The 125,877-nt window shown below is 48.4% G+C and overlaps 3 protein-coding genes and 1 pseudogene across 10 annotated transcripts in view; 2 read left to right on the top strand and 2 right to left on the bottom strand.

The window, feature by feature from the left end:
• The first annotated feature begins 4,203 nt into the window (after positions 1 to 4,203).
• Positions 4,204 to 36,385, top strand: ERCC2 (ERCC excision repair 2, TFIIH core complex helicase subunit). Of its 2 annotated transcripts, none has more exons than XR_014567742.1 (23): positions 4,204 to 4,361; positions 6,305 to 6,404; positions 7,337 to 7,414; positions 9,308 to 9,370; positions 10,724 to 10,837; positions 11,097 to 11,213; positions 12,916 to 13,032; positions 18,515 to 18,638; positions 19,084 to 19,180; positions 21,001 to 21,134; positions 21,744 to 21,912; positions 22,850 to 22,968; positions 25,855 to 25,924; positions 26,894 to 26,963; positions 27,107 to 27,208; positions 27,627 to 27,690; positions 28,857 to 28,978; positions 29,325 to 29,417; positions 30,316 to 30,611; positions 30,894 to 31,898; positions 35,282 to 35,425; positions 35,557 to 35,700; positions 36,090 to 36,385. XR_014567742.1 is itself a non-coding variant. In XM_083753786.1 (23 exons), exons 1-23 carry the CDS (start codon positions 4,357 to 4,359, stop codon positions 36,180 to 36,182), a joined length of 2,283 nt encoding a protein of 760 aa, XP_083609912.1. In that variant the 5' UTR covers positions 4,205 to 4,356; the 3' UTR covers positions 36,183 to 36,385. The 2 variants fall into 2 exon arrangements, 1 of the variants encoding a protein (XP_083609912.1); XM_083753786.1 differs by having other exon boundaries at positions 4,205 to 4,361; positions 30,316 to 30,388; positions 31,828 to 31,898.
• A 3,549-nt stretch (positions 36,386 to 39,934) lies between these two features.
• On the bottom strand, positions 39,935 to 79,319 carry KLC3 (kinesin light chain 3). Of its 5 annotated transcripts, none has more exons than XM_083753957.1 (13): positions 79,160 to 79,319; positions 71,028 to 71,408; positions 68,816 to 69,043; positions 65,708 to 65,786; positions 61,100 to 61,322; positions 60,043 to 60,130; positions 57,093 to 57,194; positions 56,372 to 56,545; positions 47,365 to 47,464; positions 46,212 to 46,255; positions 45,066 to 45,199; positions 43,741 to 43,807; positions 39,935 to 40,510 (listed from the first exon to the last, which is right to left on the bottom strand). In XM_083753957.1, the coding sequence occupies exons 2-13, from the start codon at positions 71,325 to 71,327 to the stop codon at positions 40,430 to 40,432; spliced, it is 1,620 nt and encodes a 539-aa protein (XP_083610083.1). In that variant the 5' UTR covers positions 71,328 to 71,408; positions 79,160 to 79,319; the 3' UTR covers positions 39,935 to 40,429. The 5 variants fall into 5 exon arrangements, with proteins under 5 accessions (XP_083610083.1, XP_083610081.1, XP_083610085.1 ...); XM_083753955.1 differs by lacking the exon at positions 79,160 to 79,319 and adding an exon at positions 78,713 to 79,099; XM_083753959.1 differs by lacking the exon at positions 79,160 to 79,319 and adding an exon at positions 78,713 to 79,077 and having other exon boundaries at positions 39,935 to 40,507.
• Positions 79,320 to 117,830: 38,511 nt separating this feature from the next.
• The window catches only part of CKM (creatine kinase, M-type), a 196,118-nt gene continuing 188,071 nt past the window's right edge, over positions 117,831 to 125,877 (top strand). For both annotated transcript variants that reach the window (XR_014567764.1, XM_083754112.1), the window contains exons 1-4: positions 117,831 to 117,983; positions 120,241 to 120,456; positions 123,357 to 123,511; positions 124,035 to 124,167. Coding sequence is in view for 1 of the 2 variants with exons in the window: in XM_083754112.1 (XP_083610238.1) it covers positions 120,264 to 120,456; positions 123,357 to 123,511; positions 124,035 to 124,167 (481 nt within the window). In the remaining variant the exon portion in view is untranslated. The remainder of the gene's footprint in view (positions 117,984 to 120,240; positions 120,457 to 123,356; positions 123,512 to 124,034; positions 124,168 to 125,877) is intronic.
• LOC310850498 overlaps positions 125,106 to 125,877 on the bottom strand; it is a 1,409-nt pseudogene continuing 637 nt past the window's right edge. The window contains exon 2 of the transcript in view: positions 125,106 to 125,684. The product of the transcript in view is annotated as an uncharacterized misc_RNA (transcript). The remainder of the gene's footprint in view (positions 125,685 to 125,877) is intronic.

Genomic DNA, 125,877 nt, shown 5'->3' with positions numbered 1-125,877 from the left:
ACCTGTTACCTAGATTCAGGAATTAAGTAGTCATAACAACAAAAGAGTGGCCAAAACCCAGATAATGCAATCAGGTAACTTGCCAGACAGGAGATAAACAATGCACTCAGATTTCTGTTGTAGAATGCCTTTTCTGTGATGTATGTATGATGTTTCTGAGGCAGTGGCGTAGCATGGGTTGTCAGCACCTGGGGCAAGGCAAGTAATTTGCGCCCCCTAACCCTAACCCCCAGATGTTGCGCCCGGTGCGGCCGGCCCCCCTGCACCCCCCACGCTACGCCACTGTTCTGAGGGTGGTCTTGAACTCCAGGGTGGGCAATTTAAAATGTCTATATATAGGCTTGCATGGATGGCTCTGGGTCCTCCTCATCTCTCCTGCGTGTGGGGCAGCACCCTGTTGCAACAGTTAATAAATATCAGGCTTACTAGCTGCTTTGCTTCTCAGTATTCTCTGGTTGGCCTCTGTTATTTTCTCCTACCAATAGAGAACCTAAAAAGAGGACTTTATATGGGCTGTTGGGTACCCCATAAGGGGAAAAGAGCAGTTTTTTTCTTATATCGTTTCCATCTCCTGAAGCACTGCTTGCTCACTCCTTTTCGAACCAGTCAAATATGGCCTCGTTTTCTTTCCACTTAGCAGCTTCTCTTCAAGACAACTTAATTGAACCATTTAACTATTCCGGTCTCTCCCTATGCTTCCTATTACCAGCAATGTGTCTGCAGCTCTTGGGCCAGTTGAGATCCCTGCACGCTTTTCAAAGAATAGCCCCAAGCACAGGACATTGCAGTAGTCCAAATGGGATGGCTAAGGCGTGCGTCACTGGGGCCAGACCAGAAACCCACAGCCCTACTGAGGATTGCAAAGGGCTGTTGCTGCTGGAGGTGCTCATTCCGAGAGTCTGTGGTTGGGAAATCTTTTTATCCTTTACCCCTCCCTTCCCAGGCCTTTCCTTCTTCGGTTCCCTGGGTCTAGTTTGAGCTTGCAAGCCCCCTGGGTCTAGTTTGAGCTTGCAAGCCCCCACGGGCTACAGGTTTGCCAAACCGGTTATTCGCAATTTCACAAAGCACCACATTCACGAATGGGTCTGTAGAAATTAAAGGTGTGGAGGCCTGGCGGGGGGGGGTGGTGGTGGTGGTGAAACTGGGGAAATGTTGGGGGACCTGTGCACCCCCAGATCCATATATATTATTGTATATTTATTTATACCCCACTCTTGCTGTGCTCAGGCCCTGCTTTTGGGCCTTATTGCCATTCTCCATGTTATAAGAATTTAAGGTCTCAAATATATCAATTAAATGTTCATAAAGGTACAAGACAAGCAGGTACATAAGTATGTAAACCACGTGTCTGAAATAGTACAGGAGAACAATCGGGAAGCCATTTTGACTCTCCCAAATTGATCTCAAATATTTCTCTGTAAGGAGGAAGGAAATGGGGAAAGCCTCCCCGTTGTCTCTTTGCTCATAAATCCTGTCTTAAGGGCGTATCTGTGTATGAATAGGGTGAGCCTGTGACCTGGATTCAGGAACTGAGTACAGTGGTACCTCGGGTTACAAACTTAATTCGTTCCGGAGGTCGAGTTTGTAACCTGAAGTGTTTGTAACCCGAGGTACCACTGTATTTACCATCACAAAAGAATGCCCAGGATACCCAGGTAAAAGCAGTCATTGACCATTATCAGGTATCCTGGCAGACCAGATTTCTGCGGTAGACCACCCCTTCTGTGATGTATGTATGATGCATTGGGGTTTGGCCTTGAGCTAGAGGGTGCCAATTTCAAAAGTCTATTTAAGAGCTTGCACATCATTGCTCAGGGTTCCTCCTCCCTCCGGCATGTGATGAGTGAACACCCTGTTGCAACAATTTAATAAAGATCAGGCTTACGAGCTGCTTTGCTACTCAACCTACTTTGGTTGGCCTCTGTTATTTTCTCCTACCGATAGGGAACCCACTTAAAGACTACACATTGTGCGGCTACCTGATGATCATCTTCCAAAGCAACTACAGTGTACACCCGGGTTGTGAACATGATCTGTGTGGGATGCACGTTCACAACCCGCAGCATTCGCGACCCGCAGTGGCGCGTCTCTGCACGTGCGGGTTGCAATTCGGTGCTTCTGCGCATGTGCAAAGTGTGATTTAGTGCTTCTGCGCATGCACGACCGCAGAAACCCGGAAGTAACCCGTTGCAGTACTTCCGGGTTTCAGCAGGTCCATAACCCGAAAAAACGCAACCTGAAGCGTCTGTAAACCAAGGTATGACTGTACTCTATTCCAAACTTTAAAATGGAAAGCGTAATGCTGGTGGTCAACAGAGGTTTAATGACTCTCTCAAGACAAATCTTTAAAAATGTAGTATTTGTTGTTGTTTAGTCGTTTAGTCCGGGGGACGCAGGTGGCGCTGTGGGTTAAAGCCTCAGCGCCTAGGACTTGCCGATCGAAAGGTCGGCGGTTCGAATCCCTGCGGCGGGGTGCGCTCCCGCTGCTCGGTCCCAGCGCCTGCCAACCTAGCAGTTCGAAAGCACCTCCGGGTGCAAGTAGATAAATAGGGACCGCTTACCAGCGGGTAGGTAAACAGCGTTTCCGTGTGCGGCTCTGGCTCGCCAGAGCAGCGATGTCACGCTGGCCACGTGACCCGGAAGTGTCTGCGGACAGCGCTGGCCCCTGGCCTCTTAAGTGAGATGGGCGCACAACCCCAGAGTCTGGCAAGACTGGCCCGTACGGGCAGGGGTACCTTTACCTTTACCTTAGTCGTTTAGTCATGTCCGACTCTTCGTGACCCCATGGACCAGAGCACGCCAGGCACTCCTATCTTCTACTGCCTCCTGCAGTTTGGTCAGGCTCATGTTTGTAGCTTCGAGAACACTGTCCAACCATCTCATCCTCTGTCATCCCCTTCTCCTGTGCCCTCCATCTTTCCCAACATCAGGGTCTTTTCCAGGGAGTCTTCTCTTCTCATGAGGTGGCCAAAGTCTTGGAACCTCAGCTTCAGGATCTGTCCTTCCAGTGAGCACTCAGGGCTGATTTCCTTCAGAATGGAGAGGTTTGATCTTCTTGCAGTCCATAGGACTCTCAAGAGTCTCCTCCAGCACCATAATTCAAAAGCATCAATTCTTCAGTGATCAGCCTTCTTGATCGTCCAGCTCTCACTTCCATACATCACTACTGGGAAAACCATGGCTTTAACTATACAGACCTTTGTTGGCAAGGTGATGTCTCTGCTTTTTAAAATGTAGTATAAACACCAACTGTTCTTAACCTGAAGCACCACTTTAGCTAATGGGGCCTCCTGCCGCCGCCGCACCACCGGAGCACGATTTCTGTTCTCATCCTGAAGCAAAGTTCTTAACCTGAAGCACTATTTCCGGGTTAGCGGAGTCTGTAACCTGAAGTTTATGTAACCAGAAGCGTATGTAACCCGAGGTACCACTGTACTCTGAACTTAAAATGCTGGTGGTCAACAAAAGAGGTTTAAAGACTCTCTCAAGGCAAATCTGAAAAAATGTAGTATAAACACTGACAACTGGAAAACACTGGCCTGCGAGCGCTCCAGTTGGAGAACAGCCTTGACCAAAGGTGTCCTGGGCTTTGAAGACACCTGAACTCAGGACGCAAGGGAGAAACATGCTAAGAGGAAGGCACGCTTGGCAAATCCACACCGTGATCAACTCCCTCCCAGAAACCTATGTGGAAGGACATGTGAGTCCAGAATTGGCCTCCACAGTCACTTACGGGCTCATTGTTAAAACCGTGTTTATGGAAGACAATCTTACTCGGCTACGAGGGATCGCAGAAGAAGAAGGCACGGGCTCTTGGATACCCCATAAGAGAAAAGGAGCAGTTTTTTCTTTTAGCCCTTCCTTGCACCCTGCCCAGCCTCAAGCCTAACCTACAGGGCTGTTGTGCAAGGATAAAATAGGGAGGAAGAGAACCTTGCGGGAAAGTTGGGACACTATAAATGCAATCCATCCATCCATCCATCCATCAATGAAAGAAGCAAGCAAGCAAGCAAGCTTTATTATTCATGGTTTTTAGCATCCCTCCAACCAAAGCCATCCCTATTTCTGGGCTCGACTACTTCAGCCTTCAACCGCTACGTACGATTAGGTCTCGAGCGGTTTACGATGCCTTTTCGCAGCGCAGCCGAACTCCCTTTGGGGGTAGGCGGTAAGTACTCACTTGACTGTGGGGCGGAGCTTTATCCATCTTAGCCAACCAGAAGCGCGACCCGACGGGTCCTTCTGACCAATAGAGCGCAGCGGGGAAGGCATGCGCAGAAGAAGAAAAAGCTTACCTAGAGTGGACCGACGTGAGCAGCTGCAGCGGCCAATGGGAATTGGAGGCTGGGAGAGACCATGAAGTGAGTGGGGGGGAGGGGAGACCTGGGAAATACTACTAGGGCAACAGGGAGGGGGGAGTGTTATTGGGGACAGATATAGACTAAGGGGGCATTATTAAAAAGAGGGGCTATTCTGGGGGGGGCGTTGAGTGGGCGGGGGGGGGAAATACTTGGAGGCGTTTGGAAATCATTGCTTGGGTTAAAGGGGCGCATTTGCTGTGGTCATTGACATGACTAATTCCACACTCTCTGTGGGTGCAATATTTTGGGGGGACAATTTTTTTTGGGCGGGTGCAAAAGCAACCCTTTTCCACCAGCCAGAGAAACATGCACCCCCATATATTTGCATGCAGCCCCCCCTTTCCCATGCATTCATTCCATAACTCTGTCCAGGATTTTAAGGAAGCCGCCAAGTCAGAGCACCGGGTCCATCTACCTCAATATTCCCAACACTGACTGGCAGCAGTGGCTTGCGAGGGTTTCAGCCAGGGGGCAGTCCCCACCCCACCTGGAGATGCTGCCTGCGGGGACTGAACCTGGGACACCGCCTGTATGCGAAGCGGGTGCTGCCCCCCTGAGCTGTGGCCCATTAATAATAATAATTATTATTTATTATTTATACCCCGCCCATCTGGCTGGGTCCCCCCAGCCACTCTGGGCGGCTTCCAACAAAACACTAAAATACAATAACCTATTCAACATTAAAAGCTTCCCTAAGCAGGGCTGCCTGTTTTTCCCTGCCTGTTTTTCCCTTAAAAAAAGCTAAGATTGCCTTAAAACGAGCTAAGATTCCAGTCTTCATGATTCTTTGGAGAAACATATGATTAGATAGGAGCTGGTCTGTAGCAACTTCAATCCTAAAAAAAGTTCAGCAACTTTGGGGTAAAATGTAAAAAAGAAAAGCTGAACAACTTCAATTTGAAAAATTGAAATGGTCGGCCTTCATGCATGTTCGCTTTTGATGATTGGTCTGGCCCTCTTTGAAAAAAGTTTCGACACCCCTGTATGGAGTATCTAAGAGCCCATATAGAGTCCTTATGTGGGTTCTCTATTGGTAGGAGAAAATAACAGAGGCCAACCAGAGAATATTGAGAAGCAAAGCAGCTAGTAAGCCCAATCTTTGTAAAACTGTTTCAACAGGGTTCCCACCACCACATGCAGAGAGGGAGAAGAGGAACCCAGAACATTGGTGTGCAAGATCTTATATAGACTTTTGAAACTGCCCACCCGGTAGCTCAAGACCACCCCCCAAAACATCATACATGCATAACAGAAAGAGGTGGTCCCCAGCAGAAATTTGAGCGTGTTGCCTATCTCCTGTCTGCATCCCTCCGAGCATGCCCGCAATTTTTGGCGTCTGTGCAGATGTGATTTTCGGCGTCTGTGCATGCGCCGTGGAAGCGAGTCCCTGTGCCGCGCTGCGCCACTTTAGCGCAGCGTGCGAGTGGGCAGCTCAATTCAGGGGCGGCTTGTGGGCTGGTCATGGGCCTTAGGTTGCTGACCCCTGCCTTATCTGATTGCCTTTTTCTGGGTAAATACTTAGTTCCTGAATCTCTTTCGCATCTTGTTAGTGTGCTCATCTTAACAGATACTTGCCAGGCTGTATTTTCAGGGAGGTGTAAGCCCCCACAGTCCAATGACTAGAAAGCTTTCCCCATTTCCTTCCTCCTTGCAGAGAAATATTTGAGGTCAATTTGGGAGAGTCAAAATGGCTTCTGGGTTGTTCTCCTGTACTATTTCAGACACGTGGTTTATATACTTATGTGTGTTTGCCTTGTGCATTTATGTACATTTATATATATATAAGACTTTAGAATTCCTATGGTCCCCTCAGTACTGCCTACATTGACTGGCAGTTCAAAACCTAAGGACTAGGAGCTTGGCTTTGAGTCAAGCACCTCCTAATGGGCAATTCTTTTCCCAGGACATTTCTCTGATGCCTCTCTCTCTTTCCCTTCCTTCAGGCTGAACATAGATGGACTGCTTGTTTATTTCCCCTATGATTACATCTACCCGGAGCAGTATTCTTACATGCTGGAGCTGAAGAGGACATTGGATGCCAAGGTTTGACCAGAGGCTGGGTTTGTTTGGGGTGCCGGTTGAGGAGGAGGAGGAGGAGGGTGTTGCTGCGCTTAACCTCGGTGCGAATCAGTTTCTTGTTTCAAGAGGTGAGGTGGAATAATGTGATGCAACATCAAAAAATAGTTGATGCTGTTCTAGGTTTCATCAACAGACGTCTAGAGTATGGGTAGGCAAACTAAGGTCTGGGGGCCGGATCCGGGCCAATCGCTTTCTAAATCCGGGCCACAGACGGTCCAGGAATCAGCGTGTTTTTACATGAGTAGAATGTGTCCTTTTATTTAAAATGCATCTCTGGGTTATTTGTGGGCCTGACTGGTGTTTTTACATGAGTAGAATGTGTGCTTTTATTTAAAACGCATCTCTGGGTTATTTGTGGGGCATAGGAATTCATTCTCCCCCCCCAAAAAAATATAGTCCGGCCCACCACAAGGTCTGAGGGACAGTGGACTGGCCCCCTGCTGAAAAAGTTTGCTGACCCCTGGTCTAGAGTCTAGACTTGATAGCAAAGAAGAATAAGAGTTTGGATTTGATATCCCGCCTTTCACTCCCTTTAAGGAGTCTCAAAGCGGCTAACATTCTCCTTTCCCTTCCTCCCCCACAACAAACTCTGTGTGAGGTGAGTGGGGCTGAGAGACTTCAGAGAAGTGTGACTGGCCCAAGGTCACCCAGCAGCTGCATGTGGAGGAGCGGAGACGCGAACCCGGTTACCCAGATTACGGGACTGCCGCTCTTAACCACTACACCATACTGGCTCTTAGCAAAGCTTTTACATCACCAGCATCACAACGATCGAATGGAGAACAGCCTGTTTTAAATTGCGTGAATGCATACTTTTTCCACTTTGAGATTTGACGTAAGCCGCATTGCAGTATTGCCGCTAATTCATACCGTCTCTCTCTCTGTTTCTCCGCTAGGGTCATGGCGTTCTGGAAATGCCATCGGGCACCGGGAAGACAATCTCCCTCCTGTCTCTGATCGTGGCCTACCAACGGGTGAGTCGCCTTGCCTCGGCTTCCGTAAAGGTGGCCTGGCTTATTCTGCTGTCAGCCCCTCGTGCAGATAACGACACCTGGCCTACCTTGCAGGCTTGATGTAACGATCGCCGGGAGAACGTGAAACACTTTGAACACCCCAAGGGGCTACATGAAGATGAAGTATTATTCCAGCTGGACTACAGCTCCCTTGATCACCAGAACCATTGGCCATTTGGGCTGATAGGAGTCCAGCAACATTGGGGAGGGGGGCACCGGTTCTGTGGCCTTCCATTAATAGTACTTTGTCTGCAGAAACATCAATAAGAGAGCCAGTGGTTAGAGTGTTGGACTAGGACCTGGGAAAGAGCAGGGTTAGAATCCCCACATGGCCATGAAGCTTGCTTGGGTTGATCACTGCCTCTCAGTCTTGTTGTTGTTTAGTTGTTTAGTCATGTCTGACTCTTCGTGACCCCCTGGACCAGAGCATGCCAGGCACTCCTGTCTTCCACTGCCTCCCGCAGTTTGGTCTAGCCTACCTCAAGAGTTTTTGAATTCTGGTGCTGGAGGAGACTCTTGAGAGTCCCATGGACTGCAAGAAGATCAAACCTCTCCATTCTGAAGGAAATCAGCCCTGAGTGCTCACTGGAAGGACAGATCCTGAAGCTGAGGCTCCAAGACTTTGGCCACCTCATGAGAAGAGAAGACTCCCTGGAGAAGACCCTGATGTTGGGAAAGATGGAGGGCACAAGGAGAAGGGGACGACAGAGGGCAAGATGGTGGGACAGTGTTCTCGAAGCTGCCAGCATGAGTTTGACCAAACTGCGGGAGGCAGTGGAAGACAGGAGTGCCTGGTGTGCTCTGGTCCAGGGGGTCACGAAGAGGCAGACACGACTAAACGACTAAACAACAACAACACCTCAAGAGTTCTTGAGATTAAATACACATATGAATTTAAAATATTCCCCCATTCCCGTGTCCTTATGATTTATTTTCTGTGTACCCCTGAAGAACACAAGCGTCTAGATAGGAAGCTAACTTCTCTCTATCAAACTGGGCACCAAAGTTAATCCCCTAGTAGTACAATAAAATAAAAAATAGATCTATTCTTTAAAACGGGGCGTTGGATGTACTGGTTTCTGTTATCCGTTTGAGCAGAAATTACTGTTTTTTAAAGTGAAAGAACCTGGCTTCCTATTAAAAAAAAAGTAAAGGACCCCTGACAGTTAAGTCCTGTATTACTCTGGGGTTGTGGCGCTCATCTCGCTTTTCAGGCCGAGGGAGCTGGCGTTTTTCCTGGTCATGTGGCCAGCAGCTAAATTTAGTCAATTCCTTTATGGCCTGCATTGTAACGAAGATGACTTACGTTAAGCCACTATAATAAAAGCAAGTGTTTTAAAAATGCAAGATAAAATACATTGCTATGTATATTTACAAATAAAGCTGTATTCGATGGATGAAAGGATATATGATTTTTGACATGACTGAGAATCGCATAGCCAGGGACGGAGAACTTTAAAATGTTAAGATCAGAATGCGGAAAATATGAGAGCAACGAGAAGAGGCAGGAATGAAGATTTGGAGATATGCTTCAGAGGTCCAGACTATGGGGAGCCCGGAAAAATTAATAATTACAATTTGGACTATAATTTGGTCATTTTTTATTTTAGTTTATTGTTTTTAATTGGAATATGATGCGGATATGTTGATTGGCTGTTTTTATGGAAAATCAATAAAAATGATATTTTAAAAAAGATAAAATATATTGCTTTCTGGACCCCGACCCCCCCCCCCGTGTGACTGGCCACTCTTCCGCATCCCCTCCTGTCAATTGGGCATCTCTTTTGGCCGATGTCCACCCACCCACCCAAAAAGCTCTTTCTAAGTAAACCCGTTTTCCCTTTCCCTCCTCAGGCTCATCCCCTGGAAGTGACCAAGCTCATTTACTGCTCCCGAACGGTGCCAGAGATTGAAAAGGTAACTGGGACATGGTTGGGTTTGTTGGAATCCATGATCTGCAGGCAGCTTAGCAAGTTTAGAATCTCCACAGCGTGGGAATACAGAACATGAAAGGAATCTGCCCAGAAATAAGGAGACCCAGCAACAAGCAAGTGATTGGCTGAGTTCCTTATATAGGCATGACCTACCGTATTTTTCGCACCATAGGGCGCACCGGACCATAGGGCGCACCCAGTTTTTAGGGGGGGAAATCAAGAAAAAAAATTCCCCCCCCAGCCCCAAAGAGCAGCGTACAGGCTGCGCGCAACCTCTCCCTGCCGGAGGGGTTGTGCGCGGCTATGGCACAAGCCAAGGCAGCGAACAGGATGGATCCCGCTCACTGTTTTGGCTTCCCCTTTAGCCCTGTGCAGCCTCTCCCTCCCGGAAGAGGCTGCGTGGGGCTAAAGACTCCATAGCCCCCTGCAGCCTCTCCTTGCCGGAGATGCTGCGCAGCGCTTTCCTGGCTTTACTGGGAGGTGGGGGGATTCACCCACCTCCCGCAAAACCGGCAGAAGCCGCGCAACTCCTTTAAAGAGATTGCGGCTTCTCCTGGCTTTTCTGGGAGGTGGGAGAAGGGACTGATGCGGCCAGTCAGTCCCTTCTCCCTCCTGTGGAAAAGGCCGCAAGAGCGCACGGAGCTTGTGTGCGGCTCTTGGGGGCTTTTCCCGCCTGCCTCCCCCCTGCATTCGCTCCATAGGACGCACACACATTTTCCCTTGCTTTTTAGGAGGGGAAAAGTGTGTCCTATGGTGCGAAAAATACGGTATAACACTGATAGGGACGCGGGTGGCGCTGTGGGTTAAACCACAGAGCCTAGGGCTTGCCGATCAGAAGGTTGGCAGTCCACATCCCCGCGACGGGGTAAGCTCCCATTGCTCGGTCCCTGCTCCTGCCAACCTAGCAGTTCGAAAGCATGTCAAAGTGCAAGGAGATAAATAGGTACCGCTCCGGCAGGAAGGTAAACGGCGTTCCATGCGCTGCTTTGGTTCGCCAGAAGCGGCTTAGTCATGCTGGCCACATGACCCGGAAGCTGTACGCCGGCTCCCTCGGCCAGTAAAGCGAGATGAGCGCCGCAACCCCAGAGTCAGTCACGACTGGACCTAATGGTCAGGGGTCCCCTTTACCTATAATACTGGTGTGTGTTGGAGACTGTTAGTGTGGTGTGGTTAGTTCTGAGGAGTGCTGAGTGAGAAGTTGGAGAATGATGGGAGCTGGAGTCCAGCCTGCGCCTGTGTCCCTGACCCCTCGACTTGCCTCCATCTTCCGTGGCTCGCAGAGAGAGAGAGAGAGGACCAAGGTGACTTTGGCGTGAGTGCTATGCTTTCCCCCCAGGTCATTGAGGAACTGCGCAAACTCCTGGATTTCCACGAGAAGCAGACAGGAGACAAGCTGCCCTTCCTGGGCTTGGCGCTCAGCTCCAGGAAGAACCTCTGCATCCACCCAGAGGTTTGCCCGTTGTTTTGATTAGCGCCGTTCTGCCCAATGAGCTTACTTGGGAGTCGCCCACGTCTCTGCCTTTCAGGGCGTTCAGACACCTTGGGGTCGGCCCCTCTGTGCTCACCCACTTGCTGTGGGGGCCCCTTATCCCAGCTTACGCCCAACCTGGCACCAACTGTGGGTGCTGGAGGTGATGGGAGCTGTAGTCCATCACCCTTGGGGTCTCTGCCAGCTCTACAGTTCTAATGATCGTTATTCCTCCCTGCAGGTGAGCGCCTTTCGCTTCGGGAAGGAGGTGGACGGGAAATGCTTCAGCCTGACTGCTTCCTACGTCCGGGCTCAGCAGCAGCAGGACAGCAGCGTCCCCTCTTGCCGCTTCTTTGAGGTATCGCGATAATAATCGCTGTTTCATTTAGAGTAGGCGTCCCCAACCTGTTTTGGCCTACAACTCCCATGATCCCTAGCTAACAGGACCAGTGGTCAGGGATGATGGGAATTGTGTTCTCTTCTCATGAGGTGGCCAAAGTCTTGGAGCCTCAGCTTCAGGATCTGTCCTTCCAGTGAGCACTCAGGGCTGATTTCCTTCAGAATGGAGAGGTTGGATCTTCTTGCATGGGACTCTCAAGAGTCTCCTTCAGCACCAGAATTCAAAAGCATCCATTCTTCGGCGATCAGCCTTCTTTATGGTCCAGCTCTCACTTCCATACATCACTACTGGGAAAACCATAGCTTGAACTATGCCTGATATAATAATAATAATAATAATAATAATAATAATAATAATAATAATAATACCTTTATTGTCAATGTACAACCTGTGTACAATGAAATTAACCGAGCCTCTCTCCCACCCCAAACACCCAATCTCATTGCACTCTGTGCTTGTCGTACAACACACCCACCACGAAAGTCAACTGCACTATATTCTTTTCCGTTCAGCAGCCTAACTGCCCACGGATAGAAATTGTTTTTTAGCCTGTTGGTATGACTGATTATGGGACATGGGTGGCGCTGTGGGTTAAACCACAGAGCCTAGGACTTGCTGATCAGAAGGTTTGTGGTTCGAATCCCCGCAACGGGGTGAGCTCCCGTTGCTCAGTCCCAGCTTCTGCCAACCTAACAGTTCGAAAGCACTTCAAAGTGCAAGTAGATAAATACGTACCGCTCCGGCGGGAAGGTAAACAGTGTTTCCGTGCGCTGCTCTGGTTCGCCAGAAGTGGCTTAGTCATGCTGGCCATATGACCCGGAAGCTGTACGCCGGCTCCCTCGGCCTGAAAACGAGATGAGTGCCGCAACCCCAGAGTCAACTTTGTCTGGATTTAACTGTCCAGTTGTCCCCTTACCTATTAGATCCATCATAAATTATTTACACTGCTGAATTTATCTCAACACTGCCAGCGTTTTCAGCTGTACACAGTTGTATCAATACACATTTTCCAATTTTCTCTAGACGTATGTGTGACGTTAACATATATGAGAGAGTGCTGGAGGGGAAATAGTTAAACAGGTTGCACAGTCAGGATCCAGCGGGCTGGAGTGAGTGAGACTATAAAACAAGTTCTGGGAGGAGTTCATTGGGAGTTTTTGGTGGGTAGTTGGTTGGTTTTAGTGGGTTGGCTGGTTCGGAAAGGCAGTTGGTAATAGAGAGACAGGGCTGTGGGTTCTTGAGTGTGGGGAGGTATAAGAGACAGAGAGAGGAAAATAAGACTAAGAAAGTAAAGAGCAACAACGTTTGGAATGCCGTAAAAGTTTGATTGTGTCTGAAATAAAATACACTCTTCTTTATTAATTGAGAACCTGACTGAGACTGAAGTGATTTTACCAGGGAGGTCCTGGTTGGTAGCAGCAGATTAGTGGTGTACAGGTTAATAGTCCGTGAGACGACTGGGGGCTCCGTACAAACGCCACAGTATATTCTTCTTGTTCTCTTATTCTATATGATAGAACTGACATCAACTTTCTAAGCATCTCGTCTTAGAAAGTGATGTTTTTAGCAGGTGCCAAAAAGAATAGCTGGCCCTCGAGGGTTCCTGCCATGTCTGTGATTCAAACTGCAGCTCACAATTTGCTTTCCCCTTCTTTGGCAGGAATTTGATGCCCACGGGCGGCAGGTGCCTCTCCCATACGGCGTGTACAATCTTGACGACTTGAAGGCCTTCGGTCGCCAGAAAGGATGGTGCCCCTACTTCCTTGCACGATACTCGGTAATGTGGCTGTGATCACCTAGCTGTCTTTTTTTTGTGCATAATAGGTAACCATGTATATTTTGTTTGGGTCCCCTTCCTGTTGGGAAAGGGCTCTGCCTCCGTGTGACTGGCATCATAAATTTCTGGAGCGGGGAAAAAACAGCCCAAATGGCCATGGCATAAAATATAATAAAATTTATACACTGCTTGATTTGAAAAACAAAACAAAACACAAACTAAAGCAGTTTACGAAAGATAAAACAGTAAAATCAAGATTTGCAGCCCTTTTTTAAAACACGCAAAAGTTAATAATAATAGTAATAGTAATAGTAATAATAATTTATTATTTATACCCCGCCCATGGTGGCGCTGTGGGTAAAACCTCAGCGCCTAGGACTTGCCGATCGTATGGTTGGCGGTTCGAATCCCCGCGGCGGGGTGAGCTCCTGTTGCTCGATCCCTGCTCCTGCCCACCTAGCAGTTCGAAAGCACGAAGTTCAAGTAGATAAATAGGCACCACTCCAGCAGGAAGGTAAAGGGCGTTTCCATGCGCTGCTCTGGTTCGCAAGAAGCGGCTTAGTCCTGCTGGCCACATGACCCGGAAGCTGTACGCCGGGTTTCCTCAGTCTCCCCGCAGGGTCGGGAGAGAGATGCTTTGGGGAGGCCGCCTGGGAGAACCCGGTCCAAAGACAGAAGCAAGCTGCACATGCTCAGAAGCACTCTCTTCCTGATTTCAGGGCATGCAGCCCAGGTCTCAGTGCTGAGCCAGAGCCAGCCATGGCTTGCCCTGCACTGTGGCAAAAGATTGAGGGGCTTAGTTGGCATAAAATTAGGGGTGGAGGGCATCCAATGAAAATGAACGATGGAAGACCCCAGGAGGCCGTGAGGGCCACCAGCTCAGTTAGCTTTAATAGACTATGATGATGATGATGATGATGATTTATTACATTATATGCCACCCATCTTGGACTCACAGCTGTCCATGGAGGTGCAGGTTAATTCTGTGTCCAGGGCAGCTGTCTACCAGCTCCATCTGGTACGCAGGCTGAGACCCTCCCTGCCTGCAGACCGTCTTGCCAGAGTGGTGCATGCTCTGGTTGTCTCCCGCTTGGACTACTGCAATGCGCTCTACGTGGGGCTACCTTTGAAGGTGACCCGGAAACTACAACTAATCCAGAATGCGGCAGCTAGACTGGTGACTGGGAGTGGCCGCCGGGACCACATAACACCGGTCCTGAGAGATCTGCATTAGCTCCCAGTACATTTCCGAGCACAATTCAAAGTGTTGGTGCTGACCTTTAAAGCCCTAAACAGCCTCGGTCCAGTATACCTGAAGAAGCGTCTCCACCCCCATCGTTCTGCCCAGATACTGAGATCCAGCACCGAGGGCCTTCTGGGGGTTCCCTCACTGCGAGAAGTAAGGTTACAGGGAACCAGACAGAGGGCCTTCTTGGTGGTGGCGCCTGCCCTGTGGAACGTCCTCCCATCAGATTTCAAGGAAATAAGCAGCTATCCTATTTTTAAAAGATATCTGAAGGCAGCCCTGTTTTGGGAAGTTTTTAATATTTAATGCTGTATTGTTTTTAACACTTGATTGGAAGCCGCCCAGAGTAGCTGGGGAGACTCAGCCAGATGGGTGGGGTATAAATACATCATCATCATCATCATCATTATTATTATTATTATTTATTTATTATTATTATTATTAGGGGACGTGGGTGGCGCTGTGGGTAAAACCTCAGCGCCTAGGGCTTGCCGATTGCATGGTCGGCGGTTCGAATCCCCGTGACGGGGTGAGCTCCCGTCGTTCGGTCCCAGCTCCTGCCCACCTAGCAGTTCGAAAGCACCCTTAAGTGCAAGTAGATAAATAGGTACCGCTTTATAGTGGGAAGGTAAATGGTGTTTCCATGTGCTGCGCTGGTGCTGGCTCGCCAGAGCAGCTTCGTCACGCTGGCCACGTGACCCGGAAGTGTCTTCGGACAGTGCTGGCCCCCGGCCTCTTAAGCGAGATGGGCGCGCAAGCCCAGAGGCGGACACAACTGGCCCGTACGGGCAGGGGTACCTTTACCTTTACCCTGCCCATCTGGCTGAGTTTCCCCAGCCACTCTGGGTGGCTCCCAATCGAGTGTTAAAAACAATACAGCATTAAATATTAAAAACTTCCCTAATAATACTAATAATACTAAGACAGGTTAAAAATACTGTTCAGCTTCTTGAGAACCTCCTCTTTATTATTATTATTATTAATAATAATAATAATAATAATAATTTATACCCCGCCCATCTGGCTGGGTTTCCCCAGCCACTCTGGGCGGCTTTAAAGGTGCCAAGTTCCTGACCTCATAGCTCAAAGAGTCCAAGGCCTGCTGGAATATCTGAGGCCAGAGAGCCAAGTACAAACTAATGAATGCAAATAATTTTGTTTGAAGCATATTGATGGGCTCTTTAGTTGATAACCCGCTCAGAAACACAATATCGGCAGCTAGAGATTGCTGCTCCCGGGCTTAGAATGGAAAGGACACGGCATGCAAGGAAAAAGGGATGGGGAGGGAAGAGGAAGGGGGAAAGCTCAGGCACCTGTTTTTGAACATTACGGTTCTTCTCATGACCAGCTGGGAGGGAAGCTGGTAGCCTGACGGAACGCCTGCTATCAGGAGAGAGGGAGAACCAAAGGTGGCAGAGGTGATGGAGATGAGTCCTGTTTGCTTTTCCCCCTCTGCAGCTGGAATTTTCTGCTTAAATTTCCAATAATTGGGGATGGGGGACTTCAGTGCCTTCTCACCACCCATTACTCACTAAATTAGAATAAATGTGCAAAGTAAGGTTGTGTTTGTCCCCCCCCCCATTTTTTTAAATTAGTTTTCCAAGTTTAAAACAGACCACTGTATTCTGCTCTGGTCAGACCTCACCTGGAGTACTGTGTCCAGTTCTGGGCACCACAGTTCAAGAAGGACACTGACAAACTGGAACGTGTCCAGAGGAGGGCAACCAAAATGGTCCAAGGCCTGGAAACGATGCCTTATGAGGAACGGCTAAGGGAGCTGGGCATGTTTAGCCTGGAGAAGAGGAGGTTAAGGGGGGATATGATAGCCATGTTCAAATATATAAAAGGATGTCACATAGAGGAGGGAGAAAGATTGTTTTCTGCTGCCCCAGAGAAGCGGACACGGAGCAATGGTTCCAAACTACAAGAAAGAAGATTCCACCTAAACATTAGGAAGAACTTCCTGACAGTAAGAGCTGTTCGACAGTGGAATTTGCTGCCAAGGAGTGTGGTGGAGTCTCCTTCTTTGGAGGTCTTTAAGCAGAGGCTTGACAACCATATGTCAGGAGTGCTCTGATGGTGTTTCCTGCTTGGCAGGGGGTTGGACTCGATGGCCCTTGTGGTCTCTTCCAACTCTATGAATCTATAATTCTATTCTTTATCAACAAACGTAAAAAGAAAACATCAAAAAAAGCAAACAAGCATATATCCTAACTGTAGAAAATCCACTTTTGTTAGCATTGTTAAGTGACCTCCTGAAATCTCCCTGGCTGAGTTTCCATATAAATAATTGTAGCAGTTTTCCAAAACTAATTTCACATAACATTTACATAGTCCTATTGACATCTTTCTTTTCATTTTGACTTTTATCCATAGTATTCTACAACATCACATATTTAAATCCTAGGCCAATTTGGTACTCACAAGTAATTCTGTTTAAATTATCTTAACATATATAACTAAATATTCTTTAAATTTCCTCCATTCCTCTTGATACTCCTCCTCCTTCTGGTCGCGGACTCTTCTGGTCAGGTTGGCTAGCTCCGAAAAATCCATCATCTTCATCTGCCATTCCTCTACTGTTGGTACTTCTTGTGATTTCCAAATTTTGGCCAGCAAAATTCTAGCAGCAGTTGTGGCATACAAAAACAATCTAACATCTTTCTTGGGCAATACCAAACCCATTATTCCAAGAAGAAAGGCCTCTGGTTTCTTAACAAATATATATTTCAACATTTTTTTCAATTCATTATAAATCTTTTCCCAAAAGTCTTTCACCTTAGGACAAGTCTACCACATATGAAGTAAGGTTGTGTTTTTTTTAAGGGTACACCTCAGATTTCATTACCTCCATTTCCTACCTGCCTGAAGTTTTCTGTGTAGCTTGAAAGCTTGCACAGGTGCTGTTCCTAATTTTTTTTTTTTAAGAGCACATCTCTTTACATGTTTTGAGCATCTATGGATACCTTTTAATGTCACTGTCCTTTTGAGAGGGGGGGCAGAGTTGGTTCCCCCCTCGCTCCACCCCAAGAGGACTGGAAAACGGATATTACTGGCCCAGCAATGGGAAGGAGTTAAAGTTCCTACCAGAGAAGAATACCAGATGAAGTTAGTGGACTATGCTGAAATGGCTAAAATGACCGGAAGAATCAGAAATCCGGAAGACCAAAATTTTAATAAGGAGTGGGGGAAATTGATAACTTATCTTAAAGACCACTGTAAACAGTTAAAATCGTTAGTAGGACTGGAATATCACTGATAGTTTTTAAGGGTGAATTCTGGATATAATAGAGATGTAAAAGATTTGGACTGTCATAAAAGATGCCGAAGGAAATGTAATAACAGGACCCACAAAGGAGAGAATGGAAGATTCCTTGAATTTTGGACACAATGGAAGAAGTAAAGGGTTTGGATTATCATAAAAGATGTGGGAGGAACTGATTAATAATAATAATAATTTATTATTTATACCCTGCCCATCTGGCTGGGCTTCCCCAGCCACTCTGGGCAGCATCCAACAAAATATCAAAATACAGTAATGCATCAAACATTAAAAGCTTCCCTAAAGAGGGCTGCCTTCAGATGTCTTCTCAAAGTCCAGTAGTTGTTGTTCTCTTTGACATCTGGTGGGAGGGCGTTCCACAGGGCGGGCGCCACTACCGAGAAAGCCCTCTGCCTGGTTCCCTGTAACCTCGCTTCTCGCAGTGAGGGAACTGTCAGAAGGCCCTCGGAGCTGGACCTCAGCGTCCAGGCAGAACGATGGAGGTGGAGGACCCACAAAGGGGAGGATGGAAGTCCAGGATATTCCTTGGAATCTGGTTTTTATAATTTGTGTTTGATACATCTCTGTAAAACTTTTAAGTTGAAAAACCGAATGAATTATTTTATTTCATTTTTTCAAAAAAAGGAAAACTAGAGTTCTCCGGATGTGATAACTTGGGCCAATACAGTACAGTGATACCTCGGGTTAAGAACTTAATTCGTTCTGGAGGTCCGTTCTTAACCTGAAACTGTTCTTAACCTGAAGCACCACTTTAGCTAATGGGGCCTCCCGCTGCCACCACGCCGCCAGAGCACGATTTCTGTTCTCATCCTGAAGCAAAGTTCTTAACCTGAAGCACTATTTCTGGGTTAGCGGCGTCTGTAACCTGAAGTGTATGTAACCTGAGGTACTACTGTATAGATTTTCATGCCACGCGTGTCCTTGTTCTGCTGTTTCTCTCCATGCTGGACCAGATCCTTCACGCCAACATCGTGGTATACAGCTACCACTATCTCCTGGACCCCAAGATCGCTGACCTGGTGTCTAAAGAACTGGCCAAGAAATCCGTCGTCGTCTTCGACGAGGCTCACAATATCGGTATGTAAGAGCACCTCTTGCCTGTCTTGGACATCTGCAAGCTCATACCTAGAATCGTAGAATTGTTGAGTTGGGCGGGGACCCAAATGCCATCTAGTCCAACCCCCTGCAATGTGGGGGGGGGGGGAAGATAATGTGACTGTCCCTTTAGGGCCAAGTGTAGCAGAGGAGCGACTGCCTTTCCTGAGCCAATGGGGTGAGGGTGGTGGTTCACATAGCACACGCAGAGCCTGCGGAACTCACCGCTACATGGTGCCGCGATGGTTATCAGCGCAGAGTGCGTTAACGTTCGAGGAGGTGTTGTGAGAAGAAGATACTCTCAAGAAAGGAGGTCTTGCTGCCCCTTCCTGACAAGGGGCTCAATAGCTGTTCCAGAAAACTGTCAGTCTGTCTTCACCTGACTAGAAAGTCACATACTCCAGCTGGCCGGCCTCTTCTCCCACAGACAACGTCTGCATCGATTCCATGGGTGTCAACATCACGCGAAAGATGCTGGACCGGTGCCAGGGGAACGTGGCCACGCTCCAAGCCAGCATCCAGAAGTAAGTGAGGAGACCCTCTTATTTCCCCATAATTTTTTTTATTAATTTTTCCCTTTTACAATATAGAATATTCATTTAGACAACCTTAAACTATCAGTGACTTCCCTTCTCTTTCCATGGTTCATTTTGCATAGCATAAGTCCCTGCAAGTTGTATATAAACTAAACCATTCAGTATTTCATTATTACTTCCATCAAAACTTTTGAATTTATCTGGCTCCCGGTGGAGTATCGGGTCCGGTTTAAGGTGCTGGTTTTGACCTTTAAAGCCCTTTGTGCCTTAGGGCCCTCGTATTTACGGGACCGCCTCTCCTGGTCTGCCCCGCAGAGGACCTTAAGGTCCATGAATAATCATAGTTTAGAGGTCCCGGGCCCTAAGGAAGTCAGATTATCCTCCACCAGGGCCAGGGCCTTCTCAGTGATGGCTCCAACCTGGTGGAACACTCTGTCCCATGAGACCAGGGCCCTGCAGGATTTAACCTCGTTCCGTCGGGCCTGTAAGACAGAGCTATTCCACCTGGCTTTCAATTTGAACTTAGCCTGATTCCCCTTCCTTCCCTCCCCCTCCCCTTTTTATGAAGATTCCCCGCTCTGGGATCCCACAGCTAATTCTCCCCTGGCCTCCTCGCTGACCCAAATAGGACTAATTCAGCCAGCTAGCCCTGGTGATCATCTAACGTTTATTGGATGGATTTTCCTCCTAAATTGATTTTTGAATTCTGAATTTATTGTTATTCATTTATTATACTGTATTTTATGCTGTTTTTGTTGCAACAATTAAGTGTTTTAAATCTGTTGTTAGCCACCCTGAGCCCGGTTTTTTGAACTGGGAAGGGCGGGGTATAAATAAAAATTTATTATTATTATTATTATTATTCAGATAAATTAAGATAAGACCCTCTTATTTTCCCTCCCGGCAGCCTTGACTCAGCAAATGCCCATGAGCACGATGTCGAAATCCTGAACTAAGATCACCCCCTGATTCTGTGGGATGTCCCGCATGCATAATTCCAGTTATAGAATTGTAGAGTTGGAAGGGGACCCTAAGGGTCATCTAGCCCAACCCCCCGCAACTCAGGAATCACAGTTTGTTGGATCATGAAGCGGGTGCGGCAAGGAGCCGCTGTAAAGCCCTGGAGACCCTCCTTGGGGCAGGGGGAGACCTTTTCCAACCACCCTGGCCTCCATGAGAGCTAGAAACCTGGCTTGTATGCTTTTAACAGCTAGAAACTTGGTCCATTTCTAATACTGATAGCTGAAATTCTCAGGGAACTGAATTAGGAACATGGGAAGATGTTTCCTACTGAGTCAGACTGCCACAGGGATCCACTCTGTGCACTCTGTGGGGGTCGGAGGCGTTCCGTACATAGAGGGGTTGCTTACACATTTGTTTGAGGGCCACATCCTGCAGGTCCCCTGCGCCATCCTGGGATTGCGTACAGCCCTGGCTGCTCATGACCCACAGGTATAATAATAATAATATTCATACCCTGCCAATCTGGCTGAGTTTCCCCAGCCACTCTGGGCGGCTCCCAATCGAGTGTTAAAAATAATACAGCATTAAATATTAAAAACTTCCCTAAACAGGGCTGCCTTCAGATGTCTTTTAAAGATAAGACAGCTGCTTATTTCCTTGACATCTGAAGGGAGGGCGTTCTACAGGACAGGCACCACCACCGAGAAGGCCCTGTGTCTGGTTCCCTGTAACCTCACTTCTCGCAATGAGGGAACAGCCAGAAGGCCCTCGGAGTTGGACCTCAGAACGATAGGGGTGGAGACGCTCCTTCAGGTATACAACCCCCTTCTCCCTGTTTCCTCAAGGATCAAGGAGACGGATGCTCAGAAGCTGAAGGAGGAATACCGGCGCCTGGTGGAAGGTCTGCGGGAGGCGAACGTCGCCCGCGAAACGGACATCTATTTGGCCAACCCGGTGCTGCCCGACGAGGTCCTGCAAGGTGCTTGTGCCTCTTTCTGCAGCGGGAGGTGGGGAGGCTGTGGTGGTTGTCCCCCATTTAAGACAAGACTCCAGGCGAGGTGTTGTGACATGCGTGGCGCTGTGGGTTAAACCACAGAGCCTAGGGCTTGCCGATCAGAAGGTCGGCAGTTCAAATCCCCGCGACGGGGTGAGCTCCCGTTGCTCGGTCCCTGCTCCTGCCAACCTAGCAGTTCGAAAGCACGTCAAATGCAAGTAGATAAATAGGTACCGCTCTGGTGGGAAGGCAAACGGCATTTCCGTGCGCTGCTCTGGTTCGCCAGAAGCGGCATAGTCCTGCTGGCCACATGACCCGGAAGCTGTACGCCGGCTCCCTCGGCCAATAAAGCGAGATGAGCACCGCAACCCCAGAGTTGGCCACGACTGGACCTAATGGTCAGGGGTCCCTTTACCTTTACCTACTCCAGGCGAGGTGCACCCTTGGTTTCATCCAGCATTGACCCATTTCTCATTCTTGAAGAGTGTGGGGAGTGATTTGTTTTCGCTGCCATGGGGCCTCCTACTGCTGGACTGGGCTGCCCCACAAGGGTAGCGGCAAAGGCCTGACCTGCCTTTTATCCCCTCTTGGCAGAGGCCGTCCCAGGCAACATCCGGACCGCGGAGCACTTTGTGGGCTTCCTGAAACGCTTCCTGGAGTACTTGAAGTCCCGCTTGCGGGTACATCACGTGGTCCAAGAAAGCCCCCCCTCTTTCCTGAAGGACATCTTCGAGAAGGTCTGCATTGAGCGCAAGCCCCTTCGGTAAGTGGGGGGTCAGGAGGGAGAATCTCCCACCCCCAAAAGCCAACCCCACCCTTCGTACCCTTGCTTGCACCCCAACCTGGGAGTGGCGTTCAACTCCAGGGCAGAGACGGCGATGTCTTCAGGTTCTGTTTTACTGACGGTTAATTCTTTGATACAATTTATGTTTCAATGGTGAAGTTCTGCTGTGTGCAAACCACTTTGCCTACAAAGGTCCGTATAGTTAAAGCCATGGTTTTCCCAGTAGTGATGTATGGAAGTGAGAGGTGGACCATCAAGAAGGCTCAAAACAAAAAAAAATAGAGAGTTTCTTGTTTTTCTGTTTTTTCAGTAGCTCCAGTTGAGAGTGGTAAATGTTTTGTTTTTCCTTTTGGAACTCTTGCCAAGCTTGGCGGTTCCTGATAGAGTTGTCCAATACAAGGAGTTCCTCCTTTATTAGCTTCTGTTTAGAGTAGAGAACGCTGATCAGATGTTTGAGCAGCTTCTTAGAGAAAGTGCTGCATAGTTTTCTTGCATATTCAGTGGGATTGTAGATTTTCACCTTCTCACCCCTTGCTTTTTCCTGTAAGACCTATTGCAGTCGTTAAGAGTCGTCAAGAGGCTCATCACAGCTATCTGCCAATTACCCATTCCCACCACCCTTCTGAGTAATACCCCTCCCCACCTTCTCACTATATAGAAGGGTCTGGTGACTTCTGTTTCAGTGTATCTGAAGAAGTGTGCATGCACACGAAAGCTCATACCAAGAACTAACTTAGTTGGTCTTTAAGGTGCTACTGGAAGGATTTTGTTTTGTTTTGACTATGGCAGAGCAACACGGCTACCTATCTGTAACATAAAGAAGGCTGATTCCCCATCACTGTTCCTTCACACAAACCTTCTCCCCCGAAGGCAACACCTGCCTTCCTGCAAACTCGGGCTTCCCTTCCTTTTGCAGATTCTGTGCAGAGCGCCTCCGCTCCCTTCTTCGAACACTGGAAATCGCCGACATCTCTGATTTCTCTCCCATCACGCTGATTTCCAATTTCGCCACGCTGGTCAGCACTTACTCCAAAGGTAAGGGAGACTTTCTGCGTCTGATAGGGTAGTTCCCGCCTTTAAAAAGCAAAACCCTTAGCTCTCTGGCGGTGGCTGTGTCTGAAAAGTTCAAATAGCAGCAGAGGTAACAACTGATTTGTGCAAGGCTTATGTTCCAAACCCTTGTGGACGTCAGTGGGGCCTGTGTAAGCCCCCTTGTGTGACTTTTTGGGTCACCTCCGGGTTTGGTGCATGTCTGCCAAATTGGTACACTAATCAGCCATGGCCTGTAGACTGTTAACAGAGAAATCTGAAGGCTCCCTTGGACAAAAAACAAGGACCCCAGCCAGGAATACCAGAGCAAAACAGCAGCCAGTAGGCTTGGTCTTGATTGAAGACTGTCGCGACAGGACTCCCACCTGCCACCAGGTGGAACAAGATGGAAGCCCCAACAAAAGAGCCCCCAAACTTTTATTAGCTGCTAATCCCCATGTTACACCTCCCCAAACTACATCACGGTTACATCATGAAAGGGGAGATCTGGTGGCAGTAATCTGAGCATCCTGGATCCTGCCCCACGGTTCCCCTTGCCCTCCACCAAACACCCATCAAGTGAAGCAAAAGAGATATTTACATTTCCCTGTTTCCCAGCCAAGTTATCACATCCTTTTGTCTTCATCTGGGTTTGTAAGTCCTGGAATGGCTACCTGTCTGGCACTCAAGTAACAGGATGCCAGGGATTATCACTCAGGCAGAGGGGCTGCTGGGTAGCTGAGCTCACTTGTCTATATGAATTTCTGAAGTTTCCCCAGTGAGCCAGTACAGAGATACATTTGTCAGTGAATTCTTACATTTCGTATTGTGCAGCAGAGGCCCTTTGAATAGACAGGAAGATACTGCGATGAAGTGTTTTGTGGGGACAAATCACAAAAGTCACAAAAGTGTGCTGATTTTGGTAGTGGGCTGCATGTGCATGATATCTGCTGGAGGGGCAACCCCCCCCCCCAACCTATACATAAATTCCTGCAACAAGACTAATATTAAAACTTTCATCAACTTTCTAAACATTTGGACAGGCTTGTCTAAACAAATACGTTCTGCACCAGCCACAGCTTCGGGATCAAGGGCGAGGGAAGCCCCACAGAGAGCGCATTGCACTCATCCAGTCTTGAAGTCACCAGTGCCTGAACTGCTGTGTCCAGGCCTTGAAGCCACCAGGGGGCTCTCCTCTGTGCCACAGCCCAGAGGTGCGCTGGAGCCAAGCACGATGGTGCTCTCATGCGCTGAGGACTGCTGCACCATCTCCTCGAGCCGAGAGGAGAAGGGGACGGGCTCCGTGTGTTTGTCTGACGTTGCCACGGCATATAAATACCTCCTAAGTCTCTTAAGTTCTTAGCCCTGAGGATGAGTCAGTCCAGCCGCCTTTAAGAAGCTTAATTCTTCCTCCTCGGCTCTTGGAAGGAAAGGTTTCTGGTGTCCTAGAAGCTTGGGCCTCGACCGGCTTGCAGGCCCAGGGCAAGAAATATTCCAGCCTGCAACGCTTTCTGCATAAACCTAATCATAGATCTGGAAGGGACCCCAAGGGTCATCCAGCCCAACCCCAGGAATCGCAGTTAACCATGGAGTGTTTATCCACCCCTGGGTTAGATTTTCAAGCTGCTTCTTCTGCAGTGAAAAGCTTAAAACAAAAAACTGAGTAACATACAGTTTGTACGAACATGGGAGATAAAACAACAGTTCATTTAAAGTAGGTAAAATGAACAATTGAAATTTCAAGCCCAGAAGCTTGAAATATGTTAGCAAAGTACTGCCTGGCTCTCAACCCCCCCCCCCCCCCCGGTAATAATAATAATAATAGTAGTAGTAGTAGTAGTAGTAATTATTATTATTATTATTATTATTATTATTATTATTATTATTATTTTATTTTATTTATACCCTGCCCTCCCAGAGCCGGGTTCGGGGCTGCTAACACGAATAAAATCACAGTAAAAAACATAATAGGGGGACAGGCCACGGCCGATTTGTGTACCAATTTAAAATACAGGTTAAAATGCAATTTAAAATACAGCCTCATTTTAAAAGTAGCCAATAAATCAAGACCATAAGGCGAGGGAAACAGAAGGGTCAGACTGAGTCCAAACCAAAGGCCAGGCGGAACAGCTCTGTCTTGCAGGCGCTGCGGAAAGATGTCAAGTCCCACAGGGCCCTGGTCTCTTGTAACAGAGTGTTCCACCAAGTCGGGGCCAGTACTGAAAAGGCCCTGGCCCTAGTTGAGACCAAGCTAACCACCTTGTGACTTGGGACCTTCAAAATGTTGTCATTTGTGGACCTTAAGGTCCTCCGCGGGGCATACCAGGAGAGGCGGTCCCGTAGGTACATGGGTCCTAGGCCGCATAGGGCTTTAAAGGTCAAAACCAGCACCTTAAAGCTGATCATGTACTCCACCGGGAGCCAGTGCAGTTGGTAAAGCACTGGATGAATGTGATCCCGCGGCAAGGACCCCATAAGGAGGGCTAGAAGTTTGCATCCCTCCTTTATTCAAAGGAAAGCTGAGCTCTCTCTGGAATCAGCATGCTGATTTTGCACACTCCGCATTTTTCGCTCTATAAGGCGCACCAGACCACGAGACGCACCTAGTTTTTGGAGGAGGAAAACAAGAAAAAAAAAATTCTGAATCTCAGAAGCCAGAACAGCAAGAGGATTCGCTGTGCAGTGAAAGCAGCAATCCCTCTTGCTGTTCTGGCTTCTGGGATAGCTGCGCAGCCTGCATTCGCCCCATAAGACGCACACACATTTCCCCTTACTTTTTAGGAGGGGAAAAGTGAGTCTTATAGAGCAAAAAATACGGTAATTTTTTTTGATGGTGTGTGTGCGTGCTCGTGCCAGATACCCAAACGTCTTTGTTTAATTATCCCACCGCAGGTTTTACTATAATCATCGAACCGTTTGATGACCGAACTCCCACTATCACCAACCCCATCCTGCACTTCAGGTGAGCGCCATGAGGGCACCCTGGGAAATCTCCCAATTTTGGGGGGGATCCTTGGGTCCCTTTCTTCTCTAAAAAGATGCACAGCTGGAGGAGGGGAAGTGGTCTGTCTTGACGGGCGACAGGTAATCCCAGGAGTCAACCACCTGTCAGCTGGAAGGTCATAGCTATCCATGGAGGCGCAGGTTAATTCTGTGTCCAGGGCAGCTGTCTACCAGCTCCATGTGGTATGCAGGATGAGACTCTACCTGCCCACAGACTGTCTCTCCAGAGTGGTGCATGCTCTGGTTATCTCCCGCTTGGACTACTGCGATGCGCTCTACGTAGGGCTACCTTTGAAGGTGACCTGGAAACTACAACTAATCCAGAATGCGGCAGCTAGACTGGTGACTGGGAGTGGCCACCGAGACCCCATAACACCGGTCCTGAAAGACCTACGTTGGCTCCCAGTATGTTTCCGAGCACAATTCAAAGTGTTGGTGCTGACCTTGAAAGCGCCAAATGGCCTCAGTCCAGTATACCTGAAGGAGCGTCTCCACCCCCATCGTTCAGCCCAGACACTGAGGTCCAGCTCCGAGGGCCTTCTGGCGGTTCCCTCATTGCGAGAAGTGAGGTTACAGGGAACCAGGCAGAGGGCCTTCTCGGTAGTGGCGCCCGCCCCGTGGAACACCCTCCCTTCAGATGTGAAGGAAATAAGCAGCTATCTTATCTTTAAAAGACATCTGAGGGCAGCCTTGTTTAGGGAAGTTTTTAATATTTAACACTGTACTGTTTTTAACACTCGATTGGGAGCTGCCCAGAGTGGCTGGGGAAACTCAGCCAGATGGACGGGGTATAAATAATAAATTATTATTATTATTATTATTATTATTATTATTATTATTAGGGGGGAGGGGAGCCTGGGGGTGTTGCGAGGGGGTGGACTAGATATCCCTTGGGGGTCCTGTCCAACAATTCTGTAATTCTCCCCAGCTGCATGGATGCCTCCATCGCTATCAAGCCGGTCTTTGAGAGGTTCCAGTCGGTCATTATCACCTCAGGAGTAAGTGTGGCCTTTTTACTGGGTCCGTGAGGGTCCTCTTCCTGCAGGCCCAAACTGGTGTGCGTTTGTGTGTATTTGTGTGAGAGAAAAGTGTGATTTGTGGCCACATTTTCCACCCCAATTTCCTCCTCATTCGGGCGCAGACCCTTTCGCCGCTGGACATCTACCCCAAAATCCTGGACTTCCGGCCCGTCACCATGGCAACGTTCACCATGACCCTCGCCAGGACCTGCCTTTGCCCGATGGTGAGTGCGAGGAGATGGGGCGGTCGGCAGAGGGCTCTCCCCGCACTGCCGGGGCCACCGAAGTAAAGGGTTGAGAGGCTGGCTGCTTTTTTTAAGGGTGGCAAATGTCAGGACGCAGCCCCTCAACCTCCAAGCCTTCGGGACCGGTCAGTGCCTCTCGGACCAACCTTACAGGGTTGTTGTTGTGAAAAGGGAGGGAGAGCCCCATATGCTCCCTATGAGATCCCTGGAGGAAAAAGCAGGGTACAAAGGCAATAAAATGCCTTTTCGTCGGGCGTTCCACCCCTAAATGATTTTTTTAGGTTCCCTTTCCTTCTGCAAAAAGAGGGGTGTTTGACTAATCAACTACCCAACTTTTCCCATTTCCTTGCCCCTCCTCCAAACGGGCAGTTTCTCCAAATCCCCTTTCCCGTTTCAGATTGTGGGGAGAGGGAACGACCAGGTGACCATCAGCTCCAAGTTCGAGACGCGCGAAGACATTGGTAAGGAGGGGGAGCAGAATATTTGCCTTGCGTGGACTTTGCACCCCACCCGCTTCTTGCCTAAAATGCATATTCACACCAAGCATTTTTAAAGGGCTTCAAACAGCTGTGGTTTCACCCCAAAGAATTCTGGGAATTGTAGTTTGTTAAGGGCGCTGAAGCTCAACATCAAAAGAACGAAGATCATGGCCACTGGTCCCATCATCTCCTGGCAAATAGAAGGGGAAGAAATGGAGGCAGTGAGAGATTTTACTATCTTGGGCTCCATGATGGCTGCAGATGGTGACAGCAGTAACAAAATTAAAAGACACCCGTTTCCTGGGAGAAGAGTGATGACAAACTTAGACAGCATCTTAAAAAGTAGAGATATCATCTTGCCAACAAAGGTCCGTATAGTTCAAGCTATGGTTTTCCCAGTAGTGATGTATGGAAGTGAGAGCTGGACCATAAAGAAGGCTGATCGCCAAAGAATGGATGCTTTTGAATTCTGGTGCTGGAGGAGACTCTTGAGAGTCCCATGGACTGCAAGAAGATCAAACCTCTCCATTCTGAAGGAAATCAGCCCTGAGTGCTCACTGGAAGGACAGATCCTGAAGCTGAGGCTCCAAGACTTTGGCCACCTCATGAGAAGAGAAGACTCCCTGGAAAAGACCCTGATGTTGGGAAAGATGGAGGGCACAAGGAGAAGGGGACGACAGAGGACGAGATGGTTGGATGGTGTTCTGGAAGCTACCAGCGTGAGTTTGACCAAACTGCGGGAGGCAGTGGAAGACAGGAGTGCCTGGCGTGCTCTGGTCCAGGTGGTCATGAAGAGTCGGACACGACTAAATGACTAAACAACAGGGCGCTGTGAGTTCAAGGCTCCCCTCGCAGAGCTACAGGGTGGTTTTAACAATCCGTCCCTATTCCCCACAGGGAGCTTTGGGAATTGTAGTTCCCAGAGGGTCTCCTAACAAATCTCAGTGCCTTTCGCAAACTACAATTTCCAGGATTCTTTAGGGTAAAGATGCAGCTGTTTAAAGGGCTTTAAATTCCTGGTGCAGGAGCGGCCAGGAGTGAGAACGTGGTTGGGTCATGGGTCTCCTCTGCCCTCCTTCACGGCAGGGGTTGGCGGAGGGAAGGCTTCCTTGTGGCTCTCCCCAAAACGGTCCTTGATTTTCTCGCAGCCGTAATCCGCAACTACGGGAATCTGCTGCTGGAGATGTCAGCCATCGTCCCGGATGGCATCGTGGCCTTTTTCACCAGCTACCAGTACATGGAGAACATTGTGGCCTCGTGGTATGAGCAGGTACGTGCGAGTGTGCGCACACGCATGTTTGGTGGATCGGGTCCGGGTCTTTGCTGCCGGCTGGGAGGCTCCTGAGAGTGACCTTTAGAGGGTGGTCATTGGAAGCATTGGAAAATTGGGGGCAGAAAAAAGGAAGGAACTTCTTCACGCAGTGCCAAGTTAAACTGTGGAACTCCCTGCCACAAGGATGGCCTCTGACCGAATCCTCTGTTCAAGCCGTCTCTAGGGCCCTTACAGCTTCTTGTGGTTGGGAGTTCCACAGTCTAACCATCTGCTGCGTGAAGAAGCCTTGTGACTTTTTGAATTTCACGCACCCCCCCCCATTTTTTCTCTCCGGCCACTGCAGGGGATCCTAGAGAACATCCAGCGCAACAAACTCATCTTCATCGAGACGCAGGATGGAGCAGAGACGAGCATGGCCCTCGAGAAGTACCAGGAGGTGAGCCGCCAGTCGGGACGCGGTGGCAGGTAGTTCCCCTGGTGAACAGTGGGGCAGGGCAAATAAGCAGTGACCTCGAAGTACTCACCATTACTGAATGAAATCCCCCCTGTTTGTTTTACCAGCCCAGCTTATTTATTTCAGATGTTTGAAAACTTACTTTATTTTTGAATAAATCTCTGAGCAGTGTAAGACATTAGAACAGTTAACAGTACCATTAAAATAGGATTCATTGAGGATTAAGTGAATTAAGAAGAATGGAAATGCAGATGTAATTGATGATGGAGTCATCTGTTTTGATTGTAACTTACAGAAAACAACGAATGCCGTAAGGGGAAAAATAAGAGTTAAATTTATTGTGCTTTAAAGAAGTTAATCTGAATCCTGAAATACTGTTCCTGACCAGGGTGTGTTAGTAATTTACATCAATACTCTAACGAGTGAAACTTTGGGAGCAGAGTTTGGTATGGAATATCTGTCTTACCTAGCTAAACAATATCCTCAAAACAAAAATATAAAACCAGTAAAACAGTAGTATAAAATCGTATAAAAATGGGAATTGACGAAATCCAATCTTACAGTTAAGGGAAAGTCTGGGCAAGAAGTTTCAGGTGTGGCAGAATATTCATTCTGCCTTTATAATAAATTGATTTTTCAGTGTGGCAGGAACCAAACTGTGGAACTCCCTGTTGATGTCAGGCTGGCACCATCACTGAACTGTTTTCGGTGCCTGCTAGAAACACTGTTTTTGTTCTGGCAAGCCTACCCAGATATGTAGAACACTGACATAAATCCAGGAAGAAAGTCAGGGCAAAAGTATTCCCTCCTCGAGTGATGGCCCCCATGTGGAGGAACTGGCCGGATTCTGCAATGTTGTGTCTTGTCTCTTCCTTGCCAGGCCTGCGAAAACGGACGGGGAGCCATTTTGCTGTCTGTGGCCAGGGGGAAGGTCTCTGAAGGGATCGACTTCGGTGAGTACCTCTGCCTGCCCTCTCCTAATTTTCTCAAGCAATTCGTCTCATCTCTGTCTCTTTCCCTGCCAGAGAGAAAAAAGGAAGAGATTTAAGCATGTGGACTAGAAACTTAGAACATGGGTAGGCAAACTAAGGCCCAGGGGCCAGATCCGGCCCAATCGCCTTCCAAATCCGGCCCACGGATGGTCCGGGAATCAGCATGTTTTTACAGGAGTAGAATGTGTGCTTTTATTTAAAATGCATCTCTGGTTTATTTGTGGGGCCTGCCTGGTGTTTTTACAGGAGTAGAATGTGTGTTTTTATTTAAAATGCATCTCTGGGTTATTTGTGGGGCCTGCCTGGTGTTTTTACAGGAGTAGAATGTGTGTTTTTATTTAAAATGCATCTCTGGGTTATTTGTGGGGCCTGCCTGGTGTTTTTACAGGAGTAGAATGTGTGTTTTTATTTAAAATGCATCTCTGGGTTATTTGTGGGGCCTGCCTGGTGTTTTTTACAGGAGTAGAATGTGTGCTTTTATTTAAAATGCATCTCTGGTTTATTTGTGGGGCATAGGAATTCGTTCATATTTTCCCCCTTCAAAATATAGTCCGGCCCCCCACCAGGTCCGAGGGACAGTGGACCGGCCCCCTGCTGAAAAAGTTTGCTGACCCCTGACTTAGAAGATGACACACACACAGGGAAACACAGCAGATATTAGGTTCAGGGAGGCAAGATGCCACTGTGAGTGTGGTTACTGGGGCCCAACAACCGAAGATGCTTGCTGCCTTCACACCCTCCAGGATGCTGGACCAGATGGGCCAGGGGCCTCATCCAGCAGGGATCTTGTTGGAATCATAGAATTGCATAGTTGTAAGGGACACGGGTGGCGCTGTGGGTTAAACCACAGAGCCTAGGGCTTGCCGATCAGAAGGTCGGCGGTTCGAATCCCCGCGACGGGGTGAGCTCCCGTTGCTCGGTCCCTGCTCCTGCCAACCTAGCAGTTCGAAAGCACACCAGTGCAAGTAGATAAATAGGTACCACTCCGGCGGGAAGGTAAACGGCGTTTCCGTGCGCTGCTCTGGTTCGCCAGAAGCAGCTTAGTCATGCTGGCCACATGACCCGGAAGCTGAACGCCGGCTCCCTCGGCCAATAAAGCGAGATGAGCGCTGCAACCCCAGAGTCAGCCACGACTGGACCTGATGGTCAGGGGTCCCTTTACCTTTTAAGGGACCCTAAGGGGTCATCTAGCCCAACCCCATGCAATGACACAAGAAGTGCAGCTAAAGGATCCCTGGCAGGTGGCCGTTTACCTCCCTGCTGTAAAACCTCCAAGGGACGATGGAATCATAGCATTGTAGCGTTGGAAGGGACCCCCAGAGCCTATCTAGTCCACCCCCCCGGAATCTCAGCCACTGCATTTCATTCAACCCGGTTTAGATTTGTGTCCTTCTCCGCAGTTCACCACTACGGGAGAGCCGTGATCATGTTTGGCGTGCCCTACGTCTACACCCAGAGCCGAATCCTGAAGGTGAGTCCGGCGTCTCCTCTCTGCCTGCGCATCCAGGCTGGGCTCCCTGCCTCCTTCCTCCGTCTTGGCTCCAGAGCAGGTGTTTCCCAGGAGCCTCCTCTCGAGGCTGCGCGACTCTCCTGGGGTTCCACCGGCGAAAAACAAACCTTGGCGTCTCCTGGATACAGGGAGGGCGAAGAGGATGTCTGTTCCCAGCTCCTCTTCTGACCAGCTGGAGGTGGGAATTTCTGTACAGCAAGCAAGGAGGGGAAACTGTTGTGAGACACACACACACACACACACACACACACACACACACACACACACCTTCAGATATGCAGAAAGAACCTTTTATTGAGGGTGAAAGAGGAGAGCGCAAAATATTGTCTGAAGCTCAACATCAAAAAAACGAAGATCATGGCCACTGGGCCCATCACCTCCTGGCAAATAGAAGGGGAAGAAATGGAGGCAGTTAAGAGATTTTACTTTCTTGGGCTCTATGATCACTGCAGATGGTGACAGCAGCTGCGAAATTAAAAGACGCCTGCTTCTTGGGAGAAAAGCAATGACAAACCTAGACAGCATCTTAAAAAGCAGAGACATCACCTTGCCAACAAAGGTCCGTATAGTTAAAGCTATGGTTTTCCCAGTAGTGATGTATGGAAGTGAGAGCTGGACCATAAAGAAGGCTGATTGCCGGAGAATGGATGCTTTTGAATTCTGGTGCTGGAGGAGACTCTTGAGAGTCCCATGGACTGCAAGAAGACCAAACCTCTCCATTCTGAAGGAAATCAGCCCTGAGTGCTCACTGGAAGGACAGATCCTGAAGCTGAGGCTCCAATACTTTGGTCACCTCCTAAGAGAAGACTCCCTGGAAAAGATCCTTCAGAATGGAGAGGTTTGATCTTCTTGCAGTCCATGGGACTCTCAAGAGTCTCCTCCAGCACCATAATTCAAAAGCATCCATTCTTCGGCGATCAGCCTTCTTTATGGTCCAGCTCTCACTTCCATACATCACTACTGGGAAAACCATAGCTTTAACTATACGGACCTTTGTTGGCAAGGTGATGTCTCAAGAAGATGAACTACGTACTGCTTAAAGAAGAGCTTTGATGGCAGCCTTCACCAGGAAGGGGCTGGTGGGAGTTGTAGTCCGAAAGAGCCAGAGGGTGCCTGGTTGGCAAGGCTGTGTACATGTTTTGATGTCGCCGGCCCCATGCCCAGAGCTAAAACCCCTGGCAGAGAGTCTGAGATCTGAATTGGCTTACTTGATCCCAATTAAGTCAGATTAAGGAGCCACCAGCCTGCTTCTAGTAAAGAAATAAGCTTTCAGGAGAGACCTAGCGCTGTCAAAATCCCGGCCCAGGATTTTGCTGTATTTTTCTTTGTTGTATTTAAATGGCTTCTTGGAGAAGAGTTAGGCCACTGGTTCACAAAGATTTGGAGGGGCCACTGCCCCCTTGGTTCCATACACTCACCACCTGTGCCCCCAACGCTGTAAAAATACACTGGGGGTAGCAGCAAATGGAGGTGGGGAGAGTAGCTCTCGGGGCCTGGATCCTGCCCACTGGTTTTCCATATTGGGCATCTTCTGGTCGCCCCCCCCCCCCCCGTGAGCACAGGATGCTGAACTAATAATAATAATAATAATAATAATAATTTTTATTTATATCCCGCCCTCCCCAGCCAAAACCAGGCTCAGGGCGGCTAACAACCGATATAAAAACAAATTGATTGAAATGTAACTTAAAAACAAGATGAAAATACAACATTAAAATGCAGCCTCATTTCAGTAGAAACTCAAATCAAAAACTTTTGGGGGATGAAAACGTCAAATCTTCACCAAGGCCAGCTATCCAGACTAGTCCTAAGAGGGCCAGAAAAAAGCCAGGGAAGTCCCCAAATAGGAGTTCCATCACAGAAGGAGAAAGGAAAAAGGAAAGAGGGGAAGGGGATCAAGTTGATTCCAAGCCAAAGGCCAGGTGGAACAACTCCGTCTTACAGGCCCTGTAATCAGATCCTGCAGGGCCCTGGTCTCATGAGACGGAGCGTTCCACCAGGCCGGAGCCATCACTGAAAAGGCCCTGGCTCTGCGTGAGGCTAATCTAACTTCCTTAGGGCCCGGGACCTCTAGGGTGTTGCTATTTATGGACCTTAACGTCCTCTGTGGGGCATACCAGGAGAGGCAGTCCCGTATGTACGAGGGTCCTAGGCCATGAAGGGGGTTGGACTAGATGACCCTTGGGGCGTCCCTTCCAACTCTACAGTCCTGTGATTTCTGTCAGCGGCTAAAGAGCTGTTGCATTTCCTGGCCTTCCGTCACCCCTGAGAGCAACCGGTCATCTCCCTCCCATCCCCCCCCCCAGGGGAATAAAAAAGCAACAACCTTTCTGTCTGGTGCCACAAACTTTGCTTGGGAGCATCAAGGAAGCAGGAACAGCCCCGCACTGTTCCCAGGTCATTATAACTAGATGGCTCATTGGCTTGATCCAGCATCTTACAGCTTTATTTAGGTCTGCATGACCTACGAACGAAGACAACAGCACAGCAAAATTCAAAACCGTTGCAATGAGCTGCACTTCTATTCTGACGTCAACAAACACCATACAGTGGGCCCTCTGGATACAAATTTAATTCGTTCCGAGGGTCCATGTGCACCCTGAAAAATCCGTATCCAGAGGCGCCACTTCTGCGCATGCGCAAGCGGCAAAACCTGGAAAAATATTCCGGGTTTGCCGCTTTCGCAACCCAAAGTTTATGTTACTTGAGAGTAACCTAACCCGAGGGTCTGCTGTACAGCGGAATCTGTTCAACAAGACATGCCACGGTGCCAAGTTTTCAAAGTCTGAAAGTCCTTTGCAGTTCCGGCGCCTACCCCCGTGCCTTAGCAATATCCTTCTTAAATTGTGGCGCCCAGAATTGGACACAGTATTCCAGGTGTGAGTCTGACCAAGGCGGAATAGAGCCTATTTCTTTCCTTGATCTGGACACAGATGCAGCCGAAAATAGCTGGATAGTTAGCCTTGGTGAAGACCTGATGTTTTCATCCCCAAAAAAGGTTTTGATTTGAGTTCCCATTGAAACGAGGCTGCCTTTTAATGTTTTAATGTTGTATTTTAATCTTGTTTGTAAGTTGTATTTCAATCAATTTGTTTTTTTATCGGTTATTAGCCACCCTGAGCCTGGTCTTGGCTGGGGAGGGCAGGATATAAAGAAAATTTATTAGTATTTTTAGCATTAGCATTAGCGTTCTTTGCTGCTAGTTTTCACGTTCAGATCAGCAGATTTTTGCATGCAGGGAACTGCATTTGTGTGCGTGTTTTTCTCACTGGGAGTGGGGAGGAGATCCGAAAAAGGACACACGAACACACACAGAGACCTCCATGGCAGCCCCCTTTCCCCAGGCCCGTCTAGACTACCTGCGGGACCAGTTCCAGATCCGCGAAAACGACTTCCTGACCTTCGACGCCATGCGCCACGCAGCCCAGTGCGTGGGGAGAGCCATTCGCGGCAAGACCGACTATGGCCTGATGGTCTTCGCTGACAAGGTTTGCTGGGGGGCGGGGAAGAAATCCTGAGCGGCGGCGCACTGTTCCGCAGACTAAGAGGGGGAGGTGGGCGTGTGGGCAATGGCGGGCACCCATTCTCCCCAGGTAACATGCCCCACGACTCTCGGCAGCGCTTCGCGAGGGCGGACAAACGGGGCAAGCTCCCCCGCTGGATCCAGGAGCACATCACGGACGCCAACCTCAACTTGACGGTGGATGAGGCCGTGCAGGTGTCAAAGTTCTTCTTGCGCCAAATGGCGCAGCCGTTCCGCAAGGTGAGCGGCGGGAGAGGAGGGTCCGGGTTGGCCGACTCTTAACTGGGCTGGAGGAAGGGACTCAGCGAGTGCCAACGGTCCACAGGTTGGCAGGAACAATACTTGCCCCGGGTACAGGCAACCCACGCTATGTCACTGCTGGGATAAACGGCGTTTCCGTGCACTGCTCTGGTTCGCCAGAAGCGGCTTAGTCCTGCTGGCCACATGACCCGGAAGCTGTACGCTGGCTCCCTCGGCCAGTAAATCGAGATGAGAGCCGCAACCCCAGAGTCGTCTATGACTGGACCTAATGGTCAGGGGTCCCTTTACCTTTGGACTGGAGGGGGTGGAAGGGATGAGGACGAGCCCTTCCTACTCCTGAACCCAGATCCCGTCCTCTCTTTCGCCAGGAGGATCAGCTGGGTCTCTCTCTCCTCACCTTTGAGCAGCTGCAGTCAGAGGAGACGCTACGCAAGGTGCAGGAAATTGCCCACCAGGTGTGAGGCAAGCTGGAAGAAGAAGCAGAAAGCAGAAATGGGGTTCTCCCCACAGCTCCTGCCTCAGCCTGGCCCACCGGCGGAGACAAAATCAGAGGGGCCAAACTCACATGGATTTCATACCCCCCCCCACACCCAAAAAGACTCTGCTTGCCAGTTCCAGATTTTGGACTCAGGTTGCAATAAAATAGTTTTTTGGTTTTTCTTAAGTGCTGCGTGTTATTCATTCTGCTTTGCTATCCTGCCATAATAGATATACCGTGTGTGTGTGTGTGTGTGTGTGTGTGTGTATATATGTATATATATATATATATATGCAGGTTTTGGTGTCCTCGGGTGTCTTCCCGTGTAAAAGTTGGGGTGTCTAGGCGACGTTTCGACGAGGTCTCACTCGTCATCTTCAGGCTGGTGCTTTCGGCTTCTTGTTACTGGAACAGAGCGGGATCTCAATGTTTGAGTTCCTATAAATACTGTAGAGGGGGTGTGGTGTCTAGCCTCCAATGTTCTGGGCAGAGAGGAAGTTCCCAGGCTAGTGTGCCTTTTCTTCTTTTGTTCCTTAATTACTTGAGAGATACCTTGAGTGATTTCTTGAGTGATATCCTGAGTACCACTTAGGTGGGTCATTAGGTGTGGATTAGTTGCTAAAGTCTTTGTGTCTTGACCTCTTGAACTTTGTGAAGAGTTTTCCTGAGAAGATGGCTGTATTGCACTTAGTTGTGCTTTGGCTTGGCTTCGTGTATAGGGGCGAGCTGTGGTTTTGTGGCTTGTGTCAGCCAGATCTGTGTAGGGATTGCAGGGGGGTGCAGCATCCGGAGGTGCCACCATGGATTGGCTACTGGATGGTGTCAGTAATTCATCTGTGGAGAGGGTCTGGGTTTGGGTCTGGTGTGGTTGATTGGTGTTGGCGTTCTGTGTGCCTCTGGATCTGGTGTCAGTTTTTGTGGGGAGGGCTAATTTCCAGATGTCTGGCAAGCGGGATGTGTCGTCACGCTTGTTCATGTTGTGAGGGTGTTTCTCTATCTCGATGGCTTCCATGATTATTCTCTTGTGGTGATGTTCCGTGTTAAAGAGCAATTTGGAATCTGCAAAATTAATTTCGTGTCCTGTTTCTTTCATGTGTTGGAAAAGAGAGGAAGTTTTTTCTTCTTTTTTGACGGCATTCTTGTGTTCTGCGATACGTGCATTTATTCGTCTGTTTGTTTGTCCAATGTACGTGGCTGGGCAGACTTTGCAGGGTATTTCATAGATCCCTTGGTTTTCCAACTGGATTTTATCCTTGGGGTTTCTGAGGATATTGGCTATTTTTTGGTTGGTGCAAAAGGCTGTTTTGATATTGTGTTTATGGAGGATTTTGCTAATTTTATCTGTAGTGCCCTTGATATAAGGAAGGAGGGCCATGCCATTGTTTTCTTCTGTGTCTTGGTTTTTGGGGGGTGTTTCCTTTTGGATTAGCTTCGTAATCCTGTTTTGCTGGTATCCATTGGCAATTAACACATTTGAGAGATTCTGTAACTCAGTTGTCAAGTGGTCTTTGTCAGCCAGGCGTTTGGTTCTGGAGATGAGAGTCTTGGCTACGGACTCTCATCTCCAGAACCAAACGCCTGGCTGACAAAGACCACTTGACAACTGAGTTACAGAATCTCTCAAATGTGTTAATTGCCAATGGATACCAGCAAAACAGGATTACGAAGCTAATCCAAAAGGAAACACCCCCCAAAAACCAAGACACAGAAGAAAACAATGGCATGGCCCTCCTTCCTTATATCAAGGGCACTACAGATAAAATTAGCAAAATCCTCCATAAACACAATATCAAAACAGCCTTTTGCACCAACCAAAAAATAGCCAATATCCTCAGAAACCCCAAGGATAAAATCCAGTTGGAAAACCAAGGGATCTATGAAATACCCTGCAAAGTCTGCCCAGCCACGTACATTGGACAAACAAACAGACGAATAAATGCACGTATCGCAGAACACAAGAATGCCGTCAAAAAAGAAGAAAAAACTTCCTCTCTTTTCCAACACATGAAAGAAACAGGACACGAAATTAATTTTGCAGATTCCAAATTGCTCTTTAACACGGAACATCACCACAAGAGAATAATCATGGAAGCCATCGAGATAGAGAAACACCCTCACAACATGAACAAGCGTGACGACACATCCCGCTTGCCAGACATCTGGAAATTAGCCCTCCCCACAAAAACTGACACCAGATCCAGAGGCACACAGAACGCCAACACCAATCAACCACACCAGACCCAAACCCAGACCCTCTCCACAGATGAATTACTGACACCATCCAGTAGCCAATCCATGGTGGCACCTCCGGATGCTGCACCCCCCTGCAATCCCTACACAGATCTGGCTGACACAAGCCACAAAACCACAGCTCGCCCCTATACACGAAGCCAAGCCAAAGCACAACTAAGTGCAATACAGCCATCTTCTCAGGAAAACTCTTCACAAAGTTCAAGAGGTCAAGACACAAAGACTTTAGCAACTAATCCACACCTAATGACCCACCTAAGTGGTACTCAGGATATCACTCAAGAAATCACTCAAGGTATCTCTCAAGTAATTAAGGAACAAAAGAAGAAAAGGCACACTAGCCTGGGAACTTCCTCTCTGCCCAGAACATTGGAGGCTAGACACCACACCCCCTCTACAGTATTTATAGGAACTCAAACATTGAGATCCCGCTCTGTTCCAGTAACAAGAAGCCGAAAGCACCAGCCTGAAGATGACGAGTGAGACCTCGTCGAAACGTCGCCTAGACACCCCAACTTTTACACGGGAAGACACCCGAGGACACCAAAACCTGCATATATATATATATATATATATATATATATTATACCCCGCCCATCTGGGCGGCTTCCAACAGAACACTAAAATACAACAACCTATTCAACATTAAAAACTTCCCTAAACAGGGCTGCCTTCAGATGTCTTCTCAAAGTCTGGGAGTTGTTCTTCTCTTTGACATCTGGTGGGAGGGCGTTCCACAGGGCGGGTGCCACTACCGAGAAGGCCCTCTGCCTGGTTCCCTGTAACCTCACTTCTCGCAGTGAGTGAACCGCCAGAAGGACCTCAGTGCTGAACCTCAGCATCCGGGCAGAACAATGGAGTTGCTCCTTCAGTTATACTGGACGGAGGCCGTTGAGGGCTTTCAAGGTCAGCACCAACACTTTAAATTGTGCACAGAAACGTACTGGGAGCCAGTGTAGGTCTTTCAAGACTGGTGTTATGTGGTCTTGGTGGCCGCCCCAGTCACCAGTTTAGCTGCCGCACTCTGGATTAATTGTAGTTTCCAGGTCACCTTCAAAGGTAGCCCCACGTAGAGCGCATGGCAGTAGTCCAAGCGAGAGATAACCAGAGCATGCACCACTCTGGCGAGACAGGCCGTGGGCAGATAGGGTCTCATCCTGCGTACCAGATGGAGCTGGGAGACAGCTGCCCTGGACACAGAATTGACCTGCGCCTCCATGGACAGCAATGAGTCCAAAATGACTCCCAGGCTGCGCACCTGGTCCTTCAGGGGCACAGTTACCCCATTCAGGACCAGAGAATCCTCCATACCTGCCCGCCTCCTGTCGTCCAAAAACAGTACTTCTGTCTTGTCAGGATTCAACCTCAATCCGTTAGCCGCCATCCATCCTCCAGCCGCCTCCAGACACTCACACAGGACTCTTCCCCTTCCCCCCGTCCACTAAATTAATGAAGCAGACCACATTCAGCAGTCACTGGTCAGTATCCATTTACAACCATTTATTTGGGGCAGAGAGATATGCTTCCTGTTGCATAAATACAATAAATATTGTGACTTTGGCTGGAGGGAAATAGCAGCGATTTTTTCCACTGGGCGGGGGGGGGGGGAGAGGAGTGCAACTTTACCTGGTCGTACACAAAGAGTTAAGGCAGCAGTGGAGTGGGGGGCAGACACCCTCCTGTCCAGCTGCTTTGGAAAGGGCCACCCACTGCCCCCCAAAGGTCCTGAGAAGTAACAGCCTGTTTGTCCTGATTGCGGGGGGACTGGACCTGATCTCCATCCCGGCCCCAGGGAACAGGGGCGTTCCAGCTGTGGGATGGGGGGGTCTCCACTTGGTTCAGGACACCCAGCCCTGGTTCCAGCAGCCCCACAAGCTCAGCTGAAGGCTGGCCGAGGGGAGGAGAGAGAGGCTCAAGCTTCGGCCCAGCCCAAAGGCAGCAGCGAGGGAAGCGTGGCGGGAGGAAGGTGCCGGGCCAGGCCTAAGTGGAGCTGCTTTGCATGAGGTCCTGGGAGCTGGAGCTCAGCGTCCGGGCGCCAGTCAGGGTCCTGCTGCTGGGCTGCTGCAAAACAAACAGACAAGGCTACAGCACTGCAGCAAAAGCCGTTTCTAGTTCTCATTTCTTTGGTTTTCAACCCCTTCCTTTGAGGCTCTGCCTAAAAGAGCATCAACATAAGAACCCAGTTACAGATAGGTAGCCGTGTTGGTCTGCCATAGTCAAAACAAAAAATTCCTTCCAGTAGCACCTTAAAGACCAACTAAGTTCGTTCTAGGTATGAGCTTTCGTGTGCATGCACACTTCTTCAGATACACTGAAACAGAAGTCACCAGACCCTTCTATATAGTGAGAAGGTGGGGAGGGGTATTACTCAGAAGGGTGGTGGGAATAGGTGATTGGCAGATAGCTGTGATGAGCCTGTTGATGACTTAACACGGACACTGGCACCAGAGCCTGCAATAAACCCAGATGCCAACTTTGCTGCCACATACACCCGGACAACACCATTACTGGCCCCAACAACATCACACATACCATCTCGGGACTATTTAATTGCTCATCGTCTAACATTGTGTATGCCATCAAATGCCAACAGTGTCCTTCAGCTCTCTATATTGGACAAACAGGCCAAACCTTACGCCAAAGGATAAACGGACATAAATCTGACATCAGGAATCACAAGACAGAGAAACCAGTAGGAGAACACTTCAATCTCCCAGGACATTCTATACAAGATCTCAAAGTAGCTGTTCTATTACAAAGGAATTTCAGAAATAGACTGGAAAGAGAAGCTGCTGAATTGCAACTTATTACCAAACTTAAAACCATGGAGAGACCTGGTCTGAACAAAGACATTGGATTCTTATCTCATTATACATGACAAAGCCATTTTTCACCTTCTCACCCCTTGCTTTTTCCTGTAAGACCTATTGCAGTTGTCAAGAGTCGTCAACAGGCTCATCACAGCTATCTGCCAATCACCCATTCCCACTACCCTTCTGAGTAATACCCCTCCCCACCTTCTCACTATATAGAAGGGTCTGGTGACTTCTGTTTCAGAACTAACTTAGTTGGTCTTTAAGGTGCTACTGGAAGGAATTTTTTGTTCTGTTTCAGTGTATCTGAAGAAGTGTGCATGCACACGAAAGCTCATACCTAGAACTAACTTAGTTGGTCTTTAAGGTGCTACTGGAAGGAATTATAAGAACCCAGATTCCTGTTCTCACAGTGGCCAACCGGGTGCCCATCACGGAAAACCCACGAGCAGGACCTGAGTGCGAGAGCAACTCTTGCCTGGTGTGGTATCAAGCCACTGGCATCCAGAAGGCCTTTGACCGTAGAGCCCAGCCAGCATGGCTAGTAGCCATGAATTTATCTTTGCAGTTCTTTCTAGTAAGTACCATAATAATCATGATTATTTGTCGGCAGTTTGCAGAAATCAATTATCCCCAAATGTGGCGGCTTTGAATTTAGGGAGCGTTTTGGAGACTCTGTAGCTGCCACCTGGGCTCGCTCGTCAACAGTTCGGATCATCAAGTTGTTTCTCTTCCTTAATTTATAGCTAGTATCTTGTAAACTTTGGCTCGACTTTGCGTTTGGCACTGCCTAGCAAAGTGCTCAGCGCAGCCCAGCTTCACGCAGCCTCGCAGTTTAGGGGAGTTAGAACAATAAAACCATGAGATGAAACGATAAATTAAAACAAAAAAAAAAGAAGCACTAAAGAAATAAAATGGAAGAAGATAAAAACAAACGCTAAGAGTTGGTTATAGAGCAGAAACCTGCCTTGGAGCTGGCCTTAGAGCTCAAAACCCCGTTTCAAGCATTCAGCAGCCATCTTAAAACCCTCTATCCAGTGGCGTAGCGTGGGGGGTGCAGGGGGTGCCAGCCGCACCGGGCGCAACATTTTGGGGGGCACACTCGCAGCTCTCTGCCCCTACCTGGCTCACTCCCGCTTGCAGCGGCAGCAGCAGCCTGGCGAATAGGGCGCGCGCGCGCAGGGCGCACGGAGTGGCAAAGGCGAAGGAGACGAGGCAGAGGCTGCGGGCTGGCGGAGGAAACAGGAGAGATTCAGATTGCAAGCAAGCCGGGACGCTTCGTCGGCTTGGGGAAAACCCGACGGGGGGCAAGGGCACGCGCCTCGCTTTGCTGGGCGCAGAGGTGGGGAGGGAAGAATCTCCACACGGACGTTGGGGAGCGCAGAGAGGAATCGGGGGGGGGGGCAGCTCCAGCCATCGCCCATCGCCAGCAGTGTCCGTGCCTCCTTCAGGGGGCTCCTCGGGGGGGCTCCTTGAGGAATCCGGGCAGCAGGATCTTGGAAACGCTTTGCCTGCGAGGCAGCTGCCCACAACTCCCGGGGCCAGCCCGGGCTGCCAAGTGAGACCCCTGCTTCTTCGGAAATTTCTCCAAAGGCTTCATCCCGCCGACGGCAGTGGGGGCACCCAGGGGCTCAGCTGGGCCCCAGGACAAGGGGTGATCCAATGTGCCCTTTTCAGCTTAGGCCAAAATTGGGGATCAGGGGCGGCGCACTCTGCGTGCCTGTGGCGGGGGTGGAGAGACGTACGATCAGAGAGTCATGGCTATGCCAGATGTTGGAGGCGGGCGAAGATCTGGCCAAGAAGGTGGCAGGGAGCTGCCTCTTTGGAGAAGGGAAACGTGTCCGGCGTTGGGGAGGGGGGGGTGGAGCGGGGGCGCTGCTCTGGCCAACCTTACCGAGCGTGGAAAGGCTTTAGGGGGCGAGGTGCGCGGGGTCCTGCTTGACTCTCCCTGCAGGGGGAGTGACCAGAGGCGCCTCCGATGGCTTCGCGTCCTGACGCCCTCCTGAAGTGGTAGGCGGCAAGAGGCAGACAGGTGGATTGCCGTCTACTCTTTGGCCGCGCCAGAAACGTGGCGAGCGGGTGCAACATCTGGGGGTTAGGGTTAAGGGGCGCAAATCCACGGGTTAGGGGGCGCAAATTACTTGCCTTGCCCCGGGTGCTGACAACCCACGCTACGCCACTGCCTCTATCTCATCCTCATTTAAAGCCACCCAATTTGGGTTTCCTGTGGCAGTGAGTTACACAGATGCACTTCTAAGGGGCCAGTATCTTCCAAACTGACTGGCAGGCCAGCAACGCCAGGAAGGCACATGCCAGGGCAGGGAGTGGCAACGCACAGCCTTTGCTAGGTGGGCTGCCAGGGCCCCCTTCCACCAGCCACAAAGGAAACCGACCCCCCAGGATTTCCTGCATGTGAGGCAGGGCTCTGCCTCCGCAGCCCTGGCACCTTGCCCCTCCTCCCCCCTGCCACAGACTCACCGTCGGGGACGCAGCAGCCGCTCTCTCGCCCACGTGCAAGACGTTCAGGGAAGTGGCTCTTTTCATTCTGTCCAAAAACACAAACGCCTGTCAAGTTTTGATGCACCTGTGCATGTCTGGTTTCTGAGCACAATTCAAAGTGTTGGTGCTGACCTTGAAAGCCCTAAACGGCCTCAAAGGCCCAGTATACCTGAAGCAGCATCTCCACCCCTATCGTTTAGCCTGGACACTGAGGTCCAGCGCCAATGGCCTTCTGGCGGTTCCCTCCCTCCCTGCGAGAAGTGGGCCTTTTCGGTAGTGGCACCCGCCCTGTGGAATGCCTTCCAGTCAGATGTCAAGGAAATAAACAACTCTCTGACTTTTAGAAGACTTCTCAAGGCAGCCCGGTTTAGGGAAGTTTTAAATGTTTGATATTTGATCAGGTTTTTAGTCCAGTGGGCGCTCGGGTTGCAATGTGATCCGTGCGGGATGCATGTTCACAACCCGCAGCGACGTGTCTGCGCACATGTGGGTTGCGATTCGGTGCTTCTGTGCATGCGCAAAGCACGATTTAGCACTTCTGCGCATGCGCGACCTCCGAAACCCGGAAGTAACCCGTTCTGGTACTTCCAGGTTTTGGCGGGTCCATAACCCGAAAAAATGCAACCTTGAAGCGTCTGTAACCCGAGGTATGGACTGTATTCTGTTGGGAGCTGCCCAGAGTGGCTGGGGAAACCCAGCCAGACGAACGGGGTATAAATAATAAAATTATTATTATTATTATTATTGGCTTTTTAAAGAATCATAGAATTGGAAAGTTGGAAACAGCGCTCCCCGCGCCCCGTAATCTAGCTCAACCTCCTGCAAAGGCAGTAATCGCAGCTCAAGAATCCCTGACCGATGGCTGTCCAACTGCCAGTGAATCATGAAGTTAGAAGGGACCCCCAAAGGTCATCTATTCCAGCCCCCTGCAACAATGCAGCTAAATCATCCAAGACAGATAGCTATCCAACCTCTGCTTAAAAACCTCCAAAGTCGGGAAGAGGGGACCACCTTCCCAGGGAGCCTCTTCTACTGTTAGAGTTCTTCCCCTTAAATATTTAGTCAGAATATCCTTTCTTGTAACGTGAAGCCATTGTTTCGGTTCCTGCCCCTCCAGAGCAGGAGAAAAACAAGCTTGCTCCATCAGCCCTTCAGATATTTGAAAGATGGCTGTCATCTCACCCTCTCCGTCTAAACACCCCCAACTCCCTCAACCGTTCCTCACAAGAACAGTGTTTGTGTGCAAATTGCTTGCTTGGAGGCAAACGTTCCTGCCACCAGATTCCAGGAAGACCCAGACTCACCCTGGCGCCGAGGCTGGAATAGGTCGCCGTCCGCCTTCCCCTTTGAGTTTGGAGACGAGTTTCTCGCTGCCTCGCTTGAGGGACTCGCGGAAGCGGGAAAAGGAGCTGCTGCGCCTCAGGTTCCCAAGGGAGTCCTGGCAAAAAGGGAGGGATCACAGAATTGTGTAAAGGTAAAGGACCCCTGGATGTTTAAGTCCAGTCAAAGGTAACTATGGGGTTGCGGTGCTCATCTTGCTTTCAGGCCGAGGGAGCCGGCGTTTGTCCACAGACAGCTTTCCAGGTCATGTGGCCAGCAGGACTAAACTGCTGCTGGCGCAACTAGACACTGTGATGGAAACCAGAACGCACGGAAACACCGTTTACCTTCCCGCCAGAGCGGTACCTATTTATCTACTTGCACTGGCGTGCTTTCGAACTGCTAGGTTGGCAGGAGCAGGGACAGAGCAACGGGAGCTCATTCCGTCGCAGGGTTTTGAACCGCCGACCTTCTGATTGGCAAGACCAAGAGGCTCAGTGGTTTAGACCACACCGCCACCTGTGTCCCTCTACAGAATTGTAGAGTTGGAAGGGACCCAAAGGATCGTTTAGTCCAACCCCCTGAAATGCAGGTAAAAAGGTAAAGGTAAAGGTACCCCTGATCATTAGGTCTAGTTGTGGCCGACTCTGGGGTTGTGGCGCTCATCTCGCTTTATTGGCCGAGGGAGCCGGCGTACAGCTTCTGGGTCATGCGGCCAGCATAACTAAGCCGCTTCTGGCGAACCAGAGCAGCGCACGAAAACGCCGTTTACCTTCCCGCCGGAGTGGTTCCTATTTATCTACTTGCACTTTGACGTGCTTGCCTATTTATCTACATACACTTTGACGTGCTTTCGAACTGCTAGGTTGGCAGGAGCAGGGACAGAGCAACGGGAGCTCATTCCGTCGCGGGGTTTCGAACCGCCGACCTTCTGATCGGCAAGTCCTAGGCTCTGTGGTTTAACCCACAGCGCCACCTGCGTCCCTCTGAAATGCAGGAGCCACAGTTAAATCCTGCTGCGGGTGCAAAGGGTACCACAATCTTTCTGCAGACTAGGGTGGGGAGGTGGGGTCAAGACCTAAAAACAGAGAAGAGGGAGGGAAGCTCCCCAAAGGAGCCCCAACACAAACCTGGCTATACAGAGCGCCTCTTCCGGGTCCCGTTCTGCTCTCATCTGAAAGATGCAGGGGAAAGGATAGAGAGAATAAGAAAAGGTTGCCAGACTTTCCCGGGGACAGTCCCCCAGATTTACAAATCAGCCCCCTGACAAAATCCATCTATTTAGCAGGAAGTTGAAAAGTGTCCCCGGATTCATTGAAAAAAATCTGGTAACCTTAGAAGAAGATGCTCCTTACCTTTCTCGCCCTGACCTAGCCACAGTGATCCACACTACGGTCACCTCCAGACTTGATTACTGTAACTCGCTCTATGTGGGGCTGCCCTTGAGACTGACCCAGAAACTCCAGCGGGTGCAGAATGCCGCGGTGAGACTCCTTACGGGGTCCTCGCTGTGGGATCACATTCACCCGGTGCTATACCAACTGCACTGACTCCCGGTGGGGTACAGGATCAGGTTTAAGGTGCTGGTTTTAACCTTTAAAGCCCTATACGGCCCAGGACGCTTGTACCTACGGGACCGCTTCTCCTGGTATGTCCCACAGAGGACCTTGCGGTCTTCAAACAAAAACATCCTGACGGTCCCGGGTCACAGAGAGGTTAGGCTGGCCTCAACTAGAGCCAGGGCTTTTTCGGCTGTGGCTCCAATCTGGTGGAATGCTCTCTCACAAGAGACTAGGGCCCTGCGGGACTTGACATCTTTCCACAGGGCCTGCAAGACAGAGCTGTTCCGCCTGGCCTTTGGTTTGGACTCGGTCTGACCCCCTCCTTTCATAATCCTCCTAGAACTCTTGCCCAATGGTTGCCATTAATTTGATTCTGAATTAGTTTTAGAATGAATTGATTTTAGAATGCTGTTACAGATAGGTAGCCGTGTTGGTCTGCCATAGTCAAAACAAAAAAAATTCCTTCTAGTAGCACCTTAAAGACCAACTTAGTTGGTCTTTAAGGTGCTACTAGAAAGAATTTTTTTTTGTTTAAAATGCTGTGTTACTTTTATTGTTGTTAGCTGCTCTGAGCCCAGCTTCGGCTGGGGAGGGTGGGATATAAATAAAATATTATTATTTTTATTATTATTGTGCAAGGTTTGCCGCTACATCGCCCTTCCCCAAGCTTCCCTCTCCATACACTGCCGCAGAGAAACACAACTGCAAGCTGGCTGCTCACCGCCTCTGCTGACGCCCAAATCCTGGTCATGTGTGGACAGAATTTCTTTGTAGAGCTCCTCAGCCTGTTGGTACTTGCCCTGCTTCAGGTAAGACGATGCCTGGGCGAGAAGAGAGGAAGGCAGTTTTATTTTTTTTTTAATAAAATTTTTATTACGGGTTTTTACAGAATAAAGTACAAAGACAATAAACAACCTTACTTTTATCTCAACAGAGTTTCATAACTTCTTTGGACTTCCTCACATCTCCCGCTGCCATTTTCATCATCATAGATTTTTTCCATGCAATTTATCATCTAGTTTGCAAATTTTATAACCGCTTATTTAAATATAGTCCTCTGCAAATTTATTTCTCTTAATCTCACTTTACATCCCATTCCGATCCGATTTTGTGGTGGCCAATTATTTATGATCAAACATCCTACTTAACTTTCCACCAAATCACAATATTTTTGTAAATAAGTCTTAAATTTCCTCCAATCTTCTTCAACCCTCTCTTCTCCCAGGTCTCGAATTCTGCCAGTCATCTCAGCCAGTTGCATATAGTCCATCAGCTGCATCTGCCATTCTTCCAGGGTGGGTAGATCTTGAGTTTTCCACTTCTTAGCGATAAGTATCCTTGCTGCTGCTATTGCGTACAAAAAGAATGTTTGATCCTTCTTTGGCACCATCTGGCCGACAATGCCCAAGAGGAAGGCCTCTGGTTTCTTAAGGAAGGTATACTTAAATACCTTTTTCAGCTCATTATATATCATTTCCCAGAAGACCTTCACCCTGGGACAAGTCCACCAGAGGTGAAAGAATGTTCCTTCATTTTCCTTACATTTCCAACATTTATTGTCTGGCACATGGCATATTTTGGCAAGTTTGACTGGGGTCATGTACCACCTATATATCATTTTCATTACATTTTCCTTCAGAGCATTACATGCCGTGAAGTTCATCCCCGTGGTCCACAACCTTTCCCAATCCTCAAACATAATATTATGCCCAATATCCTGTGCCCACTTTATCATGGCCGACTTAACCATTTCATCTTGTGTATTCCATTTCAACAGCAAGTTATACATTCTTGAGAGTACTTTAGTCTTAGGTTCTAACAATTCTGTTTCCAACTTCGATTTCTCCACCTGGAATCCTAACTTTTTATCCTTTTTAAAAATTTCTTGAATCTGAGCGTAGTGTAACCAGTCTCGCACTTTGTCTTTCATTTTTTCCAAACTCTGCAATTTCCAATTATTGCCCTCTTTCTCTATTATTTCCCAATATTTCGGCCATTTCGCCTCCATATTGGGTCTTTTTCGGGCCTTGGCCTCCAAAGGTGATAGCCATCTTGGAGTTTTATTTTCCAATAGGTCTTTGTATTTTGTCCAGACATTAAACACTGCTTTCCTGACAATATGATTCTTAAAGGCCTTATTGATCTTAACTTTATCATACCATAAGTATGCATGCCAACCAAATGCATTGTTAAAACCTTCTAAATCTAACACATCAGTGTCCTCTAGAAGTAGCCAGTCTTTTAGCCAGCAGAAAGCTGCGGCTTCATAGTACAACCTTAAGTCTGGCAGGGCAAAGCCCCCTCTTTCTTTCGCATCAGTTAATATCTTAAACTTAATTCTGGGCTTTTTGCCCTGCCAGACAAATTTAGAAATATCTCTCTGCCACTTCCTGAAACACTCCGTCTTGTCCACAATTTGCAATGTTTGAAACAAAAACAACATCTTAGGCAATACATTCATCTTAATAGCAGCAATTCGGCCTAGCAAAGAAAGCTTCAATTTTGACCAACTGTCCAAGTCTCTCTTAATTTCAGACCAACATTTTTCATAATTGTCCTTAAATAGACTCAGATTTTTTACTGTTATGTTTACCCCTAGGTACTTTACTTTTTTAACCACAGTTAGTTCTGTTTCTCTCTGAAACCGTTCTGACTCTGCATCTGTCAAGTTTTTCCCCAACACCTTAGTTTTCTGTTTATTTAGTTTGAAGCCCGCTACCCGACCAAAGTCCTGAATCAATTGTAACACTCTTTTTGTGCTAGATTCTGGCTCTTGCAATGTCAAAACAAGGTCATCTGCAAAAGCTTTAAGTTTATATTGTTTCGCTCCGATCTGAATCCCTTGCACCAACCGGTCCCCTCTAATCAAGTTCAAGAGCACCTCCAGGACAGAAATAAACAGCAAGGGGGAAATCGGGCAGCCTTGTCGTGTCCCTTTTTCAATCTTAAACTCTTCTGTAACCACATTGTTGACTATCAGTTTTGCCTTTTGTTCTGAGTAAATCGCATCAATCCCATTTTCAAAACCCCGCCCCACTCCCATTTCTTTTAAATTCCCCTTCATAAATTTCCAAGAGATGTTATCGAAGGCCTTCTCCGCGTCTATAAAAATTAAAACTGCTTTAGTGTTAATATTTGTTTGCAAAAGTTCCAAAATGTCAATAATGTTCCTTGTATTAGCAAACAAGTGTCTTCCTGGGAGAAAGCCTGCCTGGTCTTTATGAATTATCTCATTTAAAACTCTTTTGAGTCTTCCTGCCAAAACGTCAGCAAATATTTTATAATCCACATTTAAAAGGGAAATGGGACGGTAGTTCTTAAGTTGTGTCTTTTCAGTTTCTGATTTTGGTATCAATGTGATGAAAGCTTCCTTCCACGATTCAGGCGCCTTCTTTCCCTCCATAATTTCATTGCTGACCTCCATCAGTGGTTGAATCAAATAGTCACTTAATGTCTTATAATACTTGGAGGTCAAGCCATCTGGCCCTGGAGACTTGCCCAGCTTCATATTCTGAATGGCATGTTCTATCTCTAATCGTGTTATTTTACTATTCAGGAGTGATCTATTTTCTTGTGATAGTTTTTTAAGTCCATTTTTCTCCAAAAATTTTGCAATCTCTTCCTCATTTTGTGGCCCTTGAGTGTATAATTTCTTAAAATATTTCTGGAAACATTTTCTAATTTCCACCGGGTTCTGAATATATCTTCCTTCTATTTCCAAATTTGTTACTATGTTCAACTTTTGTCTCTTCTTCAACTGCCAAGCCAGCAGTTTCCCACATTTGTTAGCCGATTCAAATGTTTTTTGTTTCATTAATTTAATCTTCCATTCTATTTCCTGATTTATCAGTTTGGAATATTGTGCCTGATGAAGTTTAATTTCTCTCAAGATCGGCTGTGACTTCGGGTTTACTCTTAGTTTCTTCTCTAACTCTTTAATTTTCCCCAAAATCTTATCCTTTTTCTCGTTTTGTAGTCTTTTCTTTATAGCGTTCTGTTGTATCAAGAACCCTCTCATCACAGCTTTGCTTGCGTCCCAGATTGTTCTTTTTTCCACTGCAGTGTTCAAATTTATCTCAAAGTAGTCCTTTATTGTTTTTTTGGCCTTCTTAATAATCTCCTGATCTCTAAACAAGTTGTCATTCATCTTCCATCTAAAGGAGCCGGTTGGTAATAATGTCATGTCCATTTTCAACGCGTTATGATCGGAGCAGGTCTTTGGGCAGATTTCCACTTTCCTAACCTTAGGAGCAAGACCTCTAGAAATCCATATTTGGTCAATTCTTGTCCAAGTCAGTTGGGCTTCAGAGAAAAATGTTCCTTCTTTCCCCAAGGGGTTCTTTGTCCTCCATATATCAATCCAGTCCATATTGTCTGTCATTTCGAAAAAGGTCTTTGGTAGTCTGCCATCTTTAGTAACCTTTTGGCTTTGTGACCTATCCATGTTCGTTGAAACGATCCCATTCATATCTCCCATCATGATGATGTTATCATAGTCCAGATAATCCAGCATAATCTCATGCAACTTCTTGTAGAATTCTGATTTCCCTTCATTTGGAGCGTAGATTCCTAATATCAAAATTTTCTCTCCTTGGTGCTGTATTTCAATTGCCAAAATTCTTCCATGTTCATCTTTAAATAGAAATTTTGGTGAGAGGCTCTCCTTTGCATATATCACCACTCCTCTCTTCTTAACTGAATCCGAAGATATAAATTCTTGGCCTAACCTTTTATTTACCAATATTTTTCTGTGGAGCCTAGTCACATGTGTTTCTTGTAGACAAGTAATGTCTAATTGCTCCTTTTTTAATATGTGAAAGATTTTCTTCCTTTTTTCCGGGCTGTTACAGCCATTTATGTTCCAGCTTAAAAGTTGCAGAGACATCCTGGATGGATCTGTTTAGTTTCCTTGGGATGGTGTTTTGTTCTGTGAGTCTTCAGGGTTCTGTGGTACAGGTACCTGTGGTGGTTCAGGCCCTGAGGGTAGTTCAAGTCCTTTATGAAGGTCCTCTCCGTAGGCAGTCAAAAACTTATCCCTATCTTCCAAAGTTCTAATTTTAATCTTCTTCCCTCTAAAGGTAAAGGATAATCCTTGGGGAAAGTCCCACCTAAAGATGATTGAGTTGCTTCTCAGCAGTTTTACTAAGTCCAAATATTCAGATCTGAGGTCCAACAGCTGTTTAGGAATGTCCTTAAAAATCTCAATTCTTTTGTCCGAAATGTTCAGGGATCTTCCGTAGTGCAGGCCCAAAATCTTGTCCCTTTCCTCCTTTGATCTCAACGTAATCAAACAGTCTCTGGGCTTCTCTCTCTTTATGAGTCTTCCAAGTCTGAAGGCTGACACAATTTTAAAGTCTTCCTCCTCTAGACCCCAGAACTTGGAGAATTCTTTGGTCAAAAACTCAGCTAGATTGCCTTCTTCCACTTCTGGTATCGATCTTATCCTTAAGTTAGTCTCCCTGTTCCGAAGTTCCAACATAGAGAGGTAGGTCTGGTGTTCCCCAACCTGCTTGCTGAGCGGCCTTACTTCTTTTTCCAACTCTCCCACTCTTTGGCTGGTCTCTTCGGCCAGTTTCTGATTTTCACCTGCAGCCTCCTTCAGTTGTCCGATTGCTTGTGCATTCTGTGCAACTTGCCCAGATAATTTGTTTAAAGTTTCTGTATTAAGGTCAATTTTCGCAGTTTGTTGGTCAACTTTCCTGTCCAAAGACTCCAATTTCTCAAGAATTCTCTCTAATACAGAACCAGATCCTCCTGAGGCCATCTCTTCTAGTTGTAATTCCTCAGTTTCTCCCTCCCCTGCCTGTGACAGGGAGGTAGCTTTTTCCTCCGAGGGCAGAGTAGGCACAGATGATCTGCGTGTTTGTGAGGCTGCAGTTAAGGTTGTCAGAGTTGTTTGTCTAGTTCTTAATCCCTTTCTTTTTGCGCCACTCATTCCAAAGTTATCTAGCAGTCAAGGTCAAGCTGAGTTGTTCCCATGAGAAAGCTACGGCCCAGGTGGTAGCAGTCAAACAGAGGGCCGGGAAATAGAAAGTAAAACAATGTTTTTGTTATAAATCCTCAATCCTCTAGGGGGAGCATAAAATGTCCTAAGAAGAAGAGTCCATTCCAATCATACAAAATCTGAACCAATACTTAGGGATCTTCACAAAAGTAGTTTTAGCAGAGTTGGTTTTAAGTTTGCCACAATATTTCAAATTGTGCTTACTGGAGTTCCATAATGCAAGAACGTGACCATTCTGAACTCCCTCAGACTGTCTCAAAGTTTAAGTACAATGTATCCAAATTTGCAGTCTGACAGTTCTACTGCTCAGGCAGTTCTGACACCTGGGCTTCTTAAATAAAGTTGTAATCCACAAAGAAGAGGATATATAAGTCCTGATAAAAGTCCAAAAATCAGTTGCTTACAGTCTTTAAGGGGATTGAAAGTAATTTCTGCGGGTGCTCAATCTGAGCTGTCAAAAGTTCTCTCTATGCCTCCACTCCTCCTGCTCTTTGCTTTAAAAGTCAATGGCTGCGGAAGACGGACTTCCTTTTCCTCGTCTCTCCGCTTTCAGCTTATTTTCAGTATTTTTAGTCCCAAAATTTAGTAAAATCCTCAGTTACTCACGGGTTGTTGCGTTTTAGAATCTTGTGTTGCAGGAAGAAAGGTCGGCGCTCACCGGCAACAGCAGCGCGGCTTCGCTCCGCTGAATGCGCATAGACCCACAGCGCCGCTGCCCCCTCTGCGATCCGGAGCCCCTTACGGGGTTCCCTCAACGTTTCGGGGGTTGCTCCTGGCGCCCGCCGGGTCCCGAGACCGCAGGCTTCCGCTGCCTGCGGTTTTCCAAAATGGGTCTCCGCTTCGCCGTAGCGGACGACCCTTTTCCAGCGGAGCTTCCCTCTCCCGGTTAGGAAAGGGCAGCCATTACCGCTCGCGCCGCCTCCGGAAGTCCCCAGGAAGGCAGTTTTAGCTAGGTGGCTCCATACCCGATGACGTCACCTGTTTCCCTACTGAAAAAACAATTAACTAGAAAGGAAGGGTGTTTTTTTTATCTCATGTGGTGGTCTTCTAGTAAGGTTAAGGCTTACTGGGAAATGATATATAATGAAATGAAAGGGATGTTTAAAATAAGGTTTGTAAAAAAAACAACAACCCAGAAGCTTTCCTTTTGGGCATTATAGGGACAGAACTACCCAAACTGTATAGAGATTTATTCATGTATGCGACTACTGTGGAAAGAATGTTACTTGCCCCAAAATGGAAAGAAGCAGAAGTTCCAGCAAAGGAAGAATGGATACAAAAACTTACAGATAAACTGTAAACAGATAAGAAAAATTGACAGGATTATTGTAATAACCTGCCGTTTCATAAGAGTTTATACTTAAAGAAGATGAATAAATAAGCGAATTAAGTTAATTTGGATACGCAGAAGGTATTAAAAATAAATTTAAGGAACCGCAGAAAGAGGGGGAAGGAAGTCGAGTTTTGAAATGTCAAAATGATTGCAAAATCAGTGAAATGTATAAACCTGAAAAGTACAAAAAAAATAGAAAAAGAAAAAATGAAAAAACAATTAACTAGCTTTTATATCATTCTAATTTTACGTACTGGCAATGAAACCCTTTCTGCAGGGCCTGTTCCCTTGTAGGTCTAAGGTGCACTTTGCACTTTGATAACCTAGGTTGAATTTTATCTGGTTTACATTTTTCACTGACTGGCAGATACAAGTAATAGACTATATGGAGATGGCAGAAATGACTGGCAGAATCCGAGACCTAGGAGAAGAGTCGGTGGAAGAGGACTGGAAGAAGTTTAAAGACTATCTGCAGAAATACTGCAAAATTTATGAATGTTAAAATGATGTCGGATATAAAAATAATATGGCATTAGTGACAAAGTTAAAAAGAGTATGCAAAAAAGGGTTAAAGACTAGAGATATATTATGTTAAATTTAAACAATATGGTACAAGCGATTAAGTTGTGACAGAATAGGTCGAACTATATAACTTTCAATGAGATTGGAAAGAGGGTAAGGATTTGCTGAATCTGACTGGGCAAAGGGGAACACAAAAAAGGGAGATGTGAGGAAGTCAAGAAAGAGGGTTAAATAACTATGAAGTTAAAAATTGTATTTTTCTTTTCTTTTTTATGCTTTTTACTATCTTTTTCGATGTGTTTTTTTTTCTTTTGTGTCTGCTTTTTTTGTTGTTGTATGTATTTATGTGTTTCTTTTGTAAAATCTTAATAAATATTCTTATAAAAAATAAATAAATACATTTTTCACTGACAGCTGGTTACCTCCAGCCGAGCTTTTTTTTCATCTGCAGGAGCAGCCTAACCTTTATAACCTAGGAAATCCTGCTTGCAGATTTTCCTATTCTTCCGTGGTCAAATTGCATGCATATATATTATGGCTGATCTTTGCAATCAATGGCTTGTTCCCAAGCTGCACCGAGGCAGCAAAGGCATTGCAAAAACAAATAAAAGATAAAGCTTTAAAGTGGCTGTTGTGAAATGCTGCAAATATTGAAATGTGTGTTGCTTGTGCCCAAGAACACCTCATCGCTATTGTTACTCTACATTAAAAACAGCACAAATACTGAATCATTATGAACCATTTCTAAATGAAACACCAGCACCGAGGGAGTCAAAAGGAACCCAAAAGTGTTAACAGTCCTGCAATGAGCAGGGCGGTCGTGTTGCTGAATAGTCATCTTCTATAGTAGATCCTGTCCAAAGTCATCTTCTATAGTAGATCCTGTCTGTGAAATGCCCACCCAACTGAGAAGCCTGCCTGGCAACAACCTTGTCATCGTTTGGGCTGCACCAATCATGGGATGCTTTTTCTCTTATTTCTGTGTATTGTTTTTCTACTGTACAGTCATACCTCGGGTTGAATATGCTTCAGGCTGAGTGTTTTGGGGTTGCGCTCCGCAGCGACCCGGAAGCAACAGAGCGCGTTACTTCTGGGTTTCGCTGCTTGCGCATGCGCTCAAAATGACATCACACGAACGTGTGGAAGCGGCAAATCGTGACCTGCACACATGCAGATGCGGGTTGCGTTCGCTTCAGGATGCGAACGGGGCTCTGGAACGGCTCCTGTTCGTATCCAGAGGTACCACTGTATTTTATTCTTGTAAATCATTTTGGGACCTTTTGATTATTGAGAAAGTCAATAATACAGTGGTACCTCGCAAGACGAATGCCTCTCAAGACGAAAAAGTTTTCCGTTTTTTGAGTCGTTCCGCAAGACGAATTTCCCTATGGGTTTGCTTCGCAAGATGAAACATCTTGCGAGTTCTTGCGAGTTTGTTTCCTTTTTCTTAAAGCCGCTAAGCCGCTAATAACCATGCTTCGCAAGACGAAAAAACCGCAAGACGAAGAGACTCGCGGAACGGATTAATTTCGTCTTGCGAGGCACCACTGTAAACTGATAGAGGAGAGGTCTACTGATGGCTACCAGCCACAATGACCATGTTCTGCCTCTGGCAGTTGGGAGGCAGCAATGCTTCTGAATGCCAGTTCTTAGGTTCTTGTGGAGCCTCCAGCTCCAGAGGCAGTCTACCTTGTTTCCTAGGTTCTTAGGATTATTTGGCCACTGCAAGAACAGGATGTTGGACTAGATGGTCCTCTAGTGGCCAGGCTCTTCTGATGTCCTGAAAACTAAACTTCCTCTGGCTGACACACACACACACACACACACACACACACACACACAAAAAAAAAACATCTCCCCATCGTTTACCAGGTTGTTCTTCGTCTTGGCCACGTTTGGGTCGTCAGGCCCCAGCCGGGTCTGGTAGATGCAGAGAGCCCTCTGATAGTACTGCTCCACCTCCTCAAACTTCCCTTGGTTCTGGCACAGGAGCGCCAGGTTGTTCAGCTGCTTGGCCACGTCCGGGTGATCGGTGCCCAACACCTAAAAAACAAGAGTGGGTAAGAGATTCTATCATTAGGACCTGGGTGACACTGCCTCTCTCAGCCTGGCCTACCTTGCAGGGGTGTTGTGATGGGGATTAAATGAAGGAGGGGGGGGGAAACCAGGCATATACTATCTAGAGCTCCTCGGGGGGGGGGGGGTGAGATATAAATGCATTCATTCTCAAAGTTTTGGGAGAAAAGAAATGCGAGTTTTCTTTTTAAAAATGCAGATTGATGCAGTGCGCGCGCACACACAAACACACACACACACACTGCTTTAATTCCAGAGGCCAGAAAGAGGTTGATTTCGCCAGCCATATTGTCAGACCATCCTACTGCTAAAATGTGAATTTGAAAGAGGGCTTCGTGTATTCCACAATTCTGGGTCCGGCGCTCAGTGCTGAGATCAGCATAATCGGAACCTTGTCTGTCTGTCTGTCTGTCTGTCTGTCTGTCTGGTTTGTTTTTTTTAAATGAAGCTAAGTTTCTAGTCCTTAAGACAGGGTGAATACAGTTTTTCTTGGGGCCTGCGCTAAAGCCTCTACCTTCTCTCGGATCTCCAAGGCTCTCTTGCAGAGCGGCTCAGCTTCTGTGTATTTCCCCCTCTTGCCATAGAGCACGGCCAGGTTATTAAGAGTCGCGGCCACCTGTCAGAAACAGGAGGAAAGGTTTGATTATTTCTTTATTATTATTTTTTTAAAAAACCTTTATTAAGCATTCAACACAAATTTGCACAACAATACACCATGTTACATTTTCTACAAACTACATGAACGTACTTTATGTAGAAAAAGAAGAAAAGAAAAAAAGAGAGAGAAAAAGAAGAAAATAAAAGATAAAGGATGGATTAAATAAAATAAAATAAACGTCCGATTATTCTCATTGTACTGTATCTCATTTATTATTTTATACACAGTATCTTATTGTTATTATTTGTTTTTCTGGTACCACTGTATATACAGGAGGTATCAGGGCAGTTCACAGAATAAAATCAAAATATAAAACCACAAAATGCAGAATCAAAATAAAAACAACAGGACAGTGGTATCTCAGGTTAAGAACTTAATTCGTTCCGGAGGTCCGTTCTTAACCTGAAACTGTTCATAACCTGAAGCACCACTTTAGCTAATGGGGCCTCCCGCTGCCGCCGCGCGATTTCCTTTCTCATCTTGGAGCAAAGTTCTTAACCCAAGGTACTATTTCTGGGTTAGCGGAGTCTGTAACCTGAAGCGTATGTAACCTGAGGTAAAGGTAAAGGGACCCCTGACCATTAAGTCCAGTCGCAGATGACTCTGGGGTTGCGGTGCTCATCTCGCTTTACTGGCCGAGGGAGCCGGCGTACAGCTTCCGGGTCATGTGGCCAGCAGGACTAAGCCACTTCTGGCGAACCAGAGCAGCGCATGGAAATGCTGTTTACCTTCCCGCCGGAGTGGTACCTATTTATCTACTTGCACTTTGACGTGCTTTCGAACTGCTAGGTTGGCAGGAACAGGGACCGAGCAACGGGAGCTCACCCCATCACGGGGATTCGAACCGCCAACCTTCTGATCGGCAAGTCCTAGGCTCTGTGGTTTAACCCACAGCGCCACCCACCTCCCTTGTAACCTGAGGTACTACTGTACTAATAGTGACACCCTGAACTTGGGCAGGTAGCAAATTGGCAGCCAATGAGCAGACCTCTGAGCCCAGGACTTCCATGCAGACAAGTCCTCAATGCTGTCAGCAATTGTGCTGCAGCATCTGGCACTAACTGCACTATTTGGGGAGGGGCATCGGCCAAGCTCTCCTCACTGCCCCCCCTCGAAGGCCTAGCACCTTTTAAACACCACATCTTTGGGAGCCTGGACCATAAAGAAGGCTGATCGCCGAAGAATGGATGCTTTTGAATTCTGGTGCTGGAGGAGACTCTTGAGAGTCCCATGGACTGCAAGAAGATCCAACCTCTCCATTCTGAAGGAAATCAGCCCTGAGTGCTCACTGGAAGGACAGATCCTGAAGCTGAGGCTCCACCTCCTGAGAAGAGAAGACTCCCTGGAAAAGACCCTGATGTTGGGAAAGATGGAGGGCACAAGGAGAAGGGGACGACAGAGGACAAGATGGTGGGACAGTGTTCTGGAAGCTACCAGCATGAGTTTGACCAAACTGCGGGAGGCAGTGGAAGACAGGAGTGCCTGGCGTGCTCTGGTCCAGGGGGTCACGAAGAGGCGGGCACGACTAAATGACTAAACAACAACAAATCTTTGGGAGCACAAACGACTCTTCAAAACTTCCAAGAAGAGTTGTATTTTTCCTAAGAGAGTGACCTGCCCCTCCCAAGAAAAATGGTGTGATGGCCTGGGATTCGGACTCGGATGCTGAACCTGAGGGATCCCAGCCTGCACAGGAGTCCCTGCCTCCAGAACCAGCTGAGCCGGGGCCGGGGCTTGAGCCTGGAGGGTCCTCACCTGTGCTGGATCCTCAGGCGCAGGCACTAGCTGAGTCTGCTCTGGCTCCGGAGGTGATGGAGGACCCATTGCCTGCAGGTCCTCCACTCTCAGCCCCGTCAGGGGAAGCTGAGGTTGCCTCTGGGTCCAGGAACCCTCCAGCCTCTCCTGAGCTGCAGAGGCTCAGGGCAGAGAGGCAGAGGGAAGTAAGTTCCCGCAGGAGGAGGGCTCGCCTCCAGGCCAGGAGAGGTGAGTCACCTGTGGACCGGGGCCGCCCTATGCCTTGGGGCAGATAAAAGCCGGCCAGCCCAGTCCCAAGTTGCGGAAGCAACACTGTTGGTCACCAGTTCCTGCCTTGCTCTTCTGCCAGAGTTCCTGACCTCACCTGACTCCCTGCCCTGCACACAGCTTCAGCTTTTATGGCCTGCCTCCATATTGCTCCCTCGACCTCGGACTGGACTCGGACCTCACCTCTCGATTAACCCACGGGACCAGCACAAATGGTCTCTGCCCCCACCCATCCAAATACTGTATTTTTCGCCCTATAGGACGCACTTTTCCCCCTCCAAAAATGAAGGGGAAATCTGTGTGCGTCCTATGGGGCGAATGCAGGCTTTCGCTGAAGCTTGGAGAGTGAGAGGGGTCAGTGTGCTTCAGGAAGCTATCAGCAAGCCTGGGGAGCCCGCGGGAGTTCCTGCAGGGCTCCCTAGGCTGTGGATAGCAGTCTGCTGGCCGGAGTACGGGGGGTGGATTTTTTTTCTTTATCCCCAGTGGCGTAGTGTGGGGGGTGCAGGGGGGGCCGGCCTCACCGGGCGCAACATCTGGGGGTTAGGGTTAGGGGGCGCAAATCCACAGGTTAGGGGGCGCAAATTACTTGCCTTGCCCCGGGTGCTGACAACCCACGCTACGCCACTGTTTATCCCCCCCCCAAAAAACCTAGGTGCGTCCTATGGGCCAGTGCGTCCTATAGGGCGAAAAATACAGTACTCCCAGAGGAGAAAACACAAGGAAGAGAAGCCTTAACAGGACCCAAGCAGCATCACCCCCCACCGAGCCCCGGACGGACACTCACGGCGGGGTGTTCCACACCCAGAGTCTGTTCCCGGATATCAAGGGCATCGTTCAGCAGCTCTGTGGCCTCCTTGTACTTGTTCTGGTCCCTGCGGCAGAAGAAGTCGGCATAAAAAAACACAGGAGATAGAAAAATGTTTACTGAATATATGAGAACAGCGTACAGCTGAAAACGCTGGCAGCACTGAGATAAATTCAACAGTGTAAATAAGTTTTGGTGGATGCAATAATGGAGTACTGAATGGCATAGTTTTTGTAAAATATGTAGGGATTTATTATATGTAACATGAACCATGGAAAGAGAAGAAGGGAAGTCGCTGATAAGGATGTATAAATGAGGAGTTTAAATTGTAAAATATAAAATTTAATTATAGATAGATAGACAGACAGACAGATAGATAGATATGGCCTTCAATTTGAATTAGCCTGATCCTCTATTCCCTTTTCCCTTTCCTCTTCTATGAAGAAATCCTTTCTGGGACCCCACATTTAAATTCTTCCCTGGTCTCCTTGCTGCCCTAGTAGGACCAACTTGGCTAGTTAGCCCTGGTGATCATTTGATGTCTACTGACTGGGGCTCCCCCCCCCAAAAAAAATGACCCCTGAATTTTTGAATTTTATTGATATTGATGCTGCATTTTATGTTGTTTTTCATGCTGTTTTAAAGTCGCATTTTAACCAATGTTTTATATTTGCTGTTAGCCAGCCTGAGCCTGGTTTTTAAACCGGGAAGGGCGGGGCTTAAATAAAAAAATATTATTATTATTATTATTATTCTATATATGTCATGCGAAAAGCATTGGTGTCTCAGCCACACCTGCAGAAGGAGTCGGCCAGCAGGAGTCGGCCAAACATGGTAGGACATCTCTAAAAGTTGCAACCTCAGGTTCCTGCAGAGGATGCTTATAGAATTGGGGAGTCGGCAGGGCCACCCAAAGGCCATCTAGCCCAACCCCCTGCAATGCAGGAATCAAAGCTCTAAGTCTTCTCTTTCCAAGGCTCTTCTCAGCAGCCCTGGACCCTTTCCCACACAACGCCCCCCATGCCACCCCCCTTACCTATAGACCAAGGCTAAGATGTTCAGCATGGTGGCCACATCTGGGTGGCTGTGTCCAGAGCTCTTCTCTAGGTCTTCCAGCGCCTGTTTGCAGAGGGGGACGGCCACTTCGTAGCGCCCCTGGGAGGCGTACTGGATCACCAGGTTGTGGAGGGTGCGCAGCCGTGCTGGGATCTCGTAGCCCCCTTGCTGAGCGGCCGAAGCGGCTGCGCTCGGGCTCCCTCCTGCCACAGACAAGAGAGACAGGTAAGTCGGGCCCATTGCAGGAGGAGATTCCTGAACCCAGAACCCATCCGAAAATGTCGGGGGCTTAGAACAGTGCTTCTAATGTGGAAATATGGAAACGACGACGGGTGCCAGGATTGAGATTTGGAGTTATGCTTCAAGGTCCAGACTCTGGGAAGCCCGAAAAATTAATAATTGCACTTTGGAAGATAATTCACACTTTTTTATTTTAGTTTTTTATTGGATTATGATTTGATATGTTAGTTGGATGTTTTTTATTGGAAAATTAATACAAGTGATTTAACAAAAAAACCAAACATTGCTTCCCAAACTTTTGAGAGCCGCTGTCCCCTCGGTTCCAGAAACTCAGCATTATTCAGAATAGCAGTTTGCACAACCCGCTAAGGAAGATAATGTCACAATAAAATTATAAGGTAAAGGTAAAGGGACCCCTGACCATTAGGTCCAGTTGTGGCTGACTCTGGGGTTGTGGCGCTCATCTCGCTTTACTGGCCGAGGGAGCCGGCGTACAGCTTTTGGGTCATGTGGCCAGCATGACTAAGCCACTTCTGGTGAACCAGAGCAGCGCACGAAAACGCCGTTTACCTTCCCGCCGGAGCGGTACCTATTTATCTCCTTGCACTTTGATGTGCTTTCGAACTGCTAGGTTGGCAGCAGCAGGGACAGAGCAACGGGAGCTCACCCCGTCGCAGGGATTCAAACCGCCGACCTTCTTATCGGCAAGTCCTAGGCTCTGTGGTTTAACCCACAGCGCCACCCACGTCCCAATAAAATTATAATCGGGAATAATTAATTAATTGCACGTTTGTTTAAAACCCAATTAAACTATGGAGTTTAATTAGTTCAACAAAACTAATTGATTTGATCCTGTGATTCCAGCTTTTCAAAGTCCGGATACTTGTTGGCACCTCCAAGCGCCCTCCCTTTGCCTATTAGCGCTGCCCCCAGGTCACCCCACGGCCCCCCACAAACAGGAGAAACCACCCACTGGGTTAGAATACGGCCTTCACTGGGGTGGGGTGAAGGTTAAACACAACCCCATGTAACTCAGCCGAAAACTGGCCCTACTGTCTCGCTACCAGGAAGAAGACCAGTGGGGGTTTTAGGTTACTAACCAATCACTTAATTCCACTTTGCCAAGACATTCTATCTCTGACTGCGGGGTCACCACACCAGGGAAGGAAAATAAGAACGAACCCAAGAAGAGGGTGCTGGATCAGGCCAAGGGCCCGTCTAGTCCAGCATCCTGGAACGTGTCCAGAGGAGGGCAACCAAAATGGTCCAAGGCCTGGAAACGATGCCTTATGAGAAACGGCTAAGGGAGCTGGGCATGTTTAGCCTGGAGAAGAGGAGGTTAAGGGGTGATATGATAGCCATGTTCAAATATATAAAAGGATGTCACATAGAGGAGGGAGAAAGGTTGTTTTCTGCTGCTCCAGAGAAGCGGACACGGAGCAATGGATCCAAACTACAAGAAAGAAGATTCCACCTAAACATTAGGAAGACCTTCCTGACAGTAAGAGCTGTTTGACAGTGGAATTTGCTGCCCAGGAGTGTGGTGGAGTCTCCTTCTTTGGAGGTCTTTAAGCAGAGGCTTGACAACCATATGTCAGGAGTGCTCTGATGGTGTTTCCTGCTTGGCAGGGGGTTGGACTCGATGGCCCTTGGGGTCTCTTCCAACTCTATGATTCTATGATTCTGCCTTCACAGGGGCCAGCCAGCTGCCTGTGCAAAACCAGCAAAGCAGAATTCAGGCATAAGAGCAACTCTCCCCCCCCCCTGCTGTTTCCATCAAGTGGGATTCAGAATCATTGAGGCAACCAATTTTGGAGACAAAGCACAGCTAGTATCCATCGGCAGCCCTTTCCTCCTCCATGAATTTGTCTCGCTTTCTCTTAAAACCATGTAAGTTGGCATTGAAATAAAAAAATAATAATAAGATCTTATATAGATAATAAATGTGCATAAAGGTACCAAGCAAACATGTACATAAATATATATAAACCACATGTCTGAAGCAGCACAGGAACAGCCATGGCTCCCAAACTGACCAAATGTTTTCTCTGCAAGGTCAGAGGAAAATGGAAAAGCCTCCCCATTGTCTTTTCCTTCACAAATCCTGTCTTAAGGGTATGTCTGTGTATGAACAGGTTGAGCCTGTGACCTGGCTCAGGAACTAAGTATTTATCATTACAAAAGACTGGCCAGGCCCCCCAGGGTATCCAATCAAGTGAGCATTAACAGGTGACCTGCCAGACAGGAGATAAACAATGCACTCAGATTTCTGCTGTAGACCGCCTCTTCTGTGAAGTAGGTATGATATATCGGGGTGGGGTGGTATTGAGCTACACCCCTTCTGTGATGTAGGTATGATGTTTCTGGGGGTGGTCTTGAACTCCAGGGTGGGCAATTTAAAATGTCTATATAAGGGCGGACACACCTGTGTTCTAGGTTCCTCCTCCTTTCCTGCATGTGGGGGGAGCACCCCATTGCAACAGATCAATAAAGATCAGGCTTACGAGCTGCTTTGCTTCTCAATATTCTCTGGTTGGCCTCTGTTCTTTTCTCCGCCCGATGGAGAACCTACAAAGGACTCTATAAGGGCTCTTGTGTCCCCCCATAAGGGCAGATTTTCATTTATTACAGCAGCTACCACTGCCTCCTGTGGCAGGGAGTTCCACAGTTTAACTCTGTGCTGCGTGAAGAAAGACTTCCCCAGATCATAAAAAGGAACCCTTTTCCTGCTGGGTTTTTGAGCAGCTGGAGAAGTAGGCATGCTTAGATACTTGAGTAAAATATTTATTCATTTCCATTCCATGTTTCTCACTCAGCAAAGTGGGATCAAAATGTCTGCATGCATCCATCCTCTTTCTACCATTGTTCCCTTTTTAACCTCAGCCATACCCAACAGGTGCACAGGTGAAACACCCATGTCACCTGGCCTGCATTCAATGGAGCCCTTCCTCTGAAACGCAGGCTATTCCTCTGAAACTCAGTAAGTCTCTCTAAAGCAGCCTCTCCCCAACTACAACTCCCTTGTACAGTGGTGCCCCGCAAGACGAATGCCGCGCAAGACGGAAAACCCGCTAGACGAAAGGGTTTTCCGTTTTGGAGGCGCTTCGCAAGACGAATTTCCCTATGGGCTTGCTTCGCAAGATGAAAATGTCTTGCGAGTTCCTGCGGGGTTTTCCCCCCTTCCCCCCCTTTTTCTAAGCCGCTAAGCCGCTTATCAGCTGATCCGCTAAGCCGCTTAACAGCTGATCTGCTAAGCCGTTGAGCCGCTTATCACCTGATCCGCTAAGCCGCTGATCCGCTAAGCCGCTAATCAGCTGATCCACTAAGCCGCTAATAGCACTAATCCGCTAAGCCGCTAATGGGCTTGCTTCGCAAGACGAAAAAACCGCAAGACGAAGAGACTCGCGGAACGGATTCTTTTCATCTTGCGAGGCACCACTTTACTATAACTCCCATCCGCCCCAACCACCATGACTGTCCACTGTCATGGAAGTTGTACAGTAGTCCCTTGGTTCTCAAACGTAATCTGTTCTGGAAGTCCATTCCAAAACCAAAGGTGCGTTTTCTCATAATGCAAAATGAATTAAATCTGTTCCAGACTTTTAAAAACAAACCCCTAAAACAGCAATTTAACATGAATTTTGCTATCTAACGCAGGCTTCCTCAAACTCAGCCCCCCTAGATGTTTTTTGCCTACAACTCCCATGATCCCTAGCTAGCAGAACCAGCGGTCAGGGATGATGGGAATTGTAGTCTCAAAACATCTGGAGGGCCGAGTTAGAGGAAGTCTGATCTAACAAGACCATTGATCCGTAAAATGAAAGTAATAAACAATGTACTGCAATCACACAATCAATCAATCAATCAATCAATCAATCAGTAGCTGAACTGGGTTCCTCACTGTCGCAAAAACAAAACAAAAAGAGCCGCAAGAACGCCAAATAAATAGCAAAAGCAGATGGACCTCAGCATAACAGTCAAAACGGAAGTGTGGCACTCCAATCGGAAGCATAACACTCAAATTGGAGAACGTTCAGATTCCGAAAAAAGTTCGCGAACCAGAACACCTACTTCCTGGTTTGCAGTGTTTGGGTTCCACGTTGTTTGAGTACCAAGGCGTTTGAGAACCAAGGGACCACTGTAGTCCCCCCCCCCCCAATGGAAGGCACCCAGTTGGGTAATGCCGGCCTGAGGTGCTGCTTTTGTGCAACTGGAAACAGAAAGTTGACCTGCGGCCAGAACTGAGCTCCCACTGAACCTGTGGACGGGCCTCGGTTTCATTGCAAGTTGGAGTTAAGCCTCAAAAGACATGCGCAGGTTAACGCGCATCATCGGCCCATGTACGCACCCTGCCTCTGCTCATCGTCATCGTTGGGGAAGAGAGAAGACAGGCTGTCCTTCCTTTGCTCCGAGTCGTCTTTCTCCGCCTGTAAAGAGAGTAAACGCAAGGCCCACATATCCCGGCTTAGAAATAAATAATAATAAGAAGAAGAATAAGAATAAGAATAAGAATAAGAATAAGAATAATAATTTATTTGTACCCCGCCCATCTGGCTGGGTTTCCCCAGCCACTCTGGGTGGCTTCCACAGAGACCAAAAATACACTAAAATGCCACACATTAAAAACTCCCCTGAACAGGGCTGCCTTAAGATGTCTTCTGAATGTCAGGTAGTTGTTTATCGCTTTGACATCTGGTGGGGAGGGCGTTCCACAGGGCGGGCGCCACTACCGAGAAGGCCCTCCGCCTGGTTCCCTGTAGCTTTGTTTCTCGCAGTGAGGGAACTGCCAGAAGGCCCTTAGCACTGGACCTCAGCGTCCGGGCAGAACGATGGGGGTGGAGACGCTCCTTCAGGTATACTGGGCCAAGGCTTTCAAGGTCAACACCAACACTTTGAATTGTGCTCGGAAACGTACTGGGAGCCAATGTAGGTCTTTCAAGACCAGTGTTACGTGGTCTCGGCGGCCGCTCCCAGTCACCAGTCTAGCTGCTGCATTCTGGATTAGTTGTAGTTTCCGGGTCACTTTCAAAGGTAGCCCTACATAGAGCGCATTGCAGTAGTCCAAGCGGGAGATAACTAGAGCTTGCACCACTCTGGCGAGACAGTGTGCGGGCAGGGAGGATCTCATCCTGCATACCAGATGGAGCTGGCAGACAGCTGCCCTGGACACAGAATTGACCTTCGCCTCCATGGACAGCTGTGAGTCCAAAATGACTCCCAGGCTGCACACCTGGTCTTTCAGGCACACAGTTAACCCATTCAGGACCAAGTGGTCCTCCACACCAGCCTGTCCCCCCAAAACAGTACTTCTGTCTTGTCAGGATTCAACCTCAATCCATTAGCCGCCATCCATCCTCCAGAAAGCACAAATTGCAAAGTCAAAGCAGGTGGGAGTTTTTGCTGTGTTCGCTAAGAAATACAGGGAAGATTTATAGCACCGGGTACCATGATGGGATTTTATGAGACGGACAGATTGTGCAGAATCATTCATGACATGCAAAGCACCGTTCTGCTGGGGGACGGTTATTAAGAAATGAAACGAGAGCGATGAAAGTATCTGGATGACAATGACCACTGGCTGCACAAATCCATCACGTGAGATTTTCCCATTAGCGCTAAGTTCCAAGCTCACGTTGCATTCAAAAGAATCATGTTTCTAGGCCTTATGGAGCAAGGCTTTGACTCACACGGGCGGAATGTTTCCGACCTTGCAAAAATGAACCTGTGCTGCAAACTTGCAGCATGAGCACACAGGATCTTCGGGAGAGAGAAACCCCAGGCAGCCCTTAGCCCATAAATGAAGCACTAGGACTATAGAGACAGGATAGCAAGGGAAGCTTTGGGGACTTGAATGCAGAAGGTCCCGAGTTCAGTCCCTGAAGGCATCTCCAGGGACGTCTGGGAAAGACTCCTTCCTGAAGTTCTGCAGAGCCATTGTTGACCATCAGTGTGGGCAACATTTGACCACCTGGTCCTGAATGGGGTACCTGTGCCCCTGAAGGACCAGGTGCGCAGCCTGGGAGTCATTTTGGACTCACAGCTGTCCATGGAGGCGCAGGTCCATTCTGTGTCCAGGGCAGCTGTCTCCCAGCTCCATCTGGTACGCAGGATGAGGCCCTCACTGCCCGCAGACTGGCCAGAGTGGTGCATGCTCTGGTTATCTCCTGCTTGGACTACTGCAACGCACTCTATGTGGGGCTACATTTGAAGGTGAACTGCAATTAATGCAGAATGCGGCAACTAGACTGGTGACTGGGAGCGGCCGCCGAGACCACATAACACCGGTCTTAAAAGACCTACACTGGCTCCCAGTAGGTTTCCAAGCACAATTCAAAGTGTTGGTGCTGACCTTCAAAGCCCTAAACGGCCTCAAAGCCCCAATATACCTGAAGGAGCATCTCCACCCCCGTCTTCCAGCTCCGAGGGCCTTCTGGCGGTTCCCTCCCTCCGAGAAGTGAGGTTACAGGGAGCCAAGGAAAGGGCCTTCTTGGTGGTGGTGCCCGCCCTGGGGAACGTCCCCCCGTCAGATGCCAAGGAAATAAACCACTATCTGACTATTAGAAGACATCTGAAGGCAGCCTTGTTTAGGGAAGTTTTTAATGTCTGATGTTTTATCTTTTTAAACTATTATTTACAAATAATAATAATAAATTATTATTATTATTATTATTATTATTATTATTATTATTATTATCCATTAGTTCTGTTGGGAGCCGCCATGTGTGGCTGGGGAAACCCAGCCAGATGGGCAGGGTATAAATTATAAATTATTATTACTACTACTGCTACTGCTACTACATGGACCAGGCGGTCTGGCCTGGGTATACAGCAGCTGCATAATCAAAATACTGCATTCCTGAAAACCAAGGGAGATTGGAAATGTGATTCGGGGAGGTTTGCAGGACAAGCGTTTCGAACATCTCCTTTTGGGTGGGGTTTGAGGATCTGCTCCAATAATAATAATAATAATAATACCCCACACATCTGGCTGGGTTTCCCCAGCCTCTCTGGGCGGCTTCCAACAGAATATTAAAATACAATAATCTATAAAACATTAAAAGCTTCCCTAAACGGGGCTGCCTTCGGATGTCTTCTAAAAGTCTGGTAGTTGTTTATCTCTTTGACATCTGGTGGGTGTTCCACAGGGCGGGCGCCACCACCGAGAAGGCCCTCTGCCTGGTTCCCTGTTCACCAAGGCCCGGTGGAATGATTAAGCGAGGGGATCTGGTTAGTTTTCAAAGGTGCTGGGGCTGATGGCTGCTGAGAGGCCTCTTGCCTCTGTGGCTCGCCCTCTAATCCTGGGTAGGTTTCGGATTTGCTGGGAGTAAGGACAAGGCACTTTGCGCATGCTTAGAGAGCTCTGTCCAGCATTACAGATGCAGTAGAAGGCAGCTTCGGGTGTCCCCACAACTCTCATTTTGGGGACTGAACGCCCACCACATCCCCTTGTCTGTACCTGGTCATCCCTCGGGTCATATTGCCTGAGCTGGTTGAGGAATTCAAGGTGCTTCTTTTCCTCCTCCAACTGCGCCACCGACTCCTCGCTGTGCTGAAGCCGCAGTTGGGTGAGCGCCAGTTCGTCCCGCAGCCAGAGGTTCTCCTGGCAGAGACGCTTGACCTGAGCCCGCAGCTTCTGTTTCTCCGCCTCCAGCGACCCGATGTGAGAGGACAGAGCTACCATCATCTGTGGGGCAGGGCGAGATGGAGGAAGGAAACTGGGTTTGTAGGTGGACTCTTTGCAAACTCTAAACTTCTGCAGCCCCCACCATGACAACTCCTCCCCCCGCTGCCTGGTTTAAGAACTTGGTTTAAGAGCCTGGTGGCTGGATCAAGCCAAATAGCCCACTTTCCTTTTCTTACAGTGGCCAAATGCCCCATAGAACCCAGATAGACTGCCTCTGAACCTGGAGGTTCCATAAAAATAATCAGGAGAGCCTGGCTACTGAATCAGTCCAAGCTACGAAGATGCTGCTGCAGTTCTGTATCTTTTCTCTTGTGCTCCATCTGCAGCTCTCAGTTCCATCAGGTGGGGCGGGAGGAAGGGGGGGAGGAAATAGCACCCGAAATAAACCCGCAGATCAGACCATCTATGCTAGTCTACCACTACAAATCTATGGGAGAAGCGTTTGCGGTCCTTCCCTTGTAGCCCTTGGAACACCTGCCTGCACCTCCGCCTCCTCCTCTCTCTGAACTGCTTTCTCTATGGTTGCCCTCGCTCTCCTCTCAAGGCACCTCAGCAATTCATAGGCCATACCAGGCTGCCCATCTCATCTGGGTCCTTCGGTGGCATAGCCGCAGTACTAACGGGAGTGGCGGCATGGGCAGAGGGGAGGCCCCAGGCAGAGACACTCAGTTTGGCGGCCGTGAGGAGGATGGCGGCAGAAGGGCCCGAGTCTCCCACCAGTCCCGGCAGGGAGGGGCTCCCGGGGGCCGAGGCTGTTGAGAGGAGGCCGGAGGGGGGCGGGCCGGGCAACCAAGCAACACAGTTGGAGCCTCCCTCCTCCCTGGCCGGCAGAGAAGGAGGGAGAGGAGCTGCTTCCTTTGAAACCCGGGAAATTTAAGGGACATCATCAATAAGGGACAGCAGCAGGACAAGGCCCTGGGATAAGGGACCGTCCCTCCAAATAAGGGAGACTTGACAGCTATGAGTGGGAGGGAGTTCCGTAGGTTAACTACAAGCTCCATGAAGAAGTCCTTGCTTTTATCAAAAGCATAAATTGTTATACAATGCACCAGGAGTTGCCAACTCTCTTTGTAGGCTGCACACACTAATTACGGCAACCTTTTCTATTAGCTACAACATAATGCTCTTTTTGAGCCCAATTTCAGCAGCGGGGAAAGGCAGGGTTGTGGATGCCATGGGTGCCAGGGAAGGCTTTTGCAGGAAAATCTCTGCCCGTGGGCACCATCTCTGTAACCCCTGGGCCAAAGGAGAAAGGCTCCAGAAAACCGAACCACCCTCATTCAAAACTATGTGCAAAAGTTGAATTTAGTATATACCAAATAAACTTAAGTGTTGGAATTCAATGAATTATATTGCATTAAGTTTCAGGTGTACCACCATTTTGACTTTGATGGGAAGGTGGGCTTAAATAAAGCAAAATGTGTTTTAAAAAAGAAAGAAGTCCTTGCTTTTATCAGCCCTGAACCTCCCAAAATTCAACTTCATCCCATGTTCATGAGCTCTCACGTTACAACACAGAGAAAAACTTTTCTCTAGCTGCATTCCTCATGCCATGCGTAATTTTACAATCGTCTATCCTACGGCCCCTTCCTCGCTTTTTCTCCAAACTGAAAACCCTCAAACGCTGCAGCTTTTGCAATCGGTCCATCCGCTCGATCATTTTGGTCACCCTTTTCAGAAGCTTTCCCAACTCTACCGTATCCTTTTGCAGGTGAGGTGGCCACGATCCCCAGCATCAGCAGCCCAGCCTGCCTCTCTGGCACCTCTTTCCCCACTTTCTTATGTGGGGGGAGGGCCTCGCCCCCACAGATTCCCCAAACACAACCCCCCCCCTCATGTCAGGTTCTCCCCACAACTCCCAACTGCACCCAAATTTCGGTTCCTTCCCAGAAATTGTGAACATCCGCCCCCCTCCGAAGCTGGAACTCTGGCGGACATTCTGTGACATCACAGCAGCCCAGCCAATGGCTTCGCTGCAGCGTACCTGGGCCTCCGCAATGCCCAGCTCAATCCCTTCCAGACTCTTATAGACAAGGTCGTGCTTTTCCTCCAGCAGCTCCAGCGCCTGGATGTCCACGGCCTCCGCATCTGTCTCCTCGGCCTCCTCTCTCTCGTCCAAGAGCTGTCTGTCCCTCAGCAAAGCCTCTTGCAGCCGGTGATGGATGCTCTTGTTCTCGCTGCGCAGAGCCTCCAGCCCTTTCATCACCTGACGCGTGTGGACGATGATGTCGTCGGCCGTCATCCTCTCCGATTGGTTGTCGCCAATCTCCACCAGGACCGACATGGCGGGGTCAAGTCAGCCGGCGAGGAGAGGGGAAGAGGAGCCCAAAGGTGGTGTCTTCACCCTTTGGGCGATGCTCAGCTTCTGGAAAAAGAAAAATAGGTGCTGGGGTCAAGGCCCGAGTTGTGGCTTTCGAGAATGTAGCTTCTCCTCCGATCCCAGCAGTGAGGGCTGCTCGGAACTCTGCGCAGACTCAGAAACCCAGCCAAGTGGGCAGGGTCATAATCATAATACAGTGGTACCTCGGGTTACAGGCGCTTCAGGTTACATACGCTTCAGGTTACAGATTCCGCTAACCCAGAAATAGTGCTTCAGGTTAAGAACTTTGCTTCAGGATGAGAACAGAAATCGTGCTGCGGCAGCGGGAGGCCCCATTAGCTAAAGTGGTGCTTCAGGTTAAGAACAGTTTCAGGTTAAGAACGGACGTCCGGAACAAATTAAGTACTTAACCCGAGGTACCACTGTATATACTGGAGGTATCAGGGTGGTTCACAGAATAAAATCAAAATATAAAACCACAAAATGCAGAATCAAAATAAAAGCTACCTCGGGTTACCTGTTGCTGTGCTGCTGCTGCACGATTTCTGTTCTCAACCTGAAGCAAAGTTCTTAACCCGAGGTACTATTTCTGGGTTAGCAGAGTCTGTAATCTGAAGTGTCTGTAACGTGAAGCGTTCTTACCTCAGGTTAAGAACTTTGCTTCAAGATGAGAACCGAAATCGTGCTCCAGCGGCACCGCGGCGGCAGGAGACCCCATTAGGTAAAGTGGTGCTTCAGATTAAGAACAGTTTCAGGTTAAGAACGGACCTCCGGAACGAATTAAGTACTTAACCCAAGGTACCACTGTAATCATAATAAATTTTATTTATACCCTGCCCTCCCCAACCAAAACTGGGCTCAGGGTGGCTAACACCAGGTATAAAAACAATTGATTAAAATACAACTTAAAAACAAGATTAAAATACAATATTAAAATGCAGCGTCATTTCAGTAGAAACTCAAATCAAAAACTTTTGGGGGATGAAAACGTCAAGTCTTCACCAAGGCCAACTATCCACACTGGTCCTACGTGGACCAGAAAAAAGCCAGGGAAGTCCCCAAATAGGAGTTCCATCACAGAAGAAGAAAGGAAAAAGGAAAAAGGAAAAAGGAAAGAGGGGATCAAGTTGATTCCAAGCCAAAGGCCAGTAATAAAATTATCATCATTTCAGGGCCAGTTCCAAGCCCTACTCTCTTTTTGCTCTGTATCCGCTAAGCCAAAATCCATCGCTTATTTTATTTTTATTCGACAGGATTTATATATTACATAAATCATCCCTTAAACAGTTTGCACATTGGAATATAAAATGTTCATCATTATTATATGATTGAATGCTAAAAAGCAAATTAAGCTAAAAATGATCAATATATGATCTCGGTTAAAAAATATACGCTACCAACTAAAACTCTAAAATTCTAAAGGAATAACCGGGAGCTGGGAATCAGATTTTTGCCATGCTTTTTATGAAAAGAACCCAAATTCAGAAATGTTATGGGGAGGAAAATTAACACCTGCAATATTTTGTGGCACTGGGTGCAAAGTTTGCTCTAAGTTTGGGATTTAGCAATACAAAGTAAAAACCCCACCCGAAAAAAGGTTGGTGATCTCACCAGCCAGACAGGAGATAAACTGCAGCAGACAAGCTGAGCTTAGTCCAAGGTTTGGCGGACCCCCACGGAAGACGGTTTGGCCGGCTCCCTTCTCACCATTTGTGAAGGTTTCGCCCCACAGCTTCCCTTCGTCACCTCGGCTCTCGCCAGAACAGGTCCCGCCAGCGGACCCGCCCGTGAGAACAAGCCGGGACGTGTTTGCTGGCGGAGAGTTCTCTGCCTCCGTGCAAAAAACACGAAGCGAGTGCTTAAGAAGGTGAGAAAACACACCGGATCATCAACTCAGGGCAGCCTTTCCCAGGTAGAGCTCTTCCAGATGTTTAGGACTACAACAGAACATAAGAGGAGGTTGCAGGATCAGGCCAAAGAGGGAACCATCTGGTCCAGCATCCTCTTTCAAAGTAGCCAACCAGATGCCCATTATGGGAAACCTGCAAGCAGGATTCGAACACAGAGCCCTCTCCTTCTGGTTTTCAGACGTTTTGCTGCCTCCAACTGTGGAGAGCAGAGCTAATAGCCATCGATAGCAGCCCTCTCCTCCTCTAGGTAAAGGTAAAGGTACCCCTGCCCGTACGGGCCAGTCTTGACAGACTCTAGAGTTGTGTGCCCATCTCACTTAAGAGGCTGGGGGCCAGCGCTGTCCGCAGACACTTCCGGGTCACGTGGCCAGCGTGACAAAGCTGCTCCGCCAAACCGGCACCAGAGCAGCACCCGGAACGCCGTTTACCTTCCCGCTAGAAGTGGTACCTATTTATCTACTTGCACTTAGGGGTGCTTTCGAACTGCTAGGTGGGCAGGAGCTGGGACCGAACGATGGGAGCTCACCCCGCCGCGGGGATTCGAACCGCCGACCATGCGATCGGCAAGTCCTAGGCGCTGAGGTTTTACCCACAGCGCCACCCGCGTCCCTCTCCTCCTCTATTAATTGTCAAATCCTTTTTCAAAGCCATCCAAGTTGGCAGCCATCCGTGCCTCCAATGGGAGGGAGTTTCATAGGCTAACTAGGCAGTGCATGAAGAAGGACTTTGTTTTCTCCATCCTGAATCTTCAGTCAGCTTCCCTGGCTGCCCATGAGTCGTGAGGGAGGAGGATAACCTTTCTCTAGGAAATTTTTCTATGCCGTGCCTTATCTTATAAGCTTCCATCATGTTGCTTCCTTACTCGCCTTTTCTCTAAACTAAACAGTCCAAAATGTTGCAACCGTTCTTCACATGGGAGTGGCCCCCTATTTTGGTTGCCCTTTTCTAACCGTATAATGCCCTTTGTGAAACAAGGCTACCAGTTGGGGAAGGCTGACTTAATGTGTAGAACATTAAGAACATCACTTATGCGGCACAGGAACAAAATAATCGTCATAATAGCCCCCCACCCCAGTTTTAACAGGCCATAGATTATTTAACGGCTCAAGACCCCAGGGTAAAGAGGACTGCTTTCGCCTGGCGCCTGAAGACACTGAATGAAGGCTCCAAGCGAGCCTCTCTGGGGAGAGCCTTCCACAGACAGGGAGCCACCACTGACAAGGCCCTGCTTTTGTGTTGCCGCCCTCCAAACCTCTCATGAAGGGCCTCAGGAGAGGCGGTCCTTAAGGTATTGAGGTCCTGAAGTGTGCAAAGCTTCATAGGTCAGCACCGGCACTTTAAATTGGGCCCGGACACTAACTGGAAGGCTTGGGAGAGCTCCTGTCCACAGACACCCATCCCCACTCCATCGGATCTAGGCTCCGCGACTCTGCCCCAACTGCTACACTAGCTTTTCCCATCCTTGGGTCCCCAGAGGTTGCTAGACTACAACTCCCATCATTCCCATCCAGCATGGCAATCGTCAAGGATGATGGGAGTTGTAGTCCAACAGCACCTGGGGGAACGTCGATTCAACCCCAACAATTTTCTAGGTGTTCTACCTGGAAAGGAGAAGCAGAGGCCTTTTGGGTAGGACCAAAGGCCTCTCCAGGCCAGCATTCTGTTTCTGGAGAGCACCTAACCCCACCTTCCTGGGGAGCCCAAAAGCAGCCAGGCCCTCTCCGGTTTAGAATGCACACTCGCCTGGGGCGACTCGGAAGCTTTTCCTTTTTAAAAAAATAAATAAATTTTTATTAAGTTTTGCACAAATATCGCCAAATAAACAATTTCCCACATAACATATTTTCATCTTTTGGATTTCCCTCCGCTTCTCTGACAATCATCCGTGTTTGAATTTTTCCTACGCATTCCCCAAATTTAGTATTGCCTTTTAAAATACCTTTACAAACATGTTTACATTCTTGCAATATTCCTTACTTTTTCACAAAGCTTCTTTAAAACCCACTAGCGTTGTTTGCTCATCACATACACTCTTCAAATACTCTGAAAATTTTCCCCAGTCCTCAATGAACTTGTGATCTCGTTGATAACTTATTTTTCCCGTTAGTTTGTCCAGTTCTGCATAGTCCGTTAGCTTCATTCTCCATTCCTCAAGAGTCGGTAGTTCTTCCTGCTTCCATTTTTGGGTCATTAATATTCTTGCTGCAGTTGTTGCATACTGAAAAAGTTTATAGTCCTTTCTGTTGATTTCATTTCTTGTTATACCCAGAAGAAAGGCTTCTGTTTTCTTTACAAAACTATATCTCAACATCTTCTTTAACTCATTACATATCATCTCCCAGAACCCCTTCACTTTCTTGCATTCCCACCACATATGAAAAAAAGTTCCTTCTTTCTCTTTACATTTCCAACACTTATTACAAGTTTTGATCATTTTTGCTAATTTAACCGGTGTAATATACCATCTATATACCATAGAATCATAGAGTTGGAAGAGACCACAAGGGCCATCGAGTCCAACCCCCTGCCAAGCAGGAAACACCATCAGAGCACTCCTGACATATGGTTGTCAAGCCTCTGCTTAAAGACCTCCAAAGAAGGAGACTCCACCACACTCCTTGGCAGCAAATTCCACTGTCAAACAGCTCTTACTGTCAGGAAGTTCTTCCTAATGTTTAGGTGGAATCTTCTTTCTTGTAGTTTGGAGCCATTGCTCCGTGTCCGCTTCTCTGGAGCAGCAGAAAACAACCTTTCTCCCTCCTCTATGTGACATCCTTTTATATATTTGAACATGGCTATCATATCACCCCTTAACCTCCTCTTCTCCAGGCTAAACATGCCCAGCTCCCTTAGCCGTTCTTCATAACATTTTCCTTTAACGTGGTACATGCTGTAAACTTCAAATTATCATTCCATACTTTAACCCAATCTTCAAAATATATATTATAACCGAAATCTCTGGCCCAGTGAATCATTACCGACTTAACTTCCTCATCCATCGTATACCATTCTAATAACATTTTATACATTTTAGAGATTATCTTACAATCATTATTTACTATTTCCATTTGGAATTTTGTTTCTTTTTCTATATAGCCCTTCTCTTTCAAGTCTTTTTTGAACATATCATTTATCTGATGGTAGTGCAACCAATCAAATACATATTCTTTTACTTGTTCATATGGCTTCATTTTCCATTTCTCTCCTTCTTTAACCACTAATTGGCCATATGTGATCCAATTCCCTCTCATATTAATTTTCTTGACACTCATAACCTCCAAAGGAGACAACCAGTGTGGAACTCCTGATTCCAGTAAATTTTTATATCTGTCCCATACTTCAATTAATGATCTCCGAAAGATGTGGTTTTCAAAAGCTTTATGACTCTTCTTCTTCTCCTGCCATAGATACGCGTGCCACCCAAATCTGTTATCAAATCCTTCTAAGTCCAACAATTTTGTATTCTTAAGTTTTATCCATTTTTTTAACCAACAGAGACATGATGCTTCATAATATAATTTCAAGTCTGGCAGTGCAAAGCCTCCTCTTTCTTTTGCATCTATTAATAACTTATACTGGATTCTCGGCTTTTTGCCCTGCCAAATATATCTTGAAATCACTCTTTGCCACTCTCTAAAAATCATTGTCCCCTTTAGTATCAGAATCATTTGAAATAAAAATAACATCTTTTGGGAGCACACACATCTTAATTGATGAGATTCTACCCCAAAAGGATAGTTTCAGCCTGGGGCGACTCGGAAGCTTTTCCAGGCAACCCAACAGGGGACCTTTCCTGAGGCAGAACAAAAAGTGACTATCCTATCCCTCAGTTCTGAATAAAACAAATGACGAATGCCAGCCCATCCGGGCCCGTCAATTTCACGAAGTTTTGCAGAGTGGGTGGCACTGTGGGTTAAACCACTGAGCCTCTTGGGCTTGCCGATCAGAAGGTCGGCGGTTCGAATCCTCGTGACGGGGTGAGCTCCCGTTGCTCAGTCCACGCCCCTGCCAACCTAGCAGTTCGAAAGCACGTCAAAAGTGAAAGTACAGTGGTACCTCAGGTTAAGTACTTAATTCGTTCCGGAGGTCCGTTCTTAACCTGAAACTGTTCTTAACCTGAAGCACCACTTTAGCTAATGGGGCCTCCTGCTGCCGCTGCGCCGCCGGAGCACGACTTCTGTTCTAACCCTGAAGCAAAGTTCTTAACCCAAGGTACTATTTCTGGGTTAGCGGAGTCTGTAACCTGAAGCGTATGTAACCTGAAGTGTAAGTAACCCAAGGTACCACTGTAGATAAATAGGTACTGCTCCAGCGGGAAGGTAAACGGCGTTTCCGTGCGCTGCTCTGGTTCGCCAGAAGCGGCTTAGTCATGCTGGCCACATGACCCGGAAGCTGTACGCCGGCTCCCTCGGCCAATAAAGCGAGATGAGCACCGCAACCCCAGAGTCGGCCACGACTGGACCTCATGGTCAGGGGTCCCTTTACCTTTACACACATTGCACGCAGGGAGCCAGGGGTCTCTCAGCTCCAAGTCCCGAGAATGATGCACGCAGGCTGGCTTGCAATGCGCAAAGAGAAACCCAGGATCTGGCGCATGGATTGTGTGCAGCGCAGCTTCGCCTGTGCATGGTCCAAGACTCGGCGTGAGCCACTCCTACCTGCTTTCGTCAACTCACTTTGAAATATCACACACACACACACACCCAGCATCCTCCTGGATTGCTTGTGCAATGGGATGGGCTCAGTTTGCAAGCAATATGTCTGCCCCGGCCAGGGAGCGGGGAGGGCATGGAAATGCAGGGATGATGACCTCAAGACTTACAACAGCCTTCCCCAACCCGGCGCCCCCCACTCCGACATTTCAGACTACAACTCCCACCAGCTCCAGCCAGCACCTGACGGGAACTGTAGTCCGAAGCATCCGAGGACCTCCTGGAAGTTGCTGACTCTGAGCCAGAGGTTCAAGACCACCTCGGCACACTTTCAAAATCAACATTTTATTTTTATTATTTATTCCAATTTATTTACACACACACACCCTTTACAACAAGGTCCCTGGGCTGGGTTACAACAACCACAACCCTAACATTAAAGAAACAACAACAACAAAAACCACACAAACAGTTTAAAACAAGCTAAAATGGCAGAACTAAAGGTGGGAATTAACTCCGAGGAACTAATTCCCTGGGAATTAGCTCCTAGGAACGAAAGGGCGCTGACTTCTGACAAGAGGCGCTCAAGTCTTGCCAGATCAGGAGGCGCTTCCCAGCCTACTTTCCATGAAATCTCCTCGCAGCGCCTCGGGTACTTCATCGTAAACAACAAGGGAAAAAATGATATATTTTTTTAAAACCCACAAACCGTCAACAGTGGGAGGAGCAGCAAGCTTCAGAACAAAAGTCCGGCGGGGAGAAAGAGGGTCTTTTATTTTCTCCTTACCTGGCTCAGAAGGAGGGAGAAGGGCGCACTTTGGGGCGGGTAGGATCCAGCCCCCTTTTTATTCTGCCCCTCCTGGAAGAAAAGCGCCCGCAGCTGGCGCGCAAGGCGGGTGGGGCAGCTGGAAACCGACGCTGCTAAATCCTTGGATGTGTCTCCAATGCGAGCTGGGTTGGGTTTTTTTTTGGGGGGGGGAGCTTAGATCTGCGCCCCACTCGAGAAAAGAGCACCCCGGGTCATGCTCTGGTGAGAGGAGCCGGAGATTGCAAGAAAGGAGAGTTGCAGGATGGCGAGGCGCCGCTTGCGAGAAGAGCCGAGGATGGCGAGGGAGGCGCGTCGCCAGCTGCGCGCCCCGATCCGCGCACCTGCCCGCCGGAGCAGCTTCGGCCTCGCCCCTCCCGGCCGCCCTGCCTCCCCGGCGGCTCCTCCCCGCCCCGCTGGGCCGCTCACCTGCCTGCTCCGCCTCACGCAGCGCCGGCCCCCGGGGCTCCCCCATCCGGCCCCCGCGCGCCTCTGCTGCTTCTCCTTCTTTGGCGCGCCCGGGGCGCGGCAGGGCTGCGCAGCAGGCGGACGGGGCCAGCCGGTCCTGGGCAGTAGCTGGCGCCCAGCTGGCGGTGGGTGGCTGGGTGGGTCGGAGATGGCGAGGTCCCGGGGCCGATGGGAGTTGTAGTGCAGCACATCTGGCGGGCCGCTGGGAGTCGTAGGGAGATGCGCCACCGGCGGCGGCAGGTCCCGGGAGGAGCGAAGCTAGGGGCGTTCTGCATGCCGAGCAGGTGTCCGAGGAAGGAGCAGAGGCCAAGATGAGTTGCAGGCAGAACTAAGCCCTTGCAAACGACTCCTTTTGTTTTAATAATAATAATAATAATAATAATAATAATAATAATAATAATAATAATAATAATTAATAAATTTATTATTTGTACCCTGCCCATCTGGCTGGGTTTCCCCAGCCCCCAGCCACTCTGGGCGGCTTCCAACAGAGACCAAAAACACACAAAATACATGTGCATCTTCCCATTGTTCATCAAACCAGGGCAATGGGCTCCCAGTGCAATAATTAAGGAAAAATATCTTCCCAGCCTTGACTTAAGGAGGCTTCTTTCCTGGGGCTGGATTCACTATGCTGGGGTGACAATCAGATTTCCAGAGTCTTGGTTTGCTGTTTATTTATTGCTTTATTTATTGCCTGTATATTCTACTTTAATAATAATAATAATAATAATAATAATAATAATAATAATAATAATAATAATTTATACCCCGCCCATCTGGCTGAGTTTCCCCAGATGGGCGGCTCCCAATCGATTGTTAAAAACAACACAGCATTAAATATTAAAAACTTCCCTAAACAGGGCTGCCTTCAGATGTCTTCTAAAAGTCTGGTAGTTGTTCTTCTCTTTCACATCTGGTTGGAGGGCGTTCCACAGGGCGGGTGCCACCACCGAGAAGGCCCGCTGCCTGGTTCCCTGTAGCTTCGCTTCTTGCAGGGAGGGAACTGCTAGAAGGCCCTCGGCGCTGGACCTCAGTGTTCTGGCTGAACGATGTGGGTGGAGACGCTCCTTCAGGTATACTGGACCAAGGCCATTTAGGGCTTTCAAGGTCAGCACCAACACTTTGAATTGTGCTCGGAAACATACTGGGAGCCAATGTAGGTCTTTCAAGACCGGTGTTATGTGGTCCCGGCAGCCAAGGAAGGAGCTCGAGTTGGCAGACATGGGTTTCCCCTGTCGTCATTTAATTCTCACAACAACCCTGCAGGGTAGGTCAGGCAGAGAGTGTGTGACTGGCCCCCAAGGTCAACCCAGTGAGCTTTGTGGCCAAGTGGGGGATTTGAACCCTGGTCTCTCTCCCAGATTATGGACTCTAACCACTGTACAAGACTGCCTTGGTGTATGTGTGTATGTGACTTCATTGAGGTTCCCAATGTCACCAGGATGGCAGGTGAGAGGGGTAGACTTGGCAACAAGTTTTTCAGTCACCTCACCTGTCAGAAATCCATTTTACCCTATCTTAGACGTTTATATACTAAGGACCACGCAGAAATGGCAGGCCTGTTCTCTGATGCTAGCTGCATAGAATATCCGTGTGCTTATTTATTTATGCCTCGGCTCAGAAAGGATATTGCAGAGTTTAAAATGTTCCAAAAAGGGCAGCTAAAATGATCCAGGCAATGGAGTTATTTCCCTAGGAGGAAAACTTACTGTGTTTGGTCCTTTTTAGTTTAGAAAAAATCTGAGAGGTGACACGACAGAAGTTTATAAAATGATGCCAAACATGGAGAAAGTGGAAAGGGAACAGCTTCACCCCACCCCTCTCTCGTAATACTTTAATTGCTGGGCAGACAGATTCAGGAATCGTAGAATTATAAGATTTGTAGAGTCAGAAGGGACCCCTAAAGTCATCTAGACCAACCCCTTGCAATGCAAGAATCTCAGCTAAAGCATCCGTGACGGAAGGCCGATAAAAGAAAGGACTTCTTCACATAGTAAAACTATGGATCTCTTTCCCACCAGAGACAATGACGGTCACCAACTTGGCTTCCAAAGAGAGTCATCATCATCATTTTTAATTTGTATACTGTCTTTCTATCTTACAATACTCAAGGCGGTTTACAAGCTGAAGAAACAAAAAATGTACATCTTATAACCATCTGATGCAATACAAAAATGTGATAATAAAACATAACTTTAAGCAACCTACATTGAAAGAAACATTCAACAATCATTAGAATAGCATAAAATAACAATTTGTTGTTGTTGTTGTTTAGTCGTTTAGTCGTGTCCGACTCTTCGTGACCCCATGGACCAGAGCACGCCAGGCCCTCCTGTCTTCCACTGCCTCCCGCAGTTTGGTCAAACTCATGCTGGTAGCTTCGAGAACACTGTCCCACCATCTTGTCCTCTGTCGTCCCCTTCTCCTTGGGCCCTCCATCTTTCCCAACATCAGGGTCTTTTCCAGGGAGTCTTCTCTTCTCCTGAGGTGGCCAATGTCTTGGAGCCTCAGCTTCAGGATCTGTCCTTCCAGTGAGCACTCAGGGCTGATTTCCTTCAGAATGGAGAGGTTTGATCTTCTTGCATGGGACTCTCAAGAGTCTCCTCCAGCACCAGAATTCAAAAGCATCCATTCTTTGGCAATCAGCCTTCTTGATGGTCCAGCTCTCACTTCCATACATCACTACTGGGAAAACCATAGATTGAACTATACTGACCTTTGTTGGCAAGGTGATGTCACTACTTTGTTGGCAAGGTGATGTCTCTACAAGGTGATGCCAAGAAAACTCCATGGACAAAGATAACAAAATAACAATATCAGCATATAAAAGTTAAACAGAGGTTCACTCTTCACAGTTACAATAAATAATTTCTAAACTACAATAAATAACACAACGACAAGCCACAGTACATCAAAGAACACAATACAAATCGAGAAGCAGAGACCAGAGGGGGGAGCAAGGCAGGGGGAAGGAGGCCTTGTCTGATGAAGTCTCCCCCCTCAGGCAAATTCATGGAGGAGAGGCCTGCACTGCAGGGGTTGGACTAGATGACCTCTGGGGTGCCCCTTCCAACTCAGAAATTCTATAATTCTGTGGTGGCTACTGGCTACAAAGGCTCTGCTCTGCCTCCGCGGCTGAAGGCAGCAATGCTTCTGAACAGCAGTTACTGGAAGCCACAGGATGGGAGAGGGCTCCTGTGTTCGAATCCTGCTTGCAGGTTTGCCATAATGGGCATCTGGTGGGACACTGTGAGAACAACTTCAAGGTGAGTACCGGCATTGATTTTTCTAGGGAAAATGAAATATACTCGGAGTCGAGTGTGGATTTCGTGCTCCTTATTCAGCTCATAGTGGTGAGGAGGAATGGAAGTTCCCTCAGAATGTCTGCTTTATATACATTATTTACACAATGGGCCCCACGTGATTGGCTAATTCCGGGATTCTCCTGTAGGCCAATCAGGTTGCGGATTCACTTCCACCTGGAGCTGGATTGGGTGGCTCCTGTGGACCAATCAGACTGCTGCATTCTGAATCCTATTGTTCTAGGACCAATCATACTACTGCATTTTGGATCCTATTGTTCTAGGACCAATCAGACTGCTGCATTCTGGATCCTATTGTTCTAGGACCAATCAGACTGCTGCATTCTGGATCCTATTGTTCTAGGACCAATCAGACTGCTGCATTCTGAATCCTATTGTTCTAGGACCAATCAGACTGCTGCAGTTTGGATCCTATTCAACTCTACTGAGAACAACTCTTCTGTTATGTACTCATAACAGAAAAAGCACTGGTTTTGAGCTAGATTACTCTTGAGGGCCCTTCCAACTCTATGATTCTACAGTATGTCTAGATGGGCCCCCACTGATCTGATCCAGCAGAGATCTTATGCTCTTATGACAGGCATGTTATCGGTATGAGCTTTCGTGTGCATGCACACTTCTTCAGATACTTTCTTCAGATACCGTCTTCAGATATTTTGTGCATGCACACAAAAGCTCATACCGAGAACAAACTGAGTTGGTCTCTAAGGTGCTACTGGAAGGAATTTTGTTTTGTTTTGTTTCGACTACGGCAGACCAACACGGCTACCGATGTGAAACTAGAACCAGAAGAAAACTTATTTTCCCTCAGGATGAGGTCCAGCTACCAACCTGCAGCCTGGCCTCCTGCCTTCTACAGATAGTTCTGGATCCCTCCGAGAATCCCTTCCCACTGCTGCCTTCCCAGATCCCCAAGGCCTCTCTCTGCCTGTGGGCAATCTTCAGGCACCGACAGAGCTCTGTGAAAAGTGAAAGATAGACTTATCCCAAAGCTACTTCAACCCGAAGTATGACTGTACTTAGCTTTATGAATTCCTAGAAAATCCATACTTTAACCGACTCTGCTCATTCCACCGCCATTTTAACCTGGCTCCGACCCACAAGACTAGGGCCCTGCAGGACTTGGATCTCCTTCCACTGGGCCTGTAAGACAGAGCTATTCCGCCTGACCTTCAATTTGAACTAGCCTGCTCCTCTACAGTCATATCTCAGGTTACAGACGCGTTTTCGGGTTGTGCACTGCGCCGAACCAGGAAGTACCGGAACAGGTTACTTCTGGGTTTCAGTGCTCACACATGCGCAGAGGCGCTAAATCACACTTTGCACATGCGCAGAAGTGCTGAATTGCAACCCGTGCATGCACAGACGCGGCACTGCGGGTTGCAAACGTGCCTCCCACACGGATCACGTTCGCAACCCAAGTGTCCACTGTACACTTAAATCCGGCACTGCTCCCCCCCTTTCTGCCCCACTGACTGAGCAAGGCATTGTGGGACTCCCTGGGGGAGAAGAAGAATCAAAGCCCGTTTCTGTGACTGGTGTTGAGTTTGCCCTACGACGTGCTGCCGCCCTCTGCCTTCCGGGCCCCTTCTGCTCAATCTCTCCCCTCCACAACCGCAGTCCTTGTTGGCACTGCTGACGTCACTGGGTGTGGTTATGAGATTAGAGGTCGGCTGGCAAGCTCTACGGTATGTGGCCTTGAAGACGAAGCTCTGGCTATGGCCCAAGCTTTGTTTTAAACCAGTGGGTATTGCCCCCTTGATATTGAGGGACGATTTCCTTTTTTTATTTTTATTTTTTTTAAATTTTTATTAAGAGTTTTATTCGTACAATAGAGAAAAGACAGAATAAACAGATAATAGACAGAAAAAAGAACAAACATAAAATTTAACATCTTATAATACCCATCTTTTCTTCATCTTTTGGACTTCCTCACATCTCCCGCTCTTGCATTCCAATTTACAAAACTTTAGCCAGCAATTTATCATCTTGTTTCAATTCTTATTATACACATTTCCAATATTTTGTCCCTAACTTTGAATATTTTTATCTAGGTCTTAGGTTCCTAATTTTAACACAATGTTTATTCAAAATTTCTTTTTTTCTCTCGTAAAATTCACTCATTCTCATAATTTTATCAACTAACTCTATGGGCCTGAGGGACGATTTCCAATCATCGTGGGAAAGGGAGGTCATTAACGAGGTTCAATCCTGCGGATTGTCTCACCTTTGCTTTGAGTCTATGACGTACAATCAAGCTAGAGAGGTGATCTCCCGGAGACTGAGTGATATTGCCAGACAAGAGGACATAGCCCAGGTAAAACCAGGGATGTTCCTAGGGGACCAGATTTATCGGACCATACCAGCCCCCTACCTTGCAGAAATCCACTATGTGGAATACCGCAGACTTCTTACAGCGGCTAGATTAAATGTCCTTGACTCTGCGATATTGTGGGGAAGGTACAGGGGAGTACCATACGCCCAGAGAACCTGTCATTGTGCCATGGGTGTGGCTGAGTCCACCGAACACATTGTCTTGACTTGCCCTTCTTATGCAGAGCTTAGACAAAATTTTATAGACCCACTCCTAGGTCAATTTAGCTTCCTACCCGGAGAAAACCGGGTAATGTCACTAGAGCTATACCTTCCTTGGTGGCCAAATTTCTTTTTTTAGCTTTTAAGCGTCGCAAGACTATAATAGACTGTATTGATATGGGGCTATCTGTTTAGCCCATTTTAGTGTTGGCTAAGTTCTAAAATCTTCCTGGATGTTTTAACTGTGTATTGACAAATGTACTTTTTTCTGACTGACGGTCGAATAAAAAGGTTGATGATGATGACTGCTGACGTCACTGGGGAGGAACAAAGGCTGCCCCGGTGCCAGGCTGGGGAGCCACTCCCTGCCCCCGGAGGCCAGAAGCGAAGGCGGGCGGCTGACATCACAGTGCTGGCAGGGCAAAAGAGGGGCAGAGTCAGTGGGAGATCTGAAGAGGCTCTGCTGGGTGGAGTCCCTTGCAGAAGGGGCAGCTGGCGAGGGGCCTGGGGGGGGGCCCTCAGGGACTGCATCTCTCCCTCCTGCTTTGCAGTCTGGGCTTTCAGATGCATCTCCTCCACTCAGAGCAGAATTAAACTGTGGAACTCCCTCCTGCAGGAGGGGCTCCCAACCTAGATGCCTTTAAGAGAGGATTAATAGAGAAGAAGCTACTAGCTCTGCTCTGCCAACATGTTCAGAAATATAATAGGAGGGGGGGGGAGTTCTCCTGTGCTTGCTATGGAAATGACAGGCCCCCCCCACATCTTTAAAGTTGTTACAGTGTTACAGATATTATGCCTGAATGTATCCTTTCGGCTTGACAGCCCAGGGAAGACACAGTGAGGGGGGAAAGATCTCCTGCTAAATTTGCCTGTTTGCCCCCTGACGAAGAAATAAGCGGTCCATAATTGTTCGCCAGAAGCGGCTTTGTCATGCTGGCCACATGACCCGGAAGCTGTACGCCGGCTCCCTCGGCCAATAAAGGGATCAAATACTTATTTCACTCATTATGCACATCAATCTCTGAATTTTGTCTTCTGGGGGTAAATAAACCTACCATTACAATTATGGACTGGTCATTTCTTCATCAGAGGGCAAACAGGCAAATTTAGCACGGGATCAAATACTTTCCCCCCTCACCGTGCCTAGCTTTATATATTTGTAGAAAATCCATACTTTAACTGTCTCTCCTCATTCCAGCGCCATTTTAACCCTTAAAGAAAGCTGAATTTGGGCTCCACTTCCCTCCATGGACCAAGAAGCAGGAAGTCATGCAGGAAGTCTCACCATAATTCCCCAAGCGTGAGAGCACAGACATGGCCCTTCACCCAGCGAGTGACCAAGGGGGCAACACTAGACATCCACAGAGGCAGTTGAGTAATGCTGGTGTTCTGAAAGCCCATCTCCAGACCAGGCCTAAGGGCAAGGAGATGTCAAGAGTTTTATTGTTCTTTTGGTGATGGGTACTTAAGAGGTCCGTATTGTTAAAGCTCTGGTTTTCCCAGTAGTGCTGTATGGAAGTGAGAGCTGGACCATAAAGAAGGCTGATCGCCGAAGAATGGATGCTTTTGAATTCTGGTGCTGGAGGAGACTCTTGAGAGTCCCATGCAAGAAGATCAAACCTATCCATTCTGAAGGAAATCAGCCCTGAGTGCTCACTGGAAGGACAGATCCTGAAGCTGAGGCTCCAAGACTTTGGCCACCTCATGAGAAGAGAAGACTCCCTGGAAAAGACCCTGATGTTGGGAAAGATGGAGGGCCCAAGGAGAAGGGGACGACAGAGGACGAGATGGTGGGACAGTGTTCTTGAAGCGGCCAACATGAGTTTGACCAAACTACGGGAGGCAGTGGAAGACAGGAGTGCCTGGCGTGCTCTGGTCCAGGGGGTCACGAAGAGTCGGACACAACTAAATGACAACACTTAAAAGGTGTTGGGAAAGGTGTCTGATCAAGTGACCTAATGTTGAACTTGTGTAATCCTTGTGTACTCCTCCCCATTTGTGACATGCTAGTGATGTAGTGATGATGTATCAATGATGCTGCTCAAAGTGTATTCAGGGGGAAAGAGGGAAGTTTTGAAAGAGGATGTCATCCTGTGTTCGGGGTTCTTACTCCTGTGGGAACCAGTCGCGCAACGATATAGATCATGGTCTACTGACTGCTGTTTTGCTCCAAATTACTTGGCTGGAACTTCCTTCTTTTACTGACTGCATGGACCTGCGGGGGACTTGCACCCCAACGAGCTTATTTTTTCCATAACATGCTCAAATCCTGCTTGCTTGGGGGTTTCCCGCAGGCATCTGACAGGGCCAAGGCAGGACATGAGGCAGGAAACCAGGCAAGGACAGATACAGGATCTCAGGCAGGATCTGGCATACAGCAATGTTGCTCCCGCAACCTGGGGCGAGGTCCGACAGCCTTTTATCTTTGTTGGGGTAACGGCCAGTCCTGATCCCCCGGTGACTCACCTCCCTGTTTCACCCAAAGGTGAGCACTCCTCTTTCGAGTACTCAGGTCTCTCCTTCTCTCAGACCTGAGTCTCTGCAGCTTGGGAGACGTAGGTGGGTTACGAGACCCAGGGGCCACCACAGCCTCCCCTGACCCAACCGGTAGTGGAGCAGCTGTAAGGGATGGCCCAGCTGATGGCAACGAGGTAATTGCCACATCTGGAGCCAGGGCAGCCTCAGGCCCCTGACTCGGCCCAGCTGGGGTTTGCTGCAGGGGAACCTGGGACTCTTCAGGATCAGGCCCCAGACTTGGTTCAGATGCCGCCTGAGGCAAAGGATCGGGTGCGGACTGAGTCTCCTCTGGTTCCGAACCCAAGTCCCAGGCCATCGCACTGACTCTCCTCATGTTCTGATGTAGACCATCTTCTGAGGGCCACAGGCAGATGTGGGTGATGAATGTGATGATTATTTTTTACCTGTGCAATAAACCTGCCCTAGATCCACACAAAGAAGCAGTGTGAGGGGAGTTGCAGGATGCTCTGCAGGCAAGCAAAAGCCCTCAGGTAAAGGTAAAGGGACCCCTGACCATTAGGTCCACTCGTGGCCGACTCTGGGGTTGCGGCGTTCATCTCGCTTTATTGGCCGAGGGAGCCGGCGTACAGCTTCCGGGTCATGTGGCCAGCAGGACTAAGGCGCTTCTGGCGAACCAGAGCAGTGTTCGGAAACGCTGTTTACCTTCCCGCCGGAGCGGTACCTATTTATCTACTTGCACTTCGATGTGCTTTCGAACTGCTAGGTTGGCAGGAGCAGGGACCAAGCAACGGGAGCTCACCGCATTGTGGGGATTCAAACCGATGACCTTCTGATCGGCAAGTCCTAGGCTCTGTGGTTTAACCCCCGCGCCCCTAAAAAAAGCCCTCAAGGGCGCTGCAAATCCAGGCCGGCGAGGGAAGGGTGCAGTATGGCCTGGAGAGAGTCCTGTGGGCCAGATTGTGGGGTGCAAAGGGCCACATTTGCCCCCCAAGACCTGAACACCCTCCCTGATCCCTGATGCAGACTCTGCTGCAGGGAAGATATTACCTGCTGTTGTGCAGGAGGCGAAGGGGGGCTTGGCAGCCTTTTTGCCTCGCCTGCAGACATCCCCGCTGAATATTGCATGGAAAGTGCTTCCATCTCCCTGCTCAGCCCATAAAGAGCTGTGCTGGCAAGAGGCCAGGCAAGCTCCCAGCCTTGCTCTCCAGTGGAAGGCAGAGTGGAGAGGGAGCGCAGAGGGGAAATAAATATGATGGACGCCCAGTGCGGATGCTGAGCGGGCAGAAGCCGTCTCGGATCGATGAGGGAGGCGGGAGGCGCAGGCAGTAAAAGGCTGGCTGAGTGCATGGGGGTGGGGGGAGGCCAAGCCAGGCACCCCCTTGGCAGAAACCAGAGCCTGCGCTGCACTTTCTGCCTTGTTCCCAGCCGACGGGAACTGGAAAGCTGATCTGTTTTATTGGACCAGAACTGTTATGTTCTACAAACGGTGTTGGTACAATAAGAAAGAATCCTTTCTTGAGTTTCTGCCCCTTGATTCGGCTCCACGTTGGTGCCTCCAAACGGCCTGCCTGTTTTGCCTGAACTATATTGATTTTCGTCCCTATGACCCAAATAACAAAACAGAACTTCATGAGACCAACACATAAAAAAAGCAAACCGATCCAAACCAAGCCTGGCGTGGGGTGCTGAATTTGCCGGAAGAAATGATGAAGCAGGTTATCCGGATATTTGCGATGAGATAACAGGCAGGTAAGGGACGCGGGTGGCACTGTGGGTTAAACCACAGAGCCTAGGACTTGCCGATCAGAAGGTTCGAATCCCCGCGACGGGGTGAGCTCCCGTTGCTCAGTCCCTGCTCCTGCCAACCTAGCAGTTCAAAAGCATGAAGTGCAAGTAGATAAATAGGTACCACTCCGGCGGGAAGGTAAACGGCATTTCCATGCGCTGCTCTGGTTCGCCAGAAGCGGCTTAGTCATGCTGGCCACATGACCCGGCCAGTAAAGCGAGATGAGCGCCGCAACCCCAGAGTCGGTCACGACTAGACTGAATGGTCAGGGGTTCCTTTACCTTTACCTTTAACAGGCAGGTACAAGTGGAGAGAGCTTTCGTAAAAATCGAGAGAGCAAGAGCCCACCTGACTCGCAAGATATATGTAAGCCTAGGGCTGAACCCCACAGAGGCACAAGGTGTATGCAGAATAAAAGGCTCCATGTTACATCAGAAAATATTCAGCCAATTAGATGTAACTTATCCCAGATTTCTTGAGAAACTTGTGGAAGAGACAAATATAATCTCTTTATGCATTCAATAACATCCCACTGTTACGGAAAAATCCGGGTGCGGAGTTGCCCTGCCACCCAGCTCGTCGGACTAAGTCCGCGGGTCCTAGCGGAAGAAATAGGCTCAGCCGGGCACAGGAGCAAGATACGGAGATCCAAGGTTTATTGCACAACAGGTTCAAGACGAGATTGAACCCCGAGAGTGGGGCGACACAAACTTTTAAAAGTTCCCTCCAAGTCCCAGAATACAGTGCAAGAAACGTCATGAATACATTATGGGAAGGTTGGGTTTCACGGGTTACATCACAAATATATTACAGAAAGGTGGGGTTACATGGATTAGCATTTTAAGGAAGGGAGGGGGAAATATGCAGAGTGAGAGACATGCATAGGTAAACATGGATAAACACTTCCGAAGTACCAGTGATGGCAAGACAATAGTCAAGATATGCATTGCCTGACACCTGGCATTGCCCGGAGGAAGGGTTTGGCAGAATGATCTGCCCTCTTCACCCTGCAGTTAGGATTCCCTTCTTTTGCAAAGAGTGGCGTTTGCAACCGGCCACCAGAGGACAGCATCTCACCATTTTGTTCGCCTGCCAAGACTCCTCCAGCCCGTTCCTCAAAGGCCCTGAGAAACCCCCGGCAGCAATTCCACCTGGCGGTGAATGTTTGCAAGCGGTTGCTGGAGGAACCAGCCTGGGCCGCTTGATCCCATATGCAAGTCCTTGCAGTTCCCCGACAAAGATCTGGACCTGCCTCCGCAGGGCAGAATCGTCTGCTGTTTCCCCAGTAGCTTCATGAACTGTCAGGGCTGGTTTGTAGACAGCTGCCTTCAGCAGAACAACTCCTCTCATGCTTCTTCTTCTCTGGCGATCCCTCGTAGCCAAGTAAGATCGTCTTCAATAAACACGGTCTTAACAGTAAGTCCGTAAGTGACTGAGGAGGCCGATTCTGGACCCACACGTCCTTCCACAGTGGGGACATTGGTTCCTGGGTGGGAGTTGATCACGGTGTGGATTTGCCCAGCGTGCCTCCCTCTTAGCACGTTTCTCCCTTGCTTCCTGAGTTCGAGTGTCTTCAAAGCCCAGGACACCTTTGGTCAAGGCTGTTCTCCAACTGGAGCGCTCACAGCTTCCCAGTTGTCAGTGCTTATACTACATTTTTAAAGATTTGCCATGAGACAGTCTTTAAACCTCTTTTGTTGACCACCAGCATTTTAAGTTCAGAGTACAGTGGTACCTTGGGTTACATACGCTTCAGGTTACATAAACTTCAGGTTACAGACTCCGCTAACTCAGAAATAGTACCTAAGGTTAAGAACTTTGCTTCAGGATGAGAACAGAAATCGTGCTCTGGCGGTGCGGCAGCAGCAGAAGGTCCCATTAGCTAAAGTGGTACTTCAGGTTAAGAACAGTTTCAGGTTAAGAACAGACCTCCGAAACGAATTAAGTACTTACCCCAAGGTACCACTGTAGAGTTGTTGCTTTGGAAGATGATCTTCAGGCATCCGCACGACATGGCCAGTCCAATGAAGTTGATGTTGAAGAATCATTGCTTCAACACTGGTGATCTTTGCTTCATCCAGTAGACTGATATTTGTCCGCCTGTCTTCCCAAGTGATGTGTAAGCACAGCCATCGTGGAAATGGAGGCATCAAGGATTACACCCAAACTCTTAACAGAAGGCAATGGCACTAATTGGGCCCCCGCAAGAGAAAGGAGTTGGTCCGTCATCCCCATGCCATCCCAACCTAGCCAGAGGACCTCTGTCTTTGAAGGATTTAGTTTCAATCGGCTCCCACGAAACCATCCAGCCACAGCCTCCAAGCATCTGGTCAGTGTGTCCGGGGCTGAGTTGGTGTGGCCATCCATCAGCAGATAGAGCTGAGTGTCATCAGCATTCAGTCATACCTCATGTTACGTCCGCTTCATGTTCCGTTCTTTCAGGTTACGCCCCCCCCGGCGACCCGGAAGTACCGGAAAGGGTTACTTCTGGGCTTTGCCGCTTGCACATGCGCAGAATGACATCATGCGCAGAAGCGCCGAATCGCAACTTGCGCATGCACGGACGTGCCGCTGCGGGTTGCGCTCTTTTCATCCTCCAGAACGCATCCCGTTTGCAACCAGAGGTACCACCGTATTGGTGGCAACCCAGCCCAAAGCTCCGGACAATCTGGGTAAGGGCTGTGTGCCTCTGTGCATGTGCAGAAAGCACACCACTAAGGAACCACAGTCAGTCGTCCCCATCCGCCTCCAGTTATCAGGGGCTGGGTTTTCTCATTGGAGGGCTCCTGGCAGCCCCCCCTCGTGCTTTTCAGAAAACTGCTGCCAGCTGGGTCTCCCGAGCCAGAATGTGGGGCAGGAGCAGTTCTGGCAGACAGGTTCCCCCCACAGGGACCAAACTGTGCTTAAGTCACAGAAAGTGTGTTAATCACCGGCTGGCCCCTGGGGGTGGCCTGAGCTAATGAGCTGCGCTTTTTCTCCTCCCCCTCTCCCCCAAAATATGGGTCACATCCAAGCTCCCTTATTGCTGGCACATGGATTGATGAGCAAGATGCAAATTGCTTGCGCAGAACCCCACTTGGCTGCGAAGCTCGCTGGCTGTGACTTTGGGCCTTGTCGCAAGGTCGCAGGTTCAATCCCCCTGTGGGACAGCTGCCTAGATTATCCTCAGGGTCCCAGGGTCCCTTCCAACTCTGTGATTTTTTGAATTTGCATTTTATTTATTTGTTAACATTCTTCTATTACATCGGTAAACATTGTCATATTACATTACAGGACTTACTATAATATAATTTCCAACAATTTCAGATGGTGAAATAATTTCAGATGGTGAAAGCAGTCACGAAATTAAAAGACGCCTGCTTCTTGGGAGAAAGGCGATGGCAAACCTAGACAGCATCTTAACTAGCAGAGACATCACCTTGCCAACAAAGGTCCGTATAGTTAAAGGTATGGTTTTCCCAGTATTGATGTACGGAAGTGAGAGCTGGACCATAAAGAAGGCTGATTGCCGAAGAATGGATGCTTTTGAATTCTGGTGCTGGAGGAGACTCTTGAGAGTCCCATGGACTGCAAGAAGATCAAACCTCTCCATTCTGAAGGAAATCAGCCCTGAGTGCTCACTGGAAGGACAGATCCTGAAGCTGAGGCTCCAATACTTTGGGCACCTCATGAGAAGAGAAGATTCCCTGGAAAAGACCCTGATGTTGGGAAAGATGGAGGGCCCAAGGAGAGGGGGACAACAGAGGACGAGATGGTGGGACAGTGTTCTTGAAGCTACCAGCATGAGTTTGACCAAACTGCAGGAGGCAGTGGAAGACAGGAGTGCCTGGCGTGCTCTGGTCCAGGGGGTCACGAAGAGGCAGACACGATGAAACGACTAAACAACAACAACAAATGGAACCTCCAGCTCCAGAGACACTCTATCCAGATTCCCAGGTTCTTAGGGGTATTAGGCCTCTGTGAGATCAGGATTCTGGAGGACTGGGTGGGAGCCTTTGGCCTGATCCAACAGCACTTCTTTTGCTCTTTAATTACATAAGAAGAGCCAGGTCCTGGTCCTGACACATTGTGAAGGAGCACCCTTGGGCCTGATCCTGCAGGCTCTTCTTATGTTCTTAAGGGGCTGGGCTGGGCTTCTGAGGAATGCACCAGCAAGATACCAGCAGCCTCCTTGGGAGGGAATTTTTCTGGGTGTGTGTGCGCAAGGAGAGTGTGTGGGGCAGGGTGTGTGGCACACCCACAACCCCTGCCCGATTTTTCATCCGTTGGTATGGCCTCATGCTGCGACCCATTAATGAGCTCTGCATCCCATAATCTCTCCCCACAGGTGCAAGGAAGAGCCCTGCGACAGGTGCGGCAGGCGACGCGGGGAGCCCCAGTGAACCTGCGAGCCTTGGAATGCCACAGGAGGGAGGCCGTGGGGTGTGTGTGTCAGTGTGCGAGTGTGCATGTGTGGGTCAGCTGATAAATGAATGCTGGGCCAGAGACAGCTGCTACTGGCAGGCGATTCTGAAACCTTGCAGGAGCCGGCGCCACCTTCTGCAGAAAGCAGCTTTCCTTCTTTGGTTCCCGAGGAGGAAAACGGCAAGTGGCGCCTCCACACCCCGCCCCTGGTCCGCACATGGCGCGCACTTCTCCTCTGGAAACTTCAGTGCTGAAACGCAACGGAAGCCTCCCCAAAACGGCTGCCGGTGTTGGCTTGTCGCAGATGTGGGCCAAGGCAGGCGGTGGCTGCCCGCAAGAGAGCCGAATCGCAGAGTTCAGAATTCGAAGGGTCCCCCAAAGGTCATCCAGACCAACCCGCCTGCAGCACAGGAATGCACTTGCACTCAAGCAGGGAGGTGCTCACAGGCAATGGCCAAACGGTCCAGTGCAAAGGTGTTCCGCCCCATGCCCTAACCCCAGAAAAGCAGGGTGTGTTTCAGACCACAACTCTCCCCTCCTCCGGTTTCCATAGTATTGTAGGGCTGGGGGGGGTTCCCAAGGGATCATCTAGTCTCACCCCGTGGACCGTGGGAATCGCAACGAAAGGATCCCTGCCAGGGAGCCATCCGACCTCCACTTAAAAACCATAAGACCTTAAAAAACATTCTAAATCTTTAAAAGCTCCAGCCCTACGCTTTCTGTGTGTCAGGATTTGCACCCCAGCCTTAGAATGCTGGCTGCTTCTCTGGGGAGCCCGGAACAGGGGAAAAGTTTTTTGCACCCTGCTTTCCAAAACCTGCCTCTCTTTGGCGTGAAACTGGAGACGGGACTTGCAGCTGGAGAGGTCTCTAAAAATACGCTGCCCAGAAACTGTCCGCCAGGATTGAATTCCCATGAGTGAGCTGATTTATTGGGGTGTGGAGGCAAATAGCAGCCCCACAAGGCACCCAATCCTTCACTCTCCTTGCAAAATATGTAGAGAGACAACTCCCCACCCTCTAACACCAGGTATCCTGTGTGCCCCCCCTTCCCATTAGCGAAAGGGCTAATTGGGGAAATTAACGGTGGCCTTGAATCTGGATTTGGGGTTTTTATTTTTCTGCCAGAGAGACTGTGTAGAGGTTGTTGTTGTTTTGCCCTGACACTGCAGATATGTGTGTCCAACTCCCCAATTCACCTGGGCCTCAGTTTCCAAAATGTCTGATTTGACATGCTTATCGCTCGCCCCCTGCCCCGCAAGGAGACGCAGCTTGAGGTCTAGATTTCTGCCGCCTCAGCTATCGCATACGAGGAACCGAAACTGATCCGATGTCCCCGGGACAGCTTGTTCCAACCAAGTCATACGTCAGGCCTAGAGGCGGGGGGAAGAGAGAGAAAAGCCAAATGCGGATTTTCCCAAAAGAATCAAATCCTGAAAAATGCAAAGAGGGTATGTTTGGTGGAGGGTGCCTCTGAGCATATGCCGAGTGCCCAAGTCCCTAGGATTCTGCATTCCCGTGTCTCTCTCTTCCGATGCTGCATTACTTTTTAAAACCCAAATACAGGGGAGAATACAATGGATCTTGCCAATTTTGCTCTCTCTGTGATGCATGTGAAGCCCAGAAGGAAGGGAGCCTCACTGCAGGCCTGGTGGGCTGCTGCAGCGATGAAGATGCTAATCAGCGGTTTGCGCGTCTTCTTAAAAAGGAGCGTGAGGTCCTGTTACACGCTTCAGCCAAACGGTTTCACCTTTCTCTTGGTCCTGATCCATATTCCGGCCTGCTAAAGCATCCATTTCCACACCCCACCCGCTCAGCAAAAAGGCTTGAGGCCAGATATGCACTTTCTGGAGGGAAAGAATCACTGAACTTGGAAGGGTACCCAAAGGTCATCCAGTCCAACCCCCCATCCAGTGCAGAGCTCAGGCCCAAATTATTCATGTGCACGGAGGCACTTCCTTCCCCAGAGCTTCAGGGCACCAGCGGCCTGGAAAGTGCCTCCCCACGTTCCCATGTAGGGCGTTTGTTTCGCTCTGCGTGTGCTCAGGGACTCCCTTTCCCACCTCTCCAAGCAAACCAGAGCCAAAGAACGGGTCCCAGGGCTGGTGTTCTCTTCCCGGTCTCCATCTGCTCGGGTCGCAAAGGCTGCTGGGAGCTGGCCGCTGGATCACCAAGGTTGGCCAAGAGGAGAAAGACAAGATGGGGCAGGGTCCCTGGGCCCCACGCAGCAGCCAGCAAGACTGCCAAATGCTCCAACATTTCTTGGATGAAAGTACAGTCATACCTCGAGTTGAATGTGCTTCGGGTTGAGTGCATTCAAGTTGCGCTCCATGGCAACCCGGAAGTAATGGAGCGCGTTACTTCCGGGTTTCGCCGCTCGCGCATGCGCAGTCGCTCAAAACGACGTCCCGCGCATGCGCAGATGCGCCGTCGCGTCTTGCGTTCTGTTCGGGATGTGAACGGGGCTCCGAAATGGATCCCTTTCGCATCCCGAGGTACCGCTGTATTTTTAGCCCAGAAATGGAAGCAAGAAGAAATTCCGACACAAGAAGAATGGCAGACAAAATGAATGGACTACGCAGAATTGGATAAAATGACAGGAAGGATTCGAAACCTGCGGGACCAGAGATTCACAGAAGATTGGAAGAAATATACGAACAATTTGAAGAGCAGCAGTAATGAACAAATTACGTTAGTAGGACTACAAAGAAGTTTTGTAAGGAGGAATATATGAAACATTGCAAAGCAGAAAAAGGATAGAGATATCAGTTAGGAGATTTGAAGGTAATAGTGAAAGTAAGAAATGTATAGGTAAAGGTAAAGGGACCCCTGACCGTTAGGTCCAGTCATGGCCAACTCTGGGGTTGCGGCGCTCATCTCGCTTTATTGGTACAGCTTCCGGGTCATGTGGCCAGCATGACTAAGCCGCTTCTGGAGAACCAGAGCAGCGCACGGAAACGCTGTTTAGTTTCCCGCCGGAGTGGTACCTATTTATCTACTTGAACTTTTAACGTGCTTTTGAACTGCTAGGTTGGCAGGAACAGGGACCGAGCAACGGGAGCTCACCCCTTTGCAGGGATTCGAACCGCCGACCTTCTGATTGGCAAGCCCTAGGCTCTGTGGTTTAACCCACAAGAAATGTATATTAAGTGATTAGATTGGAAAATTCTCAGATGTGATTGATGGAAGTCAAAAAAATCGTATAAGATGTAAAAGTATGTTTAATTACTGTTGAAAATGATATGTTAAAAAATGTACCGTATTTTCCGCCCTATAAGACGCACCAGACCATAAGACACACCTAGTTTTTGGAGGAGGAAAACAAGAAAAAAAAAATTCTGAATCTCAGAAGCCAGAACAGTGAAAGCAGCGATCCCTCTTGCTGTTTTGGCTTCTGGGATAGCTGCGCAGCTTGCATTCGCTCCATAAGATGCACACACATTTCCCTGAAGGGAAATTCTGTTCCTGCACATAACTGGGGCATTATGGGAAGTCTTTCTTCTTGCTTCTTTTCTCTGGCATTCCGGGAAGTCTCACTCATAAGCTTTTCTCTGCTTCTGCACACACTGTACGAATCTGTTCCAAACACCAAGACATTCCCTCCTTGCTCAGTTCATCTTAAGTTCATGGTGACCTGTTCTCAATGCATAGCTGACCACATCTACGGAACTCGATTGTTATATTCTTTCATGTTATGATCAATCATTACTAATTGTTTTAGTCATGCTATATCAATCTTTAGTTATAATTGAATTAGGAGATTTCATGCCTGTCTAAGTTCCAGGCCCGTTTCCCAGCCTTTAATCTATTGGTGATTAATGTTCATATGTAATTCCCGCCTTGTACTTATGTTAACCAATCAGCAACAAGTTGCTTTGTGTTTGTATCAACCAATCAGCCACAAGCACACCTGTGGAAATGTTTGTAATAGTCAATAAAAGAGAGTTGCCGGGGCTTGCCCCGGACAGACGCCTCTCACATGACACCTACTACTCGTCTCCCGTGATTTTCATTCCTACATTTGGTGACCCCGACGTGCCAGATCCCTTACGCAGCCGAACCCCTGTACTTCACTCGACTGGAAAAGTCTCAGCGCACTAATTCATGAGTATGGGAGGGGAATTGACTAAATTGCAGAAAGAACATGCCAGGGAATTGCTTTCTCTAGTTAGACAGCCGGTTGTGGGTGTTCATGTTTCCTTAAAAGAAATTGAACAATTGCTTTGTGAGATCGCTTGCCAATGCCCCTCCTATCCCGAGACTGGTTCTTTGGAGGTGGAGACTTGGCAAAAGATTGGAAAGACCCTCTTTGCAGAACCGAGGGCTCCGATTCATTGTCTGCTCACCTGGCAGAAATGTGCAGAGGCCGTTGCTAAATTTGGACCCCAGGTCCCCCAGGCATCTCCTTCGGCCCCTGCTCTTCTGGCTGTAGCAGACAATCCCCCCCCCCCTTATCCAAAGCTTTTGCCTCCTTCTCCTTCGCAGCCCGGCCAACCCCTCCCTGCCTCTCAACCGTCTCAGCCTGCTTCCACCCCCCATCCCCCCTTCCCTCCCTCCTTTGCCTGCTCCTACTGGAGTTGTGCGTGCCACACTTTCTCAGGCAAGGCAGGAAGGACTCCTGTCCTTAGAGGAAGAGTCCGAATGGGCTGGGGAAATGCCATCTGCTTTCCCTATCTCCTATACAAACCAACAGGTAACTGCTTCAACTGTAAGTGCCCAGGTCATTTTGCTAAACAATGCAGACCCCCTGACGGATAATACCCCCATCTTCGTCAAAAAGAAAAAAAAGAAAAAAAGGGGGGAGTGGGAAATGGAGATTTGCTTCTGTGCCTCATTTAATGCCTTAATATAAATTCCATGATAGTGCTCATTTTCAGTGTTTTGTTTTTGCCCCTCTCTGCTTCCACTCCTAACAGCGGTGATTCCACACCAATAAATGTGTGGGAATCTTTTGCAAAAACCCTCAATGTTTCTTCCTTTTGCCTAACCCAACAGGTATCAATAGGTGAAATCCTTGGTTCTTGCCTTATCCCTGATGTCATGATCCCTTTGATATACAAAATGACACTTGGTGGTTCTCATCCCTACCCCAAAATGATTCTCTTCGCACCATTGGTTATTCCGGTTACCAACTCTGGGGTAACCAAGTGCGCCGACGCCCATCGTTGGCCATTGATTTATCAACCCCGTACGTGGCATCTTATAATATTACCTGTGCCCGTATGGTGAATTGTACAAAAGCCAACTGTGTGCAAATGGGCAAGGCTAATTTCAATTGCTCTGATTATGTAAATATTTCATATATATATAAATACACAGAGCTGCCTGATGGCTGGTTCTGGTCGTGTCCAGGCTATACGTTTAATTATATTCCTGCGAACATTAGCCATGGTACACCCTGCTGTTTAAGCCGTTTGTCCATCATTTTACCCAAAAAGCATCATTTATCCCGCTCTCGATATCGACACGCTATAGAATTGAATAATGATTGCGATGATTCTGTCTTTCTCCCTAGCAGATCTGAATATATTTCTCTAGCTGTCTCTCTCTTATAGGGACCCTGGATTGGCTGTACGGAATAGCAGGAATATTAATTCTTTAGCTTGCTCTGCAGCAAAAGCTCTGAACTTTACCTCACAAGCCCTTCACCTTTTGAACAAAGAGCAGAGTGAACTCCAGCATGGTCTCCTGCAGAACCGTGCTGCTATCGATTATCTATTGATGCTTCATCACTATGGATGCGAACAAGTGGATGAAATGTGCTGTTTTAATATTACTGACAATTCTAAGGCTATTCAAAAACAAATCTCTCATTTGCAAAATTTCACACATCATATCAAACAGGACGTTGGTTTTCCTGCTTTCTGGGATTCTTTCACCCAGTGGCTTACCGCTTGGCTGCCAAACCTTACTTGGCTTTGTAATCTCTTTCAATATGTTATTGTCATAATTTGTATATTGATTTTACTATGCTGCTTCCTCCAATGCATTCCTGGCCTCATAAGTCTTTTCTCTCGGCTTCTCTCTCCCCCTCAGCCACCCAATAAAATCCTTGCTGCCTACTTTGCGAAATGGCAACACCAACAGTAAACTAAAGGGGAGATATGGGCAGATTTATTTCGAGCATGCGTTGGCAAACCACGTATCTCGTAACAGATAGGTAGCTGTGTTGGTCTGCCATAGTCAAAACAAAAAAAAATTCCTTCCAGTAGCACCTTAAAGACCAACTAAGTTAGTTCTTGGTATGAGCTTTCGTGTGCATGCACACCTCTTCAGATACACTGAAACAGAAGTCACCAGACCCTTCTATATAGTGAGAAGGTGGGGAGGGGTATTACTCAGAAGGGTGGTGGGAATGGGTGATTGGCAGATAGCTGTGATGAGCCTGTTGACGACTCTTAACGACTGCAATAGGTCTTACAGGAAAAAGCAAGGGGTGAGAAGGTGAAAAATGGCTTTGTCATGTATAATGAGATAAGAATCCAATGTCTGTGTTCAGACCAGGTTTCTCCATGGTTTTAAGTTTGGTAATAAGTTGCAATTCAGCAGCTTCTCTTTCCAGTCTATTTCTGAAATTCCTTTGTAGTAAAACAGCTGCTTTGAGATCTTGTATAGAATGTCCTGGGAGATTGAAGTGTTCTCCTACTGGTTTCTCTGTCTTGTGATTCCTGATGTCAGATTTATGTCCGTTTATTCTTTGGCATAAGGTTTGGCCTGTTTGTCCAATATAGAGAGCTGAAGGACACTGTTGGCATTTGATGGCATACACAATGTTAGACGATGAGCAATTAAATAGTCCCGAGATGGTATGCGTGATGTTGTTGGGGCCAGTAATGGTGTTGTCCGGGTGTATGTGGCAGCAAAGTTGGCATCTGGGTTTATTGCAGGCTCTGGTGCCAGTGTCCGTGTTAGGTCTGGTTGTAGTATTATTGTGGGTTAGGAATTGTTTAAGATTGGGTGGCTGTCTGTAGGCAATGAAAGGTCTTCCTCCCAGAGCTTGAGAAAGAGAACTGTCATTGTCCAGGAGAGGTTGTAGATCTCTGATGATGCGTTGTACTGTTTTAACTTGGGAGCTGTATGTGATGACTAGAGGTGTTCTGTTATTTTCTTTTTTGGGTCTGTCTTGCAGCAAGTTCTCTCTGGGTATCAGTCTGGCTCTGCTGATCTGTTGTCTAACTTCATCTGCTGGGTATTTTAGTTCTAAAAGGGTTTGCTGTAGATCTCTTAGGTGAGAGTCTCTGTCTGTAGAATTGGAACAGATGCGGCTGTAACGTAGTGCCTGGCTATATACAATGGACTGTTTGGTATGTTTGGGATGGTAGCTAGAGGCAGGTAGATATGTTTGTCGGTCAGTTGGTTTACGGTATAAGGTGGTGTCTATGCGCCCATCCTGTATTTTTATAGTAGTGTCCAAAAAATGTATTTCTTGCATAGATTGATTCATTGTTAGGTTGATTGTGGGGTGAAAATAATTGAATTTCTGGTGGAAGGTGTCCAGGGTCTGTTGGACACCACGTATCTCGTAGTATTTTTTGTCCCATCCTCCCTGGCGAACTTATCTTGGGCATGAGCTGGCAAACCACGTATCCCGAAATATTTTCGTCTTATTCACCCAGAATGCCTCGCAAATAAGAAAAAAGGGGGAGATGAAGGGAAATTCTGTTCCTGCACATAACTGGGGCATTATGGGAAGTCTTTCTTCTTGCTTCTTTTCTCTGGCATTCCGGGAAGTCTCACTCATAAGCTTTTCTCTGCTTCTGCACACACTGTACGAATCTGTTCCAAACACCAAGACATTCCCTCCTTGCTCAGTTCATCTTAAGTTCATGGTGACCTGTTCTCAATGCATAGCTGACCACATCTACGGAACTCGATTGTTATATTCTTTCATGTTATGATCAATCATTACTAATTGTTTTAGTCATGCTATATCAATCTTTAGTTATAATTGAATTAGGAGATTTCATGCCTGTCTAAGTTCCAGGCCCGTTTCCCAGCCTTTAATCTATTGGTGATTAATGTTCATATGTAATTCCCGCCTTGTACTTATGTTAACCAATCAGCAACAAGTTGCTTTGTGTTTGTATCAACCAATCAGCCACAAGCACACCTGTGGAAATGTTTGTAATAGTCAATAAAAGAGAGTTCCCGGGGCTTGCCCCGGACAGACGCCTCTCACATGACACCTACTACTCGTCTCCCGTTATTTTCATTCCTACATTTCCCCTTACTTTTTAGGAGGGAAAAATGAGTCTTATAGAGCAAAAAATACAGTGTGTGTGTGTGTGTGTGTGTGTGTGTATTTGTTGTTGTTGTTTAGTCGTTTAGTCGTGTCCTCCTCTTTGTGACCCCCTGGACCAGAGCACGCCAGGCACTCCTGTCTTCCGCTGCCTCCCGCAGTTGGGCAAACTCATGCTGGCAGCTTCGCGAACACTGTCCCACCATCTCGTCCTCTGTCGTCCCCTTCTCCTTGTGCCCTCCATCTTTCCCAACATCAGGGTCTTTTCCAGGGAGTCTTCTCTTCTCATGAGGTGACCAAAGTATATATATATATATATAACATTTCTCTGATGAAAGCAGGGACTTTTTTTTTTAAAAAAATAATATTTATTAAAGTTTCAAAAAATTACAAAAGTAAAAAAGAAAAAAATAGAAAAAAGATAACACAGAAAAATAGAAACAATTAAAAAACAAATCAATCTTTCCATAACTTATCTTTCATTTGCTTGTTTCCTTGACCTCCTCACACCTCCCTTTTTTGTATTCTAGTTCAATTAACTATTTCAGCAAATCCTTTCCATCTTTGTTTTTGTCTTAATAATTTATCTTAATATAATATAACTTTACATTCTCACCAATTAACAATCCATTTTTACTTAATCCTTTATAACATTACTGCTAAAACCACATAACTTCATTCCAGCATCCTTCTAACATTCCTTAATTTTACAATGTTTCGGTAAATAAGAAAGCAGGGACGTTGTCTTAAGGAAAAGTGGGGCATTCTGGGACCAAATCCGGGAGTCTGCATGGAAAATAGGGACACTTAGAGGGTCTGGACTCCTGGCTTGGCTGAGGTCTGCTCACCTGAACTCTCGCCGGCAGAGAGAGGGGTGAGGCGAGGGCAGCAAGGTGCAAACCCAGCGTCTAGGGAGCGCCCAGCTGGCTCTGCACCAATCTCACCACCTCTTTGCTTCTCGACCTGCTGGTCAGCGGACAGCCAAAGGGCAGAGTTGCATCAACTCAGCAAGGATATTGTACAGTTCAGAGAAGGGCAAACAAGATGGTGGAAGGGATGGAGGCTGCAGCATTTGGGACTTCCAGTTTAGAGAAAAGCAGAGGGAGGGCTGACATGATAGGAATTTATAAAATGGCATGGAGTGTGTGGCTTGGGAAAAGCTTGTGCCCTCTCTCAGAACACTGGGAGTCACTGGAAGATGCAGGACAGGTCAAAGAACATTTGATCTCTTGAACATTTCGGCCTCTGACCTTGGAGCACAGCCACCGACAACCCTCTCCTCCATGAATTTGTCTCATTCTCTTTTAAAGAGAATTGGTGGATTGGTGGCCGCCACTGCCTACTGTGCAATGACAAACCTAGACAGCATCTTAAAAAGCAGAGACATCACCTTGCCAACAAAGGTCCGTATAGTTAAAGCTATGGTTTTCCCAGTAGTGATGTATGGAAGTGAGAGCTGGACCATAAAGAAGGCTGATCGCCGAAGAATGGATGCTTTTGAATTCTGGTGCTGGAGGAGACTCTGGAGGGTCCCATGGACTGAAAAAAGATCAAACCTCTCCATTCTGAAGGAAATCAGCCCTGAGTGCTCACTAGAAGGACAGATACTGAAGCTGAGGCTCCAAGACTTTGGCCACCTCATGAGAAGAGAAGACTCCCTGGAAAAGACCCTTATGCTGGGAAAGATGGAGGGCAGAAGGAGAAGGGGACGACAGAGGACAAGATGGTGGGACAGTGTTCTCGAAGCTGCCAGCATGAGTTTGACCAAACTGCGGGAGGCAGTGGAAGACAAGAGTGCCTGGCGTGCTCTGGTCCAGGGGGTCACGAAGAGTCGGACACCACTAAATGACTAAACAACAACAACAACTGCCTACAACAACACACCATGGGTAGGCAAACTAAGGCCCGAGGGCCGGATTCCGCCCAATTGCCTTCTAAATCCACCTGCGGACGGTCCAGGAACCAACCAGCGTGTTTTTACATGAGTAGAATGAGTGCTTTTTTAAAAAATGCATCTCTGGGTTATTTGTGGGGCCTGCCTGGTGTTTTTACATGAGTAGAATGTGTGCTTTTATTTAAAATGCATCTCTGGGTTATTTGTGGGGCATATGAATTTCTCCCTTAATTTTTTCCAAAATATATGTTAACGGAAAAATTCGAGGGCTCCCTTGGACAAAAAACAAAGACACCAACCAGGATAACTTGGAGCAAAACAGCAGCCTGTAGGCTTGGCCTTTATTGATCTGTTGCAACAGGGTGCTCCCCTCATCCGCAGGAGACAGGAGGAACCTAGAAAAATGGTGTGCAAGGCCTTATAAAGACTTTTGAAATTGCTACCCTGTAGATCAAGACCACCCCCCAGAAACATCATACATACATCACAGAAGGGGTGTAACCTAAGACCACCCCTCAGATACATCACACCTACATCACAAAAAAAGGTGGTCTAAAACAGAAATTTTTATATATTTTTTTCTCCTGTTGTTGTTTATCTCCTGTCTGGCAGGTTACTTGATTGGATTGCCTGGGGAGCCTGGCCAGTCTTTTGAAATGATAAATACTTACTGTATTTTTCGCTCTGTAGGACGCACTTTTTCCCCTCCAAAAATGAAGGGGAAATCTGGGTGCGTCCTATGGGGCGAATGCAGGCTTTCGCTGAAGCTTGGAGAGCGAGAGGGGTCGGTGCGCACCAACCCCTCTCGCTCTCCAGGCTTCAGGAAGACATCCGCAGCCTAGGCAGCCCTGAGGGAGTTCCCCGCAGGGCTCCCCACGCTGCGGATAGCAGCCTGCCGCTCGGCGGGCGGGGCGCCCTGAAGCAGAGCGCCCCTCACGCCGGGCAGACATCGGCTAGCCCCACAAGCTCAGGGGACAGCAGGGAGGCGCAGCCCCCCCAAAACTAGGTGCGTCCTATGGGATGGAGCGTCCTATGGGACGAAAAATACGGTAGTTCCTGGGCCATGTCACAGGCTCACACCCTATTCAAACACAGACATACCCTTAAGACAGGATTTGTGAAGGAAAAGACAATGGGGAGGCTTTTCCATTTTGACCTTGCAGAGAAAAGATTTGGTCAGTTGAGGAATCAAAATGGTTCCAGGTTGGCCTTCCTGTGCTGATCTATGTACATGCTGTTATGAACATTGCCATATATCTAAGACCATAAAATTCCTATCACATATAGTCCGGCCCCTAACAAGGTCTGAGGGACAGCGGACCGGCTTCCTGCCGAAAAAGCTTGCTGACCCCTGGTCTATACTGCTCTGTGGGTTTTCAGGCAATGGAGGGGACGATTGCCAACCTTACCTGGAGAAGCCGTTCAGGGATGGAACCCTGTGACATTCTGCATGCAAAGCAGGTGTTCTGCCCTCTGAGCAACGGCCTCTCCCTAGATGACCCTTGATCCCGCTGCATTGCAAGGGGTTGGGATGGATGGCCTCTGGGATCCCTTCTGATCACGCTACAGTTCTGTGGTTCTATGACCCCCCCCCCAGCCGGCATATCAGCTCTGCAAAATGCTTTCACCCTCCAAAGCCCACACTTCTAATCTCTCCGTCCCTCTCCCCTGCGGCCTTCCCCTTCCTTCGCAGGCCTCAAGGTCAATCGAGTGGGCAGTCCTTTGCCAGGAGGCAGCAGGCATGCCAACCTGGGGGGGGGGGCTGCGCGAGATGATGAGATCAGGTTCCCACAAATCACTGTTGAGAAGCAGCTGCTGTCAGGCCCCCCGCCCTCCTTTCGCTGCCCCTTTATAAAGGGGGCTGGGAGGGCGAAACCCAATCTCCCGGCTGTTTTGGGGGCCCAGGGTGCAGAGGCTGGGAAGGGGGCCAGCTGAGAAATTGCAGCCTATATAAAGCCCTGAGCTTAGAAATGTGCGCCTGGGGGGTGGCGGCGATAAGGAAGATGACCCCACGCCCTGGGAGGTTTTGTGCATGTCAAATTACATGCAGGAGGTGTCTTCCCTCTGCCCCCCCAATAATCTAAGGAGGCAGCCCAAGAGGCATTCAGTCGTTAGGGGGGGCAGATGTCAAATAAGATGGAGGGGCACCTGGAGCACAAGCCCTCAGTCCCCCCTCCCACCCCTACAATTCCCCAGCTGTGTTCAGATTGAAGGATGATATCCTTCACCTGTTCCTGCCTGCCACCACATCCCAACCTCCTTCCTCTGCCATCATATATTTCAATAAATTGATTGTGATTTTATGTAAACTGTGTTACAGTGGTACCTTGGGTTAAGTACTTAATTCGTTCCGGAGGTCCGTTCTTAACCTGAAACTGTTCTTAACCTGAAGCACCACTTTAGCTAATGGGGCCTCCCGCTGCCGCCGGGCCGCCGGAGAACAATTTCTGTTCTCATCCTGAAGCAAAGTTCTTAACCCGAGGTACTATTTCTGGGTTAGCGGAGTCTGTAACCTGAAGTGTATGTAACCTGAAGCACATGTAGCCCGAGGTAAAGGTACCCCTGCCCGTACGGGCCAGTCGTGTCCGACTCTAGGGATGTGCGTTCATCTCACTTAAGAGGCCGGGGGCCAGTGGTGTCCGGAGACACTTCCGGGTCACGTGGCCAGCGTGACGAAGCTGCTCTGGCGAGCCAGCACCAGCGCAGCACACGGAAACGCCGTTTACCTTCCCGCTAGAAGTGGTACCTATTTATCTACTTGCACTTAGGGGTGCTTTCAAACTGCTAGGTGGGCAGGAGCTGGGACCGAAAGACGGGAGCTTACCCCGCCGCGGGGATTTGAACCGGCGACCATACGATCGGCAAGTCCTAGGCACTGAGGTTTTACCCACAGTGCCACCCGCGTCCCATAGCCCGAGGTACCACTGTACTTTTATTGTTGTTCGCCGCTCTGAGCCCAGCTTCGGCTGGGGAGGGCAGGATATAAATAAAAATTATTATTATTATTATTATTATTATTATTATTATTATTATTATTATCTCCCAAGGCTGGCATCAGCGACAAGCACCTGTGGGCAGCTGGCAGTGCTTTTATTCATGTGGCGCAGAGTTCAGACTGTGGAACTCCCTGCCACTTTAGGCAGCAATAGCCACTGACTCAGAAGGCTTTAGAAGAGGACTGGAGAAATTCACAGAGGAGGAGAGAGCTATCAGTGGCTGCTACTAACGGCAATGGCTATGCTCTGTCTCCACAGTCAGAGACAGCAATGCTTCGGAATACCAGTTGCAGGAAATGGCAGGAGGAGAGGCGGTTATTGTGCTTGAATGCTGCTTGCGGTTTCCCAATGGAGGCATCTATGAGCGGCCACTATGAGAACAGGATTCTGGACTAGAAAGGCCACCAAACTCCAGTTAGGGTCTCAATTTTCTGCCATGTTATTTCTTTACTTTGTGTTTACTGAACTTAAGGTAAAAGTAAAGGGACCCCTGACCATTAGGTCCAGTCGTGGCCGACTCTGGGGTTGCGGCGCTCATCTCGCTTTACTGGCTGAGGGAGCCGGCGTGCAGCTTCCAGGTCATGTGGCCAGCAGGACTAAGTCGCTTCTGGCACACCAGAGCTGCGCACGGAAACACTGTTTACCTTCCCGCCGGAGTGGTACCTATTTATCTACTTGCACTTTGACGTGCTTTTGAACTGCTAGGTTGGCAGGAGCAGGGACCAAGGAACGGGAGCTCACCCCATCGCAGGGATTCGAACCGCCGACCTTCTGATCGGCAAGTCCTAGGCTCTGTGGTTTAACCCACAGTGCCACCCGTGTTCCTTTTACTGAATTGATATCCCACCTAATTTCTCCAATGCATCCTAGTCCTAGGTGGCTTGCAGGATTCTCCCCTTCCTTATTTAATCCCCACAGCAAAACCCTGTGAGATAAGGTTAGGCAGAGAGAGAGAGAGAGAGAGAGAGAGAGAGAGAGAGAGAGAGACTGGTCCCCAAGGTCACATGTGAATTCCATGTCTGAAGGGGGGATTTGAACCCAGGTCTCGGCCAAGTCCTAGTCCGACACTCTAACCCAGAGGTTCTCAAGAGGAGGCTAAAATGTGGCAGGAAGACTCCAGGATGATAAAAGAAACATTTAAACAGTACAGTATTTTATCAAAATATTTTTTTGTTATTTGCAGAATATGAAGAGATATCTTCTCAAAATGAGAGCATTGGTAGAGCACGAGCCCCACGTTGGACAAAGGATACCTCCATTGCTGCGGGGTTGGACTTAGATGATTCTTGCAATCCTTTTTGACTCCACAATTCTACGATTCTGCGTTATACAGCAGACAATCCCTGTGGCGTTTCCCAACGCATTTCTTATCAGTAAAATAAACTGGCGTGACGGCAGCATTTTATTCTTCTGAAAGTGTGGCTCAGGTTTGGAAACATGGTCAAGATTGAAACTTTCCTTGTTAGGCCGAATAGCTGCTGTAAAGATGAATGTATTGCCGAAAATGTTATTTTTGTTTCAGGCCCTACAGATCGTGGACAAGGTGGAATGTTTTGGAAAGTGGCAGAAGGATATCTCTAAGTTTGTTTGGCAGGGCAAAAAGCCCCGAATAAAGTTTAAAATATTAACTGATGCGAAAGAAAGAGGGGGATTTGCCCTGCCAGACTTGAGGTTATATTATGAATCTGCAGCCTTCTGCTGGTTGAAAGATTGGATTTTATTGGAGAACACTGACGTCCTAGATCTGGAAGGGTTTGACAATGCGTTTGGGTGGCATGCATATTTGTGGTATGACAAGGTTAAAGTGCACAAATTGTTTAAAAACCATATTGTCAGAAGAGCAATTTGGAGGGTCTGGATAAAATATAAAGACTTATTGGAGAGTAAAACTCCGAGGTGGCTCTCACCGGTGGAGGCCAAGGCACGTAAGAGACTTAACATGGAGGCCCATTGGCCTAAATATTGGGAAATAATTGAAAAAATTGGAGACAATTGGAGGTTGCTAAGTTTGGAGAAATTGAAAACTAAGGTACGAGATTGGCTGCACTATGTGCAAATCCAAGAGGTATTTAAAATAGATAAAACAGTTGGATTCCAGGTGGAAAAATCGAAACTAGAGACTGAATTGTTAGAGCCAAAAAGTAAACTACTTTCGAGAATGTATAACTTGCTGCTTAAGTGGAATACACAGGATGAGACAGTCAAATCCGCTATGATAAAATGGGCTCAGGATGTGGGGCATAACATTATGTTTGTAGACTGGGAAAGGTTATGGAACACCGGTTTGAAATTTACGGCATGCACTGCCTTGAAGGAAAATATTATGAAAATGGTATACCGGTGGTACATGACCCCAGTCAAGCTAGCTAAGATATATCATCTGTCTGACAACAAATGTTGGAAATGTGGAGAGGCGGAAGGGACATTCTTTCATCTCTGGTGGACCTGCCCGAAAGTGAAGGCCTTCTGGGAAATGATCCATAATGAACTAAAAAAGTTACTGAGATATACCTTACCTAAGAAACCAGAGGCCTTCCTTCTGGGCATGGTGGACCAGAGAGTGCTTAAGAAGGACAGAACCTTTTTCATGTATGCTACCACAGCAGCAAGGATTCTGATCGCAAAATATTGGAAGACACAAGATTTACCCACGCTGGAGGAATGGCAATCGCAGTTGATGGACTATATGGAATTGGCTGAAATGACTGGCAGAATTCGAGACGTGGGAGAAGAAACAATTGAGGAGGACTGGGAAAAGTTCAAGGACTATTTGAAAAAACACTATAAGCTGTATGAATGTTAAAAAATGCACCTTTCAGGAAACCTTAGCTTCAGCAAATGTAAGTTAATGAAATGAAAATTAAGACACAAGAATTTAGAGGTAAAATAATGAAACAACTTTATTGTGTTTAATACAAAGCATATAAGAATTGGGTTACAGTAAAATTGAAATTAGGGAACATGATAAAATGGAAGTTACAATAAGTTTTGAAATAAGTTAACAAATTGCTGATGCTTTATAAGACAGGGAACGCAGGGTTTGGAGGATGTGGGGAAGTCCTTTAGATTGGATGGAAAAAGAATATGGAAATTTGTTATTCTTCTATTCTATTTTCTCATAACCATTCTTTATTCTTTTTTCTGTATTTCTAAAAAGCAATAAAAAATATTTTTAAAAAATTAGAAATAATATAAATAAACATTTATTTGCAAAAAAAAATAAAAAATGAAAGTGTGGCTCAGGGACAAAATTTTGAGAACCGCTGCTCTAGAATCATAGAATCATAGAGTTGGTAGAGACCACAAGGGCCATCGAGTCCAACCCCCTGCCAAGCAGGAAACATCATCAGAGCACTCCTGACATATGGTTGTCAAGCCTCTGCTTAAAGACCTCCAAAGAAGGAGACCCCACCACACTCCTTGGCAGCAAATTCCACTGTCGAACAGCTCTTACTGTCAGGAAGTTCTTCCTAATGTTTAGGTGGAATCTTCTTTCTTGCAGTTTGGAACCACTGCTCTGTGTCCGCTTCTCTGGAGCAGCAGAAAACAACCTTTCTCCCTCCTCTATGTGACATCCTTTTATAGATTTGAACATGGCTATCATATCACCCCTTAACCTCCTCTTCTCCAGGCTAAACATGCCCAGCTCCCTTAGCCGTTCCTCATGAGGCATCGTTTCCAGGCCTTGGACCATTTTGGTTGCCCTCCTCTGGACACGTTCCAGTTTGTCCGTGTCCTTCTTGAACTGCGGTGCCCAGAACTGGACACAGTACTCCAGGTGAGGTCTGACCAGAGCAGAATACAGTGGCACTATTACTTCCCTTGATCTAGATGCTATACTCCTATTGATGCAGCCCAGAATTGCATTAGCTTTTTTAGCTGCTGCGTCACACTGTTGGCTCATGTCAAGTTTGTGGTCAACCAAGACTCCTAGATCCTTTTCACATGTACTGCTCTCAAGCCAGGTATCACCCATCTTGTATTTGTGCCTCTCATTTTTTTGGCCCAAGTGCAATACTTTATATTTCTCCCTGTTAAAACTCATCTTGTTTGTTCTAACAAACCACTCTAACCACTACGTCCCACTGCCTCCTCTCGCCTGTTGATGCTATGATGAGAGCAGTAGCTGCAAATTAAAAACGGCAGGTGTCAAATACCTTTGCCCTCCATAAATTCATCCGCTCCACTGTTCTAATCCAACGGACATACCCTGGGGGGGATTCCCTCATGCCCAAGAAGGGAGGGGGCGGCAGGAGATCAAACCTTGCCCCCCCCCAGATGCATCTGTCAGGGTTCCAGTTACCACCAGTGTCATCTGTGGCTGGGGCCCCACTTTCACTGCAGCTGTCATCACCGCGGATTGGGTCTCCCCCATTTGGATAAAGCAGAGAAGGTCCATTTGCATCGCATACCAGTCCTGGAATGGTGTTTGTGTGTTGAGCATCTTGCAGCGCCAAGCAGGTGCAACATGCCGCTTGGAGGTGGGGTGGAGGCAGTCTAGTTGGGGGCTGGGATGTTTGGGAGGGGGGCCCCTTTGGCACGGCCAAAAGGAAAGACCCTGGAGAAGAAACGCCTTGCAGCTCTCCCAGGCCTGCGAATCCGGGAAGGGCAAGAATTTCTACAGCTTCCACCAGCTTTTGCTGCCAAGCGGGGTGGGCATCTTTCAGGGCCAAACCGCCCCCCTCTCTGCCCGCTGGATGAGACCCACTGGATTTAGGGGGCAGGGAGAGCAATTAGCAGGCTCAACCTTATGGCTCAACCTTATGCAAATGATAAGACGGTTTTGCACCCAAACAATATAATCCAGAATCAATGGAAATGCTTAAACGATTACACTGGTCAACAACAAATTTGTTGTCTGCGTTTTTTCAGTTTTCAGTTTTTTCATTTAGGATGAATCTGATGCGCTGAATCCAAAAATCACATTGGTTTTGCTCAATCAGGTCAAGTTTTTGAGCTATGGCCACATGTCTTTTTAAAGTTTTTGTTCACATGTATGCTTGTGTGGAGCATTTTAGAAGAAGTTGGAGGGGGTAAAATGCCATGTCGAATAATTGTTTTATTGGAAAAGGTTATTTTAATGACAAGAAGTATTCAGGTCCGATAGTTCTGGGTGATTATGTCAGAAAGGGATCAGTTTGAAGTCATAAAACCTCAAAATCTTCCATAAATTGGTGCGGCAAAGCATAAAGTTGGGAGATCAAAACTAAGTTAATCCTGATCTTCAATCAGCACGTCGTCCTGTAGCTCATTGTGATGAAATTCCAGTGCCTATCTTCGGAGAAAGGGACGCGGGTGGCGCTGTGGGTAAAAGCCTCAGCGCCTAGTGCTTGCCGATCGGAAGGTCGGCAGTTCGAATCCCTGCGGCGGGGTGCGCTCCCGCTGCTCGGTCCCAGCGCCTGCCAACCTAGCAGTTCGAAAGCACCCTCGGGTGCAAGTAGATAAATAGGGACCGCTTTCTAGCGGGAAGGTAAACGGCGTTTCCGTGTGCAGCTCTGGCTCGCCAGAGCAGCGATGTCACGCTGGCCACGTGACCCGGAAGTGTCTCCGGACAGCGCTGGCCCCTGGCCTCTTGAGTGAGATGGGCGCACAACCCCAGAGTCTGGCAAGACTGGCCCATACGGGCAGGGGTACCTTTACCTTTATCTTCGGAGAACTTCCTGTCATTAGTGACGAGGATGCCACCAGTGTTGAAGGACATGAAGAAGAAGTGGTTCTTGAAGATGATGCTCCACATCCATTTTCCCAAAAGGAGTTGAATGATCTAGTTCGCAACCTTAGCTTGTCAAAGGACTCTGCTGAACTGTTGGCATCCAGATTGAAGGGAAAAAACCTCCTCTCTGACAGTGCTCGCATTAGCTTCATCCGCAACAGGCATCAAGAGTACCTCGGTTTTTTCTCGGAAGAGAAGGACTTGGTGTACTGTGCAGATATTGCACAGCTTCTGCTCAAGCTTGGAGTGCCACAGTATGTACCCAATGTTCATTGTCAGCAGCAAGCGATCCCTTAAATGTGTTCTGCTGCACAATGGCAACCAGTTTGCCTCTATACCCCTGGCTCACTCGAGTACACTGAAGGAGAACTATGAAGCGGTGAAGTATGTGCTGGAGAAAATTGGTTATGATCAGCATAAGTGGTTTATTTGTGTTGACCTGAAGATGGTGAACTTTTTGTTGGGACAACAGTCTGGCTTCACAAAGTACCCATGTTTTCTGTGCATGTGGGATAGTAGGGACCGTGCTCAGCATTACACGAAGAAGGACTGGCCTGTGCGGGAGGAATTGGTGCCTTGCAAAGAAAGGAACGTCATCAACGACCCCCTGGTGGACAGAGACAGAATACTCTTCCCACTGCTGCACATCAAGCTCGGCTTAATCAAGCAGTTCACCAAGGCTCTGGGCAAGGATGGTGACTGCTTCACTTACTTGTGCCAGGCTTTTCCAGGACTGACCATGGAGAAGTTGAAAGCCGGCATCTTTGACGGTCCTCAGATCCGTCAGCTCATCAGAGATCCAGAGTTTGGAAACTAAATGAACGAAGTGGAACTGGAAGCGTGGAAGGCATTTGTTCTGGTAGTGAAGAACTTTCTTGGCAACAATAAGGCCAGAAACTACGCAGAACTTGTCAACAACATGCTGACTGCTTTCAGAAACCTGGGCTGCAACATGAGCGTCAAGATGCACTACCTATTTTCACATATGGACCGGTTTCCTGAGAACCTGGGTTCAATGAGTGACGAGCAGGGGGAGAGATTCCATCAGGACATGAAAGAGATGGAGACCAGGTATCAGGGTCGCTGGGACACAGTCATGATGGCTGACTACTGTAGGACTCTGAAGAGAGACCTCCCTGCCGCTGAGCATTCCAGGAGCTCCAAGAAACAGAAGTTTGAAAAATGGTGAAGCAACATGCAATTTACGTGTACTTACCTTTATCAATGCCCATCATTCAGTTTACAGTAAACCTGACCTGATGGAGAGAAATGGATGCCATTTCCTGATTCTGCAGTGCAAAATAATAATAATAATAATAATAATAATAATAATAATAATAATAATAATAATAATTTATTATTTGTACCCCGCCCATCTGGTTGGGTTTCCCCAGCCACACCAAAAATACCCTAAATCAGTTGTAGAAATCTAGACATTCAAAAAGTAAAAAATTGTTGCCCAGTGTTATTTATGTAGACAAAGATTAAATGTAAGGTATTGGTTGTGTTTAGAATAGGTTTATGAAAGATTTAGAAAACTGACTGATTAGAATATTTGTATGAGATTGTGTGGGGAAAATACGGAATAACAGATACAATTTTGCTTAAAATGTATATAGGAAGTGCAGTGTAAGCGATGGAAGCCAGTCATTGACATATCTGTGGAATAAATTGGGAAGAAATTCTTCCAACTTTCCTTCTTCTTTTTCTCCCTTTTTCTTTTATTCCTTTTTCCTTTGTTGTTCTTTTTTATGTGTGTGCTTATCTGAAATATATATGTATGTATGTATTTGCAATATTTTGCTTATATTTTGTAATAATTATGTTAAATAAAATTTTTAAAAAACACAACAACAAATGATAGGCGGTTTTGCAATTGCTTGCCAAAGGATAGCCAAAAACAGAAGGTCCTTCTGCCCACGACAAATACTTGGCACCTGTTGGTGCAGAGGGTGATAATGGTCTCTGACTCAGAGGGTCCTCAGGGAGGGCGAGAGCGATTGGATGGAGGCAGAAGGGGTCTGGTCTGGATCTCTGTGCCAGGGCAGCTCAAAGGGCTGCCCAGGTGCAGCAGCTGTGCGAAAAGGCACACATCCTGCCAGGAATCATTAGGGAAGAATCTGAAAACAAAACCGCCAATTAACGTAAGGCTGCTCTACAAATAGGGAATCATCGAATCATAGCATTGTACAGCTGGAAGGGAACTAAAGAGTTATCTGGTCCAATCCCTTGTAGTGTTCTGGCTGCCTCACCGCAAAAAGGATGCTGTACAGTTAGGAACACGGGTGGTGCTGTGGGTTAAACCACAGAGCCTAGGACTTGCCGATCAGAAGGTCGGCGGTTCGAATCCCCGCGACGGGGTGAGCTCCCGTTGCTCAGTCCCTGCTCCTGCCAACCTAGCAATTTGAAAGCACGTCAAAGTAGATAAATACCTTCTGGCGGGAAGGTAAACCGCGTTTCCGTGCGCTGCGCCGTGGTTCGCCAGAAGCGGCTTAGTCATGCTGGCCACATGACCCGGAAGCTGTATGCCGGCTCCCTCTGCCAATACAGCGAGATGAGCACCGCACCCCAGAGTCGTCCGCGACTGGACCTAATGGCCAGGGGTCCCTTTACCTTTACCTTTACAGTTAGGAAAGGGACAGAAAAGGGCCACGAAAAGTATCAGAGGGATGGAGCCTGCAGTTTAGAGGAAAGCTGAGGAAGAGGCAGCGTGATAGAAGTTTATAAAATTAGGCATGTCATGGAGAAATTGGAGAGAGAAAGGCCTCTCTCTGTCTCGCCTAACACCGGAACCCACGGGCACCCAAATAAGGTGAATGTTGGGATTTTCAGGACATAGACAGTTTTTCTTCTTGCAGCAGAGTTTTGTCTTTAAATATACGTATTTCCATTTCATTTTCAATAAGGTACACAGACATGTTTGTAACTTAAAGAAGGCAGTAAAGAAATTCAAGTGAAAGGAGAAGGAAAAGAGGTAAGATACCGTATTTTTTGCTCTATAAGACTCACTTTTTCCCTCCTAAAAAGTAAGGGGAAATGTGTGTGCGTCTTATGGAGCGAATGCAGGCTGCGCAGCTATCCCAGAAGCCAGAACAGCAAGAGGGATTGCTGCTTTCACTGCGCAGAGATCCCTCTTGCTGTTCTGGCTTCTGAGATTCAGAATATTTTTTTTCTTGTTTTCCTCCTCCAAAACTAGGTGCGTCTTGTGGTCTGGTGTGTCTTATAGAGCGGAAAATACGGTAGCAACCTGCCACAGAAACTCTGTTGTGGCCTTAAATTAAAACTTGCCCAGTTCTGTGCATTCGCAGCTTCCGTTTCCAAAGGTTCGTCCTCAACCGCCAGCGCTCATTGGCAGGAGTCGAGCTGGCATCTCTCACCAGAACACTTTGGATGTTCTTGACGTTGTTTACGTAAAAAAAGTAAAAGACTGCCAAACTTTTTTAAAAAACACTTTACAAAAAATTATCCTCGACTCAACCTCTTTTCAACTGTTAGAAATCGCACAGTGCAGAGTTAAACGGTGGAACTCCCCGCTACAGGATCTCGTATGGCTTTAAAAGATGGTTGGACCGATTTATGGGGGAGCAAAGGGCTATCGAAGGCTACTAGGCAAGATGGCTGTGTTCAGAGTAGGCACCCCTCTGAATACCCACTGAGGGGTCTCAGAAGTGGGGAGAGGGCTGCAGATCTACTCAGGCCCCATTGGTGGACTTCCCGTTGGAATATTGGAATATCTGGCCGGCCACTATGAGAACAGAGTACAGGATCAGACGCAGGCCTCTTTGCATGCTCAGAGGCAGTCTAGCTCTGAATACCAGTTCCTAGGGATGGGTGGGCTCTTGTCACCATCGCGTTCTGAGAAGCATCTGGATAGCAGAAGCAGGACGCCAGGATGAATCCATTTGTCTGATTCAGCAGAGTTTGGCCCAGGGGAGAGGGCTCTTGGGCTTGAATCCTGCTCACGAGGATCTGGGTGGCCCCTGAGGATGCTGGACAAGATGGGCCATTGGCCTGATCCAGCAACCAGGCTCATCCTATGTTCTTATGGATGGCGGCTAACAGATTGAGGTTGAATCCTGACAAGACAGAAGTATTGTTTTTGGGGGACAGGAGGCGGGCAGATGTGGAGGATTCCCTGGTCCTGAATGGGGCAGCTGTGCCCCTGAAGGACCAGGTGCTCAACCTGGGAGTCATTTTGGACTCACCGCTGTCCATGGAGGCGCAGGTCAATTCTGTGTCCAGGGCGGCTGTCTACCAGCTCCATCTGGTACGCAGGATGAGACCCTCCCTGCCCGCAGACTGTCTCATCAGAGTGGTGCATGATCTAGTTATCTCCCGCTTGGACTACTGCCATGCGCTCTACGTGGGGCTACCTTTGAAGGTGACACGGAAATTACAACTAATCCAGAATGCGGCAGCTAGACTGGGGACTGGGAGCGGCCGCCGAGACACCATAACACCTGTCCTGAGAGATCTGCATTGGCTCCCAGTACGTTTCCGAGCACAATTCAAAGTGTTGGTGTTGACCTCGAAAGCCCTAAATGGCCTGGGTCCTGAAGGAGCGTCTCCATCCCCATCGTTGAGCCTGGACACTGAGATCCAGCTCCAAGGGCCTTCTGGCGGTTCCCTCGTTGCGAGAAGTGAGGTTACAGGGAACCAGACAGAGGGCCTTCTTGGTAGTGGCGCCCGCCCTGTGGAACAACCCCGTCTTCAGATGTGAAGGAAATAAGCAGCTATCCTATCTTTAAAAGACATCTGAAGGCAGCCCTGTTTAGGGAAGTTTTTAATATTTAATGCTGTATTGTTTTTAACACTTGGTTGGAAGCCGCCCAGAGTGGCTGGGGAAACTCAGCCAGATGGGCAGGGTATAAATAATAAATTATTATTATTATAACCTCCAGCTCCAGAGACAGCTCCAGAGACATTCCCAGGTTCTTAGGGGTATTATGTGAGCACAGGATTCTGGAGGACTAGATGGGCCTGACCCAGCAACCTCTTCTTTTGCACTTTAATTACATAAGAAGAGCCAGGTCCTGGTCCCGACACATTGTGAAGGAGCACTCTGCACATGCTCCAATCCACTCGCTTCACGTATTTTTGGGCCCTGCATTGTGGAAGCAGAACCTGGGGCTGAGCTTTGCCTCTGGGGGGAAAAGGAGAGCCCTGCAGGAGTTGCTTGTGCTCCATCAGGGGACGGAGGCGAAGAAAGCTCCTGACCCAAATTTCAAGCATGGACGGGGAAGCAACGCCCAATCGGAGGCTGGCTGCTTGTCAGTGTTCGGCCAATGGCAGCGGGGCACAGGGTATATATGTCTAGGTCCTTGAGCCAGGCTTTCGGGTCACCTGTTGTGCTGGAGTGAGACAAGGCAGCGCCAAGCCCCTGGGGATTTTGCAGGATTTGATTCTCCCTTTCAGGTAACAGCCGTCTCTGGTTCCCAGATTTGGGCGCGTGGGGTGGGAGAAGGGAGGACAGAGAAATGGGCAGCAACAGCTGCAGGTGCGTCACCTACAAAGCAGGCCAGATTTTTTAGAATCTGGAATTTGATCTGTCAAGTGGATGGGGAGCGTGGGTGGCAGTCCAGAGAATTTGGGGCGCCAGCAGGGACCCCTACTCCAGCAATCTGCTTCGGTGCTTCGCCCCCTAGAATGGCCAAGTATAGGGTTGCCAGGCTCCTAGAGCTGCCCTTCTTTTCGGATGGCCCCAAATGGCGCCAGTGACCCCAAACCTTGCAATGACCTTGCTGAGTGCCCTAGACGGACGTCCTTGCTGTTTGTGAGCTGGAGAGAAGGTCCAGGAAGACCCTGGCATGCGCCCACTGGCCAGCCCTCCTGCAAGCGCCTGCCAAACTCTCCCCTCTCTCCTTCGTTGCTGCATGCAGAGTGCTTTCCCCGCTTCCCTCCCCACCCCCCTCACCCCGCCTGGAGATTGGATTCCTCGCTGGGCACTTGGATCTGGGGACCGCTGACACTTTGCAAAAGTAGCCGCTGGAATGCAAGCTGAGCTGGCAGCCAAAATGTTCTTCCACGCCATCGGGGGTCCTTTTGTGGACAAGAAAGTCGGCTATAAATAAACCGGTTTCCGAGGGGCCGAGGGCTAAAATTATCCCTGGCTCTCCAATGGCGGCAACTAGATAGGAGTGCTGGAGCCTGCACGCGCCCTGCCCCACAACTCCCCACCCACTTGGCACCCAGGGGGCGCCCCTCTTGACCTCTCCATATGGGTTCCATACAGACAGGCCGCAGAGCTGGGAATGGGATTCCTCGCCACCTTGGGAACTCTCCACTCCCCAGGAGAGAGGCTGGGCGCAAGGGGAATTAATAATAATAATAATAATAATAATAATAATAATAATAATGCATATCTAGAATAAGCTCAGACCCATGGAACAGCCCTTGCCACAGGGGCTGCCGGTGTGCTTTGCATGCTTCAAGTTCCCGGATCTCAAGAAAAACGGCTGGGCAAATTAAGAAGGAGGTGGAGAAAGTGGATAGGCTCCTCATTAAGAACCTCGGAAGAGCCTGGCTGCTGGTTCAGGCCAACAGCCCAACAAGTCCAGCATCCCAGATGCTTCTTCTGGGGAACCTGCAAACAGGATTCGAACGCAGAGCCCTCTCCTCTCCTCCTGTGGTTTTCAGCGGCTGGGATTTAGGAGCACTGCTGCCTCCAATGGTGGAGGCAGAGCAATAACCGTTATGGCTAATAGATAGCAATAGGCATTTCCTCCTCCATGAATTTTCTCCATCCTCTTTTAATGCCATCCAGGTTCGTGGCTGTTGCTGTTTCCTTCAGCAGCGAGTTCCATAGTTTAACTATGTGCTGTACGAAGGACAACTTTCTTTCCTCCGTCCAAAATCATCCAACGCTCAGTCTCATTGCGTTATGGAGAGAGGATGCAGATGGCACTGTGGTCTAAGCCACAGAGCCTAGGGCTTGCCGATCAGAAGGCTGGCGGTTCGAATCCCCGCGACGGGGTGAGCTCCCTTTGCTCAGTCCCTGCTCCTGCCAACCTAGCAGTTTGAAAGCACGTCAAAGTGCAAGTAGATAAATAGGAACTGCTCCGGCGGGAAGGTAAACGGCATTTCCATGCGCTGCTCTGGTTTGCCAGAAGCAGCTTAGTCCTGCTGACCACATGACCCGGAAGCAGTACGCCGGCTCCCTCTGCCAATAAAGTGAGATGAGCGCCGCAATCCCAGAGTTGGCCACAACTGGACCTAATGGTCATGGGTCCCTTTACCTTTACCTTGCGGAGTGGAAAAACTTCTCTCTCTCTGCTATCTCCATGCCACACATAGCGTATTTTTCGCTCTATAAGACGCACCAGACCACAAGACACACCTAGTTTTTGGAGAAGGAAAACAAGAAAAAATATATTCTGAATCTCACAAGCCAGAACAGCAAGAGGGATCTCTGCGCAGTGAAAGCAGCAATCCCTCTTGCTGTTCTGGCTTCTGGGATAGCTGTGCAGCCTGCATTCGCTCCATAAGACGCACACACATTTCCCCTAGAGTCGGACACGACTGGCCCGTATGGGCAGGGGTACCTTTACCTTTTATTAGAAGGGTAAAAGTGAGTCTTATAGAGCAAAAAATACGGTAATTTTTATAAAGCCCTATTGCACCTACCTGCAAACTTAAAAAGCCCCCAACGCTGTGCCCTGCTTTCTTGCCACAGGACTCTCCCCGCCACCCGCCACCATGCCTTTCGGAAACACCCACAACAAATACAAGCTGAACTACAAGTGTGATGAGGAGTTCCCTGACCTCTCCAAACACAACAACCACATGGCCAAGGTCCTCACCAAGGAGCTTTACGAAAAGCTGCGCGACAAGGAGACTCCCAGCGGCTTCACCCTGGACGACTGCATCCAGACCGGTGTGGACAACCCAGGTGGGTCTTGCCTCTTGGACGAAGCAAACGCTAAACCCGCACTGAGCATCTCTCTTTGCTTTGCGGGCAAAGTGGTCACCCAAAGCCAGGCATGCAATTTCTCCCCAATCCGGCTTGCCATCTCCCTCTGGCGGCCAGTTTGCATAATGCATTTGCCACACAGTGGGGGTGGGGGGTGGAGGCCGGGGGTGGGGGGCGGGGAAGGGGGAGGAAACAAAAGAGTCCAGAGTCCAGCCTGCTTTGAGCCCCAGCAGCTAGAAAGAGTAGCAAGGCATGAGAATCACAGGAGAGCTGAGCTGGAAGGGATCCCAAGGTCATCTGTTCCAACCCGTTGCAATGCAGGAATAGCACCTATAATTCAGAACAACTCCGTTTCCCGTGGATATTTAATTGGAAGGTCCCTGTGGCAGAACATCTGCCTGGGAGCCCTGGCCATAGCTTACAGATTTGAAAATAAGGGACCAGCAGCCTCGAAAATAAGGGATCAGCGTCCCAAATAAGGGATTTTCCAAGGGGCACAGGTATGTTCAACTTCTGAGCCCCTCCGAGCCAAAGGCAGAAAGCCCAGCCAGCAGCCAAACGAAGCCTCAAGCGGGGTTCCCACAGCGCAGCAACCCGGCAAAGGGGATGCAGCAAGGAAAACCACTGTCACCTCTCCGCTGGGAAGTGCTGAGCAAAGGCGAGTCCCCAGGCAACGTGGCCGATTTGATCAGCACAAGACATGCAAGCTCCACCCCCCAGTCGTTCTCAGACTCCTTATTGGGTGAGCAACACAGCCAAGCAACACAGCTGGAGCCTCCCTCCTCCCTGGCCGGCAGGGAGGGAGGGAGGGAGAGGAGCTGCTTCCTTTGAAACCCGGGAAATTTAAGGGACATCGTCAGTAAGGGACAGCAGCGGGACACGGCCCTGGGATAAGGGACTTTCCCGCCAAATAAGGGACTGTTGACAGCTATGGCCCTGGCAATGTCACCCTTCTGAAACCCTGGAGAGCTAGGCTGCCAGTCAGTGTTGGGAACACTTGGCTCAATGGGCCAGTGGGTCTGACTTGACATAAGACAGCTTCCTAGGTTCCTAACTGAGAAAAAATTAAAGGTAAAGGGACCCCTGACCATTAGGTCCAGTCGTGACCGACTCTGGGGTTGCGGCGCTCATCTTGCTTTACTGGCCGAGGGAGCCGGCGTGTGGCCAGCATGACTAAGCCGCTTCTGGCGAACCAGAGCAGCGCACGGAAATGCCATTTACCTTCCCGCCGGAGCGGTACCTATTTATCTACTTGCACTTTGACGTGCTTTCGAACTGCTAGGTTGGCAGGAGCAGGGACCGAGCAAAGGGAGCTCACCCCATCGCGGGGATTCAAACCACCGATCTTCTGATCGGCAAGCCCTAGGCTCTGTGGTTTAACCCACAGCCCCACCCACGTCCCTTGAGAAAAGATTTGTTGTTGTTTAGTCATTTAGTCGTGTCCGACTCTTCGTGACCCCCTGGACCAGAGCATGCCAGACACTCCTGTCTTCCACTGCCTCCCGCAGTTTGGTCAAACTCAGGCTGGTAGCTTCGAGAACACTGTCCCACCATCTCGTCCTCTGTCGTCCCCTTCTCCTTGTGCCCTCCAGCTTTCCCAACATCAGGGTCTTTTCCAGGGAGTCTTCTCTTTTCATGAGGTGGCCAAAGATTATACCATAACAATTTATCAAATCAGGTCCCCAGCTTTAGTATGAATACAAGGACCCACATATTACATGCAAAAGCCCAAACAAACCTCTTGCAAGTTGCAAATATTACTGGGATTGTTGACTTCCAGCCAACCACAGGAACTGGTTTCCAGCTGACTCCTCCTGGATTAAATAGCCAAGTCCCCTTGCTGGGTTCAATTTGTGGAGAATGCACATAAAACCATGAGTATAATTCTGCATGTCTCCAGCAGAGACACAGGCTTCATTCATTCATTTGTATGCAATTTTTCCACAAACACACACACACACACAGCAAAAACCATGCTCAAAGCGGCTTACAACAAAGAAAAGAAAACAATTGCATCATAGCATGGAAAAGACACTGGAGGGAAATACTTGTGGTTTTGGTTGTCTCTATACTAATGCACGGGACGCGGGTGGCGCTGTGGGTAAAAGCCTCAGCGCCTAGGGCATGCCAATCGAAAGGTCGGCGGTTCGAATCCCCGCGGCGGGGTGCGCTCCCGCTGCTCGGTCCCAGCGCCTGCCAACCTAGCAGTTCGAAAGCACCCCCGGGTGCAAGTAGATAAATAGGGACCACTTACTGGCGGGAAGGTAAACGGCGTTTCCGTGTGCTGCGCTGGCTCGCCAGATGCAGCTTGTCACGCTGGCCACGTGACCTGGAAGTGTCTCCGGACAGCGCTGGCCCCCAGCCTCTTGAGTGAGATGGGCGCACCAACCCCAGAGTCTGTCAAGACTGGCCTGTACGGGCAGGGGTACCTTTACCTTTTTTATACTAATGCACAGAGCATGGGAAATAAGCAAAATGAGCTGGAGCTCTTAACACAGGAGCCTACAATTCTATGATTCCCTGACCCTGCAGCGTGAGATCTCATGTGCAGTGCCTGTTCCTTTTCAACAAGGCTTGCCAAAGAGAGCACCCCACTGGTCATACCCGCCAATCTCCCACTTTGAACACTCTAATCCCATTCCCACAGGCCTCTGGGAGTCATCCGCTTTTTAAGGGGCAGGGCAATATGTCCCTGATCATATTATTTATGAATTATAGAACTGTAAAGTTTGAAGGGACTCACCCCCCCAAGGGTCATGTAGTCCAACCTCCTGCAACGAGAGAATCACAGCTAAAATAATTCCTGGCAGATGGCCATCAATGAAGAACGCTGCTTCAGGCCCTTCTAATCTAACGCCTCCTCCCTCGTTCACACACAGGCCACCCCTACATCATGACCGTGGGCTGTGTGGCTGGTGATGAAGAGAGCTATACCGTATTCAGCGGACTCTTTGACCCTGTCATCCGGGACCGTCATGGCGGCTACAAGCCAACTGACAAGCATAAGACCGACCTGAACCACGAGAACCTGAAGGTAGGAACCAGGACTGGCCAGGGCTGAGGGGCTGGAGGGCTGGGCCGTAGTTCCATGCTTTGGACATGCAAATTTTAACCCCCCCCCAGTGCCTGGTTTCCTGAACAAGGGAACTCACCTGCACAGGAGGCAGCGACAACGATCAACCTGGATTCAGGGCAGATAAAAGGAAGGACAGAGGCAGAGTTAGCCTGTGGAACTCCCTCCCACAAGAGGCAGGGAACTTGAGTTTTGGACTAGATGGGCCCCATTTGCCCCAATCCAGCAGCCAGGCTCTTCTTGCCAGTCAGAGTAGACCCGCCTTTGCCAAGCTGCTGCCCCAAACACCTGGAGGGCGCCAGGTTGGCAAAGGCTGGAAGAGACGGCACTGTGCTTGACAGATTCGTGGTTTGACTTGGGAGGGGGGCCGGTTCAGACGCTGGCATGGAATGGAAAAGGACCGCCGTGCTTGTGAGAAAGGCAGGTGTGTCAGGGGATTGCCTGGCCAACTGACGGCAGACCTCTGCCTCTCTGTTCCCCACAGGGTGGAGATGACCTGGACCCCAACTATGTCCTCAGCAGCCGTGTGAGGACTGGGCGCAGCATCAAGGGGTACACCCTGCCCCCCCACTGCAGCCGCGGAGAGCGCCGGGCTGTTGAGAACCTCTCCATCACTGGTAAGGCTGGAAGAATCGCAAAACAGATTCCTTCTCTGGGTAGCGCAAGAGTTGAACTGCAGAACCACCAACTTGGATGGCTTCGAAATACAATTAGACAAATTCAGGGAGAAGGAGAGGGCTGTTAGCCACAATGGCTGGGCTCTGGGCCCCACAGCTGGAGGCAGCTGTGCTCCTGAATACCAGTGGCTGGAAACCGCAAGAGGGAAGCGTGGTCTTGTGTTCGAATCCTGCTGGTAGGTTTCCTGTGGAGTTTTTGAACTCCCTTCGCCTGATCCAGCCAGCTTTCCTTATGTTCTTAAGGTGACAAGAGGAACTGGGAATGTCTTAAGGGCTCTCTCTTTGAAAGATCAGTGCATTCCCCCTAATTTTGGGCCTTTTCGGCACTATTCACACTAATTTAAGTCATTCCTTCTTCCTAAGGAGGCCTGGGAACTGTAGGTTTAGGGTGTCTTTTTTGAAAAGCCTTTGCAGGGCCAAACTAGATTACAAGAAGAAGAAATTCTAAGTTTGAAGTGCAGTGAAGAGGGCTTTTTGCAGCCTCTAGAATCAAGAGGGAACAATGTGCTCAGGATCTCTTTCGGGATGAATATCCATCAGACATTCGCCAAATATCTGCTGACTCTGGGCAGCGTTTGATTTCAGTCTCATTTGTTTGAGAGCTGACATGCAATGGCATGAGGTATTTGGCAAAGGTCTGATGATGTTTACTTCTGTGTTTAATAAATAGCAGGCAATGGGATCCGGTCTTTAACAGATGTCAGTTCACGAAGCTTCAAATTTGACATATACCCCAAATCAAAAGAATGAGGGAAAATACCCTCAGCTACAAAGCACACCCAAAATTCAAAGTTGGGAGAGACGCCCCCCCCCCCCATTCAGAATGTGCTGTGGACAGATGGACAAAACATGCTTTTATCTGGCATATTAAGACCTTGGTGTGTTTTTTTGTTTTTTTTTTACTAACAAAAAGTTTTATTTATAAAGAACTACAATTCAACACCAATGTAGAAAAGTTATTGAAAATTATGCAAGCACAAATTAAGTAACTGGCTTCATTCTTCACTCTTCAGACTCCGAATGTAGAATTGGGAGTGATACCATTAAACCACTGCATATTTTCTTCTATAGGTTTAAAGATTAAAATAATAAGCAAAACATACTCAATAGCTATTTCTAGTTAGAAACACTCGGCAGAAGAGTAATATTGTCTCCTTTTAACATGATTCAACCCAGCTGTTTCCTTGATTTTGTCTTGAACTGAATCTCCTCAGCATCATTCAGAACCAAGTTCATATATTCATCAAATCCAATAATACAGCCTTCTAGCCTCATGTCCACCTGTTCATACAGCCACACCTGAATTCTGGACCTATTCTGTAGGTATCTGAAGATGAGGTTGATGGGCTGCACCAGAACTTTCTGCACCTTCAGGCCTTGGCCGGCAGCTGGGCTGGGAATGACCCCCGACAGGCGAGCCGACTTAGGTGGGACAGGGCAGCTGATGGTCAACTCCTCTCACTCCTCGCTTTCGTTGTTGTTGTTTAGTCGTTTAGTCGTGTCCGCCTCTTCGTGACCCCCTGGACCAGAGCACGCCAGGCACTCCTGTCTTCCACTGCCTCCTGCAGTTGGTCAAACTCACACTGGTAGCTTCGAGAACACTGTCCCACTATCTCATCCTCTGCCGTCCCCTTCTCCTTGCACCCTCCA

This window comes from Podarcis gaigeae (genome assembly GCF_964106915.1).
Source record: "Podarcis gaigeae genome assembly, chromosome: 8".
Lineage (NCBI taxonomy): Eukaryota > Metazoa > Chordata > Lepidosauria > Squamata > Lacertidae > Podarcis > Podarcis gaigeae.
Note: the sequence above shows the minus strand (reverse complement) of the source record. Positions and strands in the feature narration are given on the sequence as shown.

Excerpts from the sequence above, each read along its gene's own strand:
- KLC3 (XM_083753957.1), bottom strand. The coding sequence starts at position 71,327 with ATGTCGGTCCTGGTGGAGATTGGCGACAACCAATCGGAGAGGATGACG. Across the intron at positions 57,195-60,042 it reads TGGGTGTGGAACACCCCGCC|GTGGCCGCGACTCTTAATAA; the intron begins GTGAGTGTCCGT and ends TGTTTCTGACAG. Across the intron at positions 46,256-47,364 it reads TTTGGGCGTCAGCAGAGGCG|ATGAGAGCAGAACGGGACCC; the intron begins GTGAGCAGCCAG and ends TGCATCTTTCAG.
- ERCC2 (XM_083753786.1), top strand. Across the intron at positions 26,964-27,106 it reads CGGTCATTATCACCTCAGGA|ACCCTTTCGCCGCTGGACAT; the intron begins GTAAGTGTGGCC and ends ATTCGGGCGCAG. Across the intron at positions 29,418-30,315 it reads CCCTCGAGAAGTACCAGGAG|GCCTGCGAAAACGGACGGGG; the intron begins GTGAGCCGCCAG and ends CTTCCTTGCCAG.